The sequence below is a fragment of the Schistocerca americana genome, chromosome 5 (assembly GCF_021461395.2).
Source record: "Schistocerca americana isolate TAMUIC-IGC-003095 chromosome 5, iqSchAmer2.1, whole genome shotgun sequence".
Taxonomy (NCBI): Eukaryota; Metazoa; Arthropoda; class Insecta; order Orthoptera; family Acrididae; genus Schistocerca; species Schistocerca americana.
In genome coordinates, this window is record NC_060123.1 from 222,072,836 (window position 1) to 222,217,014 (window position 144,179).

The following is a 144,179-nucleotide window of genomic DNA, read 5'->3' on the forward strand; positions in this document are numbered from 1 at the left end:
TGGTGTGGCAGCGTGTCAGTATTGTATTTGCTACATTGGCTTTCCTTGCAGTTTACATTCTGACTGTGACACTGCTCGGGTTAGTCTTTGCTCTGCTTGATTCTTGCGAGGGAAAAAACTGACATTTAACCAGAATTCGTTTCTGCAGTTCCAAACTCCATATGCTTTTGTGATCATTTTTCTTAGGAATTAGGAATAAGACGAGGTCGTATCCTAGAGACTGGTGGAGATAGATAATTCCAGAGGGAATCTCTATCATTTGCTTTATCTGCACAGGAAGTTAAACGTCATTTACTTAAGCATGAGGAAAATACCTTGGCTAGGAGTCCATTATGACATGAGAAATGACGATGATTGTAAATACCTCAAAAATGTAAATTGCAGATTGTTGCTTGAGGTGAACACATTTTTGATTAACCTCATGTTCTTGTTACTTTGACGGAAATTTATTGATCCATTTCAATTGCTTTGATAGTGAAAACCCTCCAAAATTGTTAAGCTGTTAGCGAAACTTGAGACTTATTATTGACGTTAGGCATTAGATATAATGCGTTATTAGTTAACTGTTAGGCACTAGCCATTAGACATTATCGATTAGACGCTAGGTGTTAGGCATTGGGCATTATGTGCTATGTATTGTATGTTACGTGACAGGCCTTATGCGTTATGCGTGTGATGTTAGGCGTTATGTGTTGTTTGTAGGCATTAGGTGTTACTGGATCTTAAATAGTGTTCAAGCCCCAGGTGGATTCCTGCTACTGGATCTTAAATAGTACGGTATCACTAAAATATGCAAGTTAGATCTGCAATAGTGCTGTAGACGCATTTAATTCTGTCATTAAGCAAGCTGTGTATATTTCAATAAGTTATACAGACAGTTTAGTTGTGGAAATATTTGATTTGCCTGCATAGGATCTCGAACTTACGGTGATTTGTAGACGTGAGAGTAATATTATTGTATTTTAAGCGGTAAGAGAGATTTGCAGTAGTCTCAATTGCGACTAATTTTTAAATAGTTAGATGAATTTAATATGTGGCGCTTATTTGAAACTACTGTCCTCTACTAAAGTATAATTTATTTAAGTAGTGCCAAAAGCAAGTTCTGTATACCTAAAGAAGTAATACAAGCGATTTAGAAGCAGAAATATATAATTTAAGGTCTAGAGTGCTTTCAGAATGCGAGAAAATTGCATATAATACAAATTTAGTTTGCACGAATTTTCGCAGAGATTGTGCATATTGTGATAAAAATGCAAATGCTTATACTTTAATAAGTTTTACAGACAATTTAAAAGTGAAAATATTTAGTTGAAAGGTCCATAGAACTTGCAAGTGTGGTATGCCTAACGACCTATCGACACAAATGAGTGCTTCTTAATCTTAAAGTTATTATCAGAGGTGCCAATATGCAAGCGATGTGCATTTTAATAAATAATAAAAATTATATCATAGAATTTTAATTTGAGGCTTTATTGTGCTTGGAAAATGTGTGAAGTCTTACATACAACACAATAAATGATAAATTATTTTGTCAAAGATTTTTACTTTTGAGATATCGACATGTCATTGCCTTTGGAGATGTCACATCTCTGTCACTGTCTTTGGTTGTCTCATGACTGTGTATAAACAAAACATGCCATTCTGCAATTTAAGTGATACATCATAATTAAACACATTCTTCCCTCCTAAAATCAAGGTGGTAAGAACACTTTATTCCTTCCTAACATCTTGAGTGGTGGTATATTTATTAGATGTTTGTGTAGTTAATTACAGTTTTTTAGAGAGCCATAGTTCCGACTGCGGCAGTTTCTTTCTCCATTTGTAATTTCTGACATCGATTGTATTTCTTTTAGTGATGAATTATCTTCACTCTCCTCCTAAACTGGCAATGAAAAACTTAGGTGATGGCAGTACATATCATCAGACTGAATACACTTGCTGTATCTAGATACTGTTGTAAATATTACACTTCGTGGCTTTACTGACTCATTTTATAGACGTTTTAGAATATTGCGACATTTAAGAAGGATCATACATGAGGTAAAATAATTAATTTGTTTCTTATCCTATGGTACAACGTTTCGTACTTAACATCAACAAGGTACCCGTCATTTAGAATAATCGTCATCGATTACATTTTTCTATTGATGCGCTACCTTCGCACCCCCTCCCCTGGCATACACATTGAGTCCATAATTAAATGTAAAGTTTCAAAACCCAGCAGATAGAGAACCACTGCTCACAACGACATCAAATTTGAACACATACTCGTATTATTGATGCAGGTGAGAAATGTCGTGGAACAAAAGAATCATTTAACGAAAATTATACCAATAGGCACCGCTGTAAGCATCTTAACGTGAACAACGACTACTACAAATGACATATGAATCGCAATGCGATGGCTATGGACTGAGTTTACACCATCCGGACTGTTCAATGTGCATGACTACACAAGTTCGGCTGTCAACAGTTGTGGCACTGTCAGTTAGGTAAGCCCATCCACCACGACAAGGTCGAAGCACAGTGGATGGTAAAAATCGGTTTTTAATTGTCTTGACGTCGAAAATCACATAAAAACAAAATGGCATCAGTTTTCAATTGTCCTGGGGCCAAAACCCGCATAAAAAGCAAAATGTCATAACTTTCTAACTGTCTTAAGACTGATGCGAGACATGTTCCGTGTGCTGCCCACCGTTTTCTGCCACGAGTAGAATCGAGAAACATGTTTCACAACAGATGAATTACCTCGAAGAAAACGGTCTATTGACACACAGTCAACATGGGTTTAGAAAACATCGTTCCTTTAAAACACAACTAGCCCTTTATTCACATGAAGTGTTGAGTGCTATTGACAAGGGATTTCAGATCGATTCCGTATTTCTGGATTTCCGGAAGGCTTTTCACACGGTACCACACAAGCGGCTCGTAATGAAATTGCGTACTTATGGAATATAGTCTCAGTTATGTGACTGGATTTGTGATTTCCTGTCAGAGAGGTCACAGTTCGTAGTAACTGACGGAAAGTCATCGAGTAAAACAGAAGTGATTTCTGGCGTTCCCCAAGGTAGTGTTATAGGCTCTTTGCTGTTCCTTGTCTATATAAACGATTTGGGAGACAATCTGAGCAGCCGTCTTCGGTTGTTTACAGATGACGCTGACGTTTATCGACTAATAAAGTCATCAGAAGATCAAAACAAACTGCAGAACGATTTAGAAAATATATCTGAATGGTGCGAAAAGTGGCAGTTGACCCTAAATAACGAAATGTGTGAGGTCATCCACATGAGTGCTAAAAGGAACTCGTTAAACTTCGGATACACTATAAATCAGTCTAATCTAAAATTTGTAAATTCAGTTAAGTACCTAGGTATTACAATTACGAACAACTTAAATTGGAAGGAACACAGGAAAATGTTGTGGGGAAGGCTAACCACAGACTGCGTTTTATTGGCAGGACACTTGGAAAATATAACAGATCTACTAAGGAGACTGCCTACACTACGCTTGTCCGCCCTCGTTTTAGAATACTGCTGCGCGGTGTGGATTCCTTACCAGATAGGACTGACGGGGTACATCGTAAAAGTCCAGAGAAAAGCAGCACGTTTTGTATTATCGGGAAATATGGGAGAGAGTGTCACAGAAATGATACAGGCAACAGAAACCAAAGTATTGCATTAAAACAAGCGTTCAGTGCATAGTGCTGTGGAATGCGGAAAAGACAGCAAATTGGCGCTCATAGGAAGAAGAACAACACCAAAAATGCAACAGGAACGTAATATGTAAGAAACTGTCTACGCAACCTGCCACTGATGGTGCCTTGCAGAAAATAAAGGCGAAACGCGTATGGCACTAAAATTGTGTTTTATTCAGTTGCTGTCAGACGGTCCATAAGTGAAAATTATCAATATACCGTAATATTACGCGCAACTGAGGAGGACAGGACCACAAAAGTTGAAGATGATACAGGATTTGGGCTGGACATCATTAAAAGAAAGGCGTTTTTCGTTGCGACGGAATCTTCTCACGAAATTCCAATCACCAACTTTCTCCTCCGAATGCGAAAATATTTTGTTGACACTGACCTACATAGGGAGGAACGATCACCACGATAAAATAAGGGAAATCAGAGCTCGTACGGAAAGATACAGGTGTTCGTTCTTTCCGCGCGCTATACGAGATTGGAATAATAGAGAATTGTGAAGGTGGTTCGATGAACCCTCTGCCAGGCACTTAAATGTGATTTGCAGAGTATCCACGTAGATGTAGATGTAGATGTAGATCGGAGTGTCTCAGGTGTCACGTTCAGGATGCGGTGTGCAACGTGTGCCTTCTGCTACGTCCGGAATTGGAGCATTGAATACAACATTTTTCAGATAACTCCGAAGCCAGAGGTCACACGGATTAACATCAGGTGATCTGGATGGCCAGTCTGCAGGGAAATGATGGTCATAATTTTAACATTTCCGAAATGCCTCTGCAGCAGATGCTTCACTGGTTGAGCAATGTGCGGAGGAGTGCCATCTTGCATAAAAATGATCTTACCCGCACATCCACGCTGTTGAAGGAGTGGAATGAGGATGGTGCACAAAAAACTCTCATAGTGTTTGTCAATGGCGACACCGGTAACAGGACCCGCAGTGCTCATCTCCTCGTGAAAATACGGGCCTACGATAAGCGATGCCATCAACCCACACCACACAGTCACCTTTTTTAGAATGAAGTGATACCGACTGATATTTGTGCGGATATTCCATTGCCCATATTCTCCAGTTCTGCATATTGGCATGTCCTTGGAGATGGAAATGGGCTTTGTCAGTCCACAGAATGTCCAACGGCCATTCATTGTCCACGTCCATGCGAGGAAGAAATTCCAGAACGAAGGTTTGTATTTCTGGCAGGTCAGCAGTAAGAAACTCCTGAACATGCATAGTTTTGTATGGATAATAATGCAGGATGTTTTGTAGGATTTTATGCACCGTGCTCGCAGACGTGTCCAACGTTTGACCAATTTCCCGTGCACCGTATGTTTGAACACCATCGCTAAACTCCTACTGCAATGCTGTGGCCACTATTTCGACAGATGTCGGATCAGTTGCTTTCTTTCGCCTACTACATTCCACTTCAAAAGAACGTGTATTTTCGAATTTTTAATCATTTTCTCCAGACCTCTAGCAGACATCGGACAAATGATTTTCCTTATATCCCTGAGTTTCCGGAACTTCTGCAGGGCTACTGGCCCACAGTCACCGTTCTTGTAAAAGAGCTTTGCCTGAAGGGCGCGGCTCTTCATGGAGACAGTGATTTGGGCGTCTGGGACGAATATTTAGGCCCACCCTTGTGCCAAGCGTCTGTTGGTATGCACGTTATGACGCATAGAGCGTCATCTATCGGTCAAATTTTCGTTAAATTTTTCTTGTTACATGACGTTTCCCCTTGCATCAATAATGTGCGGTTCAAACTTGACGTCATTCTGAGCAGTGGTCCATTTTCTAGAGTGTTTTGAAACTGAGCCTTGACTTGTGGAGACCCCTTATATTAGAGTCCAAAGTCATGATTTCACTTGTGGAAACCCCGTATATTGAAGTCCACAGTCATCATGTATAGTCACCAATTTGAGGATATTTGTGGAAAATAACAACGTTATACTGGCTGTAAACTTTGTAATAAATGACGTAAACACTGCACTGTTTTGCAGTCCTGAAGCATTTTTCATGCGTTTTAGAGTATTGTGACGTTTGACAATCATCTTAGACGTGAAAAATAATTAATTTAAGGCTGTATTGTGTCATACACCAAGAGTGCTACATATAAAAAAGTTTTACGTTTTTTTGGTCTTTGAGGATTAGTATTTAAAAGTGGAACTCATCTTCAACAACTATGCATTACTAACTCGTTAGTTACTTTTTAGAAGCAGATGTTGGTTTTTAATTATTTATAGAGAGAATATCGTATAACTGTTCCAACATTCAATTGAGAATGATATATATCTTCAAATGAAATTTATCGGTGCAACTGGCCAGTCAATTCAGAAACCACTTTTTGTACTCAATAATGGAAATATAGCTGATAACATTCTCGCCATTTTACGCTTTTCATATACTGTTTAAAGTACGTGACGTATTTTTTGGTAAATGTTTCAGGTAGATTGGATATTTTTGAGAGCTCTCACATGAGGACACGTTGTTATTGACTCTTTCATTTTAATGGCACTGATATGCTAGGCTCTGACTAGCGAGCAAAGAATTTTGGTGGTACGTTATGCTGTGTGTGTTTACCCAGTTTTATATAAATATCACAAAAGTAATGCAACTTTGAGCCATTTTTACCCATCATTTTAACACTACACTCTTATTGGCCGGAAAGAGGAGTAGGAGAGAGAACGCAGCGGTATAAATCAAATCACAATTGAGCTGGTTCCCCCATCTTGGATTTCCAATTGGCTGTTCCATGCTTAATACTACGCTGTAATTGGTTGGAGACAGGGAGAGGTGGATGGGGCATAAAGCACATTTGAACTATTTCACCCATCTTGAATTTTTTGGTAGGATGGAATAGGAGGAATGGGGAGTGAGGAAGGGGAGGTTTTTAATTTTTAATTAAACACAGTTGGGTCAGTTCCATCATTTTGGATTTTTGGTTGACTGTTTAATTTTTAATACTGCACTGTGGTTGGCTGTAAATATGGAGGAAGTGAAGCGGAGGGGAGTTTAGGAGCTTGGGAATGATTACATCCCGAGGTAAAGATAAAGGTCAAGGTCACAGTCTAGATCAAAAGTCATTGATCCCGTTGTTATGAACAAGGTGACGCACATTGCACTTTTCACGGTCATTCAAGTTCAAAGTGGCCCAGATAGTTGGTTTCTACACTACTCTTACGACTTTCAATAAATGTTGGGGATGTTGAGCATAGTTTCTAAAACGCAAACCAAAAAGAAAATCTTGATTAAATGAAGGTAGCTGATAAGAGTAGACATGAGTAAAATTGCTGATGTGGGAGGATACAGATAATTTCAAGTACTCTTACGTTGCAGCTGAAAGTGTCTGTTATATTACATCGGAAACAGCTTTTAAAATGTGAAAATTTCGTTTGTATCTACATTCACATCTACATGAATACTCTGTAAATCACGGTTAAGTGCCTGGAAAAGTGTTCATAGAACCACCTTCACATAATTCTCTGTTATTCAACTCCAGAACAGCGCGAGGGAAAAACGAACACCTGCATCTTTCCATGTGAGCTCTGATTTCCCTTGTTTTATTTCGAAGATCGTTTCTCCCTATTTAGGTCGGCGTCAATAAAACATTTTCGCATTCGGAGGAGAAAGTTGGTGATTTAAATTTCGGGTAAAGATTCCGCCGCAACGAGAAACGCCATTGTTTTAATTACGTCCACTCCAAATTCCGTATTATTCCCCTGGCATTCTCTCCTATTTCTCGATAATCCAAAGCGTGCTGCCCTTCTTTTAACTTTCTCGATGTATTCCTTTAACCCTATCTGGTAAGGATCACACACTGAGCTGCAGTACTCCAAAAGAGGACGGACAAGTGTAGTGTAGGCTGTCTCTTTAGTAGGTCTGCTGTATATCGAAGGTTTCCGCCAATGAAACGCAGTCTTTGGTTCGCCTTCCCCACGACGTTTTCTATGGGTTCTTTCCAATTTAAGTTATTCGTAATTGTAATTCCTAGGTATTTAGTGGAAACAATGGCCTTTAGATTTGATTACTTTATCATGTAACCGAAGTTTAACGGACTCCTTTTAGCACACATATGGATGACCTCGCACTTTTCATTATCTAGGATCAATTGGCAATTTTCGCACTATGCAGATGTCTTTTCTAAATCGTTTTACAATTTGTTTTGATATTCTGATGACTTTAGTAGACGGTAATCGACAGTGTTATCAGCAAACAAACTTAGACTGTTGCTCAGATTGTCTCTTAAGTCGTTTATGAAGATAAGGAACAGCAGAGGGCCTATTAACACTACCTTGGAGAACGCCAGAAATCACTTCTGCTTTACTCGATGACTTTTCGTCAACTACTAATAACTGTGACCTCTCTGATAGGAAGTTACGAATCCAGTCGCACACCTGAGACGATATTCCATAAGCACGCAATTTGATTACAAGCCGCTTGTGAGGCACTGTGTCGAAAGCCTTCTGGGAATCTACGAATATGGAATCAATTTGAAATCCCTTGTCGATAGCACTCGACACTTCGTGTGAAGTGTTTCACGAGAACTATGTTTAAATCCCTGTCGACTGTGTGTCAATAGACCGTTCTCTGCGACGTAATTCATAATGTGCGGACAGAATATATGTTCCAAAATCCAGTTGCATGTTGACGGTAATGTTATGGGAATGTAATTTATTGGACGATTCCTGTTGCCTTTCTTGAATATTGGCGTGAACTGTAACTTCCCAATCTTTGGGTACGGATCTTTCGTCGAGAGAGCGTTTGTATGTGATTGTTAAGTGTGGAGCTGCTGCGTCAGCTTGCTCAGAAAAGAACCTAATCGGTATACAGTTTGAACCGGAAGACTTGCCTTTATTAAGTGATTTAAGTTGCTTCACTACTCCGAGAATATCTACTTCTGAGTCACTCATGTTGGCAGCTGCTCTTGATTCGAATTCTGCAATATTTACTTTATTCTTCTTTTGTGGAGACGTTTCAGAAACCTGTGTTTAGTTAGTGCTTCAACAGCACTGCCATCGATTGTATTTCCATTGCTATCGCGCAGAGAAGTGATTGTGTATTGCCGATAGCATATTATAAATACATGATGTAAATAGCGTCCTGTCGGAAGTAACTGGCTAGATGTTGATTGAGTGCTTGCACTCCATCTCAGACTGGAAAATGTGGCAGCGAATCAGAACAGAAGTAATTTGTTGACATCAGCAGTATCCAGTATGTTACGTTAAATATTACTTAGTATATAATGGCTACACATCTAAAAACGGTAGCGTTACAAAAAACAAACGGGGTATATTGTAATAAGTACAACAATGTGTTTGTCGTGGAAAGAATTTGCAAATTGTTATTTGATGTTTAGACCTCTTACAAGGTGGCTTACTAACAGCCAAACTGTTTTGCTAAGAGGTGAGCGAAGTCAAAGTATGTAAAACGATTTTTAAATTTACTCTCTTACATGATGAAGTTCAAAACAGGTTTTAAAAACATTCACTTGCTTAAAACTTGTATAAGAGAGAGGTAGAGAAAAAGTCAACGTGGCTTATGTATCTCCTATAGAAGAGAATTTACTGTTTACCTTGACTTTAGCACACATCATTAAACTAATAGATTTAGATTAAACATCGTGTAATTTAAACATCGTTTGAAACAAATCATCTTCTCTTATAAGTAATAAGTTGTTGTTCATTATCTGTCTCACTTTTAGTCGCAATGCTGCTTCTTTAACAAGTTCCTGTCACAATCTCTTCACATTTATTAATAGTTAATGCACTTTATTTTTGTTTTGTATTATCACGTAATAGGGGAGAGAGTGTGGCAGATATGATACGCGAGTTGGGATGGAAGTCATTAAAGCAAAGACTTTTTTCGTCGCGGCGAGATCTATTTACGAAATTTCAGTCACCAACTTTCTCTTCCGAATGCGAAAATATTTTGTTGAGCCCAACCTACATAGGTAGGAATGATCATCAAAATAAAATAAGAGAAATCAGAGCTCGAACAGAAAGGTTTATGTGTCCGTTTTTCCCACGCGCTGTTCGGGAGTGGAATGGTAGAGAGATAGTATGATTGTGGTTCGATGAACCCTCTGCCAAGCACTTACATGTGAATTGCAGAGTAATCATGTTGATGTAGATGTAGATGTGGATCACATTTTCTCCGCATCTACGTTATTGTCTCGTGTCGTGTAGATTACTGCTCCTTGCCGGGTATGTCTTAACACCACTGCCCTGACTCCCATTGACTCTGACTGACCAAAGTTGAAAGACTGCATACGATCTCGATTGAAAAAGCCCCACATTGTTAAAGCTGCAACGCCTCGTAATCAAGTAAGTCAACCTAGTAGATAAGGTGTGCTACAATCAACCAGTTGGTGCCAGAGCAACTGAAATGTTTCCAAATGGTTCAAATGGCTCTGAGCACTATGGGACTTAACTTCTGAGGTCATCAGTCCCCTAGAACTTAGAACTACTTAAACCTAACTAACCAAGGACATCACACACATCCATGACCGAGGCAGGATTCGAACCTGGGACTGTAGCGGTCGCGCGGTTCATACTGTAGCTCCTAGAACCGCTCGGCCACCCCGGCCGGCCAAATGTTTCCAAAAGCAATCTCATCGGCTCTGACCGACTCCTGTCAGAGGAAATAAGTCTTACGGTAGGAGCTACACTGTTTGACGAGTGGTACACAATTAGATTGGAAACAGTTCATAAGTTTTTTGCATGCAAATCGCTGTCATCAGCAACAGTGTTTTCATTATTTTGACAGCTGTTTAAAACGGCAGATCATGTACTGACTGTAAGATGACAGTGTTCAGTTAATTATTTTGCAGGTCGCACGCTGGGACGATTTTAGGCGAGTCTTACCAGCCTGCTTGCACTACGTTGGCCAAAGATGCTTGAAACAGACAGATCGCTTGCTAGAGGGTTTGTAGCAGGTAAGTAAAATTAAATGCACGTTCTTGTTTTAAGGGAACGTATTTCTGTTTTTTTTTTTTTTTTTAGTTTCCTTTTCGATGCAATGTCATTTAGTTACCGAAAGAAGTGGCGCACTGGTTAAGACCCTGGATTTACACTGAGCTAGACAAAAGTCATGGGATAGCGATCTGTACAGGGCTATTACAAATGATTGAAGCGATTTCATAAATTCACTGTAGCTCCATTCATTGACATATGGTCACGACATACTACAGATACATAGTTTTGTTCGGCTGAAGCCGCACTTCAGGTTTCTGCCGCCAGAGCGCTCGAGAGCGCAGTGAGAAAAAATGGCGACAGGAGCCGAGAAAGCGTATGTCGTGCTTGAAATGCACTCACATCAGTCAGTCATAACAGTGCAACGACACTTCAGGACGAAGTTCAACAAAGATCCACCAACTGCTAACTCCATTCGGCGATGGTATGCGCAGTTTAAAGCTTGTGGATGCCTCTGTAAGGGAAAATCAACGGGCAATGGGTCGGCCTGCAGTGAGAGAAGAAACGGTTGAACGCGTGCGGGCAAGTTTCACGCGTAGCCCGCGGAAGTCGACGAATAAAGCAAGCAGGGAGCTAAACGTACCACAGCCGACGGTTTGGAAAATCTTACGGAAAAGGCTAAAGCAGAAGCCTTACCGTTTACAATTGCTACAAGCCCTGACACACGATGACAAAGTCAAACGCTTTGAATTTTCGGCGCGGTTGCAACAGCTCATTGAAGAGGATGCGTTCGGTGCGAAACTTGTTTTCAGTGATGAAGCAACATTTTTTCTTAATGATGAAGTGAACAGACACAATGTGCGAATCTGAGCTGTAGAGAATCCTCACCCATTGATGCAGCAAATTCGCAATTCACCAAAAGTTAACGTGTTTTGTGCAGTCTCACAGTTTAAAGTTTACGGCCCCTTTTTCTTCAGCGAAAAAAACGTTACAGGACACGTGTATCTGGACATGCTGGAAAATTAGCTCATGCCACAACTGGAGACCGACAGCGCTGACTTCATCTTTCAACAGGATGGTGCTGCACCGCACTTCCATCATGATGTTCGGCATTTCTTAAACAGGAGATTGGAAAACCGATGGATCGGTTGTGGTGGAGATCATGATCAGCAATTCGTGTCATGGCCTCCACGCTCTCCCGACTTAACCCCATGCGATTTCTTTCTGTGGGGTTATGTGAAAGATTCAGTGTTTAAACCTCCTCTACCAAGAAACGTGCCAGAGCTGCGAGCTTGCATCAACGATGCTTTCGATCTCATTGATGGGGACATGTTACGCCGAGTGTGGGAGGAACTTGATTATCGGCTTGATATCTGCCGAATCACTAAAGGGGCACATATCGAACATTTGTGAATGCCTAAAATAACTTTTTGAGTTTTTGTATGTGTGTGCAAAGCGTTGTGAAAATATCTCAAATAATAAAGTAATTGTAGAGCTGTGAAATCGCTTCAATCATTTGTAATAACCCTGTACATATACAGATCGCGGTAGCATAGCGTACACAAGGTGTAAAAGAGCAGTGCGTTGGTGGACCTGTCATTTATACTCAGGTGATTCATGTGAAAAGCATTTCGACGTGATTATGGCTGCACGACGCGAATTAGCAACCTTGAAAGCGGAGTGGTAGATGGAGCTAGACGCATGGGACAGTCCATTTTGAAAATCGTTAGGGAATTCAAAATTCTGAAACCCACGGTAACAACAGTGTGCCCAGAATACTAAATTTCAGGTATTACCTTTCACCACGGACAACACACTGGCTGATGGCCTTAATTTAAGGACAGAGAGCAGTGGTGTTTGCTAGAGTTGTGTGCACAACGTGCTACAAGCGCTCGCTTGAAAACAACGTAATAATTGAAATTGGAAGATAGCATACAGCAATAACGGCTTTAGCACGAAAACCGGGTGATGTCTTTTCTTAAAAAGTTATTGTGAGTGCAAATTCACATGCCAAGCAACGTTTTGAAAATGCTGCAATGAAATAGCTACCATAGCTCCATTCTTGAGCATTTCCATATTAATGTCCACTGCCTGATAAAAAAGAAACTGAAGCACCCACAATCGGAGGTCGGAACGAAATGAAACTTCGTGGGTTGAGTGTTTATGAGATGTTATTTCGGTGATTACAAAACGGAGTTATATTTACAAAGAACTTAGCAGTATGAGCCCACTTACCATTATGACATTGTGTCCTCTCTGGCCTGGATGCACTCGTTGATTCAGTTGGGAAGGGTGTCATAAATCCATTGTATCCTGAGGCAATTTGGCTTACACCTGTTGTAAATGGTCCTTGATATCGTGGATACTGCCACTGGAACGGAGTTGACGTTCAAGTTCTTTTCAGTCCGAGCTCGTCTCACACATACTCTATCGGCAAGACATCTGGGGATCCAGTTGGCTACGGTGGTATCTCAACATATGCAGACAGTTCACAGAGACTCGTGCGGGCGAGCGTTATCCTGCTGAAAAATGGCAGCACGATAATGTTGCATGAGAAGTAACACAAGAGAACACAGCAGGTTTGTGACGAGCTGTTGTGCTGTTAGAAAACCCTCAGTCACTACCAGCTGTGACCTCTAGTTGTACCTGATGGCTCCCCACACCATGACCTCAGGGCTAAAACTGCTGCCCCTCTCTCTAAGTCATCTCCATACTCGCCGATGATGATCATCTGAGGTACTGCAGGACCGCGTCTCTTTGTTGAACACAGTGCGACGACAATCATCAACAATGTATCCTTCCCGGTGGCGGCACCACTCCTAACGTAGCTGTTTGTGTTGTGCTGTTGACGGCAACCTGTGAATGAGACGGCACAGTAATTCTCTAGCACTGCTGCTGCTAGTCTCCAACGAACGGTGTGGGATGACGGAATGTTGCAGGCAGCACATTCTTTTTCTCAGATAGCAGGTGTAGATGTGAAGGCGCTAACGATCCTCCCTTTTGGCAATCAGATGTGGTCGACCAGAGCCGTACCGCCTGCCCTCATGTCCCCATAGAGTTCAATAACAGGTTACCATCACATCCAAATGCTCAACAAATCTGGATAGTGTACGATTCGACCAGTCGGCCAAATGGAGACCCACAATAAGCCCCCTTTCAACTCTGTCAGGTGCAGATAAGGCTGTCCAACACGAGTGCACGGCATCTCTGTGTCCTTCACAGCGAACATCTCTCGCTGTTCACACCCCTCATACAGGATGAACATTAATAAAACCGACAAATTGTAGGGACGGATGGAGGAAAAAAGGCCCTATGGACACGTGTCTGTAAATGCATCATTCCCATCGTAGACAGATCTGACGAATGGCAGTTCCTCTGGCAATGCGCAGTGTGTTCTTTCTGTGTTGAAGGGATACCATTGGTTGTCATGCAGGATACACATTATCGTACTTTGGCTTACACCATGTTGGCGGGCCACTTTCCTGGAGCTTGTACTAGGGTTCGTCTCAATATCCTGTAGAACCCGGTCCTTCACATCTGGCGTACATCCAGTCCATCACCTCCGTGTACATTCGTCTCTCAGTAACGACCGACGATCATACAACTCCCGAAAGGGATTGAAATTTTGTGTGATGTGTTTGGTTTATGTGAGGGCACTTGTTTTGGTATAGCTGTGCTGCCTCTCGACCGTTCCCATCTGCCTGACCATTCACAAATGCCAACTCAGCTTGTTCTCGACATGAGTACCGGACCATTCTTCTACTTAGATTATGCTGCTTCAGTCACACAGCTTCCAACACACACAAGGTACATACGACACGTAGTCAGAGGAACTGTTATTCATCAGCGCCACCTACTGTGGTAGCGATGCATTTGTGGACACACATTCATAGGGCCTTTTTTCGTCCATTTCCAGTCAGGAATACGTCCCTGCATTTTGTTGTCCCTGTATACCCTACCAGGTTCTGGTAACAGCAATAAGCAGGACCCATATTAAGTGCACATTGATGGCTGCTCTTACTTGTCACAGAGAACTGCAGCTTCTAATCATTTACTGTTCCGCCGTCGTCAAGGTAGCCCCTGCGGGCCAGCAACACATCTAACACCACACAGGACCAAGGTTGTCTATGCCCAAGGCGTAAGCAATGGTAAACATCGGCTGTTTTGGAAACAGACATTCTGCGTACTACTTCCTGCAGAGGGAGTTCGAGATGGCTTTCAGGAAGTATTACTACACCAACATCAGACTGGCTGGCCAATACTATTTAAAGGTTAGAACCAGCACTGGACGTCTCCAAACCTACGCCCTTCCTATCAACTACATCCGTCTGATGACCTTCTTCCTCTCCCACTGCCCCTCCTATGTTACCATCCATAATGCCAATTCCCACACCTTCTACCCCTCTGCAGGTGTGCCCCAGGGCTCTGTCCTCTTCCCTCTCCTCTACCTCCTGTACACTGCAGATATGCCCCAACCCCCCCCCCCCCCCTCCAGTACACCTCTTGCAATATGCTGATGTCACCGCATTCCTCGCCCTCGCTCCTACCCTCCAACGGTCCCAACGCCTTCTCCAGAATCACCTTGACCTTTTTGCTGCATGGTGTAACCAGTGGCTCCTGAAACTCAATCCTTCCAAGACCCAGCCAATCATCGTAGGTGGTACCACTCGCTCCTTCCGGCTCCTGGATTTCTCCCTTACTGTCTGCGCCCGTCCTGTCCACCTCACCCCCATCCCTCACCTACCTTGGCCTCACCATTGACTGTCACCTCACCTGGATCCCTCATCTCCGCTCCATCCAATCCAAAGCCCACAACTGCCTCTGACTCCTCAAACTCCTCTCTGGCCGGACATGGGGGTTGCACCCCTCTACCATCCTCCACACCTACAAATCCTTAATCCATCCCATCCTCTGTTATGCCAGTCCTCCCTGGATGTCTGCCCCCCCTCCAGATCCTAGAGTGTCATGCACTCCGCCTCGCCTTCCGTATACGCCTCCCGTCCCTCACACAGATCCTCTATGATCTCATTCCTTTCCCCCATCTGCTCCTACTCCTCGAACATATCCACATCCTCTACACCTCCCGCCGCCTTGAACTCCCTCACCCCCTGGTTGCTCCTCTCCTCTCCCATCCCCACCCCCTGCCAAGTCTTCACTGTTGTGTCCCCCCTACCCTCCATCTCTACACCCTACATTTCCTTTCCCAAGGTGGCTTCCATCAACTCCCCCTCCCAGATGATGCCCTCTCTCCCTCCATTTATCCCTCCTATCAACTCTGATCCTCACTCCCCCTCCTTTCCTCTGTCCTTTTCCCAGGCTCCATCTCCCCCCTTTCCATCCTCTTTCTTCTCCACCTCCCCTCTCTTTGCCCCCTTCTCTCCCCCGAGTCCTTTTACATTTCCCTCCTCTGCCTCCTCTCATTCCCTCTCGCGTCAGCCCTTCTCCCCCTTTATTAATCCTCTCCCTCCTTGGTTCCCCCCCTTTTTCGTTTTTTTCCTTCCTCCCTCCTTGTTCTTCCCCCTCCTCCAGGTCCCCCCCCCCCCTTTTGGGCCTTTGACTCGGGAGTGTCATCTTTGTGCCGCCACTTTCGTGCAGTGTTCTATAGTGAGTGTTCTACAGTGAGTGTTTTACAGTGAGTGTTCCGTGTTGTGTTTTTTGGGAAGTGTTGCGAACGGCCATCATACTGTCGCTGGGTGTGCCTTTTATCTCTTGCGAACAGAAACCAGACTGTCGCCGTGTATTTTTTTTTTTTTTTAATTGTGTGTGTACTATGTTCCTTGTCTGATTCCTGTGTCTTTTATTAACGTTGCCAACCCCTTTTGCTTTCTGTTTTAACTTTCCGCATTTTTCCGCCATTTTACACTTGACGTCACTGTTTTATCGCCTGTTTTTCTTGTTTCTTTTCTTCTTCCGTTTTTTAAAATAAAAGTCTGTAGGCTGTAGAGCAGCGTACTAAGCTGCTGCCAGCCCGCCCCCTTCGGGGGGGGGGGGGGGGAATTGAAAATCAATAAAGGAAAAAAAAAACCGGACGTCAGTTCACGTCGAATACCGACCTCAAGGACGTCTCCACGGCAGACTACGTCTTCGCCATCAGAATAAGACTTGGAATTAAGTGTATGTGTGTTACCACGGACTCTTGCGGGAAACTTAGAAGTTATCTTTTGTTGCCTCTAGTAGGAAATTCTTACTGGCCTTGTGATTGTGACTTTTCGGTGTTATTCAGTCATTTCCATGTGTACTCACGTAAATAAAAGTTGTGTTGTAAAAACTTTTAATTTATCGGTTACAACATTTACATTACTGCCGATGATGTGTACATGTACGAAGTTACACTGTGATCCAACCATGTCTTTTTGATGCTTCACTTTTTTGTTAGGCAGTTTATTCTCATGAAACTGTGAGGTATGTTATAGCAAAGCCACTTTCAGTGCACATCTGTGAAATTATGAAGTCTCTTTCAGTTTTTAGTACGTCAAGATTTGAGTATTAATCAGCTCTGCGTGTTAGTTTCAGTACTAATCAGAAAATATGGGTCTTCTCTTCCCTCACAACTATCATTGACACACACACCAGCACAGTTACTGTGTACTGCTTGACTCATCTCCATCGTATCGATAAATTGTCGGGGAAAGGGAGCAAAGAGGAGGCCGACAGGAAAGGAAGCGGATGGAGGTAAAAGTATTAACAACTTTGGAGAGGAGAAAGAACAAGAATGTAATTTATTATTCTTTAATAGATCTCTTCTGAGGAACTGTGTGAATCCGAGAACTAAGCAGCAGAAAGGTCATTCGAAAGAACGATAGTGCTATCAATGAAATGATCTCTGGTGGCTTCCTTCAGCAAGTTATTTTCTTGGAAATATTCTCCACACACCTTTAATTCGGAATGTTCATCAATTCGTGCACATTATATATGACTCACTTTTCTTGCTCCGTGTATCGTGTAACTGAATCATCTAAATTAGATTAGAGTACATTAAAACGTAACCAAGAATAGTAGTAGCAAGCAATGAAATTTTAAATTTTCTGTAAAATAATGGTAATTCACTGATGGTGGCACAAATCTCTTGAAATGTATTGGGAAGAACATAAGAAGCAGTTTATGGTTTGGTAAAACAGACAGAACTCAAAATTATAGTTTGAGTATCTAGAGATCAGATGTCAGAGGTCTGAAATGAATAATTAAGGTGGTGTGAGAGATGGAATGAGCGATGTGCTTGAGTAGTAAGGCTTTATATGGAAGTCCGTTCAAGCGCAGATACCCGCAGATATGTTTGTTGATATCTGATTTTGCAGATAAAAGCCTGCACCGATGCGGATGTCCAGGCTATATCTATGGATATTAGCAGTAGTACATTGAGATGATAAAAGTCATGGGATAACGATATGCACGTATACAGATGGCGGAAGTATCATGTACACAAGGTTGCCCGCATCTCGTGGTCGTGCGGTAGCGTTCTCGCTTCCCACGCCCGGGTTCCCGGGTTCGATTCCCGGCGGGGTCAGGGATTTTCTCTGCCTCGTGATGGCTGGGTGTTGTGTGCTGTCCTTAGGTTAGTTAGGTTTAATTAGTTCTAAGTTCTAGGGGACTGATGACCATAGATGTTAAGTCCCATAGTTCTCAGAGCCATTTGAACCATTTTGAACACAAGGTATAAAAAAAGTAGTGCATAGACGGAGCTCTCATTTATACTCAGTTGATTCTGCTGAAAATGTTTCCAACATGATCATGGCCGCACGAGAATTAACAGACGTTGAATGCAGAATAGTAGTTGGAGCTAAACGCATGGGACATTTCATTTCGATAATCGTTAGGGAATTCAATATTCCGAGAGCCACAGTTCAAGAGTGTATCGAGAACACCAAATTTCAGGCATTACCTCTCACAACGGACAACGCAATGGGCGACGGTCTTCACTTAACAAGCGAGAGCAGCGGCGTTTGTGTAGAGTTGTCAGAGCTTACAGAAAGCACCATTGCGTGAAATAACCGCAGAAATCATTGTGAGAGGCACGGTGAACGTATCGTTCTGGAAAGTGCGACGAAATGTGGTGTTAAGGGTCTATGGTAGCAGACGACCGACACGAATGCCTTTGCTAACAGCACGACATCGCCTGCAGCGCCTCTCCTGGGCTCATGACCATATCGATTGGACGCAAGACTAGTGGAAAACCGTGGCCTGGTCAGATGAGTACCGATTTCAGTCGGTAAGGGCTAATGGTAGGGTTCGAGCGTGCCGCAGACCCTACGAAGACACGCACCCAAGTTGTCAACAAGGCACTGTCCAAGTTCATTGTGGTTCCATAATGGTATGTGTTGGGTTTACGTGAAATGGACTGGGCTCTCTGATCCAGCTAAACCGATCATTGACTGGGAACGGTTATGTTCGGTTACTCGGATAATTTTTGCAGCCATTCATGGACTTCATGTTCCCAAACAACGATGTCACGTTACTGGCCCACAGTTGTTCACGATTGGTTTGAAGAACGTTCTAGATAATTCGAGTGAATTTGACCACCCAGATCACCCATCATGAATCCCGTCAAACATTTATGGTACTTAATCGAGAGGTCAGTTCGTGCCCAACATCCTGCATTGGCAACACCTTCGCAATTATGGACGGCTAGAGAGGCAGCGTGGCTCATTATTTCTGCATGGGACTTCCAACGACTTGTTGACCCCATGCCACGTCGAGTTGCAGAAGTACACAGGGCAAAAGGAGGTCCGACACGATATTAAGAGGTATCTGGCTGACCATACCACCTCAGTGTAATTACTCTGTGGCTCAGTTTCGTCCATTTGTGCATTACAAGTGATTGATAATGATATTGGTTTGAAAGAGGAGTAGCCTTGAGCTGTAAATGCTAACGGTGGCGATATGGTGCCCTCCTGACGTCTTTAAGTTTCCGAGGTTGAGGAAACATTCCGCAGAAAGTTTCACAAAATGCGATTGAGCAGTTACGACAGAGAGTTATAACAAACGGAATGTATTAAGAATATGGCAAACTATGTTGTATTAAAATGTGGCCATGATCGCTCTCAACGTTCTTAGTGTATGGAATGTACATTACGACTCTCAACTTCAGCAGACAAAAATTTCAGACTTTCGCCTGCCATCAGAACTTCATCGTACCGAATGCATTGAGATCATGCACATGCAGATAAGAGACTTTCGGAGGCAGTACTGATACGGAAAGGACTTGTTATTCGCGTAGATGTCTAGTATATATGTTCACGTATAACGGCGTCAGTTACACAGGTGAACCAAAACATTATGACAACCTGCTTAATAGCTTGTTTGTCCGTGTTTGGAACGAAATATATCACTGATTCTGCGTATCAGGGATCTAACAGTTTGTTGGTAGGTCTGTGAATGTATGTGGGCAACGGCCTTGCCGCAGTGGATACACCGGTTCCCGTGAGATCACTGAAGTTAAGCTCTGTTGGGCGTGGCCGGCACTTGGATGGGTGACCATCCAGCCACCATGCGCTGTTGCCATTTTTCGGGGTTCACTCAGCCTCGTGATGCCAATTGAGGAGCTAACGACCGAATAGTAGCGGCTTTGGTCAAGAATACCATCATAACGACCAGGAGAGCGGTGTGCTGACCACTCGCCCCTCCTATCCGCATCCTCCTCGAATGATGACACGGCGGTCGGATGGTCCCGGTAGGCCACTTGTGGCCTGAGGACGGAGTGGGGTGCTGTGAATGTATGTGGCATTAGATGTCTATGCACAGGTCACCTAATTCGCGTAAATAACGGGCCGCTGATTTGGGTACACGGTGATGGCGCCCCATAGCGACCCAGATGGATACCATAGGATTTATATCAGGCAAATTTGGTGACAGAGACATCAACATGAATTCACTATAATGCTCTTCAAACTACTGTGGCACGATTCTTGTTTCCGAGACACGAATAATTTTACTGCTAAAAAGTGACATCGGCGTCGGGGAAGACATCAAGCATGGAGGGATGCAGGTGGTTCACAGTTGTCAGCGTATCTTCGATTACTACCACAGGTTCCATGCAAGTGCAGGAGAACGTCTCCCACAGCATAATACTGCTCCCACCAGCCTGCGTCCGTGGTGCACTGCACGTTTCGAGCCACCGTCCACCTCAATAACGGCGTTTGTGGAGACGACCTGAAACTTAGTGTAGCAAAAATGTGAACACCCGAAGAGCCGACACGTTTCCATTGATCGACAGTCGAATCCCGACAGTCCTGTACCCATTGCAGTCCTAACTGAGTATGTCGTTGGGTCAACATTTGAACACATAGGGGTGGTCTGCTGTGGACCTCCATGTTCAACAATGCACGATGAATGGTGTGCTCCAAAACACTTGTGCATACTCCAGCATTATGCTCTTTTAGTAGAGACACCACAGATCACCATTTATCATGCTTTGCAGAGCATACAAGCCTCCGAACCCCACGTTTTGTGAAGAGTCGTGGATGCCCAAATATTTAGCGCGTAATGATAGTTTCACGGTCCATCCACCTCTTTCCGTAGATGCTCACAACAGTAGCGCGTGAGCATTCGAACAGTTTCGCCGTTTTCGAGATTCTTAATTTACAGGATCTGTGTAATAATAATCTTCTTTAATCAAAGTCGCTTATCTCAACGAATCTCCCCATTCCCAGCCCATATCTTCGCTAGGGTGATCCCTCTTCCACTTCTGCTCTATTTACATAATTTTGTTACAGCGTCACGTGCCTGCAGAGTCACCAGGCGGCATCCAATGTCGCGGTCACCAGTGATCATACTGTTTTGGCTGATCAGTGTATCTCTGATATCATAATACTTCACTCGATCTTATAATAATAGTAGTAGCAGTAGTAGGGCTACGTATGTTCCAGCACAGCAGTGCCATGTCTGACTACAGCACTTATCTCTGACGCCACAGGTGACTTAAGTGGGCATGAGCCGTCGCTGTGCTACTCGAGTGAGGCACTTTTTGGTACACTGCTGACGTTTTGTAAGAACCAACTGCCTGCCATGTCGATGTAGGCGAAGCTGGTTTGAAAATAAATACACTGTCATCTGTCATGCGTCCACAGTGAATCATCATGATGGAAGACTTTTCCTTATGTAAACTTGTAGGCATTTATTTAATGTTGGTTGAGCAAGATGTGCCCAGAAAGTGAAACGAATGCAATGAGAAAATACACACATAAAAAAAAAAGTTTTGTGTCACCCTGGTTCCCTGAACTCCTGAAGACAGCCGGCCGAAATGGCCGAGCGGTTCTAGGCGCTACAGTCTGGAGCCGCGCGACCGCTGCGGTCGCAGGTTCGAATCCTGCCTCGGGCATGGATGTGTGTGATGTCCTTAGGTTAGTTAGGTTTAAGTAGTTCTAAGTTTTAGGGGACTGATGACCTCAGATGTTAAGTCCCATAGTGCTCACAGCCATCCTGAAGACAGACGTTGACTGTGGATACTGTATCACAGACACAGTCCCTTCGACTGTTCAGAGATGTCACTAAACCCGCCCAAAGGTGTAAACAACCATGCATGGACATGGAGGAGATACAGAGAGACAGGAACTGTCGATGGCATACCTCGCTCAGGCCCCCCAAGGGCTACTACTGCAGTGGGTAACCGCTACCTACGGATTATGGCTCGGAGTAACACTGACAGCAACGCCACCATGTTGAATAATGCTTTTCGTGCAACCACAGGGCGTCGTGTTACGACTCAAATTGTGCGCAATAGGCTGCATGAGGCGCAACTTCACTCCCAACGCCCATGACGTGGTCCATCTTTGCAACCACCACACCATGCAGCGCGGTACAGATGGGCCCAACAAGATGCCGAACGGACTGCTCAGGATTGGCATCACGTCCTCTTCACCGATGAGTGTCTCATATGCCTATACCAGACAATCGTCAGAGACGTGTTTGGAGGCAACCCAGTTAGGCTGAACGCCTTAGACACACTGCCAGCGAGTGCAGCAAGGTGGAGGTTCCCTGCTGTTTTGGGGTGGCATTATGTGGGGCCGACGTACGCCGTTGGTGGTCATGGAAGGCGCCGTACTGGCTGTACGATACGTGAGCACCATCCTCCGACCGATAGTGCATACCATATCGGCAGCATACTGGCGAGGCATTCGTCTTCATGGACGACAATTCGCGCGCCCATCGTGCACATCCTGTGAATGACTTCCTTCAGGATAACAACAATGCTCGACGACAGTGGCCAGCATGCTCTCCAGACATGGATCCTATTGAACATCCCTGTGATAGACTGAAAAGGGCTGTTTATGGACGACGTGACCCACCAACCACTCTGAGGAATCTATGCCGAACTGCCATTGGGGAGTGGGACAATCGGGACCAACAGTGCCTTGATGAACTTGTGGATAGTATGCCATGACGAATACAGGCCTGCATCAATGCAAGTGGACATGCTACTGGGTATTAGAGGCACTGGTGGATACAGCGATCTGGACCACCATGGACCACCATGTTGGTACAACATGCAGTGTGTGGTTTTAATGAGCAATAAAAAGGGCGGAAATGATGTTTATGTCGATCTCCATTCCAATTTTCTGTAAAGGTTCCCGAACTCTCGGAACCAGGGCGATTCAAAACTTTTTTTGATGTGTGCATTTGCAACAGTCGTCATCTTCACTGGAAGAAATTTATCACAAAGGACAGAAGCTTATAAGAAATTGAGTCATTCAGGCCACGAAGAGAGGGAAAAGTATCTCGAAAAAGAATTGTTCAGTCAGCAGAAATTAAGGAGCAGCTGTTGGATATTCCCTGTGTAGTATACACATCGAAGAATGCAGTTTGGAGATAACTGGTGGAGCAGCAATGACACTTCAATCTTTTTTTGTTGTCTATAGAGCCAAACTATTTCGAACCCAGAGTTCTGCTGAAATGCATGCAATAATACCGACTGTCGTAGTTTTGAAAGGTTTTTGTCAAGTTAAGTTTGCAAGATGTAACTGTTTTATGTCAAAAAGCATTAAATATTAATTTACAATCCTTAGTTCCCTATCTTAGGTTATTATTGTATTTATTGTATGTTAGGCGGGGGCCTGGAAACGACGGAGTGGTCCACAGCCTGACGACGACTACCGCAGTCCACTTCACCCCTCCGCCGCCCCACACCAAACCACTCTTTTAGGGTTATTGTCCGGCTCGGCCCCCGGTGGATCTCCCAGGGAACGTCTCACAACAGACGAGTGTAACCCCTATGTTTGCTTGATAGAGTAATGGTGGTGTACGCGTACGTGGAGAACTTATTTGCGCAGCAATCGCCGACATATTGTAGTTGAGGCAGAATAAGGAGAACCAGCCCACATTCGCCGAGGCAGATGGAAAACCGCCTAAAAACCATCCAAAGACTGGCCGGCTCACCAGACCTCGACACAAGTCCGCCGGGGACCAGGCACTCCTTCCCAGGCCAGAAAGCCGTGCGTTTGACCGAATGGCTAACCGGACGGGCTAGGTTAGTACACTCTAACATCTGTAGGGCTCTGATGCTACTGGATCGGGATATGCTGTGTGTGATGCACGGTTGCCTGTTATTCAGGGCGGTTTAAGGCCCCAGCGACAGCTTGTGTCTGTTGGGGCGCCAAGCTGGGAGGGGCGCCAGAGACACCATTTCCTGTATAGGATGCAACACAGTTAGTAGCAGCAGCTGGGGACGCCATACTGAGAGAGGTACCCGAAAGTTCAAGACTTGCACGCAGTTTGTACTACAGTTAGGAGCGAAAACAGGCTTGGGTGAAAGTGGTCGTGAGAAGGGGAGGTGGCGCCAAATGATAATTTGCTTGTGTGGAAAAGCGTTTCAGAACCAGCTCTGCAAGTATCCAGATTGTTGAAAACATGACTCTTGATTGAATTTTGTCGGCATACATAAAGATTCCGATCGCAAAAAATGGATAACATTTTACATAATGATTATGTGTCAATAAATGACGATCATACCAAAACATTCAAACGAGAAGCTACCAGTTACTTATGGTGTCGCATAATTTTGATAACTGTAGCTACTTTAACAAGCGTTTTGATTTTGTATAAAATCTGTACAGAGACTTCTAACCATGTTCATTGCCAAAGAAACAACACTCAGCTACAAAATTCTTAGTACGGACTTCGCGGTGAGAGCTTTGTGTTACTGAAGATTTGATTTTCACAGAATGTGTTCAATAAAGTGCCGTTATCAAAGAAGACGGGAAGAGCTTTTTTAATCTGCAGAATGATGAAAAGTGGATGCCGTTTTTGCGCTGTCGTGCAAAGTCTGAGAATTTGTTTCAAGCTGTCTGTTATGTGCTTCCTGTACCTCACTCTAGTGCCATCAGGGAAAGACTTTTGAGCCTCCTGAGGAACAGATGATTAGATGAGAGAAGCCGTTTGCTGGAGGACTCTTTAGAAGCTAAATTAATACTGAAAATGATTATGTTCTTGTCCTTATTTTGTCGATGGGAAAGAAGAGAAAGTTCTGGTAATGAGCTTGAAGAGGAAAAGATATACCAATTAGGTGAAAGAAGTGTTTTGCTTCAATTCAAACTTTTATTTACATTATATTTTCGTAACAGTTGATGGACTGAAAACAAGAATTCACTTATAGCAGGCTATATGTTTGAATTTTGGTCTTGGATTTGTTAACCTTAGTTCAGAGACTTCGGAGAAAATACCGACTTTGTTCAGTTCAGTAGCGCTATATATTTTTTTTCTTTTCTTAGCGAAAGGGCTTTCACCATTCTGTCTTGCCTATTTCTTGTTGTTTGCCGGTTCTGCTGTACTTGTGGGCTCAAGAACAGTGTCGGGTTTGCTACTGGCTAGAAGTATGGTTAACCTATATAGAACTGAAAGTTCTTTCCCTAACCATTAGGCTATCTGAGTACGCTTCCAGGCTGTAACGTATCCCTCAGCTCCTTTTAAAGTATGTAATGTAATGTAGCCTTTCACAGCTGATGTTTGAGTTATTGGTGATAATGTTTTATGGGCAGTGAATTATGCTTTGGACCACGACCTGATGCCCATGAAACATTTACTGGTAAAATTCGCTCGAACTTCCAGCCGCGTCAATTGGTTTAAAATCCACGAGCTTGCGGTCGAGTACTCTTCGGGCGTTGTCAAGTGTGACTGTCTTCTGATTGCTGCTACCGTCCTAATCTACACTACTGGCCATTACAATTGCTACACCACGAATATGACGTGCTACAGACGTGAAATTTAACCGACGGGAAGAAGATGCTGTGATATGCAAATGATTAGCTTTTCAGAGCATTCACACAAGGTTGGCGCCGGTGGCGATATCTACAACGTGAGGACATGAGGAAAGTTTCCAATCGATTTCTCATACACAAACAGCAGTTGACCGGCATTGCCTGGTGAAACGTTGTTGTGATGCCTCGTGTAAGGAGGAGAAATGCGTACCATCACGTTTCCGACTTTGGTAAAGGTCGGATAGTAGACTAACGCGATTGCGGTTTATCGTATTGCGACATTGCCGCTCGCGTTGGTCGAGATCCAATGACTGTTAGCAGAATATGGAATCGGTGGATTCAGGAGGGTAATACGGAACGCTGTACTGGATCCCAACGGCCTCGTATCACTAGCAGTCGAGATGACAGGCATATTATCCGCATGGCTGTAACGGATCGTGCAGCCACGTTTCGATCCCTGAGTCAACGGATGGGGACGTTTGCAAGACAACAACCATCTGCACGAACAGTTCGACGACGTTTGCAGCAGCATGGACTATCAGCTCGGAGACCATGGCTGCGGCTACCCTTGACGCTGCATCACAGACAGGAGCGCCTGCGATGGTGTACTCAACGACGAACCTGGGTGCACGAATGGCAAAACGTCATTTTTTCGGATGAGTCTAGGTTCTGTTTACAGCATCATGATGATCGCATACGTGTTTGGCGACATCGCGGTGAACGCACATTGGAAGCGTGTATTCGTCAACGCCATACTGGCGTATCACCCGGCGTGATGGTATGGGGTGCCATTGGTTACGTCTCGGTCACCTCTTGTTCACATTGACGGCCTTTGAACAGTGGACGTTACATTTAAGATGTGTTACGACCCGCGGCTCTACCCTTCATTCGATCCCTGCGAAACCCTACGTTTCAGCAGGGTAATGCACGGCCGCATGTTGCAGGTCCTGTGCGGGCCTTTCTGGATACAGAAAATGTTCGACTGCTGCCCTGGCCAGCACATTCTCCAGATCTCTCACCAACTGAAAACGTCTGGTGAATGGTGGCCGAGCAACTGGCTCGTCACAGTACGCCAGTCACTACTCTTGATGAACTGTGGTATCGTGTTGAAGCTGCATGGGCAGCTGTACCTGTACACGTTATACAAGCTGTGTTTGACTCAATGCCCAGGCGTATCAAGGCCAGAGGTGGTTGTTTTGGGTACTGTTTCCTCAGGATCTATGCACCCAATTTGCGTGAAAATGTACTCACATGTCAGTTCTAGTATAATTTATTTGTCCATTGAATACCCGTTTATCATCTGCATTTCTTCTTGGTGTAGCAATTTTAATGGCCAGTAGTATAGCTGCGCTGCCTCCTGTGACCTCGCTGGTGCTCTCTGTAGTGCCGTATTAGGTAATGTTCTCCTTGTGCGCTCGCTTCAGCGTTCCAATCGTCGGGTCCCAAGCCGTGCTTAGATGTAGCCCGCCGTCTTTATTGAGGGCATTGTCACAAATTTTTATTTCGATCGCTTCTTTAATTACGATATCCCAGAAACTATTAGTCTGTGTAATAACAGATGCCTCGTTGAATGCAATACGATGTCCGTTTTATAGAGCATACTCTGCTACTGCTGATTTCTCAAGGTACCGAAGGCGAAGACTTCTCACGTGTTCTGCGCAGCGCTGTTCAATAGTACGCACAGTCTGTCCGACATAAAACTCTCCACAACCACACGGTATTTTATATACTCCTGACTCCATACGGAGCCAGAGACAGATGGTGCCTTGCTGTTCCTTGACGTCCTCGTCCGCCGTAAAGCAAATCGGTGTCTCAGCCACAGCGTCTACTGGAAGACCACAGGTCCCTACTGTGTGGCCGGCCGCGGTGGCCGAGCGGTTCTAGGCGCTTCAGTCCGGAACCGCGCGACTGCTACAGTCGCAGGTGCGAATCCTGCCCCGGGCAGGAAAAAAATGAATTATACCGCATGTATTTCAGTGGTTACAACTGAAACAGAGACATTATCAAACGAAACTATGTCTTACACATTCCATCTTCCTAACTTACGTTACTAGAGATGACCTGAAAGAGAACATTCTCACTCACAGAAGCCATAGAGTACAGTGGACCCTCCATGTTATCAGACTGGGGTCCACACGGTAGCACTGTCCTGTACCAACTTACACAATAGCTACAGACCAGTAAGCACTAATGTCTCTTTGGTCCAGCATATCTCTACTTAAACTCTACACTATAGTTGAATAAACTGCCACTACTGTCCAAAGAACACATGCACGTGAACCAATGCATTTGAAGCATCACACACAGACAATCACGCTCTCTCTGTAGCAGCTGAGAGCAGGAGCGGTAAATGGAGTACATAAATAATAGACATATGTGGTGTACATTAATAAAACCTACAAACTGCAGGGACAGATTCCTGATGGGAAATGGAGGAAAAAAGGTCCTATGAACATATGTCCGGAAATGCATCATTGCCACAGTAGATGCATTGACTAATGAAAGTTCCTCTGACCACGTTTCGTGTCTGTAGCCCACAGGTAACTATTATGCAGATTGGTGATGCCAGTTCTGGAAAAGGTTGCTTTGTCGATAAAGAGGATTTATGTCAGAAGTCCCATAACTGTGGTGGTCTGTTGCAAAAACCATCACAAAATCCATCCTGTTGAGGGAAATGCACTGCTGATAATCCTTGCACTCATTGCAGGGATAGTAGCGGTTATCATGCAGGATACACAAAATCGTACTTTGGCTTACACCATGATGGCAAGCCACTTGCCTGGAGCCTGTGCTAAGGTTCATCTCAATATCCTGTAGAACCCGGTCCTCCAAATCTGGTGTACGCATAGTGCACCGACTTCCTGCATGTTCGTCTGTCTGAAAGGACCCGTGATCACACAGACGCCCAAAAATGGCTTGAAATGTTGTGTTATGTGGTTGATGTCTATGAGGGTACTTGTTTTGGTTAACCGTGCTGCCTCTCGACCGTTTCCATCGGCTTGGCTGCATACAAACACCATCTAGGCTTGTCCCCGACATGAATACCGGACCATTCTTCTGTTTATGGAACACTGCGTCCTCTGCATCATACACAGAACACACGGCACGTGATCAGAGGAACTGTCATTCGTCAGCGTCATCTGCTGTGGTAACGATGCATTTCCGGACACAAGTTCATGAGACCTTTTTCCTTCACTTCCAGAGAGTAATCCGTCCCTACAGTGAGTCGGTTTCATTACTGTTCACTCTGTATAGGAGCATGAAACATAAAATATAAACTGAAAAATTACAAGATCTGAATACTGAAATGGCTGTCAAATGAAGCACTGTACTGTTCTTCTTTCTCCCCAGTTCAACGGACAGATGCACCGACAGTTACAGATGCTAAAAAATATCGAAAAACCGAAGACAGCTCAACAGAACTAATGAAACGGCTCACACGGAGATGTCTCATTCCTCCAGTTTCTTTTTCACCAGATTTCTGATTTCGTAGTTTCTGTTGCGTCTGTTCCACTACACGAACGCAGTCTGCAAGCTGGAGACCACAACGACAAAAACAGTGATAGGTGCGTTTACACTCACGCTCATAAATTAAGGATAATGCTGATACAGGGTGAAACAACGCTCTGGTGGGCGGTTTGCGAGTTTAAATCACCTCGGGTTATTACCGTGCAGTGCATTTGACTTGCGGTCGTCGCACAGTGGTGCTGGCAGCAGTCCACATGCGCAGAGGTGTGTTGGTGCATATCAGAGTACAGTGCAGCGAGTAAGTGTGCAGACGTGCTAATAGTGACTGTAGGTTGAAAATGGCTCAAAGAACACATACTAATGACGTTATGAGGGGTAGAATACTATGGCAACTGAAGGCTGGTCAAACACAGCAGGTCGTAGCACGGGTCCTCTGTGTGCCACAAAGTGTGGTCTCAAGAATATGGCAACGATTCCAGCAGACAGGAAACGTGTCCAGGCGCTACAGTATGGGACGTCCACAGTGTACAAAACCACAAGAAGACTGATATCTCACCATCAGTGCCTGCAGATGGCCATGAAGTACTGCAGGTAGCCTTGCTCGGGACCTTATCGCAGCCTCTGGAACAGTTGTCCCCAGACACACAGTCTACAGACGACTGAACAGACATGGTTTATTCGCCCGGATACCTGCAAGGTGCATTCCACTGAACCTTGGTCACAGGAGAGCCCGTAAAACCTGGTGTAAAGAACACAGTACATGGTCATTGGAACAGTGGTCCCAGGTTATGTTCACGGACGAGTCCAGGTATAGTCTGAACAGTGATTCTCGCCGGGTTTTCATCTGGTGTGAATCAGGAACCCGATACCAACCCCTTAATGTCCTTAAAAGGGGCCTATATGGAGGTCGTGGTTTGCTGGTGTGGGATGGGATTATGATTGGTGCACGTTCTCCCCTGCATGTCTTTGACAGAGGAACTGTAACAGGTCAGGTGTATTGGGACGTCATTTTGCACCAGTATGTCTGCCTTTTCAGGGGTGCAGTGGGTCCCACTTTTCTCCTGATAGATGATAACACACGGCCCCACCGAGCTGCCATCGTGGAGGAGTACCTTGAAACAGAAGATATCAGGCGAATGGAGTGGCCTGCTGTTCTCCAGACCTAAACCCCATTGAGCACGTCTGGGATGCTCTTGGTTGATGTATCGCTGCACATCTTCACACCCGCAGGACACTTCAGGAGCTCCGACAGGCACTGGTGCAAGAATGGGAGGCTATACCCCAGCAGCTGCACGACCGCCTGATCCAGAGTATGCCAACCCAGTGTGCGGCCTGTGAACCTGTGCATGGTGATCATATCCCATACTGATGTTGGGGTACATCCAGAGTATGCTAACCCACTGTGCGGCCTGTGTACCTGTGCATGGTGATCATATTCCATACTGATGTTGGGGTACATGCGCAGGAAACAGTGGCGTTTTGTAGCACATGTGTTTCAGGACGGTTTTCTCAACTTTCTGCAATTACCCTTAATTTATGAGCATGAGTGTAGAACAAAGCACTGGGCTCAGCATTTATCCCAAACTAAGATTTGCGAGGGTTTGCAAAGCACCCATCTTCATCTGCCATAACAGCAAGTAATTAAATCATATCACAGTTACACGCCCCTCCCCCCCCCCCCCCCCATGATTTTCAGGTTTCTTCTGACCCTAATTTCAAGAGCTGTCACCAGTTCGTGGTGTCCGACGTGCTGCAGGTGCTCGGCGCGCCGTGTGCCTGGAGGCTTCAGGTTCAGGGTCGCGTTTGTTTGGGCAGCTGTCTGTGAGGCGGATGGCGGTGGTGGCATGCGCAGAGTTCCTGGGCTTGGGCCTGGTCGTCTTCCTGGGCTGCATGTCCGCCGTGGTCACACCAGATGGCGAGCCGGAGCTCGTACAGGTCGCGCTCGCGTTCGGCTTTGCCGTCGTCGCTGCAGTGAAGGTATGTACACAGATTTACATCTGTCTCCTTAATTTATAGCATAAAAATCCGTTGCTGTTCACTTAACCAAATATTTCGTGATTACTTAATCTGCAAATCACTGTGAAATGCATAGTACAGGGTACTTCCCATTCATGAGCGTCCACAGAAATTTATACAAGAGGGAGTGAGAGTCTAAAGTACATTCGCCACATCCTGTGGTGCCCCACACGGCTCTTTTCTTGGCCCTGCTCTCTATATCTTCTTCATAAATAACCTTCCAGAACACATACTAATTCTAATTAATTTGTTATACGCATATGATGCAAATGTATTGATTACAAGCTTCGAGCACACAGTCCAGTCTAGGTTTGAGGCAAACACTTTGCTGATAATTGCACAAAAAACAATCATCATGAACACCCACATCCATGTCAATCTACGCAGTCCACATGTACGTATTGAAAGAAATAAAATTAGCACTATACGGGAAACAAAATTTTTTGTCCACAAACCATTAAGCTTGAAATTACGTGCAGACATGGTATCGAAAAAGCTGAGTAAAATCTGTTCCTTATTGCCATGATTGAGCGATACATCCAATGTTGACACTTGAAAGCAAGTCTACAATGCTTTATCTGTGTCTGTTATGAGCTATCGCCTGATTCTATGGTCAGTAGCCCTGAATGTCATACCATTTTTAAATTTAAGAAACAAGCAGTGAGAATAATGTCATTTAAAAAGAAATACGGGCACTGTAGGCCACTTTTCAAACAGTTTAAAATCCAGCCCTAACGTCGTAATACAGCATTTTGAGTTTCTTCACAAGAACTTCGATCGCCAGTCTTATGACACAAGACACAAAAGTCATTTACAGTTCACACTACCCAATACAGAACTATACGACAATAGTGTAAAATGCAAGAAAATCAAAATATACAATTATCTTGCAGTGAAAAGCATATGACAACAGTGTAAAAGTGCATGTGAATAAAAATTATAGGGTTTTTCATAAGCACCTCCAGCAAGTCAGAAGATGCCTGCATGAAAACTACAACACATTATAGGAAATAGACATACGAGTGGATAGGGCACCTCTCCAAGTTTTTAACTCACGTTACAGATCCTCAACATGGGCACTGTCTGTGACATGGCAAAAATTATGGGTGGAAAAGCATGTGTGTACCATTCATTGCTGCCTGAGGAGGTTCAATGTGAGCAGTTTGCTTTCAAATCTGTTCACCAGCTTGCCAAATTGCAGGATGAACTAATTTGACGCGACCGTATGGAGCGCATGATTTGTCTACATTTTATGGCACATCTGTCCCATACTGGTACGTTCCACAACTATGCCGTAGCACGTATTGCGAATCTAAACTTCGAGACACTCCTATCCAGTGATATCTGTCGGTTTTCTGTTTATTTATTTATTTATTCTTCCGTGGGACCAAATTAAGGAGAAGTCTCCATGGTCATGGAACGAGTCAATACATGAAATTATAACACGATATTAGAAACAGATAAAATGAAATATATAAAAAAAAACATATTCAGGTGACAAGTCGTAAGTTTAAATGAAGAAAATCAACAATGTAACACTGGAATTTGCTTAATTTTTTAGCTCTTCCAGGAGCTCCTCGACAGAATAGAAGGAGTGAGCCATGAGGAAACTCTTCAGTTTAGACTTAAAAGAGTTTGGGCTACTGCTAAGATTTTTGAGTTCTTGTGGTAGCTTATTGAAAATGGATGCCGCAGAATACTGCACTCCTTTCTGCACAAAAGTCAAGGAAGTGCATTCTACATGCAGATTTGATTTCTGCCTAGTATTAACTGAGTGAAAGCTGCTAACTCTTGGGAATAGGCTAATATTGCTAACAACAAACGACATTGAATAAAATATATACTGTGAGGGCAATGTCAGAATTCCCAGATTTTTGAATAGGCGTCGTCAAGAGGTTCTCGAACTTACACCACATATAGCTCGAACAGCCCGTTTTTGAGCCAAAAATACCCTTTTTGAATCAGAAGAATTACCCCAAAAAATAATACCATGCGACATAAGCGTATGAAAATATGCGAAGTAGACTACTTTTCGTGTTAAAGTGTCACTTATTTCAGATACTGTTCTAATGGTAAATAAAGCAGCATTTAGCTTCTGAACAAGATCCTGGACATGGGCTTTCCACAACAGCTTACTATCTATCCGAACGCCTAGGAACTTGAACTGTTCCGTCTCGCTTATAATATGCCTTTTCTGTCTGTTCAAAATATCGGTTCTTGTTGAAATGTGAGTTAGAAACTGTAAAAACTGAGTCTTACTGTGATTTAGCATCAAATTATTTTCCACAAGCCACGAACTTATTTCATGAACTACATTATATGTTACTGTTTCAATATTACACACAAGATCCTTCACTATCAAGCTGGTGTCATCAGCAAACAGAAATATTTTTGAATCACCTGTAATACTAGAAGGCATATCATTTATATAAATAAGAAACAGCAGTGGCCCCAGCACCGACCCTTGGGGAACGCCCCACTTAACAGTGCCCCATTGGGACTGAACATCACTACCACTCTCAATATTGCGGAGAATTACCCTCTGCTTTCTGTTCTTAAAGTAAGAGGCGAACCAATTGTAAGCTACTCCCCTTACTCCATAATGGTCCAACTTCTGCAGTAATATTTTGTGGTCAACACATTCAAAAGCCTTCGTTAAATCAAAGAAAACACCTAGCGTTCGCAACCTTTTATTTAATCCGTCCAAAACCTCACAGAGAAAAGATAATATAGCATTTTCAGTTAAACCATTTCTAAAACCAAACTGAACATTTGACAGCAAATTATGTGAATTTAAATGCTCCAGTAACCTTGTATATACAACCTTCTCGATAACTTTAGCAAACACCAATGGCATAGAAATAGGTCTAAAATTGTCAACATTATCAATGTCTCCCTTTTTATAAAGTGGCTTCACTACCGAGTACTTTAATCGGTCAGGAAACCGACCACTCCTAAAGAAAAAGCTACAGATATGGCTGAGAACTGGGCTAACATACATAAAACAATACTTCAGTATTCTGCTAGATACCCCGTCATATCCATGAGAGTTCTTGGTCTTTAGTGATTTAATTATTAACTCAATCTCCCTCTTGTCAGTATCGTGGAGGAGCATTTCAGGTAACAGTCTCGGAACACTTTTTTCTAAGAGCGCTATATGATTCCCTGTTGGGACTAGGTTTCTATTTAGTTCACCTGCTATATTCAGAAAGTGATTATTAAATACTGTACATATATGCGACTTATCAATAACACGGACATTCCCACTACCCTCTGATTCTATATCCTCGACCTGTCTCTGCAGACCAGCAACTTCCTTTACGACTGACCATATGGTTTTAATTTCATCCTGAGACTTAGCTATTCTATCTGCATACCACATACTTTTTGCCTTCTTAATAACATTTTTAAGTACCTTACAATACTGTTTGTAATGGGCTGCTGCGTTTAGATTTTGACCGTTTCTAACGTTTTGATATAATTGCCACTTTGTTCTACAAGATATTCTTATCCCTCTAGTCAGCCACCCAGGCTGCCTGTTTGTGCTAGTACCCTGTTTTAAACGTTCTAACGGAAAGCAACTTTCAAAGAGCATGAGAAAAGTCTTGAGAAAAGCATTATATTTATCGTCTACTGTATCAGTGCTATAAACATCTTGCGACTCTTGTTCCTTTATACGGTTTACAAAGGTCTCTACAGCAACTGGATCAGCTTTCCTGAACAGCTGATGACTATATTTAACACGTGTTGCAGCACAAAAATCTTTTAAAGTTAAAATTTGTGCATCATGATCTGAAAGGCCATTCACCTTTTTGCTAACAGAATGCCCTTCTAGTAATGAGGAATGAACAAAAATGTTGTCTATGGTTATTCTACTGTTCCCTTGCACTCTCGTTTGAAAGAATACGGTTTGCATAAGATTATATGAATTAAAGAGGTCTACCAGCATCCTCTTCCTTGCACAATCACTTATACAATTAATATTGAAGTCACCACATACAACTAACTTTTTGTATTTCCTATAAAGTGAACCAAGAACCTCCTCTAGCTTTAGCAAAAATGTTGTGAAATCGGAGTCTGGGGATCTATAAATAACAACAGTTAGAAGTTTAGCTGCGTTAAATTTAACCACACCTGCACAACATTCAAACACCTTTTCAGTGCAGTACTTTGAAACATCAATTGACTCAAATGGGATGCCATTTTTCACATACATGGCTACTCCCCCACACCGCAAAGAGCTCCTCAAAAAGCTGCCAGCCAACCTGTATCCTGGTAAAGGAAGCCTCTGAATTATCTCCTTATTTAAGAAGTGTTCAGATATACCAATAATTTCAGAGTCAACATCTATAAGCTGTTCACTAACTTTATCTCTAATACCTTGTATATTTTGATGAAATATATTAATTCCCTCATTACTCTGATACCTAAGCTTTATCAAAAGTGATTCCCTTGTTAGAGAGACTTCCCTTAAGCAGGAATACCTATCACCTGACTTCAATCTAAAAAAGGTGCAGCTCTAACACCCACTACTGCAGGAATTTTCCCATGAGTGATCCCACCAACCCCACCTATGCTGTCACCTATAAGCTTTGCCAACCTCCCCTTCCCATACCTGTTGAGGTGCAGGCCATGTCTAGTGAAACCCATCCTCCTGATAGACTCCACCGACACCACTGAAATGCAACCCATGCTTTCTGTCATCAGCGCACCCCCAAGTCTCATGTTATTACGCCTGACGGCTGTATTAAGATGAGGCCGATCGTGACGCTGAAACAGTTCCATGAAATGCACATTCGTGTTGCCAGTCTGAGTGGGTATCTTTTCCAGGTCACCATCTATGTTATACTCCCCATCCCTATCAATACTATTACCAGCCCCACCCACAATCACTACCTGATCCTCTTTAGTAAAATCCCTACATAACCCCCCCTATGTTAACAGTCACCTGAGCCAACCCTGCATTAGGCTTCACAATGCTGGTGACCTGGTACTCACTCCCCAGCACCTCCTCCAACTGCTGGCCTACACCTCTGCCATGAGAACTACCTAACAGCAGAACCTTCTTCTTCCTCTTCGACTTTGCAACTGTTCTAGGCACAGTAACTACTGAGGTCTGCTGCATACTTCCTACATCTACAGCTACTAGAGATTCCTCTCCACTAGACTCTGACAGTTGGTCATATTTATTGTAAACACCAATAGTAAAACTATCTGAAAATCTTCTTCTCCTAGCAGATCTCTTGCCAACAGCCAGCTCCCATTCCCCAACCCCCTTCTCCCTCCTCATCCTATCTAGCTCCTCCTGTGCATTTTTCAACTGCACCTGAAGGGCACAGATCTTACGCTCCTGCTCCTCTATCAACTTACTCTTGCTACATAACCTGCAGTTCCAGGAGAGGATCTCACCAGAGTGCCCACTGGCTTCCCCACTGCATTCCCCCCCAGTGAAAATACTTCGAACAAGTCTCACACCGTAATCCACTACTCACGAACCTACGGCAAAGCCCACACTTCTCACTCATGGTAAAATTTTACTTTTTCTAAGTTCCACTACTACAATAAGAAGATGTTAAAAACCTGACTGCAATAATCACAAACTTACTCTACAAGGGAAGTAACTACTATTATTAACAGTATTAATAAACAACAAATGTGAATATAACAAAAGACTAACACAGAAAGAGAATCAAACGTCTAATGACACAGTAACGAAGCTGAAAACAGTTCCCAAAAGGTTCTTCTGAAATTATTTCACCAGAAAACACCAAGAACACCGGTTGGAGACTACTAAAGTTCCTAAATAAACCACTATACACAAACAATTAATTAGTACTTAGCTTTCGATGCGCTGCTACAGCTGCAACTGGTCAGCGCGGAATGTAAACACAGGCAAGAGGTTAAGTTGCTCGATACGAAACACTCACAAATATCAGGTCACAACACAAGAAAGGCAAAGGTGAATGAAGAAACCACTAATACGTCACTTATATAGTAAATATTATCACAAAAACCGTTAAAATATGTATCTGAAACCTAAAAATATATGAAAACTTCGAGAGCGATCTCACATGCAGTCACTCGCTTATGACGTCACACCAAAGATTCCATAAATCTTTCTTGTAGGTTTACACAGTCGCCTTCTGAAATGCTAGAGGTACACTTGAATGTATAATCATCTTCCAGTGGACCTCAACTCAGATCAACAATAAAATTGAAAGCCAAATTGAAACAGCTGTAGTGGTCGCCCACTCTCAGGCTAGAAACCACTACTGTTGCTCAGGGTTTAGGCCAAGGAACCTGTGTGGCATCATCAGATGCAATAAAACAGGATTAAATATTACTTCATTTATATTTCTGGCTCTGAGCACTATGGGACTTATCAGCTGTGGTCATCAGTCCCCTAGAACTTAGAACTACTTAAACCTAACTAACCTAAGCACATCACACACATCCATGCCCGAGGCAGGATTCGAACCTGTGACCGTAGCTTATATTTCTGAAAACACCTGATTGCTACATCTTCGGTGACAGCTGGTGGCGTAGCAGGCTGGCAAGGAATCTCCTGAACCTAGGGGCTGGCTCAGGCTGCCGTATCTCGCTGCATCAGCCCTGCGCTCAGGCCTTTGAATTCTAGGAGGACGACTCTCGCCTGTGATATGGAAGGCACGCCCTGTCGGAAACTCAGATCACGCATGGCAGTGACCATGGTGTGTGTGTTCTGTGACTCACACGCCATTCTGTGAGTGCTGTGTCTCTCCCCTCTCTCAGCCTGGGTCATCCCATCAGATAGACAGTGATGTCGGATGTTGTAAAGTCGTGTTGAATGCTGATCCATGCCCACCAGTGTGGTATGCCATCTGGCTCAAGTGATGTTGGATTTTAAAGCAGCTTGTGCTCCAGACTGGAACGTTATTGGTAGACCGTTGAACTAGCCATCAGTGGCAGCTCGTACTGGAGGCTGTAGTAACCAAAACCAACTGCGGGAATGCCTTGGGCTGCGGATCGGAGCTGCCGGCGGTGGAGCACACACCACCGGGTAAACACAGCACGAGTCGGACGACAGACCAACGACAACAACCGACCACGACCGACTATGACCGACACAACAAGGAAGAAATAAACAACGGAGGCTTGTGGAAACCACAACACCAAACACCAACAGTAAATCCACTCAGAACCAGAGCCAGGCAAATGTCAACAACGAGCAATGACCAGAACGCAGTACCGCCGAGATAGAAACGAAATCCAGAGCGAGTACCAGACTGACTGGACTATTTTTTTTTTTCTTTATTGTATTTCAATTCCCCATCGGGGTGGGCTGGCAGCAGCATATGCGCTGCTCTTCAGCCGAAAGACATAGAACAAAACAATAGAAGACATTTAAAAACAGCAAAGGAGAGAAGAAGGCGAACATAGATATAAAAAGGGAGAACATCATGGAAGGCAATAGACAAAGAAAAAAACGGGGTGACTGTAAAATGGAGATAAAAAACTGTTTAAAAGTAGCACACACAAAAAGCCACACACTGCAACGATTAAAAGAACACAAGGCACAGTATGACTGGAGCATAAAGGTGTTGACGGATGGCATAGCACACAACGTAATACTGACGGCGAACCTCAAGGCAGTACACAATTAAAATCACACCTCTTGACGCACACGAGAAACAGCACTAAACACAACACTGATGTGGCACACTGATGATGATCAATACAGAGGATCTGCCCGGTTCAAGGAGATGAGGGAGACCTGAAGAAGGGAGGGAGGGGAAGAGATGGGGGAGGGGAATGGGGGCGCGTGGAAGAGGGCCAGGTAGGGAGGGATGTGGGAAGGAGAGAGGCAAGTATGAGGTGCAGGGTCTCAGGGGAGGGGGGGATGGAGGAAAATCCGCTCTGGGAGAAGGAGGAAAGAGGAGAAGGGGGCCCTGGGGAGGGGGGCTGGACTAGGGCAGAGCGGGTCCCTATATACAAAACCGGAGGGAGCGGCTATTGGCCACTGTCTGTACGTGGCGTAGCGGTGGCGCCCTCGCTGCGTGAGAGCCGCAGCGCGGAATAGCCGCCGCGGAGGCAGAGCCCTCTATGGGCTGACCACGTCCATTTGTTCTGGCGCGTGTTCGACTTCCGCGGCGGAAGGTACTAGAGAGGCTGTCTTCTATCATCCATGTGTAAGGATTCGTGGTCATCTAGTAAAGCGGCAGGAGTACAACCAGTACTGGAAAAATCTCATACACAAGATATTACAATACAAAAATCAGGGAATTGTAAGCGAACGACATAAACATCATCAACCCTACTGATCGATTGACTCTAGCCTAGCGAGGTGGAGCATTTTTGACGTCAAGGAGGGGCTCTGCTTTTTGACATAACTGAACTGGTTCTGCTCTTCACAAGTTGTCATCAGTCTTCAGTGCTGCTACATTCGCTGAATCAATTTGTTTCACTGTCTTAACTGCTTTTCGAACCCCTGACGGATGTTGTTGCGAACTTCTTAGCGCTTTTTACGTAATGTTACGAGAGTAACAGAGGAAAGTTGGTCAGCACTCGTCCAACCCTTTCCCGCAGAACTCACTTGCACTCACAGACAGAAGGGCTGATGTCAAATTTTGGTGACCAACTAACCGTGTCATATGTTTATGCCTAGCGGATGGCTCGTGTTGATACTTCTGTGTCATTGCTTCTACTCTGTCAATCAGTTTATACAAATGAAGTTCTGATGCTTTAAATCAGTATATTCCGTTTCTCTTCATGTAACTGTAATTTCCAGATGAGTCACTATGTTTTGACTTTCAGCTGTTGTAATTTGTTACACTGTAACGCTCTGTTTATTCTGTAAATAACAATGCATGTTAACTTTGGCTGTACTGCAATTGACTTATCCCGTGCTTACAGTACAACTGCATACTTAACTGACCTATGGGATGAATAAACAATAAATCAATCAAAAAATGCTAGTTTTTTTATATAGAACTGATTACACAGATGGAACTGAATTTCATCGCCATAATGAGATTATGGACGTCAAAAATAAGATTATGGATGCACTTCTTTTGCGGTAGTAGTCTGGGACTAAATCCACATACTGTTAAATTCAGCGTATCCAACGACTTATGAAACAAAACTACAAAATGTAGAAAAGAGATATAAGGGGCAGTCAAATGAAAACGAAACAATGGGAAAAATGGGGCCATGGAATATTCTGTTTAAAAGTAATCACCAGACGTCTTAAGACACTGAAAGACAAGATGATCAATTCTTGTTTCGTAGAACGCAACACGGTCGGCCGCTGATGGATTCACAGCTTCTCCCACTTCTTGCATTTTCTTGTCCAACTGAAACCGATGTTCATGCGTCTTTCTTCAGGTCGCCAAAGCTGTGAAAATCACACGGTGAAAGATCCGGGCTGCAAGGAGGATGCTGCATTGTTTCCGACCAAACTGCTGAAGCGCAGCTTTCGTCCGATTGGCAGTGTTGGCAGGCAGTGGGTGGGCAGGGCGTGGGGGAGGGGGTAGGGGTAGGTGGGGTGGGGGGGGGGGGGAGGCGGGCGTAATTGTTGTGGAACAAGATGATTCTATCCGACAGCATTCCTAGGCGGTTTCACTTTATTGCGGACCACAGTTTCTGCGGAGTGTCTTTATCATAGCCCCGCGTATTAATATTTGTTCCACGTTCGGGGAACTCTATGAGCAGAGGAAACTTCCTGTTATGGTCTATGAAACGGGAATTGATGGTCTCGTCTCCCAATGGGATAAATGTCTTAATGCGTGTCATGATTACTTTTGAATAGAACCATACCTTGTCCTGTTGTGGTGGCCTTTCGATTTTCATTTGATTGCCCTTAATATTTTAATTCATGTATCAGTAATGTTAGGTTGATACTGAAAATTATAACTCTGAAATTGGAGTACAGTCAGAACAACTGAGAAAATTCTGTTACATATCAACAAAAATAAACATCAAGAAACGCCAGTGTTATACTTATTTAACCATCAAGAAACGCCAGTGATCATACATATTTTAGCAGAAAAGTGGAAAATAAACTTTAAATATCAGTTATTCAGTTTTGATTCCATTTGGAACGCTTTACTTACAAAGCTTAAGATCTGATCGTGCTAATGGATGTGCTGCAGTATTTTCATGTCTTTTATTCTTTATGTTCACTAGCGTAATTCTTGGCTCATTTATTTAGTATATGGCAGAACACATTTTATTGTTATACAACCCTAAAACAATGGTATTAGTGAAAAATAGATAAAACAGAGTGTGAAAATATTTTACACATACAGTACAATAGTTTGTAACATTAAATGTAATTTATCAGTGTTATGATGACGACGAACGAATCGTCGCCAGTGTGAATGACTGGTGCCCAATGCTAAATAGAAACATACAAATCTCTTCTTTGGATATAAAGCAGTTTTGTCAATGAAGTCGATAAGGAGCTGGCTGCATGGTCTGGGTCTGCAACGACTAAAATAATTAGAAGTCATTGGTAAAAAATAATATATTGCACTTAACTGGTGGTACAAGAGTCTTCATAGTCAGGAGGAATACAACTAGAAACAGAGAGCTATAGAGGCCTCACATAGGCTATACTTTCACTAATCACCTTGTTAGAGGTTGCTTCCTATCAGCTGAAGGCTATACTACTTTCCTACTTGACGTCCTGAGTAGAGATGGGTCGTTCGGGAACTACCGGGTCCAAAGGAATGGTTTTCCAAGATGAACAGAACGAGTGGGGAACAAATTCTAATTTCATGGTTCACTTTGGTCGCGGCTTTCTGCTTATAGTTCCCGGGAACGGGAAACCGTCGGTCTCGTTCTCGCAACGGCACTTCGGCTGGTCTCGTTCCCAGCCTCGGTCCCATTCCCTTCTGTCTCGGTCTCGCTCGGCTGGACTCGTCCTTGCATGGCCACTCATCACAGTTCCACTGCCGACTGCTCGTAGTTCAGTATTGAGTTGTTGTCATGTGTTTTGTTCGCTTCACACGCCCATTCTTGATCTGTTTCAAACCTTTTTTGAACTCTTAATTTCTGGTTCTTTTCGTATTCTATTCAGCGTCCACGACCGGTAATTAAAATGTATTTTTTTTAGTTACGTAAACTACATAAAAATTACGTGGTATGTAATACATACATCTTTTCAGGTAACAAAACAGCGTATCAGCTTGTATTGTATGTTAGCCGGGGACCTAGAAACAACGGAGAGGCTCCATCCCCGCCGCAGCCGGAATGATCCATAACCCCGCGATGACTACCGCAGTCCACTTCACCCCTCTGCCGCCACACACCGAACCAAGGGTTATTGTGCAGTTCGCCCCCAGTGGACACCCCAGGGAACGTCTCACACCAGCCGAGTGTAACCCTATGTTTGCGTGGTAGAGTAATGGTGGTGTACGCGCACGTGGAGAACTTGTTTGCGCTGCAATCGCCGGCATAGTGTAACAGAGGCAGAATAAGGGGAACCAGCCCGCATTCGCCAAGGCAGATGGAAAACCGCCTAAAAACCATCCACAGACTGGCCGGTTTACCGGACCTCGACACAAATCCACCGGGCGGATACGCACCGGGGACCAGGCGTTCAGGTCTGTTCCTACTCCTGTTAATGCTTGATTTGCATTTGTGTCCATTTACTGCATGTATCAAATCTTTCATCAAGAAATTCTGTAGCAGTTTTTATTGTTAGTTGTCTAGATTTTAAAATGGCACATGTGAAAAATGGGATAGTCATGAATGGGAAGCTCTGGGTTGCCCAGTATCTTCTTATTGTCCTGTAACAAGGCTTCCTGCCTTAGAAGTTCAGGTGGAGAGTATGACTTAGATTTGGGAGCCAGTAAGTCGGTGCAGTATACAAGGGGGTGCCGAATAGTTTCTGTCTCTGCGTAGAAAGAACAACACTAAGGTTTTGATTTTACCCATTTATTCGACACACTCTCCCCTGATTGGATTGGATTGTTTGGGGGAAGAGACCAAACAGCGAGGTCATCGGTCTCATCAGATTAGGGAAGGACGGGGAAGGAAGTCAGCTGTGCCCTTTCAAAGGAACCATCCCAGCATTTCCCTGGAGCGATTTAGGGAAAACTCTCCCCTGAGATTGATACAGTTGGTGCATCGTTGTTGCAGCTTTTTTAGTATGTGCAAATAAGTTATGTGGTGGTCGTGAAACCAGCTCTCAGTAGCCTGTTTGACAGCTTCAGTGTTCTGAGTACAGTTACCCTTGCCCACCCAGTTAGCCATGTAGTGTAAGGGGCACCTGGTCCCCGGCACGAATCCGCCCGGCGGACTTGTGTCGAGGTCCAGTCAGCTGGCCAGTCTGTGGATGGTTTTTAGGCGGTTTTCCATTTGCCTCGGCGAATGCAGGATGGTTCCCCTTATTCCGCCTCAGCTACACTAGGTCGGCGATTGCTGTGCAAACAAGTTCTCCACGTACACGTACACCACCATTACTCTGCCATGCAAACATGGGGGTTACACTCGTCTGGAAGAGAGAGGGGGGGGGGGGGGGGACTCCGCTGGGGGCTGGACCACACAATAACGTGAAAAAGTGGTTCGGTGTGGGGCGGCAGAGGGGTGAAGTGGACTGTGGTAGTCGTCGTGAGGTTGTGGACCACTGCGGCTGCGGTGGGATGGAGTCCCATCATCGTTTCTAGGTCCCCAGTTAACATATAATACAATACAATACTGTTACCCTTCAGGTGTTTCTTTAAGCTTAGATACAGATAACAGTCTGAGGAGGCTAGGTGTGGCAAGTAGAGAGGATCGTTGACCAGTTGGAAGCCCAGGGTCGTCAGTTTAGCAGCCACAACATTGGACGTGTGCGCAGATGCATTGCCATGCAACAGAAAAATCCTTTTGGACAACTTTTGGAGCTAATTGTATGAACCAGTCAAATGTTTTTGTCTGATTCAACAGATTTAAAAATGGCTGTGAATCATTTGAAGATGAACCACGGTCCGGGCGTCCTTCCGCCTCAAAAATGTTGTGGAAGTTCGCGACTTTGTGCGCTCTGATCATAGACTTACAATCAGGGAGATGGCTGATGAACTTAATTTAAGTTTCTATACAGTTCAGTCAATTTTAACTGAAGATTTGAACATGCATCGAGTATCCACAAAATTCATTCCAAAAGTTTTATCAAGTATCTAGAGACAATACCAACTTTAAGTGTGCCAAGAATTGATTAATCGGACTAAAAATGACCCAAATTTGTTAAATAGGATAATTACTGGTAACAAACTGTGGGTATATGGATATGAACCTGAAACCAAAGTGCAGTCTTTTCAGTGGAAGACTCCAGATTCACCATGATGGAAAAAAGCACAGCAAAGTTGGTCAAAGGTGAAAACAATGTTGGTGACTTTTTCTGATTCTGCCGGTATTGTGCATCATGAACTCACCCCTGGAGGACAGACAGTTAACCAGGAATACTACAGGTGTGTCCTTGAGTGTTTGTGTGAAAAGGTGCAGAAGAAAAGGCCTGGATTGTAAAAAGACAGGAGTTGGGTGCTACACCATGACAAAGCTCCAGCTCATTGTATCTTCTCCATCATTGAATTCTTGACCAAATTCAAAATTCCTGTGCTTCCACTGCCACCATATTCCTGATTTGGCCATTGCAGAATTCCACCTGTTTTCTAAACTGAAATTTTCACTGAAAAGGAAGGGATTTGACTCGATTGAAGACATCCAGGCAAAAACCCAGTGTGTCCATAACACACTTCAGGAAAAAGTTTCCAGGGATGTTTCCAAAAGTGGAAACACTGTTGGAGTCGGTGTGTTCAGTCAGAGGGGGACAGTACCATGTAAGTACCACCACTGTACAATTACAAGCCCACTCTTAAAACTTTCCAATCACACCTCATAATATGTCACGTCTGCCTCCACTCTTCTTCATCTACATCTAAACTAAATCTACACCTACATCTACATTCCACAAGCCACATTAGGGAGTTTGGCGGAGGGTACTGTGTGTACCAACATCACTTCCCCTTTTTCCCGTTTCAGTTTCCATTGGTTTGTGGGAAGTATGATTGCTAGTAAGCCTGCATGTGGGCTCAGATCTCTCTTCTTTTATCTTCATGGGCTTTTCACAAAACATAAGCAGGAGAAAGCAATATATTGGTTGACTCTTCTAGGAATGTACACTCTTGGAACTTTAACAGTAGACCAGTCCAAAATGCAGAATGCCTCTCTTGCAGTGTCTGCCAATGGAGTTGGCTGAGCATCTCTGTGGTGCTTTTGCTTTTACTAAAGGAACCTGTAACGAAATTTGTTGCTCTCCTTCAGATCTTCTCTATTTTCCAGACTGACGAGAAATAATTAAGAACTAGTGAAAGTAGTGTTTTGTAAGCTACTTCCTTTGTTGATGAACTACATTTCCTCAAGATTCTTCCATTGAATCTGTCTGACATCTGGAATACCTGCAGTTAATTTTATGTGGTTGTTCCACCTCAGATCACTCCATGTTGATACTCCTAGATATTCTATGGAAGTAACTGCTTTCAGAGACTTTTCTACAGTTGTGTAATTATCCAGTAAAGGGTCTCTCTGTCTGTATACATGCAGTGCCTTACATTTGTTTATGTTGAGGGTCAGTTGCTCTGCAGATATTCCTGCATTTCTCTACAATTTTCTAGCAATGTGTTTCCTCTATCTCCAACAGCATCATTCGCAAAAGCCTCATGAAACTTCTGACGTTGTCTGCTAGATCATTTATATATTTTGGGAAAACTAATGGTCCTATACCACTCCCTTGGGGCACACCTAAAGTTACTTTTACGTCTGAAGACATCACTCTGTTGAGAATGACACGCTGTGTTCTGTTTGCTAGAAACTCTTCAATCCACTCACTCAATTGGTCTGATGGTCCACTCGTATTTTGTTCATTAGGCAACAGTGCAAAACTTCCTTCTGGAAGTGAAGGAACACAGCATTTACCTGGTTGCCTGTATCTACTACTTTAGGGTCTCAAGGAGGGACAGAACGAGCTGCATTTCACACGATCATTGTTTTAGAAACCCTCATTGATTCCTATAGAGCAGATTTTTGGTCTCCAGAATGTCACATTATGTGAGTAATGTTAGTCTGTCAGATTCAATGAATGTGCATTTCAGCTTAACCATCTTCTTTCAGTTCTGTCCGTTGTCACTCCATCTAGTCAAATTCTTGCTCTTGGTTTGCTGTGGCATATTCTCATTTGGTGAATATGTTCCAAATATAACAGTTCCCACTTGGTATACAATATTTCATATGCAGCACCATATCCATAGAGGGTAAGTGCTCAAAGCTTTCTTAATTATAATAGAGACAGCAGCTTTTTCCTCATATATGTTAAACAATTCCAATCTGGGAATGTCATAATTTCCAAATTCCTCATTTTCTCATTGCATTTTTATTGCTTATGGTAATGTACAAGGGTACTCCAGGTGTCAATAATCTGTTGTGTGTTCTCGCTGAGCATATTGTTGTTAGGTAAACTGGTTTCTTTGACGTCCTTTCACAATGATCTACAAGTGCCAATAAAAATATGTAGTCATTGTGCATTTTGTGAGATTTTAACACGAACTGACTGTGAGGTCAAAAGTGTTAAATGTTCGGGAGTTGAAACTATCACAAATTTACTGTCAATTGTATGAAGTAATGTGAAATTTTCAGTGCTGGACAATTAAATTTGCACCTCAGAACTTGACCTGCACATCATTCACTCATCACATATGATTTTAAGAATCAAGTGAACGAAATTATACAAGGAAGATGTGTAACTCGAGGGGGGGTTACAGTTTTTCTTTTTCCCAAGAATTTTTTGGTCTTTCCTTGGTGAAACTGTGCCTGATCACCTCAGCTGTACAAAAATTAGTGCACTATGGGTCCCCCAGCAAGATAGTGGTTAACACAAAACACGGAGAATGGCTGGAGCACTGATGTTTTTGATGTGGTTTCAAACAGAAGGAAATGCCTTTCTTAATCAGACTGTCACTGGTGATAAGACATAGTGGTCTAACTTCACTCCAGAGATGAAGCACCTAACGCCTGAGTGACCTCGATCCCTATCACCCGTAAAACCATGAAATTTACAACTCTATCAACACTGGTTTATGGCACCCGCTTTTTGGAATTGTAAGAATGTTTTCTTGGTGGATTTCTTGTCAGAATAGACACTATGATGAATGCAAACTGGTACTGCGATTCTTCTTCTCCAGTCTTCACGGAAGGGAAGTTGTGTGTGCTATATATCTGTGAAATGTGTGAACTTTGCTCTGTATTTTGTTATTGTATTTTGACTGTTTCTGTGTTATGTTTTCTGAGTTGAAAGGTGGGAATCAGCCAAGTATTGGCCTAAATGAGTATGGGAACTCACCTATAAATGACCATCAGGCTGGTTGGTGTGTCAGCCACGGTCATTAATCTGCTGTGCAGATTCGATACAGGTCTGAGTCACCTTCCTGTCTCACAAACTAATGCCCTGCACATTGCACCACATGTGCAGTGCAGACCGATATTGTGGTACCCTAAGAAAATTACAGTGAACAACACAAAATCATTTGTGCTGATTTCTTTCTAGTGTTATTGTGTTTTTTTCATGACTATGTCCATTCTCACACTACTGCTGCTGCAATCAGAGCCTCACTGGATCAGTTTCGATTGGAAATTTTTATCACCCACCCTACAGTCCAGATTTTGGTCCTAATGATTTTCTCCTTTTCATAAAATTTAAAGAACTTCTGGTCAAGAAACGTTTGGGAAGATGAAATTAAAGACTGCCACGCACAACAGGTTTCACAATGGTGTGCAGCCAGCTGTCATTCACTATCACGAATGTGTCAGCTATCTTCAGTTGAGCTATCAAGGACTGACATTGGTTATTTTTGTTCTTTTTTGTTATTTTAGTTCTCCTCGAAATGTGGGACTGACAGCAGATAAAACTGCTTTTCAGCCAGTGATTATATGTATCTAAAAGAAGTTTCAAAACAGATGACAATAAATGATGTTTTTTGAAAAACACATTGGTGGACAATTTTCATTAGTTTTAAAATGCTTTACACGATTCTATATTACCATTAAAATATTATTACAGATGATAATATTAATGATGCTATGATATAATGGTGATGCTGGTGGTGTACAAAAATGATCATAACCGTGATGGAGGCTGTATGATGAGTGCGTCATGGGGCCTTGTGTTAAATTCCATTATTGCAGTCTTTGAAGTACTTACATTTAGATGGCTTTCATTGAAATACTTGACTATTTCATTGGTTATACTGTTGCACAGCACTTCCAGACTGTCATAGGCTTTGTGTTTGCACACGATTGATGGTTTGTCCGCATACAATAGTTTTTTTTACAGTTAGAGGAACAATACTGTATATCATTAACATAAATCAAGAAAAGAAGGGGTCTCGAGATGGGACCTTGAGGCACTCCATATTCAAAATCAGTAATTTTGGATTTGAAAGACCCACTGTTTGTTTTACGCAAGACAAACTGTTTTCTATTGCTCATATGTGGTTTTATTAACTCATAGCTGGTTTCTCTAATACCCAGGATCCATAACTTGTCAAGTAATATGATGGTGTTGACACAACCAAAAGCTTTTCTAGATCAAGGAACACTCCAGTAACATACTCCTTGTCTATTAATTGTGCTGCAGCTACTGAAGTTGACTTGTTTTTCATAAAGCCATTTTGATTTTCAAATAATAAGTTGTGTGGACTCATGAATGTCACAATCTACTATAAATAACTTCCTCAACTACCTTAGAAACGCAGGTAAAATTAAGATGGGGTGGTAATTTTCAGTTTCAAATTTATCACCTTTCTTGTGAATTGGGGTTACTTGTGCTGCCTTTAGACTATCTGGGAAACAACTTGATGCAATTACACCATTTATTGCTGTCACAATGCATCAGTTATGTTGTCTATGTGCCTTTTCAGTGTGTTGATAGACAATCCATCATAGCTTGCTGATTTTGTGTCTTATAATGTCCTCACTGTGTTTTTTATATTTCCTTGCTATCACTTGGGGCCAAGTATATGCTTTTTTTGGTTGGAATGTCCTTATATCTATGTAGAAGATTGTAGGAATGGCCACTGATGGATTTTCCAACAGAAGAAAAGTGCTCATTAAAAACATTTGTGATCTGGTTTTGGGATTTCATGATACGCCCTTTATGGTTTATAGTAAGATCACTAGTTGATTTGTTCCTACAATCGCTAAAGCTATTTATTACTTTCCAAACAGCTAAGCCAGTTTTAGTACAGTTTCTTAACACTGTAGCTATGTATTTACTTTTAGTTCCTCTCATATCCCTGAATACTGACCACTCCTCCTGGGACACTCTCTAAACAAGCAAAAGCTAAATTGTGGCAAAGTTCTCAGTCCTTGCATATAGATAACAGTCCCACTGTTCACAAACCCACTACATTGATTGTCAGAATTTCAACACCTTCTAGCTGCTGCTCTAGCATCAGCTCTTGGTTCCAATAATCCTGTATGAGTCAGAAGTGTGCTCTATGGCATCTGACACCAATCTCTTGCACCTCTAAATTCTCCAGAATAATGCCTTCACAGTAATATCAGTAGCCGTTAAGTTATGTCCCCAAGACAATAACATGATCCACTGTGTCACAACATTCTACGGTAACCTATCTGATCTACTGCATTTTGTTGTGGACCCTAGACATTATGATTAGTGGTCTGACACTTCCACTCTTAACCATCAGGGCACACTCAAAGATCAAGCAATGGTAATAATATCATGTTGTCAGTACTCTGGTATCAGACTACTAAGAAGTCTGCCTAAAAACCTGCAAGATAGTGTACTTCACAATGACTTTCCAAAGAAACTTAAAGACTATCTCATTGAAAAACAGTTTTAAAGTGTTGCAGAAAACTTATGCCATTAAATTTGTATATATTGTTATTCATTATCAATGATGTAAAAATGTAAGCAAAAGGTGTAGAAAAATAAGTGATAATGAATGTTAATACTTTGACATGTCCTATATTACACATACATTTACTGTACACAATGTAATCTTACAGGATCAAATGAAATTCAATTCAATTCAATTCTACCTAATGCCTCGTGTACCTGAAAGTCATCCATTGCAGAATGGTAAGTAAAACTGTGTTCGCGCCGGCAGTTCACCCATCAAGTTTCGGAGGGCCACCTGAACCCAGCCGTGACACTGGGAGCAGCACTGCGTGGTGACATCACACTACCAGCCGCTGCTGTCTACATCATCGCTCAGCTCGCTGGAAGCTCTCTGGCCTATGGCCTTCTACTGGTGAGTACTGCTCAACTCCAACTGAAGTAATCAAAACACTGAAGTGCAGTAAGAATCTTTTTCCCTACTGAAGACACACCAAACTCCTTGTTTTCATGATTTGATTTGATTTATTTCATCTCATAACATACAATATTCAGATTATGTGATCTGTTGTACTGGAGACATGTCAATATACACTCCTGGAAATGGAAAAAAGAACACATTGACACCGGTGTGTCAGACCCACCATACTTGCTCCGGACACTGCGAGAGGGCTGTACAAGCAATGATCACACGCACGGCACAGCGGACACACCAGGAACCGCGGTGTTGGCCGTCGAATGGCGCTAGCTGCGCAGCATTTGTGCACCGCTGCCGTCAGTGTCAGCCAGTTTGCCGTGGCATACGGAGCTCCATCGCAGTCTTTAACACTGGTAGCATGCCGCGACAGCGTGGACGTGAACCGTATGTGCAGTTGACGGACTTTGAGCGAGGGCGTATAGGGGGCATGCGGGAGGCCGGGTGGACGTACCGCCGAATTGCTCAACACGTGGGGCGTGAGGTCTCCACAGTACATCGATGTTGTCGCCAGTGGTCGACGGAAGGTGCACGTGCCCGTCGACCTGGGACCGGACCGCAGCGACGCACGGATGCACGCCAAGACCGTAGGATCCTACGCAGTGCCGTAGGGGACCGCACCGCCACTTCCCAGCAAATTAGGGACACTGTTGCTCCTGGGGTATCGGCGAGGACCATTCGCAACCGTCTCCATGAAGCTGGGCTACGGTCCCGCACACCGTTAGGCCGTCTTCCGCTCACGCCCCAACATCGTGCAGCCCGCCTCCAATGGTGTCGCGACAGGCGTGAATGGAGGGACGAATGGAGACGTGTCGTCTTCAGTGATGAGAGTCGCTTCTGCCTTGGTGCCAATGATGGTCGTATGCGTGTTTGGCGCCGTGCAGGTGAGCGCCACAATCAGGACTGCATACGACCGAGGCACACAGGGCCAACACCCGGAATCATGGTGTGGGGAGCGATCTCCTACACTGGCCGTACACCACTGGTGATCGTCGAGGGGACACTGAATAGTGCACGGTACATCCAAACCGTCATCGAACCCATCGTTCTACCATTCCTAGACCGGCAAGGGAACTTGCTGTTCCAACAGGACAATGCACGTCCGCATGTATCCCGTGCCACCCAACGTGCTCTAGAAGGTGTACGTCAACTACCCTGGCCAGCAAGATCTCCGGATCTGTCCCCCATTGAGCATGTTTGGGACTGGATGAAGCGTCGTCTCACGCGGTCTGCACGTCCAGCACGAACGCTGGTCCAACTGAGGCGCCAGGTGGAAATGGCATGGCAAGCCGTTCCACAGGACTACATCCAGCATCTCTACGATCGTCTCCATGGGAGAATAGCAGCCTGCATTGCTGCGAAAGGTGGATATACACTGTACTAGTGCCGACATTGTGCATGCTCTGTTGCCTGTGTCTATGTGCCTGTGGTTCTGTCAGTGTGATCATGTGATGTATCTGACCCCAGGAATGTGTCAATAAAGTTTCCCCTTCCTGGGACAATGAATTCACGGTGTTCTTATTTCAATTTCCTGGAGTGTATAATTTTAGAGATTTAGTTTACAGACTTAAAAATAATAACAAGTATAGTTATCAAACAATTTTCTAGCGGTACAATACTTTTACATTTTTCATTTTTTTTTTTTTTCAGATATGTTAGTTGCCCTGTTTAAATTATCACTTCATCATTCATAAACTCCTCCACTGAATAATAACATTTTTCCACCAAGAGTTCATGTAATTTTTTCCTTAGATGACCAATTTCCATGTTCAGAATATCACAGCCCTTTAATTTGTTGTATATTTTCATGCTCATGTTGAGGAGTCATAGAATATAGCTTTAATCAGAGTGGAGGGAGCATAAAATTTTGTTTTTGCCTCATTGTGTAAGTGTGTTTGAAGTGAAATTCTTTGCAAAAAGTTCAGGTTTACTGTACAGGAAAATTAGAATTTCAAAAATGTATAGTGATGGGACAGATAATATATTTAGTTTTTTAAACAATGGGTGACATGAGGTTCTTGGATGTGCGGCACACATATTCCTAATGATCCTTTTTTGGAGTTTTAATATCCATACCAGTTAACTTGAATTACCCCAAAAAATTATGCCATATCTGATGACAGATCTGAAGTAACTATGATACACAATTTTTCGGCTGTCCGTGTCTATTACATCATGTAACACTCGCATTGCAAAAGAAAGGCTATTTAGTTTGTTAACTAAATATTCTGAGTGTGCCTGCCAGCTTAAGTTTTCATCCAAGTTTAGTCCTAAGAATTTCACTGTGCTTGCTGGTTCTATCTTCTCATTTCATGTAGGACATAGATCTCACTTGGTTTAGATTGTTTTGTTTTGAACTTTGTGAGTTGTGTTTTTGAAATGTTTAGTTTCAGACCATTTAATTGAAACCAGACTTCCAGAGAATCCAAAGTGTTTACAACACATACATTGATTTCTGCAGAGCTATTTTTTGTCAATCAGCACTGAAGTGTCATCTGCAAATAGGACTGACTTTGCATTGATGTTCAAGGGTAAATCATTTATAGAAAATGGGAAGAGAATTGGTCCCAGAACTGAGCCCTGTGGAATACTTGGTGAGATAGTTTCCCATTTTGATATGTAATTTGCAGAGTTAGATGTTATTATAACTCTGTGTGTCCTGTTCTTCAAATATGAAGTCATCCACTGGAGGGCACTCCCACTGATCCCATATCTGTCTAATTTATAGAGCAGCATGGAGTGACTCTATGAACTGAATGCTTTGCTTAGGTCGCAGAAGGTACCTGCAACTTTGTGCTGTTATCCAGTGAGGAGCTAACTCTTTCAACAAATGTGTTTATTTCATCTAAGGTACTTTTTCCTTTTTGGAACCCAATTTTATGTTTATCGATGATATTACATTTTGAGACAAAATTTTGTATCTGTGTTGCAGCAAGCTTTTCAAATAACTTAGAGAAAACTGACAGGTTAGAAGCAGTTCTGTAATTTCCCATTTCTTCTTTTGGGCCTTTTTTGTGTACTGGTCTTACTTCAGCATACTTCAGTAATACTGGAAAGCATCCTTGCTGAAACGATTGATTAATTATTTCTGTCAGAGGATGTGATATTCTTTTCAACACCATTTTAATTACTTTAGTTGGTATACCATCCCATCTGGTAAAATTTTTGTTTTTCAGGGATAATATAACATCTTCCACATCTTTCGGTATAACATTTGTAAATGCAGGAAGCTGTTCAGAACCTTGAGTGAGGCCAAATAACTCCACATTATCCTCATAAGTAGACACATTTACACTATATTTAGCTACGTTTATAAAAAAATTATTGAAGCAATTGGATATTTGAACAGGGTTTACAATGGTAACAGCCTGTTCTTTGATTTTTGAAATTTCCTGGCTGTTTGTTGATGCACCTAGTTCAGAACTGATAATGGACCAGACAGCTTTTGACTTGTTCATATGACCTCTGATGAACTTATTGTTAGACATTCTTTTGGCGGCCTTTACAACCTTTTTGAACACAGTTTTATATTGTTTCACATATTCAACAAAGTCTGGATTTGTATTGAATTTCAGTTCATTATGCAAGTTTCTTTTTCTTATACTAGATTCTTTTAATGCCTGGAGTAATCCAGCTTAGTTTATTTTTAGTCTTTTTAAGCCAAATGCTGCGTGGAAATACTTCATTGAATATTGCTAAAAATGCTTCTATAAATCTTCTAGAGTTCTCAGAACTTGAAATATTATAATCTAGGGATCAGTTTATTTCATTTAGCTTAACGTAAAACATATCCATATTGTTTTTGCTGAAGTTTCTTTTTATACACATTTTGCTATCACTTTGTTTATTTATTTGAGATGGTAGCTGCATAAACAACTATCTCTATTGCCTAATAAATTTCTTTATTACATCATTTTGGCTATTGCCCTCATCAAATATCAGGAACTTAGAACTTGCAAAATACGGTCCAGTGTCAATATTAAATACCTATATCTACTCAGAGTTAGTTGACGCCCTGAGTAGTTATAGGTTTTTAATATTCACACTGAACCTTGTTTTGAAAGTTCTACGTTTTTGATACCTGATAATGGCAGTAGCCAAAACAGCATAATAAAGAAAGCAATCTAGACAGTTTTATTCATAAAATTATTCACAGTGATCATGGAAGCATACAGGACATTTAGTTTCTTTATTGAAAACTTCGTTTACACATTCAGCCATTTGGTCCCCACCTGCTTGATAAAGGTCTCTTACAAATTCCCCATACGTTACATATTACTTTGCACACTCCAATGTTGCCCACAGATAATTTTTAATATCATCTTCTATCTTAAATTATACTGCCATCACAGTCTTTTTTTACCTCTTAGATTCCAGCATAGAACTTTCTTGGTTCATCTGTCATTCAGTTCTCTCATTACAATTCCATTCACCTACAGTTTATTTTCATTGCAATCATAATTATACCTTCCACTCTAGTTTGCCCTCTGATTGTTTCTTTGCGTTCTTGCCTCCCACAGTGAATCCTGTCATACATGTCCTATTGCTCACTTAGCAACCATCAGTTTTTGAATGATTTTCACACAGAAAGTCCACATCTTACTGCCTTCAGCCAAAACTGATAGTGAAACTTAGCATTTCAGATACAATAGAAGTTTTGAATGCAAAGTAACTAACAACAGATGGAAAACCATACAACCATTTTTTTAAAATTTCAAGAGAAGTATTAGAAACACTGATATTGATGACTGAACAGTCCACGGGTGTACTGCCAGTCCATAGTGCCCATTGGACACTATTAATATGAGGGTAATACCAAAAGTAAGGCCTCCTATTTTTTTATAAGTACAGAACTCTGTTTGTGTGGGAGTTGGTCACACTGTTATGAAGAGTGCTTCACGCACTATGTGTAAACATACACATACCACGCTGAGGCGCTCAGTCTTGGCTTGGCAGCCATTGAGAATGGAGCTCCCATTGGATGTTACTGCCAAGTGCGAATTGTGAGCAGTTATTCGGTTTTTGAACACAAAGGGCACTGCACGGATTGAAATCCATCACCAATAGATGGAAGTGAATGGTGAGTCGTGCATGGATGTCAAAAATGTTCGTAAGTGGTGTAGAGAGTTTGCAGCTGGTCGGACCGAAATTCGTGATGAACAAAGGAGTGGGAGACCGTCAGTTTCTGAGGAGACAGTGTTGAAGGTCAAACAAAGCATATGTGAACATCGACGGATCACCCTGGATGATCTCTGCACGTTGGTTCCTGAGGTTTCCCAAAGCACTGGTCTCAGAATTTTAACGGAAACATTGAACTACTGGAAGGTGTGCTCAAAATGGGTGCCACGTATGCTGACTTAGGACCACATGTGGCAACGAGTTGATGCTTCCTGCGCATTTCTTCACTGCCTTGCAGCCGAACAAGAAAATTTTCTGGACTCAATTGTCACGGGTGATGAAACCTGGGCACACCACTTTACACCTGAGACTAAGCAACAATCATGGCAGTGGTGGCATTGTTCTTCACCAAAGCCATGGAAATTCAAACAAACACAGTCTGCTGGTAAAGTGATGACAACCGTTTTTTGGGATCGGAAAGGGGTATTGTTGGTCAACTTTATGCCTACTGGGACCACAATTAACGCTGACAGGTACTGTGAGACTCTGAAAAAACTCAAACGGGCAATTCAGAACTGGAGAAGAGGAATGTTGAGCAAGGGCGTATGCATTCTCCATGGCAACACTCGCCCACACATTGCTCAGGAAACCGTTGCTCTCCTGCAACAGTTTCAATGGAACATAATCACTCACCCACCCTACACTCCTGACTTGGTGCCCAGTGACTATCACCTGTTCCCTAAGTTAAAAGAACATTTGGCTGGAAATTGATTCAGCTCCGACGACGAGGTAAAAGCAGAGGTTTATAACTTTCTGAACTGCATGGCGGCGAGCTGGTATGTCATGGGCATACAAAAACTGCCACAGCGTCTACAAAAATGCATCGACAGAAATGGTGATTATGTTGAAAAATATCTAAATGTTCAAGCTGTAAACTGATTTAAACCATTATAGAAATAAACAGGTCTATGTACTTATAAAAAAATAGGAGACCTTACTTTTGGGATTACCCTCGTATTATTTTTCGAACTTTGGACAGGTCAATATTATCTCAGTTGCTCTTCTGAAAACTTTCATGTAATTTTATACACAGTATGTTATATTTCAAGCTATAATTTATGAATAGGAATTACTTTATAAAATATTTTGGTTTCAATGTTATAATCAATAAGTATTAGTTCTGAATGTACGGTTCTTTTTTTTCTTTTTAGAAACATTTGAAATTACAAATTATTTGCACACTTAAAATTTCTATTATTAATTACACAGTCCTGTGCTGTATACTATGTTTATTTCTGGATTCATTTATGAAATAATAATCAAAATTAATAATGGGACAAAAACTAGTAGGAATTCATTTATTGAGAAAAATTGTAAACCCTTTGGAATATTGTTATTTCCACAAAGTGTGGAAGTCGTAAGCTTGTCTCTCATATGATCAGACATGTTTTTGAAATATAGGTGCGAACAATGTTGTTTCGGCTTTGTTAATTTGAAAGTCAAAATACTGTATGATACACTAAAATGTGGGAAATCAACGGGAAACATATTCACATAAAAAAGTCTGCAACAACAATCTTCCAATTTATTTAGTTCAATCCAACCATAAGAACCTGATGTTAGATTTTCAATTTCAAGAACAAGACTTATAGACTAGAAGAACTGGAGCCATCTCAACATGACAAGCTAAGGAAACCTGAAAGTTTATTGTAATTTTTGCTCCTCTCAAATCTTCATAAAGGACTTTGCTTATTAATTACCTAGACTGGGCATTGTTCAATGTGGACAATAGATGGAAGAAGGAAGGAGGAAGGATATTACAACTGGCAGTACGCCCATGGACTGTTTGGTCAATGTATCATTTATATGAGTGACTTATTCTTGAAGGAGATGAATTACTCTGTCAGCATAGCAAATACAGCAGTGCACCAAGACTAATTGGAACAGTGTGCCCAAACAAAAGGCCAATTTGTGACACCATCAATTTGATGTCTGTCTCTCTTCCTTTCTTAACACAACATCATATGCTTGAGCTGTTCTCTATCAACACTGGGCAATGCTATGTCATCTTTCATGTGTGCTTTCAGTTTTTACTATAAATTCCCCCTCGAAACATGTGTATATTGTATTCCACAATTCCTTTCACACACATGGGATTGTATGGGAGTCACAAAAAAGGAAGGAAACTGAGGTTTCATGCTAAATGAACATTAAAGTATTGTACGAGGGTCATTTTTAAAATAAGAACCAATAGCGCATCATGTCTGCGCATCCTGTCACATGACATCCATTCACAGTTGGCCACCCTTGGCCAGTTTCTTACTATGCCACCATAACGTTTCATGTCTCTACCACTGTTGGTTGCATGGTTGTACTGCTTCATTTGTCACCATGTCAGTCAGTAATCCTGCCAATTGTGAAGTGTGCTCGGGTATTCTGTGTCCATTTTGGAGTGCTATCACAAGGATGATGCAAATTCTTGAGTCACATTGTAATCAGTGAGGAAACATGGATTGTGCACTACACCACAGAGAATAAACATCAGTTCAGTGAGGCATCTTTCAAACTCCCCAATGAAACATTGCAAACTGGTTCTTACTGTAAAAATCATATCAGCCTAGGATCCACCTCCAAGCAAAACAGGCATGAACCTCAGCCTGCCGCCTCACTCGCTACTGCAAGATATACAGGAAAACAATCTGACAATCAAATAAGCACATGGGGTTGTTGTTGTTGTTAACCACATCTCCAGTAGCTGCCACAGTAACATGTGGTGCTAGCTTTGTTGCTAGCAATCTGTTGCTCACCCAGCCAAGCCCGGTGCTTCTCTGCTCAGATCCCACAAACCTGTTGCCCATTGCCTGCCAATGTCCCAGTGACCTGTTGCTGTTAGCTCCTTTGCAGCTGCCCCTGTCACTGCACTGGTGTTGTGTTGGGTGCCCACGGAGCTGCCTTCTCCTCCACCACTCCCATGCTGCTTGTTGGACTCAACGAGTCTCCAACTGCTGCCATCACCATCACCCTCCTGTAACTGGCCCCAATTCTGCCCGCTTTGCCACACAGCCTCCTCAACTGCCAGTCTGACCTTCTCCCATGCTGACCCATCCTCCTTTGCTGCTGGTAGGGGCTCCCTCACCACAGACCCGACCCCTCTTGATGCCACCATCGCATTCTCCATTTCTGTGGTTTCATGTTTTATGTCACTTCCTCCTGCCATTCTGCCTTTTTGCCTTCTATCATATTTCCCTTGGTCAAGCCATTGTCTGTTTCCAGTTCTTTCCATTGTCCGTTTTACTGGTCATATGGTAGGACGCTCATGGAAGTTCCAATGCAAACCCTTGGGTGATACCTAGTCTCGTTGCTGTCACCGACTCATGGTGGCCGGCTTACCTACCTTAATAACAGCCCTGCCCATCTGTTGTTTCTCAGGTCTCTAACAGTGGTGACCTTTCCTGAGGGTTGCATCAGTGGCACATTGGACATCTTGCTGGCCTGTTGGCATGGTTGCATTACGGGCGGCTGCTGTTGGTCAAGAGTCACCTTCCAGTGACCAAAGACATCTGCCGACACTGCCCATGACTCACCAGCCTTGAGACTCCTCCTACTGCCAGCACCTATATTACCTTTGTGCTGATTTCACCACCTCTTCTTAAGGGGGGAGGGTATTGTATTCACCTGGAACACACCTACAAGCAACACAGGCTTGTACTGTTGGCCCCCACCTCTTCAATCACTTGCGACACCACTGTAGGAGATGAAGGAAAACAAAAAAATAAGCTCACCAAGTTGTCAACCACATTTCTTTCAGCCAGCATGGTAATGTGGTAATGCCTGGTGCCAACTTTGCTGCTAATGGTGAGAGAATCACTGCAATTAGCACTGCATTGTGGGCACTGAATCTTCTTACACAGGTCACATGCCAGCCCTTCATTAGAGCAATATTCTTCCACCAGTCAGCTATAAACAATGCCACCCAACTGGTCAGCAATAGTTCACATTGGGATTTGCCCGGACCAAGTGCTGAACACATCTTGCTAGTCGCTGAATTGAAGATCTCTTCGGTCCATTGCAGTCATTTATTCCGAGCCACGTCTGAGTGCTCACTCCTTGCCTTGTCCAAGATCTCCACAGTGGGTTCAAAGCCAGCCACATCCACAGCCTGTCTATCAGTGTGCAACTCACCATGACTCCTGGATAACACAAATTGCACCCATGGCCAGCAGACGGAGTTCATCTGTCTGCATTGTCTGCAGCAACCACACTAGCTGTGACTGGCTATCAGCTTCTGCCTCACTGGGAGCCCCGTTACTGGACCGTCCTTGAGCTGTACCACTCTTCACCAATACAGCTGCACTGGTACTGCTCTTGTAAGAAATCTCCTAGAGCAATATTAGTGACTATTGGTGGATTGGAACCAAGCAGGGTAGATCGACATCAGAATAACTGTTTGGTTGTATTCAGTTTATGAGTATAAATAAAGTTCATTAGTCTTGCTACCTGAGGCATGTTAATTGACATGGCTCTCTCAGAGGTCATTAGAAATGGAGCACAAGCTAGTGCTGAGGAAGCATGAGGAATGAAATGGGCTGTGTCCTTTTCAGAGGAATGCATTGAATTAAAAAGTATACACTCTCCTGTACCCTGCTATATTATTTATGAGGAGAAAGTTTAGCTCATCTATAAAGGAGACCACATGTAGAACACTAGTGTAACCTTTTCTTACATGCTGCTCAAGTGTTGGGATTCCCACCAGGTTAGATTAAAGGATGACACTGAAGCAATTCAGCTCTTACACTTTTCAGGATGTCCTTAGATAGAAAAAAAAGCTATCCAGTACACTTGTCACACAAATTTTATCTGCAAAGTGGCATCTGATACACTTAGTAAAAAATACCTAGTGTGCAGTGAACCATTTTGGCTCATGCATAACCTGTCAACCTACTTATCCTAAAACTAAATGAGTGGTACTTAGTGTCGGACAAATACCTAATCTAACCCAGCATTGGATCTGCATTTGCACTGAGTGATTTTGTGAAACTGAGAGAAAAATAAATCCTGGTGGCCAGATGGAGTTTTGAATTATGGTTCTTCTTAATACAAGTACAGTAACTTCCATCTGTGCCATCTCTTTAGGTTATCATTGTAGAAGACTAAGTTTTACACAGGAAAATGTGCCTGAAAACAGTATATTTTTGTGTTTCAAGAAAAATAAAATCATCTCATATTTTCAGCTCTTACACTTTTCAGGATGTCCTTAGATAGAAAAAAAAAGCTATCCAGTACACTCGTCACACAAATTTTATCTGCAAAGTGGCATCTGATACACTTAGTAAAAAATACCTAGTGTGCAGTGAACCATTTTGGCTCATGCGTAACCTGTCAACCTACTTATCCTAAAACTAAATGAGTGGTACTTAGTGTCGGACAAATACCTAATCTAACCCAGCATTGGATCTGATTGTCAGCTTTGCTACTGAAGAGGCCCAGAATAATTTCAGATTTACATCTAGATATATATCTACATACAGCATGCCACTGTATGGTGCATGGTGGATGCACCTTGTATCATTACCAGTCATTTCCTCTCCTTTCCATACACTGGTAGAGCACGGGAGAAATGAGTACCTATATGCCTCTGTAGAAGCTCTTATTTCTCATTTCTTATCTTCATGTTCCTTATCTAAAATGTACACTGACGGCAGTAGAATCAGTCTGCAGGTAGCTTCAAATGCCGGTTCTCTATACTTTCTCTACAATGTTTTGCAAAAAGAATGTTGTCTTTCCTCCATTAATCTCCATTTGAATTCACAAACCATCTCCATAACATTCATGTGCTGATCAAACCTACTTGTAACAAATCTAGTGGTTCACCTCTGAATTGCTTCAGTGTCATCCTTTAATCTAACCTGGTGGGAATCCCAACACTTGAGCAGCATGTAAGAAAAGGTTACACTAGTGTTCTACATGTGGTCTCCTTTATAGATGAGCTAAACTTTCTCCTCATAAATAATATAGTAGGGTACAGGAGAGTGCATACTTTTTAATTCAATGCATTATAATATTTTAAATGAATGCTGCAGCTACAGAGCTGTATTTGCAGATGAGTGCAAGCACAGGGCACTCTTGGCTGCTCAGTGGTTAACCATGAGTGTATACTGCAGATAAGAAAAAACCTTAACTTTGCTGATGACAGAAAATTCAAAAATATTTTATATTAAATATCATGTAACTTAATACAAGACTATGCACTTAGCTTTACTCATTTCCTTATACATTACTACTGAACAAAGCTCGCCTAAACATAAAATGTTGACAAGATTATGTCTGAGCAATAACTAAGCTAGAATATCCTGGATGAGAGTGCTCTCCAAATGTTGAATAACGTTTCATACATCTTCATGTACTGGTACATTCAGAAATGTTAATTAACAATCAAAGTTTCCCTGAAATATTTGTCTTTCATTGTTATTGGCTTTGGTCAATAATCATTGCTAAATACTTGAACTGACACCATTAGCCTTTCAGCTATAATCAAAATTCATTCCCTCTATCTCAGCAGGCACCTCGCCAGACTCTCAGCATCTGGTCAACCATCTTCCACTGCGGTCAACCATCTTCCACTGAACTGAGTCATATTGACCTATCTCAATTGAAAACAAACAAGGGAATATGTTTAATCATTACTGTGACTGTGTTCTTTGTTATTACATGTACTAGATGAGAACAAACTAGATGGGAAAAGGCTGCAAGTTCTGTGATTGAGATATCACATGTACTGATAACATTACCAGTTATGGAAGAAGCAGTTACTTACAACCTATTGCGCACCTTGTAATGGTACCCCTCCTGCTTATAATTGAAATATTATGTAATTAATTGACATAACAAAGAACAGTTACAATTCAGTCAGTGATTACCAGACATAGAATTGATTAAGATTAATTACAAGACATGGATCCAAGAAATAATTTGTTAGCACTGCTCGTTGCAAAAAGTCAACAGTAGAAAATACTACTCATCTTTTTGATTGTCACTGTTGACGTTGCTGTTGTTGTTGTTGCTGCTCATTGCCCTGAAAATAAATTAGGTACGATTTTGCTGAGAGGATTCTTGGGTCTTGAAAGTGTTTAAGCTCATCATCTCACTTTTCCTCTTGGTCTCAATATTGTGGCATAATTCCTTCATCCAGCACTTGTCAATAATCATTTGTGCTCTCAGAATGACATGTTTCAGGTATAAATATAACTCCCTTAAAATGGAACACCAGTCACTTTCATATGTATTTTTCACTTTTAAATAACTGCAAACAATTTTTTCACGTTTCATGAAATGTTAACAATATAATCCACAAGGATACATCAGAGATGAGTTACATTTTGACTTGTCTCCATCACAGCTTACATTCAACTCTTTGGTACCTGCTAATAGCCAGAGAAAAATGTAGAAGAAAGATGTGTAGGAATTATATCAACAGATCACAGAATCTCATTCACATCAATTTTTCAACACAGATGACATATATATGTGGATAGCTTGTATCAAATAATTTCTGTCTTTCATTAAGTCTAAATAATCATAATAAAAGGAAATTATTAAACAACCCGTATTTAAGGGTCTTCAAACATTGAAATAAACTGACAATCTCATATAAAAAATATGCATTATCAATGTAACAAAATATTATAATAGCAAAACGGTGTATCATGTTGTATGATTGGTTACAGCTGTACTGCCCTCTACTATACTCCAGAATTACACAGATGTAGTCTTGTTATAACCTCTAGGAACATCTGGAGGAGATTACCTACTAGTGCAATGAATGGTAAAAAGAAATTAGCATGACTGAAAGCCCAACATCCAGAAAGACTTCAAGTTGTGAAGGTGTTGTGGAAACACACTGTCTTAGCCTGTACCACAGACAACTGTCCTGTAGCCACTTATGATACTACACATTTTGAAAAATCTTCCAGTCATGGCAAAAACTTTGTGCCTGCAGGCTGTGATGCCCGAGTCTGTAACATGTGACTGCACCACAGTGCCCAAGCAAGGCTGTACGGAGGCGCAGGCTTTCGGCATCGAGGCAATGGGTGCCACCGGGCTTGTGATGACTGCACATGCCATCTGGGACCGCCGTAACCAGGGAACTGGTGATGCAGCGCCCGTGAAGCTAGGTCTGCTGGTTTCTAGCTATGCCTTGGCGTCTGTGAGTAACCACTCAGAAGTTAATATACTACGGTTATTGAAGTTTTCCCAATGGATTGAGAGTTCCATCAGGTACTGGTCATTCAGATGGGAAGCCATTACTTCATCTTCCAGTATTTTGGCCGAAAACCTTCCAGCCATTGTCAAGACAAACTGGTGATTTACAATGATCACTGAGTATAAACTAGTGCCTGTTTGTCACTTGAGACATCCAGAACTTGTGGCATAACTATATATTGTGAAACCATGTGTGTCAGGCAACACAGGCAATAACATCATCACAGTCAAAGATAAAATTTATTCTGTTTAATAACAAATGTATCAGAGTTGAAATTTCACTATCTTCCAGTAAAAACAAATATAGAGCTTCTCACTAGAAACTGACAACCTACAATGGTTGTGAATCCAATTGGGCACTGTTACAATTGATGGCAGTTTTGAAGAACAAAGCAGCAAAAGCTCAGAACACAAATTTCTGTAAGAGTCAAAATTGAGAAGCAAAAGTATTTCACAAACCGTGTAAGTGGGAGTTCTTGTCCTGATTGACTATGTTGTCTGTGACATATATTTTCAATGCTTCCTTGACCACCGAATTGGGAAAGGATGAGGGTGTGACCAGGACATGGTTGTCATAATTTATGGTGTAGCCAGTATACAATCTTCAGCCACAACAGAGTAATTAAGTTGAGAAAGATAAATGTGTCATTGGTGTTCAATACACTGTTCTTTTAATTTATCCCATGCAACATTTTCCATTTTCACACAGAATTTGGATGAGGAATTAGAAGAAGAAGAAGAAGAAGAAGAAAATGAAATAATAATAATTTCCCAGCTGGATGCCTAAAACCTGATGGAACTTTCATACACCAGTTTACATACATTGCACAAAAGCCACAAAAACAGCTGGGATAAACAGCTTGGTTCAACAGCACTGAGGTATCATCCGCTGGAAGAAATACAATGGAAGATCCTATGCAAACTGGAGACAGTTCAAGCTCAAAGTTGTTCAGGTAGTTATAGGTTTGTTCTGTCCACTGTAGCAGTAATTTATAACCAGAAATTCAGCATGCAGAAGACTCAGATGGGGCTACAGGTGCTGGAAATCAATGATTTTAGCTGTTATGCCCTTAGAGGAGTAGGACACCTACCTCTACAATCTGACATTGTAGCTGCCACCTGGAGAGTGATATGATCAAGTAGTGTAGGTGCAGAAGACTTCACAATGGTGTTATGATTATGAGGCACACACCTACTGTTCACCACAGCAAGGAGTGTAAAGTGTGGACATGCCAGCATATACACTGCAATATAGTCAATGGACAACTATTCTCTGCCAACGTATCTGCCCATCTTTCCACTCTCCTCTCCTTTTTTGCTTCTTTTCACCCCACCTCCCAGCCTCACCACTTCCTGACGTGGCACCTGTTGGCATTCTATTCCCAGCACATTCCACCATACACCTATACACTATTAACCTTTCCCCACCCCCTCCAGATTGCTTTTGCATCCCACATGATAGCTGCATTCCAAATCAGGATGCTGGAGTTGGCCGTCGTGTATGCATGAGGTGTGCTTGCTTGTGTGTATGAATGATGTGTGTTCCTCTTTTGCTGATGACAGCTGCAGCTGAAAACTTTATGCAAATGTATTTTAATTGTGCTCATCTGCAACTTAATGTGTCTTCTTTACAATGAGTAGCAATCTGTCTTTTCCTACATTGTTGATATTCCTACCTGGAGTTTCCATTGTTTGAACTATCAGTTTAATAAGTAATGACTGCAAAATACTGACATGAGATGTTTGTGTAAGAATGGAAAAATTGACAGAAACTCACCTCAGGGAGGATTAGTTTGGGTTATAGAGAAATGTAGGAGCATGAGAGGCAATACTGATCCTACAACTTATCTTAGAAGATGGACTAAGGAAAGGCAAACGTTCATTTATACCGTATGCAGTATGCAGTCTTAGAGATAGCTTTTGATAATGTTGACTGGAATACACTCTTTGAAATTTTGAAGGCACTAGGGGCAAAATAGAGGGAATGAAAAGTTGTTTATGACTTTTACAGAAACCAGACTGCACTTATAAGAGTAGAAGGACATGGGAGGGAAGCAGTAGTTGAGAAGGGAGTGAGACAGTGTTGTAAATTATCCCCAATTTTATTCTGTACATTGAGCAAGCAGTAAAAGAAACCAATGACAATTTGGAGAGATAATTAAACTTCAAGGAAAAGAAAAAAATACTTTGAGATTTGCCAGTGACATTGTAATTCCATCAGAGACAGCAAAATACTTGGTAGATCATTTGAATGGAATTGATAGTGTCTTGAAAAGAGGCTATAAGATGAACATTGACTAAAGTAAAACAAGGGTAATGGAATATAGTCAAATTAAATTAGATGGCACTGAAGGAATTAGATTAAGAAATCAGACACTTAAAGTAGTAAATAAGTTTTTGGACAGCAAAATAACTGATAATGGCCAAAGTAGAGAAGATAGAAAATGCAGATTGGCTATAGCAGAAAAACATTTATGAAAAAGAAGACTTTGTTAACATCTAATATCAACTGAAGTGTTAGGAAGCCTTTTCTGAAGGCCTGTCTCTGAGCTGTGTGATGTACTCCTTACCTGTTAATGCCCTCTGTTCCAAATATCTCCAAGTCTCGTATCTTGATGTTCTGAAATAATATTCTGGAAACTGATTTTCTAAAGGATAGTGCCAAATGATGTAGACCACACAACAGATGAATTTTAAAAGTGACTCCTCCCACGTTATTCACACTATGACTGTAGTGTTATTGATAACCAGTTCCAGTTTACACATCACAGTTTATACAGGTAAAAAAAGGCATGCATCTCTTCCTTTGTAAGCATATTCAGATGGGAACTAATTCAGCCATCAATCACAGTCACAGTTTGTTGAACTTCACAGCAGGATAATAAAAAACAGTGACAAAATTTCCCAGTCAATAGTGCACACTATATAACTTGCTGTATGGTCAACAAAATTAATTACACTGTCCAATAAATAACAGTAGTCAAACATTAACATTTTGAGGTTACAGATGTGATACATAGAAGGTACACATACAATGTCAGAGCAAAGATTTTCACATGATTTGTTATGGTTTTGATAAATCACTTAGTATTGTAATCAACATAGTTATGTTATCAGAATGCTAGCCTGTCATAGACTTTCCCAATAGCTGGCATAGTTATTGCACGTTCGTTTGCCTGACCAAGACTCTAACACAATCTGAAATAGAGATGTTACCTGGATGCTTGTCAGTTGCAGACTTTTTGTACAAACTTAAACTCATGGTAACTGTTCATAATGACAACTGCAAACTGTAGTGTATACATTACACCATGTTCCATTGACAAAACTAAACTCTGGATTCAAAACCACTTGGCCTCATTACTTGCAGAAGTTGTTTATGAGAGTGGTGTAATTGCTGGTGCACCTGTATTCTCCAACAGCATTTTTTTGTAGTAGAAATTTCACAGAAAAGCTGGTTAGTGCTTATTGATGAATCTTCTCGTATGTGATCGGACAGCGTTTCCTTAGATTTTACTGTGTGAACAATTCTTTTGGTGAGAATCTTGGACAGCTCTCAGTGGCTAGAGAAATCCAGTTTCTGGGATGTTTCTGTCCATAGTGATAAATATCTTCTAATTAGATGTGATGTTTCAAGCTTTCCCGGCATACTGATTGTTGACCATGAATTGTAAACTATGGTAAACTCCTCTGTGGACACAGCACAGACAACTGAGTATCGTTTTTCAAGATAACACTACCAACTTCAATGTGGTGGGCACTTGTTTGTGGTTAATCATTAGCAATTCACAAACACTTTCCTTGTACACATTGGTCATTCAAGACTTAGGCCATCTGAAACATTCATTTCAACTCCTGACTGCTTATCTCACAACTGTCAGTCTATGATCCTCGGTCACCTGTGTAATTTTGACCATACAGGTTTCAGACACTCCATAGATTTGCAGATCTCCATTTATTTGAGATTTTTCTCTATTTGTGGCAACCAGTGTAATTAGCATTCCAATTTAGCCTGTCCACTATGTTTAACCATAGCAATTCCAGGGGGATGGGGGTGGTAGGGGGATACTTCATGCCCATCTTTTGAAAATATTGTAATCTAGTCTGTTACTCTATATTTTACAGTTTTGAGACCAGTATGTGTTGTTTTAATTGAATTCTTCTACTAGATTCCATAAATGCTTTAAAATTTTTAATTAAACATAACCCAAAAATTTAAGTCTTTGCAGTAAATGTCACTTTCCACGGCAAATGCCATATTCAATATTTTCCAATTCAGAGCCTTACTTACATATCAGTCTCTCTTTAAAATGTATATTGTGAATAAAAATCAACAAAAAAGTAATGAAATTTGCATTTTTAAAATTTTTTGTGGTGGTCATAAAAGTACCTCGAGCTTGGTAATGCACATTATGGAAAATGTGTTCATATTGCTAAAAATATTTTCAGGTTCTGCAGCCTACTTGCACATCAGAACATCTTTAAAAATGTATGGTAATATAAGTCAATGACAACTAAGTTTTTTTTTGTTTCCTTTTTTTGGGTGTTCATAAAGTTCCCCCCTCCCCAGTAATGTACATTATGGAAAATGCATTGGTTAACAGCAATTTTTCCATATGTCCTGCACCATTTCACAACGAGGGTGTGGTACTTCTTGCTCCTTGCTCCTGTGCAGTAGTGACCATTGTAAGTGGTGGCCTGTGTTATGTACACTCCCAAATTGTTAATAAGAAGGGTACACAGTTACAGTAAAAATACTGGCCAGTAGTGATAGGTCTTGACTTAGCTCATTTTGGGAGTTTTGAATACATACTAGAGTATGGTAAGAAAGATTTACATTTTCAATGATGGTGAATATACATCCAGAAGGGTAAGAAAATATTAGAGTAAATATGAAAATCTGTAGAGTTTATTCACAATTTCAGAATCTCATATTTTACATGGGATGCTGGCCTACATGGTTGTGTAAATTAAGGCACAATTCCTTACCTTGTAACTGATCCTTACAGGCTCTGACTCTACAGATGCAGATCAATTTGGGAGATGGCACAGTTTCTTACTATCTACCTTCCCCTACTACCAATGGTTTGGCACACTGGCTACCCTGAGTGTTATTTATAATGAGTTTCTAAACTTTTCTACACAAATGCCTGGCTGGTTCCCTCCCCAGAAAAACAGAACACAAACACTTAAAATACAAAAACACACAGAAGAAACTTTACATGATTCACATTCAGGTAGAACACACAAATTTCCTTGATTTATATAACTATTTTCAGAAATAATCTTTCACTCTACAGTAAGATGTGCAATCTTCTGAAATGTCTTTTGAGATGAAAACTGTGTGCTAAAATGGGCTTTGAATCTGGACCCTTACCTTTCATAGGCAATGGCTAAGTTATCCAGGAATGACTCATGATTCAGTCTCACTGCTTCAATTCTAACAATACCTCTCTCCTACTTTGCGAACTTCACTCTTCACTGAGAAAGAAATGCAATGTTGTTTCTGCTAAACCCTTTTGAATAACTTTAGAAAATCAGTATCCAAGGGAGACTGCATGAAAATTATGTTGTCACTATCGTGTATCTTGAGTAAGAATCATTAGAATAAGATAAGAAAGATTATAACTATACATGGGTATACATACAATCATTCTCCCTTCACTCAATATGTGAGTGGAAGAGGAAAGAAAACACTAATATAGTACTAAGTCCCTTATGTCTGCCACACACTGAATAGCAGGTTGTGAAGTATATTTATAGACACAGAAGCTCTACTGGAAACTTGGCTGGAAATGATATCATGGTTATCCACAGCCTAGGGGTCATTTCTAGAATGAATTTTTCATTCTGCAGTGTACTGTATTTTGAATTTTTTGGCAGATTAAAACTGTATGCTAGGCAGCAATTTCAACCTGGAGCCTTGCATTTTGTAGACAATGCTCTTACCAACCAAGCTCCCCAGGCACAACTTATTACCTGTCTTCACAGCTGTGAGCAGGATTGTTTAAGTAGGTAAGACCACTGCTCTTGAAAGCCAGGGTTTAATATTGAGCCCAGAACCAGAACATAGTTTTAATCTGCCAGAAAGGGTAACCATTGTTTGGCATAGTAAAATTATTTGTAACAGAATAGAAATTGAAATATTTACCAGCTAGTGTGATGCTGATTGCCCATCATGAACAGACCCGGACATTATCTGGACATACAGTGAAAAAAAGAAGAAAAAGTATTTCTTTTCAATTTCTTTTCAGGACCTATGAAACATACATAGTCTATAGTGACTGAACCAACTTTCTTGTTAATCACACACACACACACACACACACACACACACACACACACACACACACACACACACACACACGACTGCCAACACCAGCATCTTGGGCTGAAACGCAACAGTCACATGGGATGCAAGCAGCAATCTGGATGGGGCGAGGAACAGGAAGGGATAGTAGTGTAAGGGTGGGGAGAGGGATGAACACTGTCTGGTGGAGTGTCCAGGGACTACACTATCAACAGGTGCAGTGTCAGGAGGTTGTGGGGCAAGGAGGTGGGGCAAAAAAGAGCAAAAAAGGAGAGAAGTAAGGAAAGCATGTAGATGCATTGGCCAAGAACTACATGAGAATGGCAACAAGATGATGGATAGATGGGGTGGAAATTGCTGGGTGGAGGGTGTGGGGACAATACATAACTGTAGGCCGATGCCGGGATAATTAAGGGAGTGGATAATTTATTGTAAGGATAACTCCCATCTGTGCAGTTCAGAAAAGCTGGTGGTGGAATTAAAGATCCAGATGGCTCAGGTAGTGAAGCAGCCATTGGAATCAAGTGTGTTATGTTCAGTTGCATGTTGTGCCACAGGGTGGTCTACTGTGTTCTTGGCCCCAGTTAGGTCGGTAGTCATACCAATATAAAAAGGTGTGCAATGATTGGAGCAGAGCTGGTAAATGACATGGCTGCTTTCACAGGTGGCACAGGCCCTGATGGGGTAGGATGAACCTGTGACAGGACTGAAATGGGAAGTGCTGGATGGGTGGATCTAGTGCGTTTTGCACCTGGGTCTTCCACAGGGATATTATACTTGAGGCAAGGGGTTTGGATTGGTAGTGGCATAGGAATGGACTAGGAAGTTGTGGACGTTGGGTGGGTGATGGAACACCACTTTAGGAGGGGTGGGAAGGATCTTCGGTAGGAAGTCCCTCATTTCAAGGCACGACAATAGGTGATCAAAGTCTGGTGAAGGATGTGGTTCAGTTGTTCCAGTCTGTGGTGGTACTGGGTGGTGAAGGGGACACTCCTTTGTGACTGGTTCTTGGGGGTAGCGGGAGGACTGGGGGTGTGAGGGGAAATGGCATGGAAGATCTGTTTGCGGACTAGGTTTGGGGGTTGTGGCTATCTGTGAAGGTCATGGTAAGACCCTCAGTATACTGAAAAGGAAGTTTCTGTCACTGCAGACATTCTGCCCCAGGTGGCCAAATTATATGGGAGGGATTTTTTGGTGTGCAAGGGATGATAGCTATCAAAATTTGGGTACTGTTGGTGGTTGGTCAGTATAATGTTGACAGAAGTGTGGATAGAGCAATCAGAGAGGAGGTCATCATCTAGGAAGGTGGCATGCTGGGTAATCGAGGACCATGTGAAGCAGATGGGGGAGAAGGTGTTGAGGTTGCCATGGAATAAGATAGGGTGTCTTGGCCCTGGGACCAGATCATGAAGATATCATCCATGAAACAGAACCAGACTATGGGTTTGGTGTTTATGGAGGTCAGGAAGGAGGAAGGTCTCCTCTAGATGGCCTTAAAAGGTTAGTATACGAACATGCCATGTTGGTGCCCATGTCTGAGAGGCAGATTTGTTTATATAGATGGTGGTTAGATGGGAGGAGGGGAGAATCACAGTTGGATGGTCATATGAACTGGAGGAGGCAGAGTTCAGTGTTGGAATTACACAGTTTCAAAATAAATCCTGACCTAATCATCCTACCTGCAGACAAAGGTTCCACCACTGTTATTATGAATCACAATGACTACCTGGCAGAAGGCCTCTGCCAATTGTCTGACTCCTCCACCAGATAACTAGCAGAGACCATCTGCCAGGTAGTCACTGTGATTCATATCAACAGCTGTAGAACCTTTTTCTGCAGGTAAGATGATTAGGTCAGGGTTTGTTTTGAGGTAGTGTATGGCTGTTCTTCCTTCCACTGAAAGGTTGGTGTTCTCAGGAAGGGACCTGGGGAAGGATGGTGAGGCTAAGTTGGAGGTAAAGAATTCCTGGAAGGTGACCAGCGGTTGGTTAGGTGCAACGGGGGGAGACAGGAGGATCACGATTGGATGGTCTTATGAACTGGAAGAGGCAGGCTTTAATGTCGGAATTAGGGTGGTTTTGGTTGGAGGGATTGGTGGCAAAGAAGTGCTTCTATTGCATGGAGCGGGAGAAGGTGAGTAGGTCTTGTTCATCTGTTTGATATGAAGACACACAAAGTATAAAATTATTTACACTCAAACACATCTTAAATGCAGCCTGTGATCCTGAAGTTGTTGTCAAATGCTTACCAAAAGCATGGAGCTCTCAACCTTACCTTAGAGGACTAGGCCTCAATACAGCATCAGCTCATTGATATCACATGGGCTACCTGCCACTAGTCTGTGACTATATCCCATTAGGTATGGTTTGGCACACATATCTCGTGTGCAATCTCTCTAACAGAGGGCTGAACTTGAAGGCTCCTACTGTCATGCCCCATTCTCCATTAACACTTAACCAATGAAAATACATTGAGATAAAAAAATTACACCACCAAGGATTGTGCAACATAATTGAAAGCTGGCAGGCCTGCTTCTACATCTGAGTGATGATGTTTATTCTAGTTTCATACCAGTCGTGTAAGAGTGGCGCTAGTGGTACCACTGTTAAGATGCAAATCAAATTTTCTTTAAATACACAATGTAATAGTCATGAGTATTAGTTATCTTTGAGATTGGACATGGTGAGTTGATGTTAGTCAAGAATGATGAAGCCACCAGTATCAACACCTCATTTAGTTTAAATGAGGACATGTCATAGGGCTACAAAAAGCTGGATGTTCCTTCTGTGATATTGCAGAAAGAGTTGAAAGGAATATAACCACTGTATGTGATTGCCACCAATGGTGGCCACGAGAATGTACAATTGCAAGCAGACTGTGCTCTGTATGGCCATGTGGAACTACCAAGAGGGAAAAACCATCATGTTCAGCTTATGGCTCTAGTGCATCGTACTGCATACACAGTAGCAATATGAGCAGCAGTTGGCACTACAGTGACACAATGAACTGTTATAAATTGGTTACTTCAAGGACAGCTTCGAGCCAGATGACCAGTAGTGTGGATTCCACTGACCCCAAACCACTGCCCTTTGTGACTTCAGTGGCATCAAGTGAGAGCTCACTGGAGGGCATAGCAAAAGTCTGTTGTGTTTCCCAGTGAAAGCTGGTTCTGCCTTGGTACCAGTGATGTCCATATGTTAGTTAGGAGGAGGCTAGTCGACAGCCTGCAACCAACCTTTCTGCGTGCTGGACACTCTGAACCTACACCTGGAATTATGGTCTGGGATGCGATTTTGTATGACAGCAGCAGCACTCTCACGCCCTGACTGCAAACTTGTATGTCAGTTTGGGGATTTGACCTGTTGTACTGCCATTCGTGAACAGCATTCCAGGGGTATTTTCCAACAGGATTAAGCTCCCCACATACTGCTGTTGTAACCCAACATGCTCTACAGTGTGTCGATATGTTCCTTAGCCTGCTCAATCACCAAATTTGTTTCCAATTGAGTACTTATGGGACATCATCGGATGACAGCTCCGGCATCATCCACACACAACATTAACCACTCCTGTAGTGACTGACTAAGTGCAATAGGCATGGAACTCCATCCTACAAACTGACATTTGGCACATGTACAACACAATGTATTCACAGTTGCTTGCTTGCACAATACATTCTGGCAGTTACACCAGTTATTAATGTACAGGCATTTCACATGTGCAATGGCTTGTCTCACACTTACATTAACCTGTCATCTTGTAATGTTAATCACTTAAGTATGTTACATAGACAAATGTATTCCTGATATTTCATTATTCTACATTAATTATTTTTTGGTGCTGTGATTTCTTTCTTCATGGTATGCCTACTGTGCTGACGCATTGTAGTAATACTTACTTATTCACTAATGCATAATCAGACATTACACAGAGCAATTGTTCGAAAATATTTGGCAACATAATGTACACTTCATAGATAGGAGGAGTTTCTACACAGTAGAACTCATTATACCCTCTTCCCAGACCCATGTATTTCTTGATGACAGTTAAAATTTATTCTGAGTTCTTTAAAGCTTTTGGTGAACTGATGTTGGCCAACTATCATATAAATTTTTATTTCTTTAACTGAAAATGGTTCAGATTTAATATACAGAATTTGTATTCAGTCTCCAAGAAGTTATTAACTCCCCACTTATATCCATACTGTATGTGTAATTGCATATAAACTTTGTTTTGACTATGCTTCAATGTTAAAAGGTGGGAAGAAGTTTGAGAACAATTATTTCTCAGTAAACTCCATGAACAAATATTTCTGTTACATTCATGATCAGTGTTTGACACAATGTGATGGGGAGAATGCCTTACACTTAAGATTTCCACTTCACTTAGCACCATATGCACAATCACATAAGAGAAAAAATGAATATTAGAGTTCAATGTCACATTTACAGTGCTGTCAATGAACATTTGAAATCTGCTTTACTCGAAAACAATGGCAGAGAAAATGGCATTCTTGGAAGAATGTAAATCACGATAGCTGATTAGAAATTTGTATCTTGCTCCTTTTATACATAACTCCACTGTCTTAATAATTGTGCAACCTTATTAACTATGTTCTGCGTAAGCCCAGGAAGCATTTCTGTCTCTTCTCTACACAAGCTTTACAGTATTATAGTAGCTACAGTCTTTATTGGTTCTTTTGGTGCTTCTGTAAGTATTTCCATGATGCATCTGCTGGCTGCAAACTTTGCAGGGCCATTACACTGGAGGCAGCATGAACCCAGCCCGCAGTTTTGGTCCTGCCATCTGGCACAACATCTGGGATGGACATTGGGTGAGTTATATTGGATGTGTTATTTCAAAAATAAACAGGCACATTTGTTTCCAAATCAGTGTTTTTACATAAATTATCTGAAAACAGTACACTTAAATTCAAAACTGATATACAGTTGAAGCATTACTGGCAAATCCAGTTGACTGTAGCACTGCAGTACCAGAACTGCCCAGCATTAGAGTGAGAGCAATGGGAAGGGTGATTTCTTCTCCTGTACCAAACCCATCATCTCAGAGTAATCTTTATACCTAATGTCCATAATTACTTGTTGTATATGTTCTAATTTTAGTCTTGCCTTATCATCTTTGCCTTCTATGATTCTCTTTAGTGCCGTGGAAGTTATTTACTGGTGTTTTAATACACGTACTATCATCCTACTTATTCTTCTAGCTAAACAATGGAAAATTCAGGATGAAATAATGATAATATTATGAATAGGATATATTTCTACTCATCATACAGTGAAGATGTTGAATTGCAGACAGGCACAACAAAAAGACTGCTAAACAAGTAAATTTCTGGCCAAAAAGCGCACACACACACACACACACACACACACACACACACACACACACACACACACACACACACCATGAAAGCAGTCTCTGGCTGCCGAGGTCAGACTGCGAGCAACTACACAATTCCTGTTCCCAACCCCTTGTCTCATGGCTCACTTCCCTTTAATAGACAGAGATCCGAGACCTGTCCAATACATCATCCCAACTCCACTTACTTTGGTCACAAGCATCATCTATCCCATCAAAGGCAGGGCTACCTGTGAAACCAGTCCAGTGATCTACATGCTAAGCTGCAATCTACATGGGCATGACAACCAACAAGCTGCCTATCCACATGAAAGGCCCCAGACAAACAGTGGCCAAGAAATAACTGGACCACCCAGTTGTTGAGTGCACTGTTCAACACAGTGTTCTTCATTTCAATTACTGCTTCACAACCTGTGCCATCTGGATCCTTCCTGGCAATAGCAGCTTTACTGAACTGCACATGTGGGAACTCTCTCTGCAATATACCCTACGTTCCTGTACGCTGCCAGGCCTCAGTCTTCATTTGTCACTGTCTTTCACCTATCTATCCCCTTCCCTGTCACCACTCCAGCACTGCAAAGGCTTCTGCTATTCCACCAATGCACCCTCAGTCCACAGTCCTTTACCTCTCTACATTTTTGCTTCCCCCCACCCCCTGTCTAACCTCTCAACTGCACCTAACTGCCCTACCCTCTTACCTACCATGTCCCTGTATACTCCCACAAGCAACAATTTGCCATCCCCCACTCTTACACTGCTTTCCCTCCTCTTCCTCACCTCAGTACTCTCCTCACCTCCACCAGCCAGATTGCTTCTTCTATCATGTGCAGTTGCTCACAGTCTGGCCTCAGCAGCCGGAAACAGTGGTCATGTGTGGGTGAGTTGTTTGCATGAATGGTGTGTGTGTGTTTTGTCTTATTCAGAAAAAGGCTTTTTGGTCAAAAGCAATTCTACAGAGAACTTTCTAATTTTTTTATCTTATTACTCCAGTTAATTTTCAGCATCCTTATAAATCTTTATATATATATCTTAAATGCTTCCTTATTTTTCAGTTACTCCAGAGTCCATGATTCATTTCTGTTCAATTTTGTGCTCTATACATAAGCTTCTAATAATAGATTTCTCAGATTAAGGCCTACGCTTGACGTCCTACTTCCTTCAGCCTTGAGGCATTATTTTCTTTCAAGTTAGTTGAATTTGTTCTCTTCATCTACTTTGTAGTCTCCAGTTTTGATGTTAAGGTTGTTGCTAATCTCATTTGTGGTAGTCTTCAATACTTTTGTCTTTCCTGGTTTATTCTCATTTCATTATGTGTGCTCAGTAGTGTTAACTCCATTCAATAGGTCCTGTGAATCTTCCTCTTTATCAAATAGGATAACATTCTCATCAGAAAATCCTGTCATTGCTATACTTTCACCCTGAATTTTAAATCCTCTTCTGAAACTTCATTTTACTTCCATTATTACTTTTTCAATATACTGCTTGAAAAGTAGTGGAAAAAGTCTGCAACTCTGCCTCACATCTTTTTCTTTTCCTGTCCTACTGCGTATTACCTGTCTTTCCCTCAAGGGCATACTTACATTTCTTAGGATTTTGAATATCTTGCACCACTTTACATTGTCAAATATTTTTTCTTGATCAACAAATCCTCTGACAGGATACTCATAAAAATTAACCTACTCAGGTTTGTGACTGAATCAGTATGATGTACATATGTCTTTGCCACTCCCACAGCTTGTATTGTACTTCGAATTTTTTGAACTCTACAGAAGTAGAAGTCTGAAGATCTTTATTTTCATTCCCCTGAACATAGCAAACTTTTTCTCCATTAACTTTGGTGATTTCCAGTCGCCATGTTAATCGGTACTGTAACACTCAGATTAAGTCTGAGCACAGATTCAGAATAAGGAAATAAAAGTGTTTGTACAGAAAAAAACTGTACATCATGAAGAAGCCTTTTTAAGACTCTTGGAATTCTTATACCCACATCAACATATCTATTCCTAAATGGTTTCTGTTCCTAACGGTAAAATTCAGTTTCAGGTGAACTATGATCTAAACATAGACACAGCAAAAATTTTCATGTGGACTTTGCAGTCTCTTATATGGAACTATGTAGTCTGCTGCAAAGGTATGAAACAAGATCTCATCTAACAAAACCTGCAATTCTCTAGCAGTTCAAAAGAAAATTAACAATGTACCCCATTAGAAACTCTTTTTACCAATTATCTGAATATCTAAATTCAAGGATTGAAAAGTTCTACTAGCTACATGACAATCAGCAAAACCCTGCATGATAAGTAGTAATGTCCAGTAAACAGGACTCTCTTTGCAAATATGGGTATCTATATTCTTTGTAAAATACCAGTGCAATCCGGGAAATATTAAGCTTCCAATAAGAGATAAAAAGCAGGTAATTGGTATAACTGAGGAGGTAGCAATTTCTTCAGAAAATAGCAGCTTTCTTTCTAATTTATTTTGTTAAATTTGCTGACATAAGCATGAATAACAGTAAGTGGTATTGTGACAGTTTAGTGTTAATACACTATACAGATTAAGTTTCTGTGATTCACTTATTTTTTATTAGTGGGTACCAAGACACAATGCATACCCTGAATGTTCTCCCTTCTTGGTGAGTTGTAGGACATGATGAATAAATGAAAGACACTTAAAGGTAATGAATCATGACCTTGGGCTGACCATTTGGTTTGTTTTAATTAGATTTAGTCAGACTGTTCAGTTATGGCTTTTGTTAAATAAATAGGCGCATCACAATCTTTAAAATGGGAAAGACTAGTTCATAATTGTTTTTGCAGCAGGAGTACAAGACCATTGCCCTACCATTGCCATTTGCAGTATTCCTGACCTGAGGAACTGAAGCCAATGAACAAACAGCAAAATTACAAAATTCCACATTCACAATAGTTCATTCTCACACGTAATAATCTCCCCCCCCCCCCCCCCCCCCCCCTCTGCCACCACACACACATACACATTCACTAGGGGCAAATATGGCTAACAGAGGGCCACAGCATGATACAGTTCATCATTGCACAAGACACTCACCTGTTTTTCTGAAGCTCAATGAATAACAGTTTTGCTACTACTATTTTGTGATTCTTATTTTATAAGTTACATGTTCATATTGGTGAGATCTTTAGTGCTTGCTTTTGCAGTAGCCCTTCTCTTAGACAGCAGAATGGAATTTTGGCCAGAGAGGCAATTGACATAGCAGCTATTTGCCCTGCAGTAAGGTGACACAAAGCTCCACACTATCAACTCTGCAACAGTGTCATGGATTAAACTACAGACTTCTCTGCATAGAGTGAAGGCATGTCACACACTTGTTGTTGATCTGACTGTTGAATGGGGGGCTTAGCAGTCTCTTTATTTCAATGTAATTTGAATGGAGTTAATTGGGCAACAACATTGGGCTTCAGTCTCACTTCTTTTTGTCATCAATGTCAACCACTTATTTGCAATGCTACATTCTTCACCCTCCTTCGACAACCGTTTACTGTACTCAACACAGATACAGTTAAAATATGTGGGTCACAGGTTCAGGATATTATTACTAGTAACGTGTCACCTTGTCACAACATTTTAACATTCTGTTTAATTCCACTGACTACTGGAGTTGCATCTCCAATTTCATGAACTAAAATAACATTTTGGCATTGCAACTGCTTCAGTTTATCATCTGGCAGTAAATTAGTGACACAGCTGTTAGTTTTATGAGATTACAGAATGAATGAAGTATTAACTTTTTCATTGCAAAAGTGTTTGTCTTCTGGATTGGTGAAACATTTAACTTCAAATGATGTATCATGTTTATGACTTTGCTACAGAACTCAAACAACACAATTTAATTTGTAGAAAATCTACATAAACAAATGATATAAAAAAAGAAAACACAATAAGTTCCAGACAGGCAAAATTAAAAGGCACTTAACATAGCTTTTGGGCACAGCCTTCATCAGTAAAAGAGAAACAGGGAGACACACACTGTTCATACACATGAGCAAGCACACCTTATGCACAGATGACTGCTAACTTTGGCAACTCAGACCCGAATGGAACTATACCCACGCCGGCAAAACATTGCACTTGACAGTTCACTTTTTGTCAAGTTAGGTTGGCTATACTGTAATAGTGATGTTGCAACAGCAGGTGATACAGTTTTCCATCCTGTCTTGTAAATGCAAGCAATTGAGCAATTACAGAGTATATAAAAACTCGTTTATAGTTATACTACAATGACAGGAAGTAAACAACCGTATAATAATGCACGTAAAAGCATAACAATGCACACTCTTTCGATAATGGAGCAAAGAAATACAGAAAACAAGCATCTGATGACTGGTACTTTAAAATCAATACTGTACATAGTTTACAAAATATATAATAACTGAATTGCAATAAATAACCAATATTAGTAATTTTTCTCTCACCAATTTACAGTGATTATGACGCAATTCCATCCAGCTTGCCATCGTCACTGTTGTCCGATTCACCGCCAAAACTATCTTCATTGTCGTCATCAGCAAGACAAATCATTAATTGTTCATGGCCACTGATAATGCCTTCTATTGTCTGTGCTGCTCGTATAAGCTTTTCAACGTGCTCAACTTTTTTCCTCCATGAGGCTGCATCCACAGTCACAAGAGCTTCACGCAACAGCTTTTCCACCTCTGATATTGTAAAGGACTTGTTGTTGTTCCTTACGTACTTTTTCACATCACTCCATACTAACACAATAGGGTTGAAATGGCAGTGATATGGTAGCAGCCTTAGTACACTATGACCCTGCTCCTTGGCAATTTCATCTACTACATATGTAGGTGTCGTAGGCTTATTTTCTTTAACAAGAGAATATAATAGAACCTTTGTCATACTCATATCCACTGCAATATTTCGAGCCTGTAACCACTGCGCCATAACTTCTTTCCGATCATTTGTGGTTGGGGCTTTGTTCAGTATCACCGAATGATATGGAGCATTGTCCATTACAATTGTTGTAGGGACAGGAAATTGTTTTAAAAGGTTCCTGAACCACTTGACAAATCGTGTGTGATCCATATCTTCATGATAATCACCTGTCTTTTCTGATCTAAAAACTAAAAGTGCGTCGGGGACAAAACCACTGGAGGAGCCTGCATGGACCACAATTAATCTAGCTCCTCTTCCCGTCGGCTGATGGCCGCTACTGCTGGGTGTGTTATCCATCCAGCATTTACTGACAGCTTCCTCGGCATTAACCCACGTTTTGTCTAGCCAAATTATGGAATGAAGTCTCTGCCCACAATTTTGTGCAAGAAAATGCTTCAAGCGGTAACAATATGTGCCCTTTCTAACAGTACTTTTTGTCCGTCTGGTGTTTTGTAACGGAAACCCATTTTTTAGCACAATTTTTAGTGATGTTTCACCACCCCTGAAGAGTTCACTTTCTTTTAAAGAGGCTAATAACTACAGTTGGATACTCTTTTCTCCTGTAATAAGCATAAACGTGCCTGCAAATTGCATCAGTCTGGAATGAATCTAAATCGGTGATAGGACTAGGCTGCTTTTTCTTCTTTCCCAGGGTCGTTATAAATGTATTATTTGATCCAGACAGCTCGGAATCATTACGGCTCACTTCAGTATCTTCCAAGTTTTGTAGTAATACTCCCTTACTTACTACGGTTCTTGCACTAATTCAAAGAGTTTTTGACGTACGTTCCACCACTTTATCAGCAGTCCATGAATGCTTATGTAATTTTTCTCCTGCTCGTAAAACTCACGAGTTCTGCGTAGTAACTCCAGTGCCTGGCTGTTTAGCGGCACCCCTCGACGCAAAGGATTCTCACTAGGTGAACGAAGTCTTTTCGGTGCCATTTTCCAAGTATGTAAACTCACAATGTAACAAAAGTCACAACGATATAGAACACAGTGCAGCAAAAATATGCAGTGAACAACATACAATTCACGTTGTTTACACATTCACTAAACAAAGCCGGCAACACGGGAACTTTGACATCACAGCACGTGAGTAACAGCAGTGGTCACTTTGCTGTGATTGGCTGGCACCCCATGCTGAACGCCTAGTGCCTCTCGTTCTTCACTTGTTACACTGTTACGCTGCCAACTTCATACGCAAATGTCAAGTGCAATGTTTCAGCGGCCCGGGTATATTATGTAGGATGGCAGCAGCACTCTGGAAGGGGCGGGCAAGGGGAAGGGACAGTAGTGGGGGGGACAGGGGAACAAGTGCGGGGACAGCGAAATGCTGTCTGGCAGAGTGTGCAGGGCCAATAATGCCAACTGGTGCAGTGTCAGGATGTAGTGGGGCAGGCAGGTGCGGGGTGCAGGGGGAGGGGGTGAAGCGAAAAGCAGAGGAGTGGGGAAAGACGGGCAGATGCTTTGGTGGAGGACAGCAAGCAAAGGGACAGGGAAACAAGAATGGGGAGGAGATGATGGGACATAGGCTGTGGAAACTGTTGGGTGGAGGGTATGGAGATAGTATGTCACTGTAGATTGAGGCTGGTATAATTATGGGAGGATTGAATGTGCTGTAAGGATAACTCCCATCAGTGCAGCTCAGAAAAGCTGGTGGTGGAGGGGTAGTGAAGCACCATTGAATTCAAGTGTGTTACACACAGCTGCATGTTGTGCCACAGGGTGGTGTACCTTGCCCTTGGTCACAGTTTGGTGGTGGCCGTTCATGCTGGTGCACAGCTGGTTAGTAGTCATACCAATATAATAAGCTGTGGAAAGGTTGCAGCAAAGCTGGTAAATACACATGGTTTCTTTCACATATGGCTCGGTCCCTGATCGTGGAAGATGGACCTGTGACAGGACTGGAATTGGAAGTGCTGGGTGGCGTCTTCCACAGGGATACAATCCTTGTGGCAAGGGGTTGGGTTTGGGAGTGACATATGGAGGAACTAGGATGTTGTGAAGTTTGAGCGGGTTATGGAACACCACTTTAGGAGGGGAGGGAAGGATATCAGGTAGGATGTCCCACCATTAAGGGCATGATGATAGGTAATCAAACCCATGGCGAAGGATGTGGTTCAGTTGTTCCAGTCTGGGGTGGTTACTGGGTGATGAAGGGGGCACCCCTTTGTGGGAATTTGTTGAGAGTGGTGGGAGGATTGGGGGGTGTCAGGGGAAATGGCATGGGAGATCTGTTTGCTGATTAGATCTAGGGGATAGTGTTTGTCTATGAAGGCCTTGGTAAGACCCTCAGCATGCTGAGCATGGGAGTCCTTGTCACTTCAGATATGCCATCCCCATGTAACCAGGATGTAGGAGAGAGATTTTTTTGTTGTAAAAGGGATGACAGATGATGAAATGCAGGTACTGTTAGTGGTTGGTGGGTTTAATGTTGACAGAGGTGCGGATGAAGTCATCAGAGAGGAGGACGTCAACGTCTAGGAACGTGGTATGCTGGGCTCAGGAGGACCTGGTGCAGCGGATGGGAGAGAAAATGTTGAGGCTGTGATGGAATTAAGGAAGCGTGTCTTGGCCTTGAGTCCCCATCTCCCTGCTCCAGCAGCTCCTGCTGCTGCACCTGTTGGCATTCTAGTCCCTGCACAGTCCACCAGACAGCATTCCTCTGTCCCCCTAACCATTCCTCTGTCCCGCCAAGCACACACTACTATCTGTTCCTCTTCCGTGGCCCTACCAAATTGCTGTGATAGTCGCATTTGAGCCTGAGCTGCCAGAGTTGGTGGTCATGTGTGGGCGAGATATACTTGCTTGTGTGTATGAACTGTATGTCTCTCTCTGTTTCTCTTTTACTGATGAAGGCTGTGGCCAAACACTTTGTGTAAATGTCTTCTAACTGTGCTTGTCTACAGCTTAATGTGTCTTCTTTATGGTAAGTATATATCTGTCTTTTCCTACATTATTGATATTTGTATGTGGAGTTTCCATTGTTCGATATAAAATAAAATTATTCAGAAGAGTGGCAGTTAAATGCTTTTTCATTTCAGTACACACTGAAGAAGATGTGGTGTGTCTATTAGAATAATACATTACTCATTTCTTCATTTATATAAAAAAAGATGAAGCAAAATAAACTAAAATTTCTCAGAGGAGTGGCTGTTAAAATTGTTTCTACATTCTTGCATATGTTGGATGACCTTTGGCATTTTTGTTAGTATGCTGAGTGACAATTTACGCATCACTACTTCCTATTTCTATTGATGGGGATATAATTTATTTGTCTGATATTCTTATCTGAGATGTATTTGTCTATCGTGTCCTTGTTTTTCATTATGTAAAACCCAGCCATCAGTAACTGTTGAACATAGTATTTTGAATTCACCCAAAGTACCATAGATGAAATACCAAATCAGACGACCCTGATAGCCATGTATGCTTAAACCGACCTGTCCTATGCTTATTTTGACTGCTGTAGCTAGTAAAAGTCTTTATCAGGCATGCAAAATCTTATGAAGTTTCAACATGCTTTAGTCATATTTTGCTCCTATGTACATACATTTAGAAGTGTGTTTCATCACTGATGGCAAGCTAGTTCAATTCTCCTTTATTGCAATTGAAGTTGCATTTCATAACAATGATTGCCATTGATACGACTTGTCTTGCACACAGGTGTACTGGGTTGGCCCCATGACTGGTTCAGTGTTGGCATCCCTAGTCTACCTGACAGTATTTGAAGATCGTCATGCTTCACAACCTGCTCAGCATAAGAAGGCTGGGATTGTTGAAGTTTCCACTGTCTGCAGGGATGGTATATGAAACAAGTACCTCCCACGTGCTGCATGAACACGCAAGAATGAACCAGTATATCTCTGGTACTGTTGCCAAAAATGTGTGATACATGTTATGATACCCAAAGGACAAGTATAGCTTGTTTAAGTACCAACAAAAAGTTACAGCTGAATGGCAAAGAACTGCTACTGTTTCTACTATTTACATGAATTCCTTACGGCACTTGATAATCACAAGAACACTCAGAACCACTATGATGGGTATTTCATATAAAATATATTCACAACTATCTCTCATTAACAGTTCTTGGCATCTCTTTTTGAATTTGGTACTCTGAATAGAAAGTGTATGAAGGTTCTTTTCTTCATCAGTGAAACTGCAAGTTTATTTGTTTGTTGCTATTTCATCAAACATTCATTATTTCAAAATCAATGATAATGTGACAGAATATGGGCTACATTTATGTAAGCAAGTGATGTGAAAGTCTTGACACTCTTGTAAATAAATAAAATCAAATCAAATAGCAAGTCAGTCCCAAAAATACGTATAAATTATTGCACAACAATCAGAACAAACAGTTTGGATTAATATTAGTAAGCTGCCTGATAAACCTGTTGTGAAGTATCTTTCTGGACTGTTCTCAGAGAAAGATAATCCAATCACACAAATTGTAGTTGCTTCCATCATTCAGCACTTATTCCAATTTACCGGATAAGAAATATCATACAGCATATTAGAAATTCACAATAACTTTCGAAACAAGTAGAACAGGGACCAACAAGAACTATGCTAGCATGTGGTGCTTGTGCACGCGTGCCAGTCTCTCTTCTGCACACTTTCCCCTCTACCACATCATGTTGCCTCAATGGGAAGGGGGGGAGAGGGGTGGATAGAATTCAAAAGCACCACATGCAAAATGCAGCTTTGTTTCATATTTCTCAACAACATATATCACAAAGAAAACAATTTTTGGTATTATTTAATTATTTTTGGCACAATGAGGACATGATAAATTTTATATTTGGACAACCTGTTGGCATACAGACATGTAATCAAGACATACTTAGTTTCATAATAGAAAAAAACCTTTCACGTACATATCTTGATTGAAACAATGATATCACATTTGCAACCTCATTATGGAAATATGGAAAAACTTCGCGAGGAAAACAACGTAGAGCTCCAGAACAGTTTTAACATAAAAGAATTTGTCTTTTAAATGGAAATTACATGGTGGAGTGACCAGTTCCATCTGCAGATGCACATGGGCACTTTCAACTGAAATGGCAAGCAGTCTTGGAAACAGCTCAAAAACAGATGCAAGGTTGGCATTGTCCTCAAACATTGAGAAACCTATTCCTGCAATTCTTTCAACAACACAATTGTCAAAATTCTTTAATGCCAGTGAGCTCAGCGAAATGAATGGTCATCCTTGTCAGAAGTTGTTCTTTCCAAAATGTGATTTTCTTTTTAAATACATCCACATTCACAATTAAATCAAAAGTATGTTGCTTCTTACCTTTCAGCGTCTTACTGAAGACATTCTGCAGTTAACTCTGTTAAAAAAGAAATGTCTGCAAGCCATTCTGGATCTTCAAATTTTTATTCTTGCTTTCCTTTTTCCTTCAGAAATTCAACAACTCATTCAAGGCATGTCCGTTGACTTAACCAATATACTATGCAGTAATATGTCTCTGTACTCTTTGTCCAATTCCATCATAAACTGTTGCAACTGACAATGTAACAGTGTGTGCGACTTCAGAAAATCTACTATTCACACTACCAGTTCCATTATATGTTTCATACCTGCATATTTAACACAGATTGCTTCTTGATGTAGAGGACACCGAATCTCATACAAATCATCTGTCAATTGTTATAATTTTTAGCTCTTTCATCACTTACTAAATCTTTAAGTTCTTTCTGCAGGGTGTTGTAATGCTGTTTCATACCAAATTTGTGGTACCCGTCGACCATGCAACTGCATATAAGATATTGAGAGTTCTCAACCTTCTATGTGGTTCCCATTCATTTTTAATGGACTGCAATGGCAGATCACTTGACTGCCTCTTTTTGCACAAACAGACACTGGACACGTAAACTTCCTTTATACCATGAACAAATAGCAAAGGATAAGCAGTGCTTACAACATGATTGTGCCAAAGTCAAGAAAGTCATCCTGAGCAAAATAAGCCACACCAAATGCTGGAAGGAAGTGTCACTTTGCACAGCTAAATGAAAGATTGTGCTACACTGAGGAGGACTGAGCATACCAAGTAGTGCCAAGACAGGCTGAGCGTCAGCCCACATGCAGGCAGGACATTGTGCTCACGTGAAGTTTTGCACACCATGGTTGCCCCTGAGGTAGGGCATTCTGACGGGCATGAATGCATTCAGGTGATCGCCATCTGACAGGAACAATGTTACATTATGGAAAACTATCATAAAACACTCAATTTTTATTTGTAAATGCAAACCACACAAGCAGCTGGTGATCTAATACAGCCCAGCCAGTAGACTCCGCTCGCAATGGAGGTGTAGCAGGTGGCACTTGGGCATCCTTCTAGCAAATGTTTTGCCTCAGCAGCCATCTCCCCACCCCTCCCCTCTCCAAATTGGCACACAGCTCACGAAGAATTTCTTTGGTGGCAGTGGTGATGGTGGTGTGTGTGTCTGTGTGTGTGTGTGTGTGTGTGTGTGTGTACAGACACAAAATCTTGTTGAACAGCTGTCAAAGAAGCATGTCCGGTGCATATGGTTACAGAACACTGCTGACATCTACATCTACATCTAAGTGATTACTCTGCTATTCACAATAAAGTGCCTGGCAGAGTGTTCAATGAACCACCACCACTCTCGAACGGCACGTGGGAAAAACGAGCACTTAAATTTTTCTGTGTGAGCCCTGATTTCTCTTATTTTATCATGACGATCATTTCTCACTATGTAGGTGGGTGCCAACAGAATGTTTTCGCAATCAGAGGAGAAAACTGGTGATTAAAATTTCATGATAAGATCCCGTCGCAACAAAAAATGCCTTCGTTTTACTGATTGCCACTCCAATTCACGTATCATGTCTCTGACACTATCTTCTCTATTTCGCGATAATACAAAATGAGCTGCCCTTCTTGGTACTTTTACGATGTCATCTGTCAGTCCCACCTAATGCAGATGCCACACTGCACAGCAATACTCCAGAATAGTGTGGACAAGTGTAGTGTAAGAAGTCTCTTTGGTAGACCTGTTGCACCTTCTAAGTGTTCTGTCAATGACTTGCAGTCTTTGGTTTGCTCTACCCACAATATTATCTATGTGATTATTCCAATTTAGGTTATTTGTAATTGTAATCCCTAAGTATTTAGTTGAATTTACAGACCTCAGATTTGTGTGACTTATTGCGTAATCGAAATTTAGCTGATTTCTTTCAGTACTCATGTGAATAACTTCACACTTTTCTTTATTCAGGGTCAATTTCCACCTTTCTGACAGGAAATCACGAATCCAGTCGCACAACTGAGGCGATACTCCATAGGCACGAAGTTTGGTTATAAGATGCTTGTGAGGAATGGTGTCGAAAGCCTTCTGGAAATCTAAAAATACGGAATCAATTTGACATCCCTTGTCGATAGCACGTATTACTTCATGAGTATAAAGAGCTAGTTGTGTTTCACAAGAACGGTATTTTCTGAATCCGTGCTGACTATATGTCAATAAATCGTTTTCTTTGAGGTGCTTCATAATGTTCAAATACAGTATATGTTCTAAAACCCTACTGCAAATCGACGTTAGTGATATAGGCCTGTAATTCAGTGGATTACTCCTACTTCCCTTTTTGGGTACAGGTGTGACTTGAGCAATTTTCCAGTCATTAGGTACGGATATTTCTGTGAACAGGTGGTTGCATATAATTGCTAAATATGGAGCTATTTTATCAGCATACTCTGAGAGGAACCTGACTGGTATTCAATCTGGACCAGAGGCCTTGCCTTTATCAAGCGATTTAAGCTGATTTATTACACTGAGGATATCTACTTTTATGTTTCTCATTTTGGCAGTTGTTCTTGATTGAAATTCAGGAATATTTACTTTGTCTTCTTTGGTGAAGGAGTTTTGGAAAACCGTGTTTAATAACTTTGCTTTAGTGGCACTGTCATCAGTGACTTCACCGTTGTTATCGCGCAGTGAAGGTGTTGTTGTGTCTTCCCTCTGACATGCTTTATGTATGACCAGAATCTCTCTGGGTTTTCTGCCAGATTTTGAGACAGAATTTCATTGTGTAAATTATTAAAAGCATTTCGCATTGAAGTACATGCTATATTTCGAACTTCTGTAAAACTTTGCCAATCTTGGGGATTTTGTGTTCTTTTAAATTTGGCATGCTTTTTTTGTTGCTTCTGCAACAACGATCTGACCCGTTTTGTGTACCATGGGGGATCAGTACCATCACTTATTAATTTATGTGGTATATATCTCTCAATTGCTGTTGATACTGTCTCTCTGAAAACATTCCACAACTTTTCTACACCTACATGATCAGATCAGGAGGAGTGAAAAGGCGATAAGAGCATTTTTATCAGATTTTTTAAATAGATATACCTTGCGTTTCTTTTTTATGGTTGTAGGTGTTGCGGTATTCAGCCTAGCAGCAACTGCCTTGTAATCACTAATCCCTGTATTCATCACAACACTCACTATTTGTCCAAGAATATTTGTTGCTAAAAAGTTAAGTATGCTTTTGCAACCATTTACGCTTCGAGTGGGCTCATGAATTAATTGTTCAAAATAATTTTCTGAGAAAGCATTCAGTACAATTTCGGAGATGCTTTATGCCTGCAGCCGCCTTTAAACATATAATTTTTCCAGCATATCCATGGTAGATTCAAGTCACCACCAATTATAATTGTGTGAGTGAGGTACCTATTTGAAATGAGACTCAAGTTTTCTTTGAACTGTTCAGCAACTATATCTTCTGAATCGGGAGGTCAGTAAAATGATCCAATTAATAGTTTACTCCGATTGTCAGGTATAACATCTACCCATACTATTTCACATGAACTATCATCTCAATTTCGCTACAAGCCAAACTACCTCTGACAGCAATAAATGCTCCACCACCAACTGTATTTAATCTATCCTTTCTGAACACTGTTAGATCATTTGAAAAAATTTTGGCTCAACTTATTTCCGACTTTAGCCAGCTCCCTGTACCTACAACTATTTAGCTTCAGTGATTTATATTAGGGCTTGGAGCTCTGGTTCTTTCCCAACACAGCTACGACAATTTACAACTACAATACCAATCGTTTCTACAACTACCTTACTCTGTTTTAGCTCCCTACTTTTAGACGGACGCCCCTTCTGTGGTTCCGAGAGACCCTCTACTAACCTAAAAAACCGCCCAGTCCCTTCCACACAGCCCCCACTACCTGTGTAGCAGCCTCCTGTGTGTAGTGGACTCCTGACCTATTAAGCAGAACCTGGAAACCCACCACTCGATGGCGCAAGTCAAGGAATCTGCAGCCTACACGGTCACAGAACTGCCTGAGCCTCCGATTCAGACCCTCCACTCAGCTCTGCATCAAAGGACCACAGTCGGTTCTATCGACGATGCTGCAGATGGTGAGCTCTGCCTTAATCTCGGAAGCAAGACTGGCAGCCTTTACCATTTCCATAAGCCGCCCGAAATCAGACAGAATCTGCTCCGATCCAAAGCGACACACATCATTGGTACCGACATGAGCCACCACCTGCAGTTGGCTGCACCTTGTACTCTTCACAGCATCTGGAAGCACCCTTTCCACATCCGGAATGACTCCCCCCGGAATGCACACGGAGTGCACTCTGACTTCCTACCCCTCCTTGGCAGCCATGTTCCTAAGGGGCTCCATTACGTGCCTAATGTTGGAGCTCCCAACTACCAGCAAACCCACCCTCTGTGAATGCCCAGACCTTGCGGGCCAAGAAGCTTCCTCTGGAACAGTGTGGACAACTGCATCCGGCTCAGAACCATCGTCAGCCACAGATAATGCCCGAAACCTGTTCGTCAAATGAACTGAGGAGGCCCTACAATCGGGCCCTTGGAAAGTTTTTCGCTGCCTGCCAGACTTTGGAATGATCTCCCTCTCGATCACGGGTGAGGGGTCAACCTCAGTGCAGGCAGTACCCAGGGAGGTCACAGCAGTGGACCGATCAGAAGACATGTGGGACGTGTTCGATGTCCCTCGCATCCCCGTGTCCGATCGCCTACAGCAACGTCCCTTGGCAGCAGCCTCAAGCTGTGTGACAGAAGCCAATGCAGTCTGAAGCTGTGAGCAAAGGGTCGCCAGCTGAGCTCACATCTGTACACAATGATCACAGTTGCTATCCAGTACTGCAGTTGCTCCTGTTTGAAGCTCGTAAAAATATTTAACAAGTGAATGGTGTACTCGCCTTATTAGTAACAGGAACTAGCGGTGCACTCTCGCTGACGGTCTAACTGACGATGATCAACAACCAGCTTTGGATTCTCATGTTTGTTAAAAACATATTCATGTGTCACTAATCAAGCTTCTTTAGATTCTTATTATTTGACATAACCAGAAGGCATATGCATCTTATGGAATTTTTTGGATATAATAAGCATTGCTGCCACATAGTGAATTATCATTCCTCAGAAATTCACTTAATAGGGCTTTTTCCCTATTGTCAAGTATGTACACTTGCAGGTTTCTACATCAACTGTCATCAAGGTCAAAAAGCAACTGAATGAATGTAATTTAAAAAACAACATGTTTTTGCCTCCAACCACTTTCTTTGTGCTGTTTGAAATGTAGTGGCAACAAAACCCAGCCCGGCAGCTGCTAACCAATGCATCAGCCTCTGTAAGGAAACGGAAGACTGTTAAAATCAGTTCCCACAAGATGAAAAAGTGAGACATGCTGCAGAAGAATGCAAAGAAGGAAAAAAAAAAGCATTATAGCCTCTTGGTAATGGAATTTACTTCCACAGCTGCATATTTTTTTATTACAGACAAGAAATGTAAATGGATTACTGCATACCTGAAAGCCGTCTTCCTATTCAAGACATAACATACACAGAAAAGGAACAATGACGGAGTGTTTTCACCTTCAACTTCCTAAGTAGTAGGTATTCACAACAATAACCAGTGTGAGGAGGTCTATTCTTTCACTCTTCACAGTACATGGCTTTTGATATGAAAAATTTCTGATCACCTGTTATACTCCCACTTTATGGATGCACTCTTATAAATGTGTTTTATACCATTTCCATTTTCAATGGAAAATTGGGACAAATTATAAAATATTCTGTAACACAGTTTAAATTAAATGTGTCTTAGTTAACATGTCTAAGTTTTGTAAGATGCACACACAACATTTACTCATGCCTTTACGACACAAACTGGAAGTATTTTGTTCTGAAGGGCTGATAAAATCTGTTACGGCTAGAAAGAAGTTTTAGATAACAACACTGACTCCAAACATTCAATTATGATTTATTTTCTGTAAAGTATAAAAGCTGTAATAATGGTAAACATCTGCTATGAAAAGGCACATAAAATCATAACTCATACACCCAAATGGGTAAAATTAGCACTACTTCTTAAAATATTGTTCTCACACCATCAACAGAAGAATAAAGGAAAATAATATTGCATTACTCTTTTTGGCATTCGGTTTCATTCTGTATTGGCAATAGTGTGGTTGAAGTGGTGCTAATATGTCTCAAAGAACAAAATAAAATGGAATAAACCAAAAATTACTGTCAGCTTTTACAAATCCATTTCCAGTTAATAAATTTAAGATAAAGGGCATATTGTACAAAGTACTGACTAATGAGGTAAAAATTTACAAATAAATATCTTAATTGAGCAGCAGTAAAACACTTATTACTAATGGAACTATCCCAATGATATCCACAGGAAGAAGTCTGTCTACCAAACCACATACTACTTCTGAGACTGACACTATGATCTGAAAACTGTAGTGGTCATGTTTCAGTTCCTCAGAAGTGAAAGTACAGCACAATGATTAGTGGTGATGGGCAAGTATGTCTCATATTAGCCACATGAATGTTTCTGACACACACTGGGTTTATGCACAGGTATCAATGTGAATAGTAGAGGCCCATAAGGCCTTCCTGCAATGCACGCATACATGCAAATTCTGCTTTGTATCCACCGGCTCTCTCGCCAAGTGTTTCACTGCGCACATATTTCGAACAACCTCTCCTCTGCATCTCTTCCCAGGTTGGTGGTTCTGGACCACCACAGTCAAATTTAGGTAGTGTGTATGTGAATGGTGTCCCTTCATCTTGCTTTGGAATAGGCAAGAAGCCCTGCTGAGATTGTCGGCCAAACTTGATGCCAGTTGAAAACTGTGTTACACGGGTTGCAGGTGCCTGCCTTGCTTCCTCTTTAACTTGCTGAATATTCTGAGCATATGTTTCCACAATATTTTTTGCATTTGCATCTGAGAACATAAGTTCATCAATTAGAGCCTCTTTTTCCCTAATCTTTTTCCTCTTCTCTTCCTCCTCTATCTTCTGCAACTCTTTCTTCCTAAGCTCCTCCTGTAACTTTTCTTCTTCCAGAAGTTCTTCCAGTTCCATCTCCTCCTTTCCAAGTTTTACTTTGTTCTTTAATATAGTTTCTCGGTTTTCTTTCTTGTACTGCTCAATTCTCTTATTTGTGTTTACCACATCTATATTGTTTGTTAAGTTGAATATTATTGTTTCAACTTCTTCTAAGTAATCATTATATTCCCTCAATGTACTGAAATCTTCTTCCTTTTTATTAAAATCCCTCAACACACGCTTTCGTATGTCCACTTCCTTCTCCACCATAGGGTCTTCAAAAAGCTGGACACGAAAATTACTTCTTCGAAGTGGTGCAAAACATTCTGGACAAGATCCTGAGCCTGTAAAGACAAAAATACAGTATATTGACAGGTGTGTGCAAATAAAAACATTATGCTCTCATAATGAGAATTAGAAGTCGGCTACATACTGAGGGCATGGAATACAAACTTAAAGTATGATAATCAAATGAAGTAGTCAGACCTTTCTCAGCAATTTTTTGGAGCTGAATAGAGAGCACTGTGGGAGTAGTGAAAGGAGATGGCAATACAATGAATAAATTTCAGTTAGGTACACAAAGTAACTGTGACAAAGCTTACTCAATGATGACTTCCTGCTTGTAATAAGTGGCAGTTGGAATAATTAATTACATGGCACAGATATCTTCAAGTCACTGACATACGTACCTTTCAAGAAAAGAAGATCCACACAACTTTCACATAATGCATGCCCGCATACATTAACCATCAGTTTCAGTGAAGGATTACGGTACTTTGTTGTTTTACATCTTGGACAGGCTTGGTCATCCATCTTGGTACTGTAATTTACAAATGCATGGATGTAAAAGCAAGCATAAGTGACACAGAAGGGAAAATAAGCAATACTGAGGAGAACAGAAGACTGTTCATCTTGCATGCAAAGGCATTTATGCTCAGCTGTAATTCTGTTAATTTATAAAGATGACATTTAATTGTAATTTTGTTTCAGGGCACAAAAACAACTAAGGTCATATGTGCCCATTTAACAGTAGAGCACACATCATAAAACATAAGGCAAAGACAAATAAGCCATTCTTACCAAGGCTACTATAACAGCACATAGAATATTGCATAAAAAAATGAAGGGCTAAAATCAGTTTCTCAAAAACAGAAAGTGTTTGCCTCTTTAGCTAAAGGTAGAAACGGAAACTTGTAGAATGCAATTACAGAAGGATTATGTTATTTACAACCAAACTAAGAAGAGATATACATACTACACTAAATGTACTCCACTTAATCGGGGGACAGTAATATATGGAGATGTCACATGTTACCGATCTTCTGAAAGTGTAAGCTCTGCAACTTCAGCATTCACACAGTATCTGATTTTGGAGCTGAAAATGTCAAGTTGGCTTACTTTTCCTATTTTCATTCACTAATGTGTTATGGCATCATTAGTTTTTGGAGCAACTTGTCATTGAGGGAAAAAGTGTTTGAGGCATGAAAGGTAATGTGTGGGGTGCGCTCTAGAAGCTCTTGTAGACAGCTCTCTAAATGGTTTGGCATACTCAAAACAGCTTTGCAGTACATTTATTCTGTCATTACACTTGTTATCAACAATCAAACATGGTTTTAAGAACAACAATATGATTTGTGTGTGTGGTTTTTTTTTTTTTTTTTTTTTTTTTTTTAAAGGGAGAGAGAGGGGGGGGGGGGGGGGAAGAATGAACATAGTTACATATAAATCACTGTGTGCAAGAAAAAATATCCTAAGAAATCATGTAAATGGTAAATAATGGTAAATATGACATATTTTCTGCTACAAATACGTGCTACACTGAGATGACATGGGATACCTCCTAATGTCGTGTCTGGCCTCCTTTTGTCCAATATAGTACAGCAGCTCGACGTGACTTGGTCTCAACATGTCATTGGAAGTCCCCCGCAAAAATATTGAGCCATGCTGCCTCTACAGCCATACATGAGTGCGGAAGTGTTGCCGGTGCAGGATTTTGTGCACGAACTGATCTCTCAATTATATCCCATAAATGATCAATGGGATTCATATTGGGTGATCCAGGTGGCCAAATCATTCACTCAAAATGTCCAGAATGTTCCTCATGCCAATCGCAAACTATTGGGGTCAGGTGAGAGGGTGCAGCCATCTATAGTATCAAGTCCATGAATGGCTACAAATATTCTCCAAATATCTGAACATAACTATTTCCAATCAATGATCAGTTCACTAGATCGGAGGAACCAGTCCATTTCAAGTAAACACAGCCTACAACATTATTGAGCCACCATCAGCTTGCACAGTACTTTGTTGACAAGCTGGATCCATGTCTTCGTGGAGTCTGTGCCACATTTGAACCTTACCATCAGCTCTTACCAACTGAAATTGGGACTCTTCTGATGTGGCTAGGAGCCCAGGAGAGATGCCACATGCGATGTCGTGCTTTTAGCAAAGGCACTTTTGAGTCAGTTGTCTGCTTCCGCAGCCCATTAAAATCAAATTTTGCTGTGCTGTTCTAACAGATATGTTCGCTGTACGTCCCACATTGATTTCTGGAGTTACTTCATGCAATGTTACATGTCTCTTAACACTGACAACTTTACACAAAGGCCACTGTTCTTAAGTGAAGGCCATTGGCTACTGCATTTTCCGTAGGGAGAGATAATGCCTGAAATTTGGTATTCTTGCCACACTCTTGACACTGTGAACCTCAGAATATTGAATTCCCTAACAATTTCCAAAATGGAACATGCCACCATCTAGCTCCAACTGCCATTCCGTGTTCAAAGTCTTGTAATGTGGCCATAATCATGTCAGAAACCTTTTCACATCAATCATCTGAATACAAAAAACAGCCCCACCAATGCTCTGCCCTTATATACACTATGTGATCAAAAGTATCCAGACACCTGGCTGAAAGTGACTTACAAGTTCGTGGTGCCTTCCATCGGTAATGCTGGAATTCAATATGGTGTTGGCCCACTCTTAGCCTTGATGACAGCTTCCACTCTCGCAGGCTTATGTTCAATCGGGTGCTGGAAGGTTTCTTGGGGAATAGCAGCCCATTCTTCATGGAGTGCTGCACTCAAGAGAGGTATCGATGTCAGTCAGTGAGGCCTGGCATGAAGACGGTGTTCCAAAACATCCCAAAGGTGTTCCATAGGATTCAGGTCAGGACCCTGTGCAGGTTAGTTCATTACAAGGATGTTATTGTCATGTAACCACTCCACCACAGGCCATGCATCATGAACAGGTACTTGATCGTGTTGAAAGATGCAATCGCCATCCCCGAATTGCTCTTCAACAGTGGGTAGCAAGAAGGTGCTTAAAACATCAATGTACACCTGTGATAGTGCCATGCAAAACAACAAGGGGTGCAAGCCCCCCTCCGAGAAAAACACAATCACACCATAACACCATTGCCTCCGAATTTTACTGTTGGCACTACACACGCTGGCAGATGATGTTTACAGGGCATCTGCCATACCCACATCCAGCCACTGGATCACCACATTGTGTACTGTGATTTGTCACTCCACACAATGTTTTTCCACTGTTCAAACGTTCAACGTTTATGTTGCTTACACCAAGTGAGGCATCGTTTGGAATTTATCGGTGTGATGTGTGGCTTATAAGCACCCACTCGACCATGAAATCCAAGTTTTCTCTCCTCCCACCTAACTGTCATAGTACTTGCAATGGAATCAGATGCAGTCTGTAATTCCTGTGAGATGGTCTGGATAGATGTCTGCCTGCTACACATCACGACCCTCTTCAACTGTGGGCATTCTCTATCAGTCAACAGACAAGGTCGGCCTGTACGCTTTTGTGCTGTATGTGTCCCTTCACGTTTCCACTTCACTATTACAACAGAAACAATAGACCTAGAGATGTTTAGGCGTGTGGAAATCTTGCGTATAGACGTATTACACATGTGACACCCAATCACATGACCAAGTTCGAAGTCAGGGAGTTCCGTGGAGCACTCCATTCTGCTCTCTCATGAAGTCTAATGACTACAGGGGTCACTGATATGGAGTACCTGGCAGCACAACACACCTAATATGAAAAATGTATGTTTTTGGGGGTGTCCGGACACTTTTGATCACATAGTGTATCTTATGTATGTGACACTAACATCATCTGCATATGTGCATATCGCTATCTCATGATTTTTGTCGCCTCAGTGTATAATAGTAAAACTGATTTGTTCCATATCATAGTGGGAGATACAATTATGGTACACAGAATATAAAACTAACTAATTAATTAAACCTGTCAGGATTCCAGTACAGTGTTTCTGCTGGCTGGGTAAGATACTTCTCAGAACAAAGGAATGCCTTAAAACGATCAAGCCTGGAAAAGTACTGTACCATTTAAACCAAGCTTTTGGTTCAGCATAGTGAAAAGTACTCAATGAACAAAATATCAATTTCTTGAATAGGTTATATTTCTTACAAATGTATATATGTGGCAAATGAACAATTATAGTTGTTGCAAGTGACATGATATCTTTCAAAACATATTTGAAGTTTTACTGAAAAGAGAGCAATAATTACGTGAATTTTCCACAACCAGCAATGAAACATTTTGCAAAATGATTCCAGTAATATTTAACTGAAAACACCATAGAAGTGGTTTCCCATTTCCAAGGAATAAATTGATCCATATCAAAACTAACAGCTGTTGTGGAATGAAGTGTGCTGAAATGAAACATCTCAAGAAATTAAAACTGGTTTTGTGACTTTGGTGCCTGACTGACAGGATATAAAGTACCAAGTGATTATAATTAAAGTTAAACTTTCCCACCACTGTAGAAATAACACGACTGGTCAGAATGAAATCAAATTGCAACAGAACATTATCTGTTGTTGTTGTGGTCTTCAGTCCTGAGACTGGTTTGATGCAGCTCTCCATGCTACTCTATCCTGTGCAAGCTTCTTCATATCCCAGTACCTACTGCAACCTCCATCCTTCTGAATCTGCTTAGTGTATTCATCTCTTGGTCTCCCTCTACGATTTTTACCCTCCACGCTGCCCTCCAATGCTAAATTTGTGATCCCTTGATGCCTCAAAACATGTCCTACCAACCGATCCCTTCTTCTAGTCAAGTTGTGCCACAAACTTCTCTTCTCCCCAATCCTATTCAATACCTCCTCATTAGTTACGTGATCTACCCATCTAATCTTCAGCATTCTTCTGTAGCACCACATTTCGAAAGCTTCTATTCTCTTCTTGTCCAAAGTATTTATCGTCCATCTTTTACTTCCATACATGGCTACACTCCATACAAATACTTTCAGAAACGACTTCCTGACACTTAAATCTATACTCGATGTTAACAAATTTCTCTTCTTGAGAAACGCTTTCCTTGCCATTGCCAGTCTACATTTTATATCCTCTCTACTTTGACCATCATCAGTTATTTCACTCCCTAAATAGCAAAACTCCTTTACTACTTTAAGTGTCTCACATTTCCTAACCTAATTCCCTCAGCATCACCCGACTTAATTTGACTACATTCCATTATCCTCATTTTGCTTTTGTTGATGTTCATCTTATATCCTCCTTTCAAGACACTTTCCATTCCGTTCAACTGCTCTTCCAAGTCCTTTGCTGTCTCTGACAGAATTACAATGTCATCGGCAAACCTCAAAGTTTTTACTTCTTGTCCATGAATTTTAATACCTACTCCAAATTTTTCTTTTGTTTTCTTTACTACTTGCTCAATATACATATTGAATAACATCGGGGAGAGGCTACAACCCTGTCTCACTCCCTCCCCAACCACTGCTTCCCTTTCATGCCCCTCGACTCTTATAACTGCCATCTGGTTTCCGTACAAATTGTAAATAGCCTTTCGCTCCATGTATTTTACCCCTGCCACCTTCAGAATTTGAAAGAGAGTATTCCAGTTAACATTGTCAAAAGCTTTCTCTAAGTCTACAAATGCTAGAAACGTAGGTTTGCCTTTTCTTAATCTTTCTTCTAAGATAAGTCGTAAGGTCAGTATTGCCTCACGTGTTCCAACATTTCTACGGAATCCAAACTGATCTTCCCCGAGGTCGGCTTCTACCAGTTTTTCCATTCGTCTGTAAAGAATTCGCGTTAGTATTTTGCAGCTGTGACTTATTAAACTGATAGTTCAGTAATTTTCACATCTGTCAACACCTGCTTTCTTTGGGATTGGAATTATTATATTCTTCTTGAAGTTTGAGGGTATTTCGCCTGTTTCATACATCTTGCTCACCAGATGGTAGAGTTTTGTCAGGACTGGCTCTCCCAAGGCCGTCAGTAGTTCCAATGGAATGTTGTCTACTCCCGGGGCCTTGTTTCGACTCAGGTCTTTCAGTGCTCTGTCAAACTCTTCACGCAGTATCTTCTCTCCCATTTTGTCTTCATCTACATCCTCTTCCATTTCCATAATATTGTCCTCAAGTACATCGCCCTTGTATAAACCCTCTATATACTCCTTCCACCTTTCTGCCTTCCCTTCTTTGCTTAGAACTGGGTTGCCATCTGAGCTCTTGATATTCATACAAGTGGTTCTCTTCTCTCCAAAGGTCTCTTTAATTTTCCTGTTGGCAGTATCTATCTTACCCCTAGTGAGACAAGCCTCTACATCCTTACGTTTGTCCTCTAGCCATCCCTGCTTAGCCATTTTGCACTTCCTGTCGATGTCATTTTTGAGACATTTGTATTCCTTTTTGCCTGCTTCATTTACTGCATTTTTATATTTTCTCCTTTCATCAATTAAATTCAATATTTCTTCTGTTACCCACGGATTTCTATTAGCCCTCGTCTTTTTACCTACTTGATCGTCTGCTGCCTTCACTACTTCATCCCTCAGAGCTACCCTTTCTTCTTCTACTGTATTTCTTTCCCCCATTCCTGTCAATTGTTCCCTTATGCTCTCCCTGAAACTCTCTACAACCTCTGGTTCTTTCAGTTTATCCAGGTCCCATCTCCTTAAATTCCCACCTTTTTGCAGTTTCTTCAGTTTCAATCTGCTGTTCATAACCAATAGATTGTGGTCAGAATCCACATCTGCCCCAGGAAATGTCTTACAATTTAAAACCTGGTTCCTAAATCTCTGTCTTACCATTATATAATCTATCTGACACCTTTTAGTATCTCCAGGATTCTTCCAGGTATACAACCTTTTTTTAGGATCTTGAACCAAGTGTTAGCTATGATTAAGTTATGATCTGTGCAAAATTCTACCAGACGACTTCCTCTTTCGTTTCGTACTCCCAGTCCATATTCACCTACTATGTTTCCTTCTCTCCCTTTTCCTACTCTCGAATTCCAGTCTCCCATGACTATTAAATTTTCGTCTCCCTTCACTACCTGAATAATTTCTTTTACATCATCATACATTTAATTAATTTCTTCTGCAGAGCTAGTTGGCATATAAACTTGTACTATTGTAGTAGGTGTGGGCTTTGTGTCTATCTTGGCCACAATAATGCGTTCACTATGCTGTTTGTAGTAGCTTACCCGCACTCCTATTTTTTTTATTCATTATTAAACCTACTCCTGCATTACCCCTATTTGATTTTCTATTTATAACGCTGTATTCACCTGACCAAAAGTCTTGTTCCTCCTGCCACCGAACTTCACTAATTCCCACTATATCTAACTATAACCTATCCATTTCCCTTTTTAAATTTTCTAACCTACCTGCCCGGTTAAGGGATCTGACATTCCATGCTCCGGTCCGCAGAACGCCAGTTTTCTATCTCCTAATAACGACGTCCTCTTGAGTAGTCCCCGCCCGGAGATCCGAATGGGGGACTATTTTACCTCGTAATATTTTACCAAAGAGGCGCCATCATCATTTAACCATACAGTAAAGCTGCATTCCCTCAGGAAAAATTACGGCTGTAGTTTCCCCTTGCTTTCAGCCGTTCACAGCACCAGCACAGCAAGGCTGTTTTGGTTAATGTTACGAGGCCAGATCAGTCAATCATCCAGACTGTTGCCCCTGAAACTACTGAAAAGGCTGCTGCCCCTCTTCAGGAACCACATGTTTGTCTGGGCTCTCAACAGATACCCCTCCGTTGCGGTTGCACCTACGGTACGGCCATCTGTATCGCTGAGGCACGCAAGCCTCCCCACCAACAGCAAGGTCCACGGTTCATGGGGGGGAACATTATCAGAGAAGAGGGAAAACATATGGCAGAAGAAAAATAAATAGTTAGTAAGCATCATAATTTAATAGTGGTTTTTAATTGTCCTGAGGCCAAAAACCACACAAAAAGCATCAATCACACAGGTTTTTAATTGTCTTGAGACCAAAATTCGCATAAAAAGCATCAGGTAAAATGAAATCAGATTATTGATTTCCGTGTGATTGGTGCAAAACATGTTCAGTATGCTGTCCACCATTTTCTGCAACAAGTTGAAATCGAGAAACAGCATGTTCCACAACTGATTGAGGTGTCTCCGGGCTCATGTTCGGAGTGTGTCAGGCAATGTATGGCTTCAATGCACCTAAGTTTGCAATCAGAACACTGAACACTACATTTTTCAGATAGCCCCACAGCCAAAAGCCACATGGATTAAGATCAGGTGATCGGGACGGCCAGGCTGTAAGGAAATGGCGGCTGATAAATTCTAGCATTTCCAAAATGGCACTTCAGCAGCTGCTTAACTGGATTTGCAGTGTGCGGAGGTGCACATTTAGCATAAAAATGATCCCATCCACACATCCATGCTGTTGGGGAGCTGGAATGATGTGGTTGCACCAAAGACACTCATAGTGACGGTACAGGTAACAGGACTGGAAGCACCTGTCCCTTCGAAAAAATATGGCCCTACGATAAATGATGCCATAAATCTGCACCACACAATGACCTTTTTAGGATGAATTGGTACTAGTTGGCTTGCGTGTGGATTTTCCGTTGTCCATATTCGACAATTCTGTGTATTGACATGTTATTGTTGTTGTGGTCTTCAGTCCTGAGACTGGTTTGATGCAGCTCTCCATGCTACTCTATCCTGTGTAAGCTTCTTCATCTCCCAGTAACTACTGCAACCTACATCCTTCTGAATCTGCTTAGTGTATTCATCTCTTGGTCTCCCTCTACGATTTTTACCCTTCACGCTGCCCTCCAATACTAAATTGGTGATCTCTTGATGCCCCAGAACATGTCCTACCAACCGATCCCTTCTTCTAGTCAAGTTGTGCCACAAATTTCTCTTCTCCCCAATCCTATCCAATACCTCTTCATTAGTTATGTGATCTACCCATCTAATCTGCAGCATTCTTCTGTAGCACCACATTTCAAAAGCTTCTATTCTCTTCTTGTCCAAACTATCTATCGTCCATGTTTCACTTCCATACATGGCTACACTCCATACAAATACTTTCAGAAATGACTTCCTGACACTTAAATCTATACTCGATGTTAACAAACTTCTCTTCTTCAGAAATGCTTTCCTTGCCATTGCCAGTCTACATTTTATATCCTCTCTACTTCGACCATCATCAGTGATTTTGCTCCCCAAATAGCAAATCTCCTTTACTACTTTAAGTGTCTCACATTTCCTAATCTAATTCCCCCAGCATCACCCGACTTAATTTGACTACATTCCATTATCCTCGTTTTGCTTTTGTTGATGTTCATCTTATATCCTCCTTTCAAGACACTATCCATTCCGTTCAACTGCTCTTCCAAGTCCTTTGCTGTCTCTGACAGAATTACAATGTCATCGGCAAACCTATAAGTTTTTATTTCTTCTCCATGGATTTTAATACCTACTCCAAATTTTTCTTTTGGTCTCTTCACTGCTTGCTCAATATACAGATTGAATAACATCGGGGAGAGGCTACAACCCTGTCTCACTCCCTTCCCAACCACTGCTTCCCTTTCGTGTCCCTCCACTCTTATAACTGCCATCTGGTTTCTGTACAAATCGTAAATAGCCATACACTCCCTGTATTTTACCCCTGCCACCTTCAGAATTTGAAAAAGAATATTCCAGTCAACATTGTCAAAAGCTTTCTCTAAGTCTACAAATGCTAGAAATGTAGGTTTGCCTTTTCTTAATCTTTCTTCTAAGATAAGTTGTAGGGTCAGTATTGCCTCACGTGTTCCAATATTTCTACGGAATCCAAACTGATCTTCCCCGAGGTCGGTTTCTACCAGTTTTTCCATTCGCCTGTAAAGAGTTCGTGTTAGTATTTTGCAGCCGTGACTTATTAAACGGATAGTTCGATAATTTTCACATCTGTCAACACCTGCTTTCTTTGGGATTGGAATTATTATATTCTTCTTGAAGTCTGAGGGTATTTCGCCTGTCTCATATATCTTGCTCACCAGATGGTAGAGTTTTGTCAGGACTGGCTCTCTCAAGGCTGTCAGTAGTTCTAATGGAATGTTGTCTACTCCCGGGGCCTTGTTTTGACTCAGGTCTTTCAGTGCTCTGTCAAACTCTTCACGCAGTATCATATCTCCCATTTCATCTTCATCTACATCCTCTTCCAGTTCCATAATATTGTCCTCAAGTACATCGCCCTTGTATAGACCCTCTATATACTCCTTCCACCTTTCTGCTTTCCCTTCTTTGCTTAGAGCTGGCTTTCCATCTGAGCTCTTGGTATTCATACAAGTGGTTCTCTTTTCTCCAAAGGTCTCTTTAATTTTCCTGTAGGCAGTATCTATCTTATCCCTGGTGAGACAAGCCTCTACAGCCTTACATTTGTCCTCTAGCCATCCCTGCTTAGCCGTTTTGCACTTCCTGTCGATCTCATTTTTGAGACGTTTGTATTCCTTTTTGTCTGCTTCATTTGCTGCATTTTTATATTTTCTCCTTTCATCAATTAAGTTCAATATTTCTTCTGTTACCCAGGGATTTCTAGCAGCCCTCGTCTTTTTACCTACTTTATCCCAAAGCTACCCATTCTTCTTCTACTGTATTTCTTTCCCCCATTCCTGTCAATTGTTTCCTTATGCTCTCCTTGAAACTCTGTACAACCTTTGGTTCTTTCAGTTTATCCAGGTCACATCTCCTTAAATTCCCACCTTTTTGCAGTTTCTTCAGTTTTAATCTACAGTTCATAACCAATAGATTGTGGTCAGAGTCCACATCTGCCCCTGGAAATGTCTTACAATTTAAAACCTGGTTCCTAAATCTCTGTCTTACCATTATATAATCTATCTGAAACCTGTCAGTATCTCTAGGCTTCTTCCATGTATACAACCTTCTTTTATGATTCTTGAACCAAGTGTTAGCCATAATTAAGTTGTGCTCTGTGCAAAATTCTACCAGGCGGCTTCCTCTTTCATTTCTTCCCCTCAATCCATATTCACCTACTACGTTTCCTTCTCTCCCTTTTCCTACTACCGAATTCCAGTCACCCATCACTATTAAATTTTCGTCTCCCTTCACTACCTGAATAATTTCTTTTATTTCATCATACATTTCTTCAATTTCTTTGTCATCTGCAGAGCTAGTTGGCATATAAACTTGTACTACTGTGGTAGGCGTGGGCTTCGTGTCTACCCTGGCCACAATAATGCGCTCACTATGCTGTTTGTAGTAGCTTACCTGCACTCCTATTTTTCTATTCATTATTAAACCTACTCCTGCATTACCCCTATTTGATTTTGTATTTATAACCCTGTATTCGCCTGAACAAAAGTCTTGTTCCTCCTGCCACCGAACTTCACTAATTCCCACTATATCTAACTTTAACATATCCATTTCCCTTTTTAAATTTTCTAACCTACCTGCCCGATTAAGGGAGCTGACATTCCACACTCCGATCGTAGAACGCCAGTTTTCTTTCTCCTGATAACGATGTCCTCCTGAGTAGTTCCCGCCCGGAGATCCGAATGGGGGACTATTTTACCTCCGGAATATTTTACCCAAGAGGACGCCATCATCATTTAACCATACAGTAAAGCTGCATGCCCTCGGGAAAAATTACGGCTGTAGTTTCCCCCTTGCTTTCAGCCGTTCGCAGTACCAGCACAGCAAGGCCGTTTTGGTTATGTTGCAAGGCCAGATCAGTCAATCATCCAGACTGTTGCCCCTGAAACTACTGAAAAGGCTGCTGCCCCACGTTTGTCTGGCCTCGCAACAGATACCCTTCCGTTGTGGTTGCACCTAAGGTACGGCTATCTGTATCGCTGAGGTACGCAAGCCTCCCCACCAACGGCAAGGTCCATGGTTCAGGGGGGGAGGGTGTATTGACATATCCTGTCAGATGGAAGTGGGCTACGTCTGTCCACAAAATCTTCTATGGCCAATCATAATCCACTTCCATGTGAGCAAGAAATTCTAAAGCAAAGGTCTCTCTTGCTGGCAGGCCAACAGGAAGCAATTCGTGCACATGGGTAATTTTGAATGGATAGCAAAGAAGGATGTTTCATAGGATTTTATGTACCGTGCTCATGGGTATGTCCTTCGTTTGGGCAATTCCCCATGCAATACACGTTTGCAAACCACCACTCATTCTCCTCCTGCATTTCTGTGGCCGCTCCTTCCGCTGGCATCGGATCAATTTGTTTTCTCCCTCTACCAGGTTGCACACCAAAAGAACCTGGTTTTTTTAATTTCCATATCATTTTCCCCAGACTCATGGCAGTCATCGGACCAACGCCTTTTTTCAAACCCTTCAGTGTGCAGAGCTTCTGTGGAGCGATGTGTGCAGAATCATCATTCTTGTAATACAGCTTTACAAGCAGAGTGCAATCCTGAATTGAGACAGTCATGGCAAATATCGCAGACTCAAAAGGAGGAAAACCCGTGTACCCAGCATGATTATACCAACTTCAATGGGAGGAAATTATACCAACTTCAGTGGAAGGAGATTCGGATTGTAATTATTTTTTAATACACTCTGGGTCTATCTCAAAATCATAAATGATCAAAATTGTTGAAATGATGGATTTCAACTGGCCCTACCAAGGAGTATAGCGTTTTACTTGAAAACTAGTGGAACCTTACCTAAGAATCGGCTGAAGACGGAGTATCTGCTGACGATTATAAAAATCTTAACATATCTAAGCTGCCCTGGCTTCACGGACATATCATAAGTATGAAAAAGTAAATATCAGATATGTATGATGTTTGCTTTGAGAAATAATATCAAATACATCAAAAACATTAAGCGCAGTAGCAATAAACACTTGTATTCCAGAAGGGGCTGTTCTAAAATTTAACAAAACCAAAAATGATGCAGAAAACTGTCATCCCAAATATCTCTGCAAGGGTGCAGTCATAAATTTTGAATCTAGGTAACTTCAATGAGGAAAACTTTGATTAAATGTCTACAAGAAATGACTCATCTAATGTTTATTCATGTTTTAATTTATGCATGTGTATGGGGGAGAGACATAGCTGTCTTGATACCTAGCAACAGACATCTGTAGTTACAGTCTCTGCGGTTGAGGTGAAGTGTGTGAATCAAATCAAATTATTCATTCATTCACACATCAGGTCCAGCTTCAGCATCCAGAGACAGTGGTCACGTGTGTGTGAGTTTTGCTTGTGTGAGTGTTTTCTGCTTTAGAGTAAGGCCTTCCGGCCAAAAGCACAAATGTATAACAGTCTTTTTTTGTGCCTGTCTGTGTGATTCATCATCTTCTCTATATGCTGTGTAGAAATCTATCCTTTTCATAAAATTATCTGTGAATTCCATCACAGAGAACAGCCTTCAGGGATGTTGAATGAACCAAGTTATACATCGACAGGTAGATCAGTTACTGCAGTCTACTTCTGTAAAGTATACTAACAACAAACCATGATTAATGCTAATCTACTAACACTGATCATTATCCACTTTGGTGGAGTTGGCGACTACATGATTGGAGGGTAGAGGATTACTAAGCTTTGAAATATATAAAAACAAAAATAAAACACAAAAGAAGGCACACTATAATTGACAGCGGCCATTTTCAGATCATGTGTCACTAACTGTACTTGTACTATCAACTTTGGTTTGAGGTTAAGCCCTGGATAGAGCAGTTTTCTTGTTTTAATAGAATACGTGTTTCTGGTTCAACCATCCATAGCTCTCTTGCTAGCAGTCTGTATCAAATGCAAGAAAGATGCAGTAAGTGCTATATGAGAGCACAGATGGTAAAATCAACTTCTGTCACTATTTATCTTGAGTGAGTACTGTACTTCAGAAACAGCCAATATTACCAGTTTTATCTGATGATCTTGCTTATATTATGTATAGGAAGGACATGGCCTGCAAACTCCTTTAGCTAATCTCATACATGATGTCTTCGCTAATAATAAACAGTGTCCCAGAGTAATAAGAAAGTTATCATAAAAGGGGGGGGGGGGGGGGGGGGGAGAGAGAGGAGAGAGAGAGAGAGAGAGAGAGAGAGAGAGAGAGAGAGAGAGAGAGAGAAGTAACACAAATATTCTGACTATATTGAGAACATTTGTTAGATATTGTATATATTGTGGCCTGTGAAAAGGTTTCACCAAGTATTTGCCTAAAGTGACTTATTGAAATGACAAACGTCATGAGTGGAACTTCAGAGTCTTTAATAGCTGCACTTCCTTTCTCAGTATCAGAAACAAAGATTTGGTCTAAAAAAGGTAATTCCCACCTCAGAGTCAACATCATGAAATGTATTTTTTCACTTTTGGCAGTAAAATGGTGGAAGTTAATCTGCATATATAAATGTTTAATGCAGGTTCTTTACCACTCCTCAAGCCAGAAATTTGTTGGGACGATCCTGTATAAAAGACTGTAACTAACATTATACTTCGCAAAATACAGACCAGAGAGTAACAACTCAAAAGCACCCTTCAGAAGCTAAGAAATACCATTTAGTAATATTAGTAATATGTACCATTTAACTTGCAATCTCCATTCTTAATTTCAGCTCATTGCAATATGGGATACTATGAGTGTTGACAGCATTTGTACAAGTATGAAACCAACTGATACATGACTCAACAGCAATGTCACACTTGCAGCCCCACTAATTAAGCCCTGATTCTATGTAACTCCACTATGATTGCCAAGTATAATGTTAACAAGGAAGAGGTTACAGAATCCTAAACTACCAAATTCCTTCCACCTTAGTGCCAACAAATTAAAATCACACTAGCAGTCTTGCTGTGACTATGGATGTGTGCATTTTGTTATCTGTGTACTACTGTGTGTGAACGTGTGTATTTTGCTACAAAAGGAGCAACAGCTCGAAAGCTACTGTGAATGGTGTTACTTGCTACGTGTTTCTGTGCTCCACGCATCGGTCCACTACAGGTGAGTGGTTGCCTTTCCTTTATTTTAAAGGTTGCTCTATCCATAAATTTCCATTACTGTCACTCACGTTAGTTTGTTCTGTGTGTATTGCCACTGTCTCAGCTGGAGTAGGTTATGATCAATTGACCAGCATGCCTTATGGCAGAGCGCTGAAGACCTCGCTGTTGTGCGCCCAAAAACCCCTCTACTACTACTAACACTACTACTTATGGCACACAGCCACAGAAGGAGTATCTACATAAAGTGATTTAATGTGACAGAATGAATGGCTATCAAAGACTAGGCACTTCACAAGGTCTAAGCCACACTAAATGAAAGCAAAGAAATACTCCCAAAAGGTAATATACAAACATGTTGTTAGCTAATGCTCTCAGAGTATGAGTGTGCACTGCCATACATAATTATATTACACCACCTCAGTGTTTAGCATATGAATATACCATGGCAACTGCGTAAACAGATTATTTCCAAAATCAGAGACTACAAATGTAACTGTACACATTAACGTGAGTAAATGTGCAATGTCATATCCATATAGTTTACCAAAATCTGTAACACAGTATGTCAAACAAACACCAAAAGCAAGAAAACCAGCCAGATTGCAGGGTAGCAAAAACAACATCAAGGTTTTCAAGAGGCGTGTGAGGAATCGGCATTGCCATACAGAACAGTGGCACATTAGGTAAAAGCCTTCAATGAAGGTTGGAAAACTGTGGCAGACATGCATCGGGCAGTTTGTCATAGCGTCTCTGAAGAAGTAGTGCATGCTGTTGCCACGTTTAGTGGACAGTGATTGATGCCACACGATTCGTGAACTTGCCCACGAAACCAGATTAGTGCATATGACTGTGCTTCGCATCCTGAAGGAATGCTTGGGCATGTGAAAAACTGCATCATGGTGGGTTCCACATGACTTGATGGAAATGCAGAAATGGATGCGATATGACAATGCTCAGACGCACTTGGAGCGCTATAAGCGCAAAGGAGAGGCTTTATTATGCTGTATCGTAACACTGGATGAGACATGGGCCACATCATATGAGCCAAAACTAAAACGTCAATCCAATGAATGGTGTCATTATGGGTCGCCACGAAAGTCGAAAGTAGGTCAGAGCCCTAATATGGTGAAAGTTATGGTGATTCTTGTGTATGACTGTGATGCTATTATCCTAATGCATTACATTCCTCCACAGGCAAACCATCAATTCACAGTATTACATTCATTTTTGGAGCATCACCTGTGGCCAGCTTTGCAAAAGAAGCGGCAACACTTTCTGCGCAACCCACCCATCATTTTGCATGACAATGCACGGGCACATACAGCGCAAGCTGTGACTGCTCTGTTCAGTCGATGGGACTGGGAAGTACTGTACCATCCACCATACTCCCCAGATTTAAGTCCTTGTGACTTTGATTTGATTCCAAAGATGAAGGAACCACTTCGTGGCATTCACTTCAGAACTGTTCCAGAGATTTGACAGGCGGTAGACCGCTCCGTTAGCATCATCAACAGAACAGGCTCTGCTAATGGTATACTACACCTTCCACATCGCTGGCAACGGGTTCTACACAATGCTGGTGACTACTCTGAACGATAGTAAGAGGTGCAAACATGTAACTCTTGAATCGGTTGTGAAAAATAGTTGCCACTATTTAAGTTCCAGCCCTCGTATATATTTAATATTGCATCTAATGTTGGCAGGGAAAGAATATCAACAAGAATATATCAAATGGTTCTTACAGCAGAGAATGTTGATGAAAATAATCATGTAATTATGTAACTAATGTTGTAAATAAGTAGGTATTTCGTGTTTAGATACAAAATCTTATTCTCAGTAAAATTAACTTGCTATCTAAATATTCCAAGTGTGTGAATAGCTTTTAAAAGTGAATTAATCATCTGATTAAAAATTGCAATTTTTCATAAAAGAAATTTTGGAAAAGAATGCTAACATGTACTGAAAAGGTACATACATAAATTTGTGGAAAGTGATAATGGTTTTATGGACAACAGTAACGTTACCAAACTATTTGTATAATTAAAATTAGGAATTTTTTAGGGTTAGATAGCTTTGTTATGAAATGGATTTTTATTAAATGTTGTATGAAAGTTCTGGCAGAAAGAAAATACTCTTGAATTAAGGGGAACCACTGACCAATAGGCAGAAGCATTGAGTTGATGATAGGCACACACAAAAAGAAAGAAAACTTGCTAGCTTTTGGAGTAATCCTTTTTTGAGCTAGAATAACACACACACACACACACACACACACACACACACACGGATGCGGTGGATAAAGGGAGAGAGAGGCAGGAAGGTGGGAGAGGGAATGCGGCTGGGAAGCTAGTAGCACGGAGGATGAAGTTAGTTTGCTTGCTAGGGATGCGGCAGGGAAGGGTGGCAAGTACACAGGCTATGCATATGAAGCACAGTTGTCAAAATCGGTGGGAAAAGGTGCATGCTGAATGTGACATGGAGATGTCAATTATGAGGGGGTGACAGGATGGAGGGAGGGGAAACTGTTGAATGGAGGGTGTGGGGTATATGGGTTACTGGAACTGAGGGCAGGACGATTATGGGAGCAAAGGATGTGTTGGCAACTGCATCATGTGCCACCAGGTGGTAAACTTTGTTCTTGACAACAGTTTGGTGGTGGCCATTTACCCTGCTGAATGGCTGGTTGCTATTCATACCAACACAAAAAGCTGTGCAGCATTTGCGACAGAGTTAGTATATGATACGGCTGCTTTCACAGGTGGCCCTGCCTATGATGAAGCAGGATAAGCCTGTGACAGGACTGGAATAGGAAGTGCTGGGCAGGTGGATTTGGCAAGTCTTGCACAGTAGTCTACCACAGAGATAAGATCCCTGTGTCAAGGGACTGGAAGTGACATACAAAAGGTGTAGGATATTACGCAGGTCGGGTGGAAGCGATCTTGGGTAGCATGTCTCCCATTTCAGGGCATGATGAGAGATACTCAAATCCCTGGCGAAAGAAATGGTTCAATTTCTGCAGTCCATTATGAAACTGGGGGATGAGGGGTTCTACCCACCCATACCCGATCCCTCTCCTTGCCTCCTACATCTCTCTCTACGCACTCTAACTGACAATCCCCACAACCTCACCCAACTGCTGAAATGCAGCATTGGCACTGTTCGTCAATCTGGCACCATGTAGGGGTATAAGCTTTTTTCTTTGTGTGTGTGTGTGTGTGTGTGTGTGTGTGTGTGTGTGTGTGTGTGTACATATGGAAACACTTATGAAGCAAATCTTCTTAACACTCCTCTGCCATAGAAAGAATAACAAAATGTACAGTGGAACCTTGCATAGTGAACATAATGCATTCCAGAATCTTACTCGTAGTGTGAAACACTCGTTACATGAAACAATTTATCCCAACTAAATTAATGTAAAATACAATGAAGCATTCCATGCAGAAAAAGTACTACAAGTTTTATCTTATTCATGCCATCTATTCAAAGCAAATTGTTCATACAGTATTAATCGTGTACTTTATTATTCAAGATACATAACTAATTTGTTTTTACAAGGAAGCTTGACTGTGATCTTCCACAAGCTCATTGATATTGTTATCCAGCTCTAGTTCCATGCTTTTAGCCAAAGACACAATCTCATTGACTACAGACTTCACAGGTAATGACTCAAATGCCTTAGAGTCACATTTGACAATGCACTCCAGCCAAAGCTTCTTCCAAGCAGAAGTGAGAGTTTTCTTGGTAACCCCTTCCCACGCCTTTTCAATCATCTTGACATGGACAACGATGTTGAAGTAATATTTACAACACTCTCTAAGAGTGAGATTGGTATCTTCAGTCAACTCAAAGCAATGCTTGAAGAGTGCTGTAGTATAGAGCTTCTTAAACTTAGAAATAATCTGCTGGCCCATAAGCTGGAGTAATGGTGTGGTGTTGGGAGGCAGAAATTGGATCTTGATGAATAAAAATTCTTCAAGGAGGTGGTCTTATAGGCCTGAAAAATGGGCAGGAGCATTGTACATAACAAGCAAGACATGGAGTGGCAGATTCATCTCATGCAGGTATTTTTTCACTGAAGGACCAAACAGTTCATTGATCCAATCACACAAAAGATCATGTGTCACCCAAGCCTTGTTGGTGGATCTCCACATCACATTTAACCAATTTTTCTGCACTTTACACTTCTTGAAGGCTCATAGAATTTCTGAATGGTAAACAAGCAGTGGTTTAATTTTCTAATCACAGCTTGCATTGGCACAGAATACCAGTGTGAGACAGTCTTTCATTGGCTTGTGTCTGAGCTATGTAATCTCTTCAGCAGTTATAAAAGTATGCTTTGGCATCTTTTTCTAGACCAGACAGGTCTCGTCACAATTAAAAACCTGTTGCTGCAGATAACACTCAGAATCTACAAGCATCTTGAAGTTTCTGATAATCTCTTACACTTCTAGAACCACCCATGGCTTCCCTTCAACACTTCTTTAGCTACTGATGATCCTGGTGTCTTCTTAACAAGGTCAATGAAAATCATTCTCGCCTTCTCACAAATGATGTTCTCATTAATAGTGTTGCCTTGGAATTGCTTTTCATTTATCCATACAAGGAGCAACCTTTCAACATTGTCCAGAATACGAAACGGTTGTTTAGATACTTTTGTCACTCCCTTTGAAGCATCTGTCTCCTTAACCTTGTCATCGTTCGTGAGGATAGTGCAAGTAGTTGATATAGACCGACTTTATGTGCGTGCTAAATCAGCAACGTTCACACCACTTTAACGTTTTTCAATGATTTTACATTTCATTTCTAAGCTCATTTTCTTTCTCTTATGATTGTATTCTTGCTGCTTTACCTTCAGGGCATTTCTACAGTGGTTATTAAAATTTGCACACAAAAAACACTGCGTGAACACAAGTTTAGAAAAATTTGTGATCACAAGCTGCACTAAGATAGTAGCAGAAAGAGTGCTACGTACACCCAGACTGCAGCATCTACTAAGACATGGTTCATATGCCACTGCCAACAATGAGAGATTTTCATATTGTTGAATGTTTTCCCCACTGTTGTGCATGAATGGCTGGTGACATCACACTAAGTTTTCTTCACTCGTCATGCAAAACATCATTTGTTCAGCGAGTCATTTTTTTAACAATTTGGTTTGCTTGTTACGAAAATTGCACATTATTTGGGGGGGGGGGGGGGGGGTTTGTTAAGTGAGGTACAACTGTATTTTATTCAAATGAATGAGTTATCTGCCATTTTTTGAAATAAAGTGTCAGAAGAAAAATAAATGAACTATGACATAGCACATTCTCTCTCTCTCTCTCTCTTTAAAACAGCAATAAAAAACTGTTAATTATGGAATTTCATGTACCTACTTAATAAAAGGTTTATTTTCCTTTGGAGGGAGCAACTGACCCCTAAACTGTTAGCTGTTACATCCTGTAATTCATCTGCCATGAATGAAACTGGATGGGTAAAATGGGTTCATGTAACTCTGACTTGAGTAACATTCTCGTCATTTAACTCTGAACTGTGGCTCAGTTTTAGAATAATAACTGAGCAAGCACTGGATATATATGTACCTAGTAGAACAGTCCCCCCCCCCCCCCCCCCCCCCATGGTATTCAGTCACTGTAAAGAAACTACCATGCAAAGAGTCCCTACTGCGCAACAGGCATAAAACAAAGCATAGGGCTATGGATAAAGACACTAAAAGAAATGCATTTGGCTGTCAAAAGGCAATGTGTAAAAGCTTCAATGACTACCATAAATGAAACATATCAATAGAACTCTCACAAAACCTGCAGAAATTTTGATCATATGTAAAGGCTGTCAGTGGTGTTACAATAAGTGCCCAGACTCTTACTGGTGACACTTGAATTAAATTATTGGTTGCAAAGAAAAAGTAGAAATTCTTTTTTTTTTCTAATGTTCCTTTACACGGGGGAGGGGGGGGGGGATGAGTACAGGTCCTATGGCCACAGTTTAACACTCACACAGCTGCAATGATGAGTGATGCATATATTACATTAAGGAAAATCGCAAACCCCCCTACCTCATTCCTCATACACCTTGCCAGTTATAACCTCACACATAACTGCTTCTCGTTTTCAGGGAATGTATACAAACAAATCCATGGCACAGCCATGGATACCCGCTTGGCATCCTCCTATGCCAATGTTTCCAAGGGCCATCTAGAGGAAACCTTCCCAGCTTCCAAAAGCCCCAAACCACTTATCTGGTTCAGGTTCATTGATGATATCTTCATTATCTGGACTCTGGGCCAAGACACCCTATCCTCACTCATCCACATCTTCAACACACTCTCTCCCATTCACTTCACACAGTCCTTCTCAGCTCGACATGCCACGTCCCTGGATACTGACTTCCACACATCTGATGGGTCCATCCGTTCTCCTTCTCCTCCTCCTACACCCCCCCCCCTCCCCACCCACACATTTCAACAGCTGTTGCCCCTTCCATACCAAAAAATAGATCCTATACCTGTGGATGGCATATCTGAATTCTCTTGCCCAGGAAGTTGAAGGTGTCACGAGTGCCTTCATAGACAGGCACAACCCCCAAACCTATTCCACAAACAGATTTCCCATGGCATGTCCTGACACAACCCTAAAGAATCAGCTACAAAAGAGCACACCTCTCATCACCCAGTATCAAAAGTGGTATTCCATTGCCCACCCCACCTACACAACATATTGCTCCATTCCTATCCCACTTCCAATCCCTTGCCACAGAAATGATATACTGAAGACACAGGTGCAAGACCTGCCCAATCGACTCACCCAGCACTTCCTACTCCAGTCTTGTCACAGGCTTATCCCACACCACCAGAGGCAAGGCCATCTGTGAAAGCTGCCATTTTAGATACCAAGTCTGTTGCGATCACTGCATGGCTTTTTATGACGCTACGACAATCAATTAGCTGCTCACCAGAAAGAATGGCCACCACAAAACTGTGCTCAAGAACAGAGTTGACCACCTAGAGACACAGCATGTAGCAGAGCGTGACATGTTTGAGTTCAATGTCTCCTTCACAACTCACAGTATCTGGACCCTTCCCCTCAGCCCCAGCTTTTCCGAAATACGAGGGTCCCTCCAAAAGAAATGCAAACTATTTTTTTTAAAAATCCATCTTTTATACTACATGTCTGAAAGTTTTACAGTGTGTAGATACATCCTTTAGGAACAATATTTTCATTTCTCCACATAATTTCCATCCCTCTCAACTGCCTTGCGCCATCTTGGAACCAGCACCTGTATACTTGCACGGTAAAATTCTGGACCAACCTGTTGGAGCCACTGTTTGGCAGCATGCACAAGGGAGTCATCATCTTCAAACCTTGTTCCACGAAGAGAGTCTTTCAGTTTCCCAAAGAGATGATAGTCACATGGAGGCAGGTCAGGACTGTAAGGCGGGTGTTTCAGTGTTGTCCATCTGAGTTTTGTGATCGCTTCCATGGTTTTTTGACTGACGTGTGCCCGTGCATTGTTGTGCAACAGCAAAACATCCTGCTTTCGCAAATTTGGTCGAACACGACTCAGTCGAGTTTGAAGTTTCCTCAGTGTTGTCACATATGCATCAGAGTTTATGGTGATTACACTTGGCATGACGTCCACAAGCAAGAGTCCTTCAGAATTGAAAAACACTGTAGCCATAACTTTTCCAGCAGAAGGTGAGGTTTTGAATTTTTTTTTTTTCTTTCTTAGGTGAATTTGCATGATGCCACTCCATTGATTGTCTCTTTGTCTCTGGTGAAAAATGATGGTGCTATGTTTCATCACCTGTCACAATTCTTCCAAAAAATTCATCTCCACCATTCTCATACTGCTTCAAAAGTTCACCGCATACCGTTTTTCTTGTTTCTTTGTGAGCCACTTTCAACATCCTGGGAACCCACCTGGCACAAACCTTTTTTAACGCCAACACTTTCAGTATTCTGCAAACACTTCCTTCCCCTATCCCAACGTACCATGACAATTCATTCACTGTGATGCGTCAGTCAGCAGTCACCAATTTGTTAACTCTCTGCACATTGTCTGGAGCGTGTGCAGTACGAGGCCTGCCACTGCGAGGACAATCCTCAAAATTGCTATGCCCGCTTTCATCACGTAACCAGCTTGCACACTGACTAACTGTACTGCGATCGACAGCAGCATCTCCTTACACACTTTTCAACCTCTTGTGGATGTTTCCCACTGTCTTATTTTCACAGCAAAGGAATTCTATGACAGCATGTTGCTTCTGACGAACGTCAAGTGTAGCAGCCGTCTTGAAGACATGCTGTGACGGTGCCACTCATGGGAACAGGTTGAACTAAGTTTGAAAACAAGCGAGAAGGACGTATCTACACACTGTAAAACTTTCACACATGCAGAATGAAAACTGTATTTTTACAAAAATAGTATGCATTTCTTTTGGAGTGACCCTCATATGCACACGGGAGTTAACCTTACAGCTCATCCTACACCCCCGTAACCTTCCAGGCCTCAACTGAAATTAACATACTATCCTCACACCCTCTATCCAAGTTTCCCCTTCCTCCATCTTGTCCTCCCTCCCAGTCCATACCTCCGTATCACCTTCGTCATGTGCTGTACCTCACTGGTTCTGGTACCCGCCGAGACACAAACTACGCAAACAGATTTTCCCGTCTCCCATCTCTCTTTCCCTCTACCCACTCCAACCTAGTCCACCTGCAGAAATGCAATTCTGGCAATGTGTCCAGCTGTGTGTTTGTACTCTAGCTCAACAAAGAATTTATTCCCAAAGGTACCAATTGTTATTTCTCTTTTGTGTGTGCCTGTTGTTAACTTAATGTTCCTGCTACTTTGGTGATAGTCTTCTGTGCTCCTAAATGACTTACATATATTAGAGTCTGTGGTGTTGAGAAACAGCTGAACCACTGAAACTAAACTAAGCTCCAGAACCAGATAGAATCCCCTTCACTAACTATAATATATCAATGGTATCTCCAACAAAAAACTTTGTCCAGTAGTTGGAACAAAACTCAAGACACGCCTGTCTACAAGAAGGGTAGCAGAATGAGTAAACAAAACTTATGTTCAATACATATTAATGAACAGTAATGCAGTGATATATGACGATAAAATTCTCTCAGACTTCCTGCCACACCAAGTAGTTCAATATCTTTGACTTTCATCCATTAGAGTATTTTAGAACATATTCTGAGCTGAGCTGCAGAGCAAGATAGTGAGGTAGATGCAGTGTTTATAGGCTGCAGAAAAGCACATAACTCAAAACATATGGTTTTCGACCAACAGGACAGCTTCACTGAGATGCTGAAAAACCTCAACTAGCAGAAATTTGAAGATAGACGTCAGTTATACCAGCAAAGTTTACTTTCAAAATTTAAGATATGTATTAATTGAAAAATCAAGGAATATACTACAAACCTCTACATACTACTGTCTTTTACAGCTATGAGAATAAGACTGGCTAGGCTCATTAAAGCACACCCTGAGGCACTTATGCAATCTTTCTGTCCACACTCCATATGAGATTGCAATGGGAAGAAATCTTAACATGTGGTTACCTCTGCCGTGCACTTCACAACAATTTACAGAGTAGAGCCTACATATGTAAATTTAAAAGGTCATCATTTCATTACTCTTCCAGCAGATCCTGAATTTAACCCTAAAAATATTTCAAAATCTTAAACATGACTGCCAATCAGCAACTGCATAAATCTGCAGCGATTGAAAAATATTGCTAGTTAAACTAGAGAAAAATTAAAAGAAGCATATTGAGACCACATAGCAGTCCTATTTGATACCAGAACTCTCACATCTAATCATTTGTTTCAGATATTAAGTATGAGATGACATTAATCAGAAAGTACTTGTCTGGATTGTATTGTTAATATTCTAGATTTTTAGTATTATGGACGGAGCACTGGTTTAGCTTAATGAGTAACTGGGGATGACTTGTTGGCAAGACTTTTAACACAACAGGATGCAGAATGCCATTGGAAAATTTAGAAAGTATCTCAACAGTGCTCCCCTGAATAGAACGTTGTATATTGATTATTGACGCAATTACGCTGCTTTAGATGTTTACTGAAAACCTCTTTGGACCAACAGTTTGATTTACCAAGTCTCCTGAGTAACATGTGTTGTGACACACAGCAGTCTCTTCATAGACCGGCAGATTGTTAGCCACGTATAAAGTCCAAACGAAAGTAGAACTAATCACTGCACAGAACACCTAGCTTACATTGTTGATAGGTATGCCTACTGCAGACGAAGTGTTTCCCACCGCGGCAACACAAAACTATAAAGTTTTCAAAATGGCTCTGAGCACTATGCGACTTAACTTCTGAGGTCATCAGTCGCCTAGAACTTAGAACTAATTAAACCTAACTAACCTAAGGACATCACATACATCCATGCCCGAGGCAGGATTCGAACCTGCGACCGTAGCGGTCACGCGGTTCCAGACTGAAGCGCCTTTAACCGCACGGCCACTCCGGCCGGCTATAAAGTTTTGTGGGATGTTAACGCACCATTTTTGTGTCTGCCGCCATATACAGATAATGAAGGTTAATGATTCAGCTATAATACTTTGCTCACGGCATAAATTATGAAAGTGTTCGGAAAACCAGATGACGAAATCTGAGGCTAGCATACGCCTGCTGTCACTACGGTTGGAATACTTACTACTGTTTAAGCGTTGGAGTGAGGCAAACGCAGGATGCAACTGAGATCAACAGTTGTGCGAAAATGATGGTAACAGAAGTTGCGTTTCCGACACTCTCACATGTTTGGCTTTTCACTTTCAATCACAACTGATGTTACTATTCATTCATACTCTATTTACATGTCGAAACCAACTGTAAACATACAATCTAAATTTGAATTCATCGATTCTCCATGTGTGATCGATCGATCGATAGTATTAGCTTAAGTCGTGTGTATGGTAATGAGGTTGCGGTAACACAACTATTTGGAAATAATAGATGCACTAAATAAAAAGCTTTGCACGGAACGTCTAGCAAAGAACATACATTACATAACTTCTAAGTGTAGGTTTTACAGAGTAAGAAGCAAATAGGTATGTTCAGTTTAATAATTGAACATGTCGTTTTGATCTGTCTTATGAACTATTTGTTAGTGTTTACTACCATCCCCATGAAATGGTTTCTACAGTTTACGTCTGTGTGCCACGCACAGTCTAGTGCTAAGCTTGAGCGCCATGTAGCGAAGATGTTGGCAGTCATGGACCATAGATATGGTGTATGTTGGCAGTACATGATTTCCACTGTCCAACCAGAAGGACAAGGACGCAGCCATGGGAGGATGATTTGGGACAAGCTTTGATAAGGCCGGTATTACACTATCAAATTTCTTTGTCCAATATCTTTGTCAAAGATTTTTGATAGTGTAATAGGGATCTTTGACAAATGTCGTCCAATATTTGATCAAATCTAGGCCGAGGCCGTATATTTGATCAAAGAAATCGCCTGTCTTCTGTTCACTACAATGCGATATGTTGCCACGCGGAGCGCTAGCATCGCTGCAGCGTTCTGTCGTCTATAGTGTTTTTATAACCATTGCCGGTAAATACAATTGGTGTGTGCCGACAACTACAGAATTAATAGAGATGTCTGAAGCTGATGAGGCGCTTTACAACGTGAGGCACCCTGAATACAAAAATAGATTAAGAAGATTGGAGACCTAACGTAACCTAACATAACCCTCTCCTGTAGCAAGGAATCGGAGTGTTATAGTGAGCCTGTCTTCTGAAGATGTAGCAGTTCTTAAGTGAAAATTGTGCTTTGTGATATGAGGATACACTTCATTGAGCACATACAGAAATGTATGCTCATCCATTCTTAAGTAATTGATGTACGACTTGACGTCTTCCACTGTAAGCTCACGTAACAAGTTTTGTTGAATGTTTTTATCGTGTCGTCGTAAAACCCACGGCTTCACCCAGATTAGATTAGTTTTTCGTTCCACATATCCATGCTGAGGAGATCCTCGTGGATGTGGAACATGTCGATTTTTTAAAGCTGAAATAAAAATACGAATAGTATGAATAAATACAATACATCATTTGTTTCTATTAAAAATTTCGCCAATGGAGTAGAAGGAGTTGGCCAGTAGTAAGTCTTTCAGGCTCCTTTTAAACTGATAAACTGATCTTTATTCCTAACTAAATTTTTTATGTTTCCTGGCAAATTATTGAAGATGAGTGTTCCTGAGTAGTGGACCCCTTTTTGAACTAAAGTGCTTTTAAGTCCTTGTGCAGATCATTTTTGTTCCTGGTATTGTATGTATGAACTGAGTTGTTTGTTGGAAAAAGAGATATATTATTTACGACAAATTTTATTAAGAAGTAAATATACTGAGAGGCAGTAGTTAGTATACCCAGTTCTTTGAAGAGGTTTCTGCAGGAGGTCCGTGAATTTACTCCACAAATAATACGTATTACACGCTTTTGGACCTTGAAAACTTTTGTTTGACTTCAAGATTTACCCCAAAATATTATCCCATATGACATTATGGAATGAAAGTATGCAAGCTTTTTCATTTTTATGTTGCCTATGTCTGCTAACACTCGAATTGCAAATACAGATTTGTTAAGGCGTTTCTGCAGTTCTGTGGTGTGCTCCTCCCAACTGACTTTATTATCAAGTTGTAATCCCAGGACTTTTAAGACTGTCAACCTCGTATGTATGGTTCCATTTTTTCCCCCCACTTCTTTTCCGCATGTGCACACAATGCAATTGGAGTACGTAGAACTGCTGCGGTTAATAACAAGTTGTTGTCAGCCATATTGAACTTTGACGAAAAATTTGATGTAGTGATGGGGAGCTCGTGAATGAGTCGTTCAAATGAACGCTTCACTCCAGTGAAGTGTGAACTAGCCACTCAATTTCAATGAACTGGTACTTCAAACTCTTCACAGACAGCACACTCCACACTTTTTTCTTGTTCACTCACTCTCTTCCCCTCTCCCTCTTCCACTACATCGGCGCGTCTACTGGTAGCCTACCGTTGGCAGCGCTTGCAGACAAATGAATATTAAAGATACAAACGAAGAGGCTGGCTGTGTGAGCACGCATAGCCAACATGAAAATAAATCTTTGTTAATAACACTGAAAGAGGGATTTTACCTGAAATCGTACTAATGACTACAGGTGACAGTTTACGTTTTGAATCTGGAGGGTTATTATTCTCAACAAAAATAAAATCTACAGGAAAACTTTTGAATAATTACTTAACGTAGTTATATAGACTTTATGACAGTGGTAAACATACTCATTCTATTTTGGATTAAATTTTAAAAGGAACATAAAATTGGACTGCATTTCGTTGGTAGTCCTAGTTTTCAGTAGAGATGGGCAAAACTATTCTTTTCAGAGATTGGATCAGAACTGTTCACTCCCTGAAATGAATTAGCTCTTTTTCATGACTCACCACTCATTTACAATAGAAAATAAATGGAAGGCACATTGTCCTTTAAACTTGGTTTATTCCAGTACTACACCTGTATTTTGATCTTATTTGATCCTATTTTTAAGTAACACAGATAATGAGTAAGAATTTTGTATTGTTTATTGAAATTTCCACGATATGACAAAGTTTTTGATTATTGATTTATTTTGCACTATCTTGGTTTTTTGGGTGATCGGAAAATGTTGTAACTTGAGATTTACATTAACAATATATTTGGCTATAATGTATTAAAATTTCATTAACCTCATACAAATTCATCGCAAGCCATATATTTTTAAAGTGAACGTTTCCTTCCGAAGACGCCTAAAATCGCAAAATCCGTACCAGAATAAGAAAAAAAATATATATATAAATTTGACTGTAAAACGAAAGTGCTGCATATAGCCTTACGCAGAATAAAACAAGGAAAATATTGGTGTATCACATTTTGCGATACGTTTATCGGTTCGCTCGTAATTAAAGCGTAAATTCGAGTGTCCATAATAAAAATCCTATAGTAAGAGGAGTCATCAGGAACCTAATCTAATCAGTTTAAACAAATAAAAATAAAATAAAAACAATTGATGTATACATAACATAATTATGTAATATACATAGCGGTATTACTATGAAGAACAATATCCAGTAGGGACGAACTCCGATGCAGAGGCGCTGAGTCGAGCGGGTCGAGCCGCGAGCTGTATTACTGCGTGAGCTAAGACCGCAGAGAGCAGAGTGACACCTGAGTCGCTTTGCTGAACGCTCTGGCTAGAGTCGAGACGGTGGGGTGAGCGTTGAGCGGGCGAGTTCCGAGGGTGGGGGGAGCGGTGAACTCACCCGCTCCGAAACAAATCGTCTGTTCTCTTGTGAGCAGGTTGTTGCAAGTAGTTCCTATGTTATCCGCTAGGTGGCTCTCTGTCCTGTTGCTCGCATCAACTGCCCAGAGGGCAGGACGTGCGACTGAAACGATCGCCGACAGAGTGCGATGCGAAGTTAAGCTGCGCCAGACACTGCGCGCGGCAGACGACCCACATGGACGGCACGGCATATGTGAAACACAAAATCCAATGGGGCACTGCACAATGCAGGCAGCCAAGGTAGAAGCAGGGCAGAGGCCGGCGCTGGCTGTGTTGTGTGGCGTTCAGTGTGCTCTGACCAGCAAAGGCCCCGCTGATATGCTCCGTCTCTCTCTCTCTCTCTCTCTCTCTCTCTCTCTCTCTCTCTCTCTCTCTCTGCTGTGAGAAACGTTTGGAGCTACCGTTCTTTTTTTCTGAATCACTGATTGTTCACTCCTTTGAAAGATTCAACTCTATGAATTAGTTCAAGAGCGCATCCCCCATCTCTAGTTTTCAGTCCATGAATACAACAAATAATGTTTCATTTGGCAGATAAAGACTTTCTTGAGCGCTTCATGAGAAAATGTCGAGCAAAATTAAATGTAATACTTTCTTTATATGTGACAGGCTTCTCTGTTTATCTTTCCTTTGTCCCCTTCGACCATGCTCTATGTAACTCAGACGCTATAAGAGCGCAAAACGTTGCGTGCACGTTACTGCATAGTTCGGCCATCTGTTGGTAAAATTATGACGTATTATGAAGCTTTATTGTGCGAGCGAGGCGAAGCGAGCGTTGCCGCAGCTGAGCGGCGAACTGGGCAACTTCGCCAGGCTTCCCTACTTCATGAATGAACTACTTCATTTGAACGCTTCACGGCAAAGAGTGAAACGAATGAAGTAGTTCACGGGAATGAACGAGTTCGACCCATCTCTAATTTGATGACAGTGTAATACCCCTTGTAGCGCTACGTCAAAGATCTTTGTCAAATATATTGGACGGAATATTGGATCACATCTTTGATCAAATCTTTGACAAAGAAATTTGATAGTGTAATACCGGCCTAAGTTCGTAATTAGATGTGCCGGAGAAGACGAATTGCTTGTGTGTTGTAGACGCTATTTCTTTCACTTTCGGTGTTTATCCCATATTTACGATTTTTATTTTTGGGTTGTGTCATACTTTTGAATTTACTTTGTATGTTGAAATAGAAATTAATAGTTTAGCCTGTGAAATGAAGCTGTTATTGTGGTGGCTGCCTGTTGTGTAGCGTATACCTGTGTTGTCTGAAGGGAACATTACATCGTTCTTCTTAACAACACAGGTGTTGCAATACCGTATTTATCCCCCGACGTCAGGCAGCAATTAAAACGTCTTCCCACGTACGGGAATTACATAACATGGCCACAGGTTGTGACGCAGGATCGAAGACATATGGTGATAATGGTAATCTGGGTCTGGCCCTGGGTAGTGCACGGATAGCCAAAGTAATTAAGGCAACCGCCCAACTAAAGCGGGAATTCCGGCTTAGAGACTCGATTGGGCATAAGTTTTCACTGTCTTCGTTCCCTTAAACAGCTGATGGTTGTTCGCAACAGCGAATACATTTTATGTACTCCAGACGAGGGCGGACAAGCGTGGTGTACGCAGTCTCTTTATAAAACTTGTTGCACTTTCTAAGAGTTCTGCAAATAAATCGCGGTCTTCATTTGCTTTCCCTTCAACGTTTTCTGTGTTATCGTTCCAATTTAAGTCATTCGTAATTGTAATCCCCAAGTATTTGCAGCCTTTAGATTTGTATGATTTTTTCGTGTAATCGAAGTTCAGCGGATTTCTGTTAGTACTCATGTGGGTGACTTCATACTTTTCATTATTTAGAGTCAGTTGCCAGTTGCACCATACAGATATCTTTTCTAAATCGTTTTGTAATTGGTTTTGATCATCTGATGACTTTACAAGATGGTGAATATCATCATGTGCAAACAATTTAAGAGGGCTGCTCACATTGTATCCTATGTTATTTATGTATGAGAGTTACACAGAAAGTAATGCACCGGATTTTTTCTCCAACAACTCTTTATTGGACATAGGCCTATTGAGAATTACACATACGGAAGAATGGTGTTCTATCTGCACACCATTTTTTCCACGTAGTCACCATGTTCTTACGGCCTTCCTCCAGCGTGAAACAAGGGTGTGTATGCCCCGTCGGTACCAATCTTTGTCCTGGTGGCGGAGCGAGTGCTTCACTGTGTGAGGAATCACTTTCTCATCGCCCTCAAAATGTCTTCCACGAATAGCATCCTTTCATGGCGCAAACAAGTGGACATCCGAGGGAGCTAGGTCAGGTGTGACAGCTGTGGATGGTCTTCCCGGCTGCTGCAAATTGTGGAGATCTGCCAAGTCGCCTCTGATGACCTCACCCTTGGTGACCAGCGACTAATACTTCTACCTTTATTATTATTTTTATTATTATTATTTATTTAAAACTTCTATCGACAGCAGATGCTCCATAGGCTTTTTATAAGCGTTTGTGAATATTCCACATAGTTTCTTTCTCTGCAGTGAGAAATTCAATGATGGCACATTGTTTTTAACGTACCTACATCATCTACAGACGTCATTTTGAAACTGTCTTGCACCTACAATATATGTCGTAAGTGACGGAAACTTCGCGCGCTCGTAGATCAGAACAACAGAGGGCCTATCACGCTTCCTCGCAGAACTCCAGATATTCCTTTTGTTTTCCTCGATGACTTTGTCAGATAATACAAATTGTGATTTTTTTCCTGGCATCTTTCCACGGGTGTACTTTTATATACGGCCGGAATCTCGTTGGGTTTTCTGTCAGATTTCGAGACAGAGCTTCGTTATGGAAACAATTTAAATCACCTTGCATTGAAGTTTATGCTAAGTTTCGATGTTCTGTAAAACTTTGCCAGTTGTGTGGATTTTGCGTTCTGTTAAACTTGGAATACTTTCTTCATTGTTTTTGCAACAGCATTCTAACCCATTTTGTCTACCATAAGAGGTCAGTAGCCCTACTAGTACCTTGGTGTTGTTCAACACTCCCTACTCTAGATTCATTAGTTGCATGGTGTGCAATTCAGTTAGAGCCCTAGTACTTTCCTCCTTCCCTCCATTTGTGTGCTTGGAAGTGTGATTGAGTTCCCACATGTCATCATTGTTCATGATCCAGACTACCTTTTTCAAAAGTCTTCCCCTGCATACACCCACACCTCTTTTTTTTCCCCAGTGTATCAGCCACCAAATCCCCAGTTTGCCATAGCTGATCTCAGAGACATTCGTAGGATAGATGTAATCCCCATAAATCTCTCTATACTCTCAAAGTACTCTCATGTAATTATTTGTTCAGCTTTATGTGCTTATGATTTGTTACACATTTTTTTCAATACTTGTTAATAGTAAGTTATAATTGGTTGTACTGTGAATATATTTATTTCCAGGGAAGTGATATGGCAAGGGACTCTAAGAAATCCTACATCTACAACTGTCTGTACTGTGCAAACCACTGTGAGGTCATGGCAGAGAGAACATTCCATTCTACCTGTTACTGGGGTTTCTTCCCATTCCATTCATTTATGGAGTGCAGGAATAATGATTGTTTGAATGCCTGTGTGTACAGTAATTATTTTAATTTTATCCTCACGATCCCTATGTGAGTGATACATATGAGGTTGTTGTACATTCCCAAAGCCATAATTTAAAGCTGGTTATTGAAACTTTATAAGTAGACTTCCTCAGTATAGTTTACATCTATCTTCAAGGGTCTTCCAGTTCCGTTCCTTCAGTATCTCTGTGACACTCTCCCATGGATCAATCAAACCTATGGATACTCAGAAGATGGTCAGATGTGTGATGAATCTGATGACGATTTTGATATATAATTATTGAAGCTTATGATCACAATGGTGAATCTGTATAGTCGCAATGGGAGATGACATGCAGGAAACTTCTGCACATGATGTTACGGCAGGCCTCTACACATTTTATATCGGAAAAGGTAATTAAGTGGTTTGCATTAGTCAACCTCTTATTGTAGAAAGAACAAGTGCTAAAAACTTTATCTAATTTTTACCTGGGCTGAAAGGGACTGCCAGAAATGCACTTACACATTTGATGAATTTTATATGTTCATCATTGAAACATGGTGGAAGACATTGTAGTTCACACCAACAAATGGATTGGAAAAATGTAATAATACCAACTATTCCTGAACTTGAAATTGTAAAGACACTACAGCAGAGAAAATTAATGCAGTTTTGGGGCATTGTTTTTAACTGGCACAAAGAAAGTAAATCACGCAAACTATTGTGAACTGTGAGCATCAAATGGCACTGGTGTGAGGAGATAACAACCCTGATATCTACTGGCCAATATCCCTTCACTAACTGCTTTCAAAGGCAGAGAACTCTGCATTAAAGAGCAATGCAGTTTCTGTTTTGAGTTTGACAGCTGAATTTACACCTTGTTTGCTCACAGTTGCTGGTGTTAAATACATAGTTGCCGAAGTTATTGACAGACTTGAAAGGCACTCATTTTCATTCACTTCTAGTGTCAAGCAAAGCATTTGGTACAGTATCTGACGAAATCCTAATCACTAAACTTGAACGGTATGCTATCAAACATACAGAAATGTCTCCAATCAGAAGTGACCTATCCAATGGAGTCAATCAGCCATGGTGAAGAACTGCAATACCCTACAGATTTCCAGAGAATTCTCACAGGATTCTGCCCTTGTACTAACTATTCCCGTTCTTGATATACACCAATGATTTGCCTACAATCCTGCCACAAAGTCTATTTAAAGAGTAGTCAGAATAATGTTATCAGTCAAATGATATGGGTATATATGTCTGAGGGTCTTTTGATAAGTCTGATAAATTTCCTTGAAAGAATGGAGTATTTTTGTTGCACCTACATGGTTGGTAAGCTTGATTATTCCAAGGATCATATCTTTATTTATTTATTTATTTGACGTGATCTGATTAGGGGCATCAGGCCATTCCTTACATCAGACCAGAGTTTCACACATATAGTATCTGTTATGTCATAGTTACCTAAGAAATGACAGTCTTAATATGACAACTAGTATTAAAATGATTTGAGTGTCTCAAGTGGGAGTGGGAGTTAATAATGGCATTACTTGTACTACTGCAGCCTCAGCCTCTAATAGTGATGGTGACGACGACGGCAATGGCAGACATAAGAAGAATTATAGGTCTACAAAATAGATGTTTTCTGATAGTTCTGGGGTAAGAAAATTTCAGGAGACTACATCAGCTAAGGATCCTGGGAAATGAAGATCAGGTTGGAAAGAGTGATGTGCAAGGGCACCGAGTACATACAGGGGTAATGGTGATGTTATTGTTGCTTTAGTAGATATGTCAGTACCTGTCTTTGAAGGTGGAGATGGTATTTAGTTCTCTAATATAAAGCAGGAGGCTGCTCGAGAGCCAGGTTCCTGCTACTGAGAAGGACTTCGAGAACATGGCTGAAAGATGGAGTGGGACAAAAAGGATTTTGCTCTGATGGGAAAGGGTGTTTCTGCCATGTTGTTGACACTAGAGCGTTAAGGGTTCATCAATGAGATAGTAGAGAAGTAGGGAAATCTCTGCATTTGTCTGTTAGCAGTGGGGATAGCTATGTGTACGATGGTGAAATATGATCGGAGAGTCGAACATCACAAATATAACGAACATAGGCATTCAAAACCAGGCCCCTTGAGCTTCCCTGAGAAAGGCCTTACAGGATAACATCGCTGTGATCAATAGCTGTAGGTATGAGTGTTTGTAAAGCTTTCTTTCTCAGGTGAAGAGGAAAGACGTTTTATATTTTCGTAGGCCACGTAGAGTTGCTGATGCCTTCTTGCACATTACAGTCGTTTGCTCAGTCCAGTTTAGATTTTCGTCTGTTATTACTCCTAGACTCTTTGCTGAATGAGAGAGGTTGATATTTGTCCCATTTAGAATTATAGATGGTACAGATTTCTGATATTTCGGGTTAATGAGTCAGAATGACCAACCAGTACTGCTTGGGTTTCAGATGCGTTGAGTTTTAGCCCTATATCTTGCGCCCATGTTGATGGCGCATACAAGTCTGTATTGAGATTCTCAATAGTTGTCTTCAGGTTTATAGATTTTCCACTTAGACACAACTGCAGGTCATCAGTGTACATGTGCTATTTGCAATAGGACATGACTGATGACACATCACATTTACATAAAATTAAAAGAGTATAGGACCCAATACCAAACCCTGGGGGCGTCTGGTGCTGCCTGTCTTCATGGTGACTGTATGTTGCCAGACATGATGCATTGTTGGTGAGATGTCAGTTACGAGTGAAACCATTGCTCTGCACTTGGCGGGAAATTTAGCATGTTAAGTTTGGCAAGTAAAATGTCATATTCAACAGTGTCAAAGGCTTTGCTGAAGACTAAGAAGCACATGACAGCTGCCCCTTGTGCATCCATGCCAAGCTTCAGATTATCTGTTACCTTTATTAAGGCTGCAATGTTTGTGGAAGCCTTATCGGTGTTTGTCTAGTAGATTATTTGTAGTTAGTTTGTTACCTGATTATGGACTAAACAGGCTGGTCCTCTGATAGTGACCAGAGCAAATATCCCAAGAAATTAGCATCAAATGAAAAAATAAGAACAACAAATCTGATTGAGCATGATGAGGGAAAACAGATGCCAATCGTCAAATTGATAGAAACTGCATTTTTTTATATAGGCACCCCCATTTTTGATTACATATTCATAGAGTACGCAAATAAATATGAATGTTTGCTATGGAACATTTGTTTTGCCTTGTGATGGATGGCACTGTAATATTCGAACACTTATAATATGCCTCACCCATTTAGATGAACAGTTGGTAACAATGTGGTCTTTTAAATTAAAACACAAAAAGTAGTTACATTTGGACTTTATTTTGTGTTGTTCCAATGTGATACATTTACTTTTGTGACCTTATCATAAATTATGGGATCGCATGCTGTTACTGTGTGAGCAATCATAATACCTCATTAATGTAATAAATGCTTAAAATGATGTCCTTCAACTTCAATGCATTTGGCAATACACGTCACGAAATTCCTCTCAACAGCGAGTAGATCGCCTTCAGTCACTGTCGCACATGCATTGACAATGCACTGACGCATGTTTTCAGGTGTTGTCTGTGGATCACGAGTGGAGGGTCTGAATCAGAGGCTGAGACGGTTCTGCGACCGTGTGGGCTGCAGATTCCTCGACTTGCGCCATAGGGTGGTGGGGTTTCGGGTTCCGCTGGATAGGTCAGGAGTCCACTACACGCAACAAGCGGCTACACGGGTAGCAGGGGTTGTGTGGCGTGGGCTGGGCGGTTTTTTAGGTTAGATGGCCTTGGGCAAGTACAGAAAGGGCAACAGCCTCAACGGGTGCGGGGCAAAGTCAGGACATGCGGGGACCAAGCAGCAATCGGTATTGTAATTGTCAACTGTCGAAGCTGCGTTGGTAAAGTACCGGAACTTCAAGCGCTGATAGAAAGCACCGAAGCTGAAATCGTTATAGGTACAGAAAGCTGGCTTAAGCCAGAGATAAATTCTGCCGAAATTTTTACAAAGGTACAGACGGTGTTTAGAAAGGATAGATTGCATGCAACCGGTGGTGGAGTGTTCATCGCTGTTAGTAGTAGTTTATCCTGTAGTGAAGTAGAAGTGGATAGTTCCTGTGAATTATTATGGGTGGAGGTTACACTAAACAACCGAACTAGGTTAATAATTGGCTCCTTTTACCGACCTCCCGACTCAGCAGCATTAGTGGCAGAACAACTGAGAGAAAATTTGGAATACATTTCACATAAATTTTCTCAGCATGTTATAGTCTTAGGTGGAGATTTCAATTTACCAGATATAGACTGGGACACTCAGATGTTTAGGACGGGTGGTAGGGACAGAGCATCGAGTGACATTATACTGAGTGCACTATCCGAAAATTACCTCGAGCAATTAAACAGAGAACCGACTCGTGGAGATAACATATTGGACCTACTGATAACAAACAGACCCGAACTTTTCGAATCTGTATGTACAGAACAGGGAATCAGTGATCATAAGGCCGTTGCAGCATCCCTGAATATGGAAGTTAACAGGAATATAAAAAAAGGGAGGAAGGTTTATCTGTTTAGCAAGAGTAATAGAAGGCAGATTTCAGACTACCTAACAGATCAAAACGAAAATTTCTGTTCCGACACTGACAATGTTGAGTGTTTATGGAAAAAGTTCAAGGCAATCGTAAAATGCGTTTTAGACAGGTACGTGCCGAGTAAAACTGTGAGGGACGGGAAAAACCCACCGTGGTACAACAACAAAGTTAGGAAACTACTGCGAAAGCAAAGAGAGCTCCACTCCAAGTTTAAACGCAGCCAAAACCTCTCAGACAAACAGAAGCTAAACGATGTCAAAGTTAGCGTAAGGAGGGCTATGCGTGAAGCGTTCATTGAATTCGAAAGTAAAATTCTATGTACCGACTTGACAGAAAATCCTAGGAAGTTCTGGTCTTACGTTAAATCAGTAAGTGGCTCGAAACAGCATATCCAGACACTACGGGATGATGATGGCATTGAAACAGAGGATGACACGCGTAAAGCTGAAATACTAAACACCTTTTTCCAAAGCTGTTTCACAGAGGAAGACCGCACTGCAGTTCCTTCTCTAAATCCTCGCACAAACGAAAAAATGGCTGACATCGAAATAAGTGTCCAAGGAATAGAAAAGCAACTGGAATCACTCAATAGAGGAAAGTCCACTGGACCTGACGGGATACCAATTCGATTCTACACAGAGTACGCGAAAGAACTTGCCCCCCTTCTAACAGCCGTGTACCGCAAGTCTCTAGAGGAACGGAGGGTTCCAAATGATTGGAAAAGAGCACAGATAGTCCCAGTCTTCAAGAAGGGTCGTCAAGCAGATGCGCAAAACTATAGACCTATATCTCTTACGTCGATCTCTTGTAGAATTTTAGAACATGTTTTTTGCTCGCGTATCATGTCATTTCTGGAAACCCAGAATCTACTATGTAGGAATCAACATGGATTCCGGAAACAGCGATCGTGTGAGACCCAACTCGCCTTATTTGTTCATGAGACCCAAAAAATATTAGATACAGGCTCCCAGGTAGATGCTATTTTTCTTGACTTCCGGAAGGCGTTCGATACAGTTCCGCACTGTCGCCTGATAAACAAAGTAAGAGCCTACGGAATATCAGACCAGCTGTGTGGCTGGATTGAAGAGTTTTTAGCAAACAGAACACAGCATGTTGTTATCAATGGAGAGACGTCTACTGACGTTAAAGTAACCTCTGGCGTGCCACAGGGGAGTGTTATGGGACCATTGCTTTTCACAATATATATAAATGACTTAGTAGATAGTGTCGGAAGTTCCATGCGGCTTTTCGCGGATGATGCTGTAGTATACAGAGAAGTTGCTGCATTAGAAAATTGTAGCGAAATACAGGAAGATCTGCAGCGGATAGGCACTTGGTGCAGGGAGTGGCAACTGACCCTTAACATAGACAAATGTAATGTATTGCGAATACATAGAAAGAAGGATCCTTTATTGTATGATTATATGATAGCGGAACAAACACTGGTAGCAGTTACTTCTGTAAAATATCTGGGAGTATGCGTACGGAACGATTTGAAGTGGAATGATCATATAAAACTAATTGTTGGTAAGGCGGGCACCAGGTTGAGATTCATTGGGAGAGTGCTTAGAAAATGTAGTCCATCAACAAAGGAGGTGGCTTACAAAACACTCGTTCGACCTATACTTGAGTATTGCTCATCAGTGTGGGATCCGTACCAGGTCGGGTTGACGGAAGAGATAGAGAAGATCCAAAGAAGAGCGGCGCGTTTCGTCACAGGGTTATTTGGTAACCGTGATAGCGTTACGGAGATGTTTAATAAACTCAAGTGGCAGACTCTGCAAGAGAGGCGCTCTGCATCGCGGTGTAGCTTGCTCGCCAGGTTTCGAGAGGGTGCGTTTCTGGATGAGGTATCGAATATATTGCTTCCCCCTACTTATACTTCCCGAGGAGATCACGAATGTAAAATTAGAGAGATTAGAGCGCGCACGGAGGCTTTCAGACAGTCGTTCTTCCCGCGAACCATACGCGACTGGAACAGGAAAGGGAGGTAATGACAGTGGCACGTAAAGTGCCCTCCGCCACACACCGTTGGGTGGCTTGCGGAGTATCAATGTAGATGTAGATGTAGATGAACAAATATCTTTCAATTTTCCCCAAAGAATGAAGTACGAAGATGTAAGGTCCGGTAGATGTGCTTTTATGACCAATCCACCTCTCATTAAATATTCTATTTAATACTGCTTCAACTGCATGCGTGCTATGTGCTGGACATCCATCATGTTGAAAGTACATCACCATTCTGTCAGGAAGTGAAACATCTTGTAGTAGAATCGGTAACACATTAATTAAGAAATCGGCATACGTTGCACCATTTAGATTCCCATCGAGAAAATAAGGGCCAATTAGATGTCCTCCCATAATTCCACGCTTTACATTATGCCGCCAGTGTCGCTGATGCTCCACTTGTCGCAGCCATTGTGGATTTTCCATTGACCAATAGTGCATATTATGCTGGTTTATGTTACATCTGTTTGTGAATGACGCTTCGTCACCAAATAGAACTCTTGAAAAAACATGTTATGTTGTAAACTTTTTTCCAGTGGCAACAATTTACACGTCATTCAAAATCATCAACATGCGATTCTTGGTGCATAGAAATATGGTGAGGGTGAAATGTATGATGATGTAGAATTTTCAAAACCAACTTTTTAAAATTCCTGATTCCTGCTCAGTTTGTCTGCTACTGATGTGCGGATTAGCCTCAACGGCAGCTAAAGCACTTATTTGGGCATCTTCATTTGTTGCAGTTCTTGGTTCAGTCTTCTTCTTTGGCTGAACACTTCCAGTTTCTGTAAATACATTGGGTCGTTTGAATAAAGACGAGAACATTCTCGAGAGTAGATACTCAAAGCAAAAGCACATTCTCAGAGAAAGTTTTCAGTTTCATATGAATAAAAACTATGAAGCATATACTCTGGCCCAGGAGTACTTTCTCACTACCTCCCCTCCTTATCGAGTAAGTTTTTAACAAAGTGATTAAAATCCAACATCTTTGGGTCACAGTTTGTTTCGTTTGTGTGTATTTGTGTTAGGCCGGTATTACATTATTAGATTTCTTTGTCAAATATCTTTGTCAAAGAAATTTGATGGTGTAATAGGGAACTTCGTCAAATCTCGTCTGTTGTCAAATAAATTTGATCAAATCTAGGGCCTCACTGTAGATTTGATCAAAGTAGTTGCTTGTTTTCTGTTCACTGCAATGTGACATGTTACAACGTGGAGTGCTATCATCGCTGCAGTGTTTCGCCATCTGTAGTGTTTTTATAAACATTGCCGGTAAATACAATTGGTGTGTACCAACAGATGTATGAAGCTGATGAGGCGCTTTACAATGTGAGGCACCCTGAATACAAAAATAGATTAAGAAGATTGGAGCCCTGACCTAACATAACCTAACTCTCTCCTGTAGCAAGGAATCGGAGTGTTACAGTAAGCCTGTCTTCTGCAGATATAGCAGTTCTTAAGTGAGTATTGTGCTTTGTGATGTGAGGATACACTTCACTGAGCACATACTGAAATATATACTCATCCATTCTTAAGTAATTGATGTATGACTTGATGTCCTCCACTATAAGCTCACGTAACAAGTTTTGTTGAATGCTTTTATCGTGTCGTTGTAAAACCCATGAGTTTACCTAGGTAGGTGTCCGCCCCGGTAGCTGAGTGGTCAGCGTGACGGACTGTCAATCCAAAGGGCCCGGGTTCAATTCCCGGCTGGGTCAGAAATTTTCTCCGCTCAGGGACTGGGTGTTGTGTTGTCCTAATAATCATCATTTCATCCCCATCTACGCGCAGGTCGCCGAAGTGGCGTCAAATAGAAAGACCTGCACCAGGCGAACGGTCTACCCGACGGGAGGCCCTAGCCACACGACATTTCCATTTTACCTAGGTAGGTTTCCTTTTTTTCCCCCGCTTCTCTTCCATAGGTGCACACAGTGCAATTGTGGTACATGCAACTGCTGAGGTTAATAACAAGTTGTTGTTGTTAGCCATCTTGAACTTTGACAAAAAATATGATAACAGTGTAATACCCCTTTTTAGCACCACGTCAAAGACCTTTGTGAAATATATTTGATGAATATTTGATCAAATCTTTGACAAAGAAATTTGATAGTGGAATACCGGCCTTATCAAAAGTTTTTCTTATGTCATTTCTGTGCCGAAATGGAAGATTCCGAATTTGCCTTTGTGAATCTTATAAAAGATTATCCAACTCCGCCAAACCGTTCCCAAGCCCGGTTTAAAAAGGAGGAGGGGGAGGAGTAACACGTCATTAAAAAACCTTGGTTCACCTGGCCCGGGTGATAGTACCTCGTGAGGGTCCCTTGCCAGGGAAATGGTGAAGACCTCAACGGCAGTGAAGGCAGCGATGAAGATCATCAGAACGGCGGAACTGGCGGAAGAGGCAGGCTTTTGTATAAAAGCACCAGACTGTAGTGTCTGTTCCCACAGTGGGCAGCTACAAAAGGTGTCTATCCCACGTGTTAGTGGTGGCCTCACTTATAATTCTAAGCTAAATGCTTGAATTTTTATCATCGAAAGGTTCAACTACCTTTCCCCAAACCAAACTTTAACCTAAGACATGATTGTAAACTTCAAAAGGAAAACTACTCCAGGGAGTAACCTATCTTCCATCGCTATTCATGGCGGTGCAACTAGGCCTTTGGATTTTGGAGAACCTACATCATCATGTAAGGAAGAATCGGAGCTTTGTAGTATTTCTTCAAACATAAGACCCAAGAAAAAACATCTACTGGGGACTCTAAACATCAATACACTTATGACAGTTGGAAAACCAAAACACCTAACACACTCTCAATCAATGCAACATACTTATATTAGCACTTCAAGAAACAAGGTATCTGGATGAAAATGCATTTGAGTCAGGTGGATACAGGATATACAAAGGAAAACCAGCCATTAAAAATTCCAAAAATACGACTATATTAGGGACCGCATTTATGGTCAAACAGCAACTTATGGAATCAATAACTAATTTTAGCTCCCCATCAGAACGAATTTCGTTTCTGACGTTCAAGTCGGGCAATAAATGTTTCACTATTATAAATGCACATGCACCTATCAACCAACATAACAGAACAAATGTTGACAAAGTGGAAGATTTTTGGGAAATGCTAGAACATGAAACATCCATTTTACCAAAAGAACATATAAAAATTTTAGTGGGTGACTTTAATGACAAGTCGGTGAAGAAATAAAATTTAAATGAGTTGTTGGAGATTATCCAGCACATGCAAGAACCAACAGAAATGGGGAAAGACTCGTAGATTTTTGTAAACAATATAATCTGAAACTAATGTTGACATGTTTTTGGAAACTTGCAAGAAAGAAAAAAAAAAACATGGGTATCATCTAATCCAAATCAAGGTGAAAGTCAGTTGTACCATGTGGCAATAACGACTCGCAACTACAAGGAAGTCTTGGATGTCAGAATGAGGAAGGGCCTAAACATAGACTCAGACCATTATCTGACTGAAATAAAGACCATGTTCCAACCGAACAAGAATAAACATTAAATTTCTCGTGCAAAATCAGGACAAATTCTGTGATATACTAAACACAAGAAAATGGATGATTGGGAAGAAATTAAAGAAACGATGCTAGAGTCAGTTAAAGAAATGGCACAACCACGAAGAATACCAAGAGACAGATGGTGGAATGAGCTGTGTGATGAAACAATTGACAATCAACTAAAGGTATGGAAAAAAATGGAACAGTAATAAGAAACATGAATACTGGGAAGAGTTTAAAGAAGAAAGGAAAAATACAGCAAAAATTATCACATCAGTGAAAAGAAAATATGACAAAGACATATTAGGAGAAATGGATTCAGACTTTACCAAAGGAACAACACTAGAGACTTCTATAAGACTTTCAGAGAAGTTTTAACAGGATTCCAGTCACCAAGTTTACATTTTAAAGATAAAAGTGGAAAAATGGTTTTAAGCAATAAAGAGAACTGCCAAATTTTAGCTGAATACTTTGAAAATCTATTAAATTGTGAAGAGCCTAATTACAGATTACAATTTCAAAAACCACAACATGAAAATCCACCATTGGAAGCACCTACAGTAGAAGATATAGAAAAGATTATCAAAGAATTGATGAATAACAAAGCACCAGGAGAGGATGGGATAGTAGCAGAAATGTGGAAACTAGGGGGCTTATCCGCATGGCAGAAAATTCACAAAGCAATTAAAGACATTTGGACAAAAGGAATCATACCCAGTGACTGGAAACAAGCATTGATCCACCTTCTCCATAAAAAGGGGATAAAACAGACACCAACTACTACAAGGGCATATCTTTGTTTCCAGTGACATACAAAATACTTCCTAAAGCACTTTTAAATAGAATAGAGGAACAAGGGGGACCTAATATAGGAGATTATCAAGCAGGATTTAGAAAAGGTAGATCATGTGCAGAAAGATTCTTAATTTAAAAACAATTTTGAGAGTGAGAGCTATACAAAATAAAAATACAGTAGTTACTTTTGTAGACTTCAAGAAGGCCTACGATCCAGTTGACAGACACACTATTCCAGATACTTTGTGAATCAGGTATAGATGAAAACACCAGAAGACTTGTTGAACAAACGCTCACAGATACAGATTTTGGAACCATTCAAAACCAAATCAGGAGTTTGACAAGGAGATGGACTGTCCCCAATTCTCTTTAACTTAGTTTTAGATAAAATAGTAAAAAATGGGAAAGCACATTAAAAAACAGAGGCACAAATGGTATAAGCATGGGCCAAGGAAAGAACAAATGTAAAGTGAAATGTTTAGCCTTTGTGGATGATATGGCATTGATAACTGAAAACTGAACAGATGCAACAGTTATGCTTGATCTGTTACATGACATTGCTGAAAAGGCTGGGCTAAAAATATCCTATGAAAAAACTGAGTATATAGAACAAAACAAAGAACAGAAAAATTAAACAAGCTGATAGATTCAAATAATGGGGGAGTGGATCCAAGCCAATGGACTGGATAACACAATAAATAAAGAAAGAATAAAAAAGTTAGAATTTACATATAAATTAACACAAAACTACTATAGTAAGAAATCAATATCCCTACAAGCGAAGATTAGACATTGTAATTCAGTTATTAGGACACAAGCAATGTATGGATCAGAGTGCCTAACATTGAATAAGAAAGGCGAATTAAGAGAACTAGGAAAAAAGAGAGAAAAATACTAAGAAAAATTCTAGGTCCTGAAAAAAACGAGGAAAATAGGTGGATTAAAAGGAGAAATGAAGACTTAAACAAAAATACAGAAAAGATCACAGATACAATGAGGAAGACAGGCTAAAATTTTATGGACATTTAAAAAGATTGGAAGAAACATGGATCATGAAGAAAATTTTTAATTATGTTAGTAAGCCGAAAAAAACTGTAGGATGCATAGAAGCAGTAAAGAAAGATGCCAACAAAATAGGTGTTACAGAAGAAATAATACATGACAGGAAGCACGTCTGGCTACTGATAGAAAACTCAAACTATGAAGAAGATTAGGCAAAACGTCAACCCAAGAGAGTGTGGACAGATGAGCAGAGACGGGCAGTTGGGGAGAAAATGAAGTAGTACTGGGAAGAACGGAAAAAAAGAAACACCATAAGTCTTATTTGTATGTGGTCCATAGCTGGCCAAATTCATAAATTAAAAAAAAAAGATTGTCCAGCTATCATCAGCAAATCACAAGCTCCGGTAAGAAGGGAGAAGGAAGATAATATTCGGGAAATACAGCACTGTTACAGGGTTAGTTTTGGAAAAGAAATTTCAGATTGACAGATTACGAAAAAACTGCACAATATGAAGTCACTCATCAAGTCTAAGACAGATGTAAATAAGACGGGCAACATTAAGATCTACCTAAAAAATTTTTGCAACCCAACTATCCACAGAACTCCTGGTAAGTCCTTTTTTTATTTTTTTTATTTTTTTTAAATTTTTTTTTAATTACATGCCTAATATTTTGAAATTGTGAACCAGAAAAATATTTATTTTTAACATGTGAAAAGGAAACAATGTTTGGTAAAATTTATCTGATATTTGATCACTTTTCTGTAAAAATATCACATTGTACTGTGCATGAAATTTGACACACTCCTCCCATATTTCTGTGTAAACCTACTTGCTGTTTATACTAACTTGAAACTGAATCATTACACACATTACTTTTACTTTTACTTTTTTTAAGGAGCTTGTGCTGGTTTCACCTCTGTTATCATACCTTTCTCAGGGAGTAGTTCTGAGGTAATTGATACCGATTACACATTCTTCGAACCACAATCAGTTTTGCAGCAACTGCAAATTGTTGCAGCAGGTGATACAGATCTGCTGGGCCCAAAAGTCAATAAACCTGCTCAATCACCTGTTTTGGGAGGCGAGAGTGTGTTGAAACAATGGAGATTGAGCATAGAAACTGATGAGATAATGAATTTGTCCAGTTCAGAGCTGCAAAGGCTGGTGTTATCATACCAGTTAGATATCATGAAGAGAAAGCAGCAGAAATTGATGTGCCAAGAACAAGATAAACAATAGAATGCTTTGTGTAATGTCATAGTACAGCGCTGTTTTTTTATTAATAAAAACATATTTTTAAGTGAATGTTCGATTACATTCCTCATTTACCAAATTCCATATCCTCTGAAATACATAATTCAGTACAAATTTCTTTTCAGTGAAATAATAACATAATCCTATTTGAAACTTTAAAAAAAGAATGCAAATAGGTTCACAACATCCTTGAAACAATTTTTTGGGAAAGTGGAACAAAAAAAAGTAACTTGTTCGTATTTCAAATGTTACAGGTTAAACAGTTTGTGCACTTATTTACTGTAGCTCCTTGCAAATACCTTCAACAAATCCTTGAAACAATTTTTGGTAAAGTAAAACCGAAAGAGTAAATTGTTCCTATTTTAAATGTTGCAGGTTAGACAGTTTGTGGACTTATGTACTGTAGTATCTGAAAATTCTGTTCCAGTTTGATTTGTTACATGTTAAACAATTTTTCTTGAAAGTAAAATCGATGATATAGAATGAAGAAAAACACTAAACTGCATTTTATTATATGACAACAGAGCACTATTTTTTATTTTCATCAGGAAAAAATCATTGTAATTACAAAAAATTACACGAATTAGGTTTGTTTATGCCATGTTTTGGCCGACTCCCATATGCTACAGTTGATGTATTACATTAACAGTTTCCAGTCTTCTATTTGTTCCATGTACACGTACATTTGCTGCTTCCTCTTCTCCCAATACTGGAAGATTGTTGTCATCATCACAAGTTGCCTATTTGTTCCATGTACATGTATGTTTGCTGCTTCCTCTTCTCCCAACACTGGAAGATTGTTGTCATCATCACAAGGTGCCTCAAAAATCCTCATTCCCCATATGTTTTGCTACATCGTGCAAAACAAAACGGGCAATTATCAGACAAGGTGTTTTTTTTGTTTGGGCAAGCCTTATTTTATTTTGCATAACTGGGAAACACTTTTTTACCTGTCCAAAGCACTGTTCAAGTATCACCCTTTCCTTAGAGTGAAGTCTGTTGTAAGCCCTCTCATCAGGTGTTTTGGGGTTTTGAAACAGTGACATTAACCACAGTGCAATGCCATATCCTTTGTCTCCTAAAATTAAGGCATTGCACTGGTTCTCTTGCAATATATGATACACATCTGAGTTGCTCCATAGCCTAGCGTCATGTATTGACCCAGACCATGAAGCATCAACACTCGTAAACATTTCACTGTAATCACACATCACCTGCACATTTATAGATGGAAAGGCCTTTCGATTAATGTATTCATCTCCATGTGCAGAAGGTTTCGTTAGAGTTATGTGCATGCAGTCCAGGGACCCTACGGCACATGGAAGCTTATATTTAGACCGCCATTTAACTTGATCTGGTTTAAGTTCGTTAATGTTTCTCGGAAATCGGATCCACAATGGTGTTTCTCTGTTAACCTGTTGCAGAACGTATTAAAACGTTAGTGATACTGACGTCTGGTGTATTCCCAAGTCTTCTCCTACACCAATCTGAAAGCCTGGATCCACTAAATAGCGCAAAAATGTTTTCATTTTGCGTTCATTGGAAAGGGTGCCTCCTCCTCCTTCCATCGTTTTTTGGGAAGAAAGCGATTCGCCAGCCAGATAATGATTTCTCTGTTAAATCTATATAAACTTTTACAGTTCCTTTGCACTATGTATATATTTTTTTGCCTTTCGAGAACCATAAATTCCGCCATTTTCACTAAAAACACTCGGTAACGCTTAAGGGGAGTTGGATCACCCTACCCAACAATGTTAAATTTAGTGACGTGGCTTCCCTGTATTTCAGCAACCACTGTAGCCATTGACATAAAACTTTTACAGGACATTAAACTGTATGTTCTGAGTCTACTGAAGTACAATAATTGAATTTCAGCCACTGCTATTGGAAATACAATTTTTTAATCACAAGGTTAAAATTTTGTGTACTTTTTTTGTTCATTATCCTAAATAATTTTAATTATACATAACATTATGTTCTTCTTTTAGCTCAGTAGACTCAAGATATGTATGTTATTACTCCCTGAAAATTTGAATACTCTACTTGAAGTGGTTTCTGAGCTTTGGGGGAAAATGCAACAGAAAATGTAAATTTTCAGGAATGGCTTCTAAAGTTTCAAAAGACTGTCACTTAACTTGATCTTTTTCCCAGTTTTTTCCTTCTTTTTGGACTCCTTAGTAGCCAACTGTGCTGCATACTCTGCTTTATCAATGCGAACCTTGTGCATCTGTCAAGTTCTCTGATACAGTTTGCTCCAGGATTAATTCCCATATGCTGTAGCACTTTTACACTACCAATGTTGCCATAATTAAAAGCAATAACAGCATCACTGACCCCCCCCCCTCCTCCCCACTTTAGTGTCTTCTTTCCAACAAAAACAGGATTTGCCAGGTTTCTGTAAATAGGTTTCATGATATCCATGACTGCTGCAGGGATGGAACGTTTATGGCTGTGTGAACTGTTTGAGTACTGGGCATTGCAGTAATTGCACCATGAATCAGGTCCAGGAGGGCAAAGGTGGTGTACTGGTTTTTCATCACTCGACAGTCTGTGGAAGAAGGTAGCCCTTACTGCCTGCTTCATTTTCAAAAAATCCTCAGTGTTATTCCTAATGGCCATCCCATAATACTGCTGTAGTTCATTAATCATTTTTATCTGTCTGTCTGCCTCTTATCATTTTACCATCATAAAGTTTCTTGTCTCTCAAACTTTGTTTCAGCTTCCTCGACCTGGTGCCCATCCTCTTCTGGACATGACCAACACATTCCAGTTTAGTGATAATCTTCTTGTCATAAGGCTGAGCGGCTACTACACTGTTATATGCTTTTGAGTCTCCATCACCTAAGAACATAGTGTGTCACACTCCCCTTTCATTCACAGATTGACAAAAAATTTCAATAGCTGCAGAGGCCTCCATACCACCACCTGTTCCTACATAATTTGTCACAGATATGCCCTTCCTCATTCCCTGATTTACACTTATAACAATGTTTGGTTAAAACCTAGAAATCTTACCTTTCCAGCATCCACACTGGTCACTGTAGCAACATAATTCTTAGAACTTTAGCCACACTTCTGCCAAGTGCCATTAAAAGCTAGTGGCATGTCAGTCATACCATCATTTATTTCAACAGCTTCATTTGCAGCACCATTAATTTACTCACATGCAATTGATACCACAGCGGCTTCAATAAAAACTTCATACTTGTCAATTTTACAAGGTGGGCGTGGCATATTCATCACAGCACACATGTTTCTACTACAGTGTTACCTTTGCAGTAGCTCTCAATCCATAAAACCACCTAACATTTACTTCAAAGTAATTATCTTTACACTTATCAGAATTCCAAAATGAATGAGTATATCTACAACTGGCACAATTAATGATGGTTTTCCTGGCTAGTCCATTTGATACCTCACTATCTTCATGTAAACTAACTGGTCCTTCACATATTCTACAAGACACACATTCACCTAACACCCTTGTTAGGATGTGTAAATCTATCAGAATACAACCTAACCTACCATTTACATTTTGAGAAAACTGTGTGTCATGGCGTTTTATTTTAGTCTTCAAAGCACTGATGGCTGTTTCTTTAGATACTGATGAGTTTTCCTGTATTTCCTTGTAACTTCACACACCACATGTTGAACAAAGTGTTTCCCTTTATTTGCAAATCTATTTGCATGAAACCCATGTTTCTTAAAAACACTTTGTTTTGGTGTCATGCTATACTTTTTGAGAGATTTACCAATCTATTAGTCACTTTTCCTCGAAAAAACGTTAGCACTTCAACATACAATGCATGTTTATGCTATGAAACGATACTGTACTTTGTTTGACAGTGTTTTCTTTTTTTTTCTTTTTTATTGTCATTTTAATACCTTTACAAGAAAGGTAGGCTGGCAGTGGCCTATGTACGCCACTCTCTGGCCACAGTGAACACATACAGGAAACAGAAAGACAGAAAAACAAACAAACATGGTGGACAAAAACGGGAGACAGACATAATAAAATAAATAAAACCGTTCACGGGCACACTGTTTCAATAAAAGAAACATTCATCACTAAACATAACGGGGAAGATCGAGTTTACACATGTGAACGGAGGAGCAGAAATGGAGAGACACTGAAGCACTGACACGAAGACACACACAAGCACTGGCGATGACCTCCGGCGCACGAAGATGCACTGTTCACTCACAAAGCCGGGGATCTGCCAAAGGGAAGAGTTGCGGGTAGGAGGGAGAGGGTGAGGGTGTTGATGCCAGTGGGAGAGGAGAAGGTGGGGGAGAGGGTAGGGTGGGGGTTGTGGAAGCCCGGGGGGGGGGGGGGGGGTGGGAGGGAGGGAGGAAAGAAGAGAGGAAGGAGAGAAGGAAAAGAGGGTGCTCTGGAGGAAAAACATGGGGAGGAAGTGGAGGATCAAAGTTGGTAGGAGGGGTAGATGGAGGGGATGAGGGCATCATCAGGGAGGGGGAGTTGGCGGAAGCCACCTTGGGCAAGGGTATGGAGTGTGGAGAGATGGAGAGCGGATGGGATGAATGAGTACAGACGTGGCAGCAGACGGGGATGGGAAAGGGTGGGAGAGACAAGCGGGGGAGGGGGATCAAGTTTGTGGGAGGTGTAAAGGATCCGTATCCATTCAAGGGAAAGGAGGAGGTGTGTGAACGGAATTAAGGCATAGAGGATCTGCTTGGGGAATGGAAGGCGGATGTGCGAGGGGGAGCTCATGGCATTCCAGGATTTGAAGGGATTTGTAGAAGGTAGGAGGGGTGGTAATCCAGGTGGGATGGGCATAACATATGATAGGGCGGATGAGAGATTTATAGGTGTGGAGGACGGTGG

The 144,179-nt window shown here is 41.3% G+C and overlaps 3 protein-coding genes across 3 annotated transcripts; 2 read left to right on the plus strand and 1 right to left on the minus strand.

The window, feature by feature from the left end:
- The first annotated feature begins 10,589 nt into the window (after window positions 1-10,589).
- On the plus strand, window positions 10,590-84,882 carry LOC124616278 (aquaporin TIP2-1-like). The gene is made up of 6 exons (XM_047144580.1): window positions 10,590-10,632; window positions 31,019-31,239; window positions 50,424-50,567; window positions 63,742-63,948; window positions 75,068-75,148; window positions 84,292-84,882. Exons 1-6 carry the CDS (start codon window positions 10,590-10,592, stop codon window positions 84,436-84,438), a joined length of 843 nt encoding a protein of 280 aa, XP_047000536.1. The 3' UTR covers window positions 84,439-84,882.
- A 6,702-nt stretch (window positions 84,883-91,584) lies between these two features.
- On the minus strand, window positions 91,585-119,133 carry LOC124615751 (CDK-activating kinase assembly factor MAT1). The gene is made up of 3 exons (XM_047143838.1): window positions 118,921-119,133; window positions 93,672-93,802; window positions 91,585-93,326 (listed from the first exon to the last, which is right to left on the minus strand). The coding sequence occupies exons 2-3, from the start codon at window positions 93,793-93,795 to the stop codon at window positions 92,515-92,517; spliced, it is 936 nt and encodes a 311-aa protein (XP_046999794.1). The 5' UTR covers window positions 93,796-93,802; window positions 118,921-119,133; the 3' UTR covers window positions 91,585-92,514.
- Window positions 119,134-138,144: 19,011 nt separating this feature from the next.
- On the plus strand, window positions 138,145-139,339 carry LOC124616002. The gene is made up of 2 exons (XM_047144213.1): window positions 138,145-138,686; window positions 138,975-139,339. The coding sequence occupies exons 1-2, from the start codon at window positions 138,587-138,589 to the stop codon at window positions 139,316-139,318; spliced, it is 444 nt and encodes a 147-aa protein (XP_047000169.1). The 5' UTR covers window positions 138,145-138,586; the 3' UTR covers window positions 139,319-139,339.
- The last annotated feature ends 4,840 nt before the right edge of the window (window positions 139,340-144,179 follow it).

Bases quoted from the DNA above. Each gene is read 5' to 3' on its own strand.
- LOC124616278 (XM_047144580.1), top strand. From the start codon at position 10,590: ATGCTTGAAACAGACAGATCGCTTGCTAGAGGGTTTGTAGCAG. The intron at 10,633-31,018 runs GTAAGTAAAATT...GACGTGCTGCAG, and splicing joins TGCTAGAGGGTTTGTAGCAG to GTGCTCGGCGCGCCGTGTGC. The intron at 63,949-75,067 runs GTGAGTAACCAC...CAAACTTTGCAG, and splicing joins CTAGCTATGCCTTGGCGTCT to GGCCATTACACTGGAGGCAG.
- LOC124615751 (XM_047143838.1), bottom strand. From the start codon at position 93,795: ATGGATGACCAAGCCTGTCCAAGATGTAAAACAACAAAGTACCGTAAT. The intron at 93,327-93,671 runs GTACGTATGTCA...TTGTCTTTACAG, and splicing joins GGATCTTCTTTTCTTGAAAG to GCTCAGGATCTTGTCCAGAA.
- LOC124616002 (XM_047144213.1), top strand. From the start codon at position 138,587: ATGAAGTCACTCATCAAGTCTAAGACAGATGTAAATAAGACGGGCAAC. The intron at 138,687-138,974 runs GTAAGTCCTTTT...ACTTTTTTTAAG, and splicing joins AACTATCCACAGAACTCCTG to GAGCTTGTGCTGGTTTCACC.